At 45.1% G+C, this 142,016-nt stretch overlaps 1 protein-coding gene across 1 annotated transcript; it reads right to left on the bottom strand.

The window, feature by feature from the left end:
• Positions 1–20,340: 20,340 nt before the first annotated feature.
• On the bottom strand, positions 20,341–82,370 carry klf7b (Kruppel-like factor 7b). The gene is made up of 4 exons (XM_054786285.1): positions 81,973–82,370; positions 33,313–33,919; positions 25,617–25,740; positions 20,341–24,280 (listed from the first exon to the last, which is right to left on the bottom strand). The coding sequence occupies exons 1-4, from the start codon at positions 82,072–82,074 to the stop codon at positions 24,229–24,231; spliced, it is 885 nt and encodes a 294-aa protein (XP_054642260.1). The 5' UTR covers positions 82,075–82,370; the 3' UTR covers positions 20,341–24,228.
• Positions 82,371–142,016: the final 59,646 nt, after the last annotated feature.

The following is a 142,016-nucleotide window of genomic DNA, read 5'->3' as shown; positions in this document are numbered from 1 at the left end:
ATGTGTCCCTTATACTGTATGTGTCCCATATGCTGTATGTGTCCCATATACTGTATGTGTCCCATATGCTGTATGTGTCCCTTATACTGTATGTGTCCCATATGCTGTATGTGTCCCATATGCTGTATGTGTCCCATATACTGTATGTGTCCCATATGCTGTATGTGTCCCATATGCTGTATGTGTCCCATATACTGTATGTGTCCCATATACTGTATGTGTCCCTTATACTGTATGTGTCCCATATGCTGTATGTGTCCCATATGCTGTATGTGTCCCATATACTGTATGTGTCCCATATGCTGTATGTGTCCCATATACTGTATGTGTCCCATATACTGTATGTGTCCCATATACTGTATGTGTCCCATATGCTGTATGTGTCCCATATGCTGTATGTGTCCCATATGCTGTATGTGTCCCATATACTGTATGTGTCCCATATGCTGTATGTGTCCCATATGCTGTATGTGTCCCATATAGTGTATGTGTCCCATATGCTGTATGTGTCCCATATGCTGTATGTGTCCCATATACTGTATGTGTCCCATATGCTGTATGTGTCCCATATGCTGTATGTGTCCCATATAGTGTATGTGTCCCATATGCTGTATGTGTCCCATATACTGTATGTGTCCCATATGCTGTATGTGTCCCTTATACTGTATGTGTCCCATATGCTGTATGTGTCCCTTATACTGTATGTGTCCCATATGCTGTATGTGTCCCATATGCTGTATGTGTCCCTTATACTGTATGTGTCCCATATGCTGTATGTGTCCCATATGCTGTATGTGTCCCATATGCTGTATGTGTCCCATATGCTGTATGTGTCCCATATACTGTATGTGTCCCATATACTGTATGTGTCCCATATACTGTATGTGTCCCATATGCTGTATGTGTCCCATATGCTGTATGTGTCCCATATACTGTATGTGTCCCATATGCTGTATGTGTCCCTTATACTGTATGTGTCCCATATGCTGTATGTGTCCCATATGCTGTATGTGTCCCATATGCTGTATGTGTCCCATATACTGTATGTGTCCCATATGCTGTATGTGTCCCATATACTGTATGTGTCCCATATACTGTATGTGTCCCATATACTGTATGTGTCCCTTATACTGTATGTGTCCCATATGCTGTATGTGTCCCTTATACTGTATGTGTCCCATATGCTGTATGTGTCCCATATGCTGTATGTGTCCCATATGCTGTATGTGTCCCATATGCTGTATGTGTCCCATATACTGTATGTGTCCCATATGCTGTATGTGTCCCATATACTGTATGTGTCCCATATACTGTATGTGTCCCTTATACTGTATGTGTCCCATATGCTGTATGTGTCCCTTATACTGTATGTGTCCCATATGCTGTATGTGTCCCATATGCTGTATGTGTCCCATATGCTGTATGTGTCCCATATACTGTATGTGTCCCATATGCTGTATGTGTCCCTTATACTGTATGTGTCCCATATGCTGTATGTGTCCCATATGCTGTATGTGTCCCATATGCTGTATGTGTCCCATATACTGTATGTGTCCCATATGCTGTATGTGTCCCATATGCTGTATGTGTCCCATATACTGTATGTGTCCCATATACTGTATGTGTCCCTTATACTGTATGTGTCCCATATGCTGTATGTGTCCCATATGCTGTATGTGTCCCATATACTGTATGTGTCCCATATGCTGTATGTGTCCCTTATACTGTATGTGTCCCATATGCTGTATGTGTCCCATATGCTGTATGTGTCCCATATACTGTATGTGTCCCATATGCTGTATGTGTCCCATATACTGTATGTGTCCCATATGCTGTATGTGTCCCATATGCTGTATGTGTCCCATATACTGTATGTGTCCCTTATACTGTATGTGTCCCATATGCTGTATGTGTCCCATATGCTGTATGTGTCCCATATGCTGTATGTGTCCCATATACTGTATGTGTCCCATATGCTGTATGTGTCCCATATGCTGTATGTGTCCCATATACTGTATGTGTCCCTTATACTGTATGTGTCCCATATGCTGTATGTGTCCCATATACTGTATGTGTCCCATATGCTGTATGTGTCCCTTATACTGTATGTGTCCCATATGCTGTATGTGTCCCATATGCTGTATGTGTCCCATATACTGTATGTGTCCCATATACTGTATGTGTCCCATATGCTGTATGTGTCCCATATGCTGTATGTGTCCCATATACTGTATGTGTCCCATATGCTGTATGTGTCCCATATGCTGTATGTGTCCCATATACTGTATGTGTCCCATATACTGTATGTGTCCCTTATACTGTATGTGTCCCATATGCTGTATGTGTCCCATATGCTGTATGTGTCCCATATACTGTATGTGTCCCATATGCTGTATGTGTCCCATATACTGTATGTGTCCCATATGCTGTATGTGTCCCATATGCTGTATGTGTCCCATATGCTGTATGTGTCCCATATACTGTATGTGTCCCATATACTGTATGTGTCCCATATACTGTATGTGTCCCATATGCTGTATGTGTCCCATATACTGTATGTGTCCCATATGCTGTATGTGTCCCATATGCTGTATGTGTCCCATATGCTGTATGTGTCCCATATGCTGTATGTGTCCCATATAGTGTAGAGATGTTTGCCAAAAGCTTTGGACGGTGAGATTGAAGTTTGAAGATTGAATTATAAAATGTTCCAAAACAAGAGATCAGATATTTTGAAATTACTGTAGCAAACAAAATGCAGAGCAGTCGTATGAAAACATACTGCACAGATTTCGAACATCTTTGAAAAGTGTTCCAGTGTTTCTTCTCCCTATTGGGGTTCACCGTTTCGTTTTTTTTTAGTGCTTCTTCTTTTTTATTACAGCATGTGACCGCTGTTACAGGCTGAGCCCGGCCCTTTAAGAAGAATTGCATTGAGGGAAGTTGAGTGTCTCTTCTGCGTCCCGATTGGCTGCCGACCAATCAATCAATCTCCTTCGCGTCCCGATACGAAAACGCTACAGTACAGCGGAACGGTGCACAATCACAGGAGTGAAATACACGTGAGTCACTTCATCTTTTCTTGTGTCCGTGCTGTAGGTATTTATGACCACTGAAATATGTCAGGAATGTATTTCTTCATTTCTTCATTGTTTTGATGAAGGTTTAAAACATGAATTCAAATGATCCCTCTTTTGTGGTTGACTCTGGCCTGTTATTAGTCCAAAAATACGCACATTTAAGCAAACTTGAGGTATTTTTGGCCCAAATTAAGCATTTTCTAGCATAAAAATAGCTAAATGAACCAAAATCGAAATACAGTACAAGCCATGAAGACCACAACTTGTGAGTGTAGTGTTCTACATCGGTCACTAGGTGTCACTCATTGTTTGTTTTTTTTTTAAGTGATCTCCCAACAGGCACGATAATATTAACATAATCATATTATGATTGATAATAATAGAGGTCGCGGCCATAGCCCACAACAAGGGAACACCCCTGACGTCACTTCCTGTCCTCCATTGATTCTACTCCCCTACAAGCTAAACTGTCTTAAATGTCTTATTTTCTCAGATTACATCTACTGTATCGGGTAATACCAATGTACAGGTGTCTCGTTTATCGCGGTTAATTGTTTCCAGACGTGACCGCCATAAGTTCTAAATGAAATATAGAAAAGCTGTTTATGACTTTCTGAGTCATTCAAGCCCTGTAGACATGAAATAACACCCCTATAGTTACTTTCACACTCATCACATTGCACAGGCTACGGGATCAGGGCAGCGACGGCCACTGCTAGCATAGCAAGCTACGCTGCTATCTGGTTAACCTCCCCAATGGACTTATTCATAACTTAAGAAGGTGTTTCAGACCGAGTGGGGAAGAAGGACAAAGGAGAACTTACCACTTCCACACGGAATGAGAGGACAGCCTTTTTTTTTGCATTTGTTCTCAGCCATGGCCATGATGTAGCGAGGGACCACTGTATATGCGTGTAGATGGCTCTAATAATGTAAAAAATGTATTTAGAATATTGCAAACATGTTTTCTATGCCGTAGCTGCCAAAATATTCCATCGGTAAAGACAGAATGCTCTACCTCGCGGACATCATGTCGGGTCTGGAAACAAACAACCGCGATGAGGGATGGCTGTAGTTGGACCGCGATAAGTGCATGTCCCGCTGAGTAGGATTCATTCCTTTTTTAATAAATGGAATATTTTGGTACTTAGAGCGTAGCAAACCTGCTTATGACCTTCTAAACATGGTTAGAGCCCTCTAGACATGAAATAACACCCCTATAGTCACCTTCACACTCCAATATAGTTGGGTCAAAGCCATTTGAGACGTAAATAAGTCATAATATCGACTTGGGAGTCACGTTATCACCTGGACTTCCTGTGGTGGCTGTTGTCTCATCAATTTAACATGACTGACACCTAGTGGCCAGGGAATGTGTCTTATTTTTGTATTTTAGCTCCAGGAAGTGGAAAGCGATGCCACCGGTGGAGGGTCTGGTTGCAGTTATCCAGTCTGCTTGCCAGTCCTCACATGCAGCAACGGTGGCTTGCTGCCGTGTTATTCGGGCTTCAGCGGCCACCTGGAAAACCTCTGCAGACACAAGTTCAGCCGGAAACAGGAAGTAGTTAGGCCTGTTACGGAAGAAAGTTTTTGCGTGGCGGCAGACAAAAAGAGCGTTGCTGCTTAATCCAAAGAGACAAGTTGGTGTTGGCATGAGTTTATTTTTACTGGAAGTGCGCCAGGGGAGAGATGACTCATATGGAGATGGTCTAGTGAGACAATGAGCCAGGCTGCAGGGCGTCACTGTGTGTGTCCCTGTGTGTGTCCCTGTGTGTGTTAGTGTGAGTGTTCGTGTGTTAACGTGTGTGTGCTGATTGAGGAGATGTCACGGAGAAACGATGGGGTACGGGCCAAGTGCCACCAGAGTGCTGGCGGTCATTTTGGGAAGGCTGTCACGGCGACTTGCCTCACGTCCACGTCGCCTCCTTGGCTGCGGTGCTCTCAGGAGGCCGCCGCCATGCGCCTCATTAGTGTGTGTGTGTGTGTGTGTGTGTGCACGTCCACTGGCCAATATTTGACACCAGTCCATGCAGATGGTTGCTATGGCCCACTGGCCTCCATGCGGAGGGCAAACACTGACACGTTGGCAGGAACAAAACTTGTGATGTCACCTGCGGACACGCCAAGGACGTGACAGTGCACGCACACGCACGCACACGCACACGCACACACGCGTTTGACATGCATGCTCATGTTTGATTCCGGGAGATGAACGTGCGAGAGACTGGACGACTGCGTGCTGATTTGCTGGTGACTTTGGGCGTGATCTGAGATTCCCGTTGTTCTGCTTTTTTATTGGCCTGCGGCATATTGTAGAAATAGATCATACCCTCGCCGCTCTGTGGTTCCAATTCCATGGCTTCATCTGTCACAGGTTTTCAAAATGTAGGAATTCATAAATCATTGCTGTCTTGTAGGTGAATGAGACCTTTTGTTAGCCCCAAAATATGCACCCTTTTCATCTAAAAGAAGGAATTTTCAAGCACGAAAATGACTAAATGAACTGAAGTACAAGCATAAGGCATTCAAAAGCGTTGATGAGCTGTAGCACACTACACTGGCCACTAGGTGTCAGTGATGTTACTGTAATGAGACACAACAGGCTTTTATTGCAGCCTTGAATTAGTTCACAACAGGCACAATAATCCCTAATAAAAAGAAGGGCTACTGTTGCAGCGAAGCTAAAAGTCAACTCGACATCACTTCCTTTGCGCCTAAAGGAAACACATTTATAGGACACGAGCACAAGTCTTATTTATGTCTTAAATTCAAGATTCAAGATTCAAGATTCAAGATTCAAGAGAGTTTTATTGTCATGTGCATAGTACAACAGCAGTTATACCATGCAATGAAAATCTTATTCTGTTCATTCTCCCAAGAAAAGAAAGAAAACACAAGAAAAAGAATAAGAACATAAGAAACATAAATACCAATAAATTAAGCAACAACAAAAAGAAGAGACATTAATACAAATAAATAATACAAATAAATGAATAAATAAATAAATAAATAAATAAATAAATAAAGTGCTATGAGTGTGTGCGTGTGTTGCGTGCGGCGTGTGTGAGTGCTTCGTTGAGAAGCCTGATGGCCTGTGGGTAAAAGCTGTTTGCCAGCCTTGTGGTCCTGGACTTCAAACTCCTGTAGCGTCTGCCTGACGGTAGGAGTGTGAATAATGAGTGTTGTGGATGTGTGCTGTCCTTGATGAGGTTGTGTGTTCTGCGTAGGACTCTAGTTTTATAAATGTCTTGCAGTGAGGGGAGGGCTGCCCCAACAATGTTCTGTGAGGTCTTGATCACCCGCTGGAGTGCCTTCCTATCACGTGTTGTACAGTTACCGTACCAAACAGTGATGGAGGCGGTAAGGACACTTTCCATAGTGCATCTGTAGAAGCAACTCAGGATTGTGGTGGACATGCCAAATTTCCTCAGTCTTCTCAGGAAGTACAGTCTCCTTTGGGACTTCTTCAGAATTTGTTGGGTGTTGTGAGACCAGGTGAGGTCCTCGCTGATGTGTGTGCCAAGGAACTTGAAGGTTTTCACCCTCTCCACCTCAGTCTCATCAATAAACAGGGGTCTATGCGGCTCCTTTTCCCTTGTTCTTGGGTCGATGATCATCTCTTTAGTCTTATCTGTATTGAGAAGGAGATTGTTATCACGACACCAAGCTATGAGGTCCGCCACCTCTCTTCTGTATGATGTTTCAACACCACCAGTGATCAGGCCGATGACTGTAGTGTCATCCGCAAATTTAATGATGCTGGTGTTGTTCTGGGAGGCCACGCAATCGTAGGTGAAGAGCGTGTAGAGGAGTGGACTCAGCACACACCCCTGTGGGGTCCCAGTGCTCACAATTCTTGAGCTGGATGTGCGGTTGTGGACTCTGACTGACTGGGGCCTGCCTGTGAGAAAGTTAAACACCCAGTTACAGAGGGAGGGAGACAGGCCAAGTGTGAGGAGCTTATCTGTGAGTTTGTGGGGGCAGACTGTATTAAAAGCAGAGCTATAGTCTATAAATAGCATTCTGACATATGTGTCCTGGCCCTGTAGGTGAGAAAGGGCTGTGTGGATGGCAGTGTTGACTGCATCATCCGTGGACCGGTTCTGGCGATATGCAAACTGTAGAGGGTCCACAGTGGCCGGGATGCTCTTTTTGATGTGGGTCATGACTAATCTTTCAAAGCACTTCATAACAATAGGAGTGAGTGCTATAGGGCGATAGTCATTCAAGCAGGTCACGTTGCTCTTCTTGGGTACGGGCACTATGGTGGTGGACTTAAAGCAGGTCGGTACAGATGCTTGTGCAAGCGACAGGTTAAATATGTCAGCAAGCACATCAGCTAGCTCTGATGAACAAACCCGAAGTGCACGTCCTGAGATGTTGTCTGGGCCTGCTGCTTTTCGTGGGTTTGTTTTGTTTAGAACCCTGCGCACATCAGCTGATGTCACCATGAGAGGTGAGTCCTGTGTGCTCCCCAGGTTCAGCCACCCTCTCTGCTCATCAGGAGTTTGGGTGTCAAAGCGGGCATAGAACTCATTCAGCTCATCAGGAAGTGTGGTTTGGCTGGACGTGGCTACGCTACTCTGCTGTCGATAGTCTGTGATGTGCTGGAGCCCCGCCCACATGCGCCGAGGGTCTGAGGTGGAATAGTAGCCCTCCAGCTTCTGTCTGTACTGTCTTTTGGCCTCTCGTATGGACCTCCTCAGGTCATATCTGGCCTTTTTGTAGTCATCAGCGGTGCCCATGACAAATGCAGACGAACGAGCACGTAGCTTAGCCCTTACATCACAGTTCATCCACTGTTTTTGGTTAGGGTATTTTCTGTAATACTTGGTGGTGGTAACAGTCTCTATGCATGTGCTAATGTAGCCAGTAACAGCAGAAGCATATTCATCCAAATCAACAGTACAATCTTCCCTCCCCGCTGCAGTTTTAAACACATCCCAGTTTGTGCAGCCAAAGCAGTCCTGAAGTACTTGATCAGTTTCTTCATTCCATACTTTAACTGCTGTACTTACAGGGGGAGCTTGTTTAAGAAGTTGTCTGTATGTTGGATAAAGGAATATGGAGATGTGGTCAGCCTTTCCAAAGTGGGGTCTTGGAACAGCCTTCAAAGCACCTTTCATGTTGCTGTAGACTTGGTCCAGGATGTTATTTTCCCTTGTGGGAAAGCTCACATGCTGGTAATATTTGGGGAGGACAGTCCTGAGGTTACAGTGGTTGAAATCGCCAGATATAATGAATACAGCGTCTGGGTGTTTGGTGTCGTGTTTATCAATGATGTCATGCAGTAGGCCTAGTGCATTAGCAGTGTTAGCTCGTGGTGGGATGTAAACAGCAGTTAAATACACAGCGCTAAACTCACGAGGCAAATAAAAAGGTCTGCATTTCACCATCAGCAGCTCAATGTCCTGCGAGCAGTGCTTTTCCATCGTCTGTACGTCTGTGCACCACCGTTTGTTTACGTAAACACAGACGCCGCCACCTCTGTGTTTACCAGACGCTAAAGTCCGATCTCCCCGGTAAGCAGCAAATGTTTCCAACTGGATCGCCGAGTCCGGTATATCCTCCGTCAGCCAGGTTTCTGTGAAGGTGAGCACACAGCATTCCCTGATCTCACGTTGAGCTGTAATCCTTGCTCGTAGTTCGTCCATCTTGTTTTCAAGAGAGCGGACGTTGGCTAGCAGCAGGCTTGGTAGCGGTGGCCTCGTCGCTCTAGCTTTTAGCCTAGCATGCAGGCCGGCTCGCTTGCCTCGTTTACGCCTCGGATGCTTTGCTCGCCGGGTATTTAGCTCACCAGGCCCGCAGGCTGCTGCGTTCTCCCGGCGCAGAAGAAAGGCAAAGTCTGAGAGGCTAAATGAAAGTTCATGGTGAACCCTGCCGATGTTCAAAAGTGTCTCTCTGTTGTAATGTACTGCGTGAGTGTGTTGAATGTCCAAAATGAACAATAAAATAGCAAAAAATAGAAAAACACGGGAGAGTGTCACAGAGACGTCTGCCACGGAGGGCGCCATCTTTGATCTAAATGGCTCTAAATCTTAATGGCTCGTTTCCTCTTAATACGAGTGTAAAAGTGACCATAGGGGTGTTATGTCATGTCAAGAGGGCTCTAATAATGTTAAACATGGCATTTAGAAGGTAGTAAACAGGTTTTCTATGCTCAAACTACTCAAATATTCCATTCAGAAATGAAGAATTCAGCTGTCACGGCCAGGCCTGGAACCAATGAACCAATGAACCACGATCAACGAGGGCTTACTGCACACGTTAGTTTGACTTTCATGTCGCATCTTAAAGCGTATTTTTATTCCCTGGCTTTTTTAAAGCCAGCTTGACAATTACACCATCTCCGTCTGTCATTTTTGTCTTTATTTATGATTATTTATTCTTTTAATCTTCAGTTTTATACTTGACTGTGTCTAGTTTCATCTTGCCTTTGTGGATTTCATGTGTATTTCAATGTATTTGAATGATTTTCTTTGACTATGTGGCAAATAGATTGGTCAGTGTGTGGTGCATTTTGTGGTGTGTGTGTGTGTTGTCATTGTTTTTGAGCGCTTTGTTCCATCAAACAATGAGTCAGAGGAAATCCAGTGTGTGTGTGACCTCAGCCTTCCTCTTCCTCTTCCTCCAGGTGCAACACACACACACACACACACACACACACACACACACACACACGCACACGCACACACACACACACACACACACACTGTATTGTTTGTGTGCAGTATTGGGATGTTCCATTTGTGGGTGTTGAACACACAATGCTCATGAAATGTTGCGCTATTACTTTTGTTATTTTGGACATTTAGAGTATTGTTGGGATTGTTTACTCCTCTAAGCTAAAACAGCATTTTCATTGCACTCATGTGACAAATACTTCTATTTACTTATCTGTGCTTGGAAGAGATGTGTCTTTATTTAAGCGGCTTTGCACTTTTTATTATTAATTGGACTGAAGGTTTTTTCATTGCTATGTTTTATGCAGCTAGCTAGCTAGATAGGTAGTTTATTGTCATTGCACACGCTAACAAACAAAACTTAGTTTAATGGCTCCGCTTCCATTTCTAGCAACATTAAGACAACATTCAAATCCAAATTGAACAGGTAGAAAAATCTAGCTGTAAAATATAGAATGTAAAAGATTGATTCATTCAGCAAGCCTTGTAGTTCTGTGGCTAAACAACATCAACAATTGACTTTATTTCTGCCATAATGCCCTCCAGCATGCTTGGGATATGATGTGCTCTTTTATACATTTAGAAACACCGTAAGAACGCCACTTTCATATCATTGGCTTTATAAGGTAAGATTCATGTCTGCATCAACAAACATTAACCGTACAATTAAATTGACTCGAATCATATCGTTTGTTCACTGCATGGAATCGTTCAGTTTTTAAAAATATGGTTTTTGAATCATATCGTTACCTGCAGATCTAGATTTGAATCCAACCGCCTATCACAAAGAGATTTACATCTCCACACAGTTTCCTTCCAAATGTCCATCCATCCATCCATTTTCTTGCGCTTATCGGCAGCAGCCTAAAGCAGGGAAGCCCAGCTCCCCAGCTACTTGGTGCGGTGTGCTGCGATACTGCCCTCTCCTGTGCTCCTCGTTGCAGTACACCCTTCACACCATCATGGAGAGCAAATTGGCAACACCTGGAGACGATCACCAGCAGCAGCTACTTAAGACGCAAGCGTTCCTTCACCTGCTGCCAGATCGTTGTCATTGGCACCTCGACTCAGGCTCACCTAATCCAGCAGTTACCTACAGTCTGCTATTTGTAGTGAACTTTTACTGGCTATTCCTTGTTCCCTGCCTGGCTTACTCCGGCAGCGTGAGCAACCTATTGCTATTGTTCCTGCTTGGTTTTTCAGCAGTGTTTTGTGTTAGTCTTCTCTACCCTTTTGGCAGGTCTTTTTGTTCTTTGCTCTTTTTCCCGTGTGTCATCCGGGTCACCTTTTGTTGTAAGTACCCCTCAGTTGTATTTTGCACCTGTGTTGTACATTTATCTTTTTTTGGTTTGGAATAAAACATCTTTCCAACCACACGTCGACTACCGCATTTTGGGATCCAATCCGCGGCACTCGCCGTTCCCTAACAGAAAGATCTGGCCAAGAATGGATCCCGCGGAGTTCGACCGCTTCCGCTCTGCCTCTCGCACCAGGGACAGCTTGTGGGTGAACACTCACGATCCTTGAGGGAAATCATGGAGGCGCTCGCTTCCATGTCTACCAACCTCCAGTCACTGGACCAATGCATGGAACAGGCGCTCGCCTCCAGCTGCGTTGGGAACGCTAACCCCTCCCCCGAGTCAAACTCTGCCAGCGAGACCCAGCCTCCACGCTCCCCTCCCGCCTTACGCCGAGAACCCAACATACCACCACCACCGCGCTTTTCAGGTGAAGAGATGTCCTGTGAACAATTTATTCATCAGCAGCCCAAGACCTTTTATTCAGACCAAGCAAAAGTGGCTTTCATTATGCGCTTACTGGCCGACAAGGCAGCAGCATGGGGTATCGCATTAAGTAAGGCCAAGCCAGCGATACGGTCCTCCCTACACCTGTTTTTAATAGAACTGCGTAAGGTATTTGAGCACCCCATTAGGGGCCGAGAGACTGGTAGCCGCCTATTGGACCTCAGGCAGAGAAATCAATCCGTGGCAGCATTCTCTGTAGAATTCCGCGTCTTGGCGGCAGAGAGCGGATATGATGACGCCGCCCTCCGCGGCATATTCCGCAAAGCTCTACACATCCGTGTCAAAGACGAATTCGCTATCCGAGATGATACCTCCACCCTCGACCAGCTGATGGACCTCGCTATCCGCCTAGACGATCGCTTCAGGGAAAGGGACCATTAGCACCGAGAGTGGACTACCCACGGAGGACCCACTGCGACAGCCACACGCCGGACCAGGATTACTCGCTCGAAGGGGACGCTCGGAGCACCATGGACTCAGCTTGGGAATCTTCCTCCACTGACACACCCATGCAACTCGGTGGACGGCGCCTCTCCTCGGCAGAACGCACCCGCCGACAGCGCCTGCCTTTACTGCGCGGGGGCGGACCACCAGCTGTCGAGGTGTCCTGACAGGCCGAAACGCCGGCCCAACTTGCCTACAGGCTCGGAGAGCTCCAAGAGACCGGTATCACCACAGGATCGACCCTCCGGAGGGGCTCGATCTAAATCACCACTCTGTGAGTATGCGGGGGGGGGGAGTTGTCCAATAGGACGCCTCTCCCAGGTCAGCGACGGCTCCAATTGGCGGGCACCATAACGGGGCACGGGAAACGTATTCCCGTGGTCGCGCTTGTTGACTCGGGTGCCGACGACAATTTCTTCGATGCCGACTTTGTTAAAAGACATGGATTGGCTATCATCAGGCTGCCTAGCCCCAAAGAGGTTCACTCACTGGATGGCAAACTATTAGCCATTATCACTCACCAGACTGAATCGCTGTCATGACAACTTTCCGGTAACCACCACGAGATTATCAGATTCTGCGTCATTCCCTCTCAATCAGCCCCGGTTGTTCTAGATCTCCCCTGGTTACGCCTTCATAACCCCACGTTTAACTGGGAATCAAGTAGAGTAGTTAACTGGGGGGGTAATTGCTACGCCCGTTTCCTGTGCTCCGTGGTTCCCAAAAACTCTCCGCCTAAGAGGCGTGCAGAAAAAATTGACCTCTCAGACCTCTCACTCGGTACCCCGAGTTTATCATGACCTAGAAGCCGTGTTTAGTAAGGACTCAGCATTAAGCCTGCCTCCTAACCGTCCATATGACTGCGCCATTAAATTACTCCCGGATGCGCCACTCCCCAGCGCTAAACTTTATAACATATCCAAACCGGAGCAGGAAGCGTTGAGGGATTACATCTCCTCATCCCTCGCCGCGGGTCTGATTCGACCCTCGTCTTCTCCCCTGGGGGCCGGGTTTTTTTTTCGTTTCTAAGAAGAACGGTTCCCTTCGCCCGTGCATCGACTACCGGGGGCTTAATGAGATCACTATTAAAAATAAATACCCGCTTCCCTTAATAGATTCCGCATTCTCCCCTCTACACACAGCCAGCATATTTACTAAGCTGGACCTGCGCAGCGCATACCACTTGGTCCGCATTTGAGAGGGAGACGAGTGGAAGACGGCTTTTAATTCACCCATGGGGCACTATGAGTATCTAGTCATGCCGTTCAGACTTACGAAAGCCCCTGCCGTGTTCCAATCACTAATAAATGATGTGCTTCGCGATATGATAGGACAATTCTGTTTTGTTTATCTTGATGATATACTATTTTTTTCGAATTCTCCGCAGGAGCACGTGCAGCATGTAAGACAAGTCCTCCAGCGGCTCTTGGAGAACAAATTGTTTGTTAAATCAGAGAAGTGCGAGTTTCACTCCGCCTCCGTCACCTTTTTGGGTTATACTGTATAGTGAAGAAGGGCAAGCTTTGAGCCGATCCCGCCAAGGTACAGGCGGTGGTCGATTGGCCCTCTCCTAAATCAAGAAAGCACTTGCAGAGGTTCCTAGGCTTCGCCAACTTCTACCGTTGGTTCATTCGTGACTTCAGTGTCAAAGCGGAACCTCTGAAGAGGCTAACATCTGCTAAATTACCTTTTATTTGGACACCGGAGGCGGAGAAGGCTTTTGTAAAACTTTTGTAAAGCTTTTGTATCTCAGCGCCAGTACTTACGCACCCTGACCTTCGTCACAGTTCCTAGTGGAAGTTGACGCGTCGGATACAGGAGTGGGCGCCGTCCTCTCCCAGAGGTCCCCGATCGACCAGAGACTGCACCCATGCGCATTCTTTTCGCGTCGCCTCACACCACCGGAGAGGAATTAAGACGTGGGGAATCGGGCGCTGCTGGCCATTGTGCTTGCCTTGCGGGAGTGGAGGCATTGGCTGGAGGGCGCAACCCAGCCCTTTCTAGTCATCACGGACCACAAAAACCTCTCTCATATATGCTCCGCACAAAGGCTAAACTCACGCCAGGTGCGCTGGTCCCTGTTTCTCACCCGCTTTGAATTCTCTATTACCTACAGACCCAGCTCGTGAAGTACTAAGCCTGATGCCCTGTCCCGGATCCACAGCCCAGCTGAGGAGAACAGAAGCCCGGAACCCATCATACCTGTGGCCAAGGTTCTGGGAGCGGTCCTGTAGGAGGTGGAGAAGCACGTAACAGAAGCCTTAAAGGACACCAAGATTCCGGAGGGATGTCCTAAAGGTAGGCTGTTTGTTCCTACTAATCTCAGGTCAGAGGTCTTGCAGTGGGCTCACACGGCCAAGGTCTCGTGCCATCCGGGCGTTCGACGCACCCTATTCCTGGCCTCTCAGTGGTTCTGCTGGCCATCCATGGCCACAAACGGCAAAGAATTTGTGGCGGCCTCCTCTGTCTGCGCCAGGAGTAAATCATCTGACCGTCCTCCTGCAGGCCTGCTTCAGCCACTCCCGGTGCCACCCCGACCCTGGTCCCACATCGCCCTGGATTTCGGCACGGGACTACCCTCATCTCGTGGTAACACAGTAATATTAAACATTGTGGACCGTTTTTCAAAGATGACTCACTTCATTGCACTACAAAAGCTACCCTCAGCTCTAGACACCGCACGCCTGCTAATCAGACACGTGGGTCCCCAATTCATGTCCCGGGTGTGGAAAGCCTTCTGCCGGGCCTTGGGTGCCAAAGTCAGCCTCTTTTCTGGATATCATCCCCAATCTAACGGCCAGACAGATTGGGCCAACCAATATTTGGAAGCAGCCCTCCGTTGCGTATGCCACCGACAATCCTCCTCCTGGGCAGCACACCTCCCATGGGTCGAGTACGCCCATAACTCCCTCGTCAGCACGGCCACAGGTATGTCACCTTTCAAGGCAGCTTATGGATACCAGCCCCCTCTGTTCCCTTCACAGGAGGCTGAGATTGCCATCCCCACCGTCAACTCACACCTCAGACGAGCCCGTCGTGTCTGGCCGGACACCCGCGCCGCCCTTTGCCGCACGGCGGACCGCAACAAGCAACTGGCCAACCGTCACCACATCCCAGCACCCGCATTTCAACCAGGACAGGAGGTCTGGCTATCCTCCCGGGACCTTCCCATGGCCGGGACACGCAAGAAACTGGCACGAGGTTCGTAGGCCCCTACGAGGTGGAGTCCGTCATTAACAGGTCTGCAGTCAGACTCAGGCTGCCCCTCTCACTCAAGATACACCCTGTCTTCCATGTGTCCTGCCTTAAACCCGTCAACACCAGCCCGCTGTGCCCTCTGGCCGAGGCTCCTCCCCCGCCTCGCATTATCGATGGCCAGCCAGCCTACACCGTGAGAGCCATCTTGGACGCAAGAAAAAGGGGGAGGGGGCGTGCAGTACCTGGTGGAATGGGAGGATTAGGGTCCTGAGGAACGCTCTTGGGTGTCCCGCTCCTGTATTCTTGACCCGCAACTTCTCCGCGAATTCCACTCGTCTCATCCCACCAAGCCCGGTATGCCGCCAGGGGGCGTTTTATAAGAGGGGGGATACTGTGGTGTGCTGCGATACTGCCCTCTCCTGTGCTCCTCGTTGCAGTACACCCTTCACACCATCATGGAGAGCAAATTGGCAACACCTGGAGACGATCACCAGCAGCAGCTACTTAAGACGCAAGCGTTCCTTCACCTGCTGCCAGATCGTTGTCATTGGCACCTCGACTCAGGCTCACCTAATCCAGCAGTTACCTACAGTCTGCTATTTGTAGTGAACTTTTACTGGCTATTCCTTGTTCCCTGCCTGGCTTACTCCGGCAGCGTGAGCAACCTATTGCTATTGTTCCTGCTTGGTTTTTCAGCAGTGTTTTGTGTTAGTCTTCTCTACCCTTTTGGCAGGTCTTTTTGTTCTTTGCTCTTTTTCCCGTGTGTCATCCGGGTCACCTTTTGTTGTAAGTACCCCTCAGTTGTATTTTGCACCTGTGTTGTACTTTTATCTTTTTTTGGTTTGGAATAAAACATCTTTCCAACCACACGTCGACTACCGCATTTTGGGATCCAATCCACGGCACTCGCCGTCCCCTAACACCTGGTCCAGCTCTTCTCAAGGCGTTCCCAGGCCAGCTGAGAGACATGGTCTCTCCAACGTGTCATGGGACTTCCAGGAAAAGGTCCAGATGGGAAACTGTAAGTAGTTGATGGTGCTATATTTGTAAATCGGTTGTTATTTTGATGTAAATCAACCCCTTTTTTGTGTTGTTGATGTTGGTATAGTTGTTGTTGTCAAAGTGAAAGTTATGCTTGAAATATATCTTTTCACAAGAAGCTGCTTTTCTCCCTTTTTTAGATGGGAACTGATATTTTCCTGAATCGTACCTACAGGATGTTCTACTACTGATTACGAAAGAATGCAAAAAGGTAGAAAACCTTTTTTTCCTGCTGAAAGACAAGAGTCTAATGTTTGTTTTGGTAGGTTCCATGTTTATACAGCCATAGAACACAATGAAAGATCAGTCCAAATGGGGTCAAATGGCCGCAACTGTCGGGTTGTCTTTTGGAAAATGGCTGGGATTGAATGAGTTAAAGGTACCCAAATTTTTATTTAACTTTATGCTACTAAAATCACCTTATTTTTCCTAATAATATTTTAACATTATTAAAATGATGACTTTTTAAAAATGTTTTCTTGCAAAATGTTGACTTTATTCTTGTAAAAATATGACTGACTTTGCATTTTTTTTGCTGCTCTTGTTGATTTAGTTTTGCTTCCCTTGTTAAATAAATAAATAAATAAATAAATAAATAAATAAATAAATGTGCTGTGGGCCAACAAACAAAAATAGATATAGGAGATGGATGGATGGATGGATGGATGGATAGATGGATGGATAGATAGATAGATGGATGCATAGATGGATGGATGGATATATGGATAGATAGATGGATATATGGATGGATGGATGATAGATACATAGATGGATAGATACATAGATAGATGGATGGATGAAAGATACATAGATGGATAGATACATAGATATATGGATAGATGGATAGATGGATATATGGATGGATGGATAGATGGATTGATGGATAGATAGATGGATATATGGATGGATGGATGGATGGATGGATGGATAGATAGGTAGATAGATAGATAGGTGGATAGATACATAGATGGATGTATAGATAGATGGATAGATAGATAGATGATATATGGATAGATAGATGGATGGATGGATGGATGATAGATACATAGATGATAGATACATAGATATATGGATAGATGGATGGATGGATGGATAGATAGATAGGTAGATAGATAGGTGGATAGATACATAGATGGATGTATAGATAGATGGATGGATGATAGCTACATAGATGATAGATACATAGATATATGGATAGATGGATGGATGGATGGATAGATAGATAGGTAGATAGATAGATAGGTGGATAGATACATAGATGGATGTATAAATAGATGGATAGATAGATAGATGGATGGATGGATGGATGGATGGATGGATGATAGATAAATAGATGATAGATACATAGATATATGATAGATGGATGGATGGATGATAGATAGATGGATGGATGGATGGATGGATGGATGGATGATAGATAGATAGGTAGATAGATAGATAGATAGATAGATAGATGGATGGATGGATGATAGATACATAGATGATAGATATATAGATATATGGATAGATAGATAGGTGGATAGATAGATGGATAGATAGATGGATGGATGGATGATAGATACATAGATGGATAGATACATAGATATATGGATAGATGGATGGATGGATGGATAGATGGATGGATGGATGGATGGATGGATGATAGATACATAGATGATAGATATATAGATATATGGATAGATGGATGGATGGATGATAGATAGATGGATAGATAGATGGATAGATATAGTAGATAGATGGATGGATGGATAGATAGATGGATGGATGGATAGATAGATAGATAGATGGATAAATAGATAGATAGATGGATGGATGGATGGATAGATAGATACATAGATGGATAAATAGATAGATAGATGGATAGATAGATAGATGGATGGATAGATAGATAGATGATGGATAGATAGATAGATAGATAGATACATAGATAGATACGTACGTACGCTCCACTTGTACGTTCTTGCCTTCAGAGCCTCGACTTCCATCCTGACAACCTTTAACTCGCCACTGTTACATCAACTTGTCTTGAGTCATATGAACGACTCGTTGAAGTGAACAACGAGTACTGATTAAGAACGACTCCTTTTTACAGCCTCTATTTCGATACAGTAATCCCTCATTTATTGCGGTTAATTGGTTCCAGACCCAAAAGTGATAAGTGAATTTCCACCAAGTAGGATTTTTTATTTATAAGTGGAATAATTTTGTAGTTAGAGCATAGAAAAACCTGTTTATGACCTTCTGAATACGCTTTTTAACATGATTAGAGCCCTCTGGACATGAAATAACACCCCTATCGTCACCTTTACACCCATATAGTAGACATAATCATAGAAAACAGCACCCTCTACTGGGGTAGCAGTAGTAAATACAATAACAGACACGTACAACAGAGCACCGCTAGATGGCTCTAATACACCACAAGGACACACAACACAATGCGCATGCATACGCTGCTAAAAAAACATGCAAAATTGCACTTGCACAACGGAGCGAGTGCGTGAAAGGTGAAGTGCGATGTAGCGAGGGATCACCTTTGATGACTGTCATTTTCATTTAGTGATGTTTTACCAACAAACAAAAGTTTGAGGAATAGATTTTAGATGGGCTTTTGACGACAACCAGAAAAAAAGCAACTCCAGTCGCATGCAGCACACATTGTCTGTCAAAACCTATCAAGATGTCAGCAAAAAGATGATTTGATGTGATTATTTTTTGTAATATAATATAAATATATACAACATTTCAATAAATAAAGATGAATTTATTCAATGAATTTAAAAAAAAAGGTTTTTGTGATGTGCATTATTTCCAGGCTTTTACGGGCCATAGAAAACGGTATGGCTGACACAATGTGGCCCCCGGGCCTTGCGTTTGACACCTGCGTCCTCATTGTTTACTTAAAAGAGCCGTTCATAAGACATGACTCGTTTGCAAATGACACATCTGTTTGGTGTATGTTTGCATTGCGATAAAACTGCATGCGTGTCGCTATTACATGTTGAGGTATTTTTTTCGGAGCGTTTTGGAGGTTTTTGGTGGGGTTCCACCCTATTTAGTTTGTAAGATTCAAGCACACTGGCTCCTCTGTGGTCACATGACCAAACCTGATGAATCATGTGACTTGTAAGCCCAATTAAGATGACTGACAAGTTGTAAACGTCACTTTCTAGTCCAGATGACAAATTCATCAGACGTGAATCAGGTGATCCGCTGGTTTAGCCTCTGCCTTTGGGTTTGGGCCGCAGTCTCGTTAGCGCTGATTTAAGAGCGGCCATTCTCACGTGGGGGAGGGTGCTAAATATTCATGAGACGACTTAGCGGAACCAAGCGCGCTGAAGCTGTTAGTTGGTCTTCTAACAGACGGCGCCGCCCGTCATGTCCCTCAGGAGGCCGCTAACGAAGAAGAAACGTCATATCCAGCTTTTTACTGCTTCAAGTCCTCCGGGATGAAAGGAGTCATTGTTTTTTTAGCGCTTTAGCTGCACGTGTTGTGTTGTTGTGGCTGTTTGTGTTCGTCAGACGCCCTCAAGGCGAGTGAAAGTGACAAAAATGATGCAGGACCTCTAAAGTTGTAGCGACGTGCCAACATGCTCGTATGCTCCACCGCTCCACGGGTGCCCGTTTTGCCAGTTTCAGCCTCTGAAGCCAGGAATGCGCTCCCCCTACGACAGGGGTGTCCAAAGTGCGGCCCGGGGATCATTTGCGTCCTGCACGTTCTAGAAAAAAATGAAAACGGAACAGCAGCAAAATAAATGGAAAAATCTGAGAATAACGTCAAAATCTTACCAGAAAAAAGTTAGAATCTAATGAAAAAAAGTTGTAATTTTACGAGAAAAAGTCGTCAATTTACGAGAATAAAGTAAATAAATGAGAAAAAATTAGTAAATTCGTTAGAAAAAGTTGTCGATTTATGAGAAAAAAGTAGTCAGTTTACGAGAACAAAGTAAATTAATTTGAAAAAAAAGTCGTAAACGTATGAAAAAAAGCCGCAAATTTACGAGAAATAAAGTCGTCAATTTAGGAGAAAAAAGTAAATGCATGAGAAAAAAGCCAGAGTTTGACCCTGGAACAGATTATTTGACGCTTGGGGGAAATGAAGAGCACGAGAGAGCCCACGTTGCCATTCTACCATTTATTACACGTATTACATTCTTAAATAAAAATGCTCCACTGAACAGTTCTTGCATAGATATCATACAATACCAATTTAGAAAAAGAATTATGAAACAGACCTGTAACAAAAATAAAGATTTTTTTCTTCTTCCTTAATAAAGAACATTACCGTACTAACGTCATATCATACAAATCATATTTTCAACACTTAGTACAGCAAAACAAGTGGTTGAAGTACGACGTGACAAACACAGGAAGGTGACGGACGTGTGGACGCACGGGGGCGACACAGACGCTTCATCGGACGCATCCAAAAGCATCTTTTCTTTGTGTCGCGCTCCTTTTATTGTCATGATTTCATGTTTCGTTCATTCGTTCACCGAGCCGACAGTGGAACTGAATGAGAGAGCAACCAGCGGAAGCGTCCTCGTTATTCGTATTTCCTCAGAAGAAATGGAAGCTTCTTTACTTTCCGTCGAGATGTGCATGAAAAATGTCAAGCATGAGAACGACTGAACGGTTGTGCGATTTACAGCAGTTAGCCGCTGACGCTTGCAGTGCCGCTTTGCTCCTACGGGGGCGCTGTTGTGGCGTAGCAGGAATAACATCCAGCGTTTAGGACCGTTTGGCCTTGGCGAAGGTCTGTGAGCGCCACTCCGGTGCCTTATTAGGAACATTTTGTACATATTTGGCCCCAAAAAGAATCCTATAAAGAACGGCGCTAAAAGGAATTCTGAGTTAAGTGCAAATACCTCGGCTATGTCTTTGAGCATGTTGGTCCTCGGGGTGGTGGGGGCTGGGCGAGGGGAGGTACAAACATAAAATGTCCCAGTCCCTTTAAGAAAAAAAAGGCATTTGACCCGATGTCAGTGGACGTGAAACAAGTGGACAATGGTGCTCCCACAGACTAAGCTAGCTAGCTAGCGGTGCGCGCACACGGACAGTGCAATTACGCTAAGTATGATTACGTAGTGCAACGTTTGCCAGAACTAAAGCACAGCTCGCTAAGCGAGTCACGCTATTTACAAAAGCTGCCGCGTGAAGGGTGGACGTGGGGATGCTTCAGCCGGACCTGCCCAATGATTGGCTCGCTCGTCTGTAGCAGCCTGACGTGACCCGCCACACTGAAGCTACTCCAAGCTGCTAGCGCGGTGCTAAAAGCGATATTATCTTACAGCGGTGGACGCAGCGCCACCAGCAGGCCGTTGACGGGACTGCTGCCATTGGGGAATCTGCTGCCGCTACTGTGCGTTTATTTCATCGGCACGATCACGAGCTTCTGATTGAATCATTTGGATATTTAATCGCTTCGCTGTCTGCCGGTGTTTATGCTAATCTGCTCTTTTGTTACGCTAAATCCGTCAGACCTCGCCTCTAATTCCCTCTGTCGTTCTTTATTTTGTCTCGTCCCGGTTTGGCCTCTTTAGCTGCTAGGAAATGCTGATGCTAATCGGGAGCTGACCCAAACGTGAGCGAGGCGGGCGGGTTTTACAACAATGAACGTTACAATGAATGCATGACCGTACCAAAAAAGAAACACCCCAACTGCACATGAACAGATTGTGTGTGTGCTTCATGGACACGCACAGGCACACACACACACACACACACACGCAGTACGGTGCGTTCAGAGTCCTACTTGCCCCTCAGTGATTGTACGTCTCATCTACAAGCGCTAGCTAGCACGGTCGCAGCTTTCTAGGAGTACCCCCGTGTCCCACGTTAAAAACACGGTAGAGCTGCCACAGAGAAACGTTGAAACCGCGCCGGAGGTTTTTGGTATTGATTGTTCTGAGCTGCACCACTGAACCCCCACCCCTACACCCCCTGAAGCGCTTTTCCACGCGGAGGCCAAGATTTGGCATTACCGCACCAACATCGCGGGGAGGGGGCGATGATGTTGGCAGCCGTCAGACTGCAGAAGCTGGTTGAGCAGATGTTGCAACGTTTGCACTTCTCACGCATCATCGAGAGGCTCCGTCAGGCTGCACTGCTTGGCTTCAGCCAGCAGAGGCGCTACTTTGGAAAACATGATCATCAGAGATTTTCAGAATAAAGTCGTCAATTTATGAGAAAAAAAGGAAGAGAAAAAGTTAACAAATTAATGAGAAAAAGTTGTAAATTAACCAGAAAAAAAGTCATGAATTTCCGAGAAAAAAGTCGTCAATTTATGAAAAATACAGGAAATGAATGAGAAAAAAAGCTGTAAATGTACGATAAAAAGGGAATAAAGTAAACCAATGAGGAGCACCTGAGCCATGCTGCCCCACGTGCAACGTCATTCTCGTAAGATCACTTTAAATTTAGGACTTCTTTCTTGTAAATTTACGGCGTTATTCTCATGTATTTATGACTTTAACTTTGAAATCTCAGGTTGTTATTTTTTGTCCCTAATATCAGTCTTTCATTTTGCTGGTTGGAGCACAGAAAACCTTGTAAGTACGGTCGTGAACGTGACGTGAAAGACCACCCCTACGGTGCGCTGCTGTTGTGTCATCAGCGTAACACTTCTCACCCCCAGCGACACCCCCGTGTCCACCACGTATCACATGTGTGCGATGCTTTATACTCATAGCCTTGAAAACGCTTCATGTAGGCCAAAAATACCTCAAATGAAAAGAAAAGGATGTATTTTTGAACTAACAATAGGCCGTGGATTTATTTTGAAAAGCTGCGATAGACCGAAGTGGTGAAATTGACTCGGGAACATTCGTCTTCGTTTGTGGCGTCGCTCGTTGCTTTGGTTTGGCGTCGCCCCCGCTACTCATTTCTTGGACGGAATCATTGCTCCAAACACGGCGCCCGACTTCCTGTTGTCCGAGTGGTCGGCGCCATGGTAACGGTAACGCATCACTTGCGTTGCCAGCCGACTTCCCCCAGGTGTCGCTCCGCTCGTTTTTTCAACATTTTTTCTTTACTGTGACTGGATGCTGAATCAGCAGGTCGCCATAGAAACGGCTGGCGTCACGTGACGCTCTTTGAAAAGCTGTGAGAGCTGCAAACTGTTGCCATGGAAACGATGACAAGTCATTCTTTTCCCGTAGCTGCGGCGTGCGTGCGTGCGTGCGTGCGTGCGTGCGACTCTTTTGAGTGTTTTTGGATGATTTCCTGTGGAAAACAGCACACGTAGCTTTAAAAAACAAAGTCAGTGCAGTCACCAGTTAGCAAACGGCTAAGCTTGCTGCGGGTCATGTGACCTCTCTGCACACCTTGCAGCAGCAGAGGAAAAGTCAAACCAAAACCAAGAACCACTTCCTGCTGCTTGATTGGCTGCTCCTGCCACATTCTGCCGAGGTGGTATTCATCAAGTTTGAAACGTGATTTCCCCCAAAAGGGGCGTGTCCTTGCGCACGACCATGAAGAGCAACCATCGTCATCCTCCGAGTAGAAAAAGTGAAAGAAAGTGTCGCTGCGCGTTTCAGTCAGACGTCCTGCGGAGCGCCGCCGTGGGTGTGGAGGCGTCAGATTGTGTGGTTTCCTTCAGCGTTGTGACCGGGCGGACTGTAAAGAAGACCAGCGAGTGACTACATGAATATTTGAGTGAAGTGTCCTCGGCTAATACACACTGACTACTCTAAAACAAAGAAAAACTGCCCAGGAGATAAAGTGGTGGTGCGTTCAAAGACGGCAAGTGAAGCGTAAAAGTGGGTACTTGAAAGAAAAACAACAATCTAACAACTCCTCCTCTTCCTCGCGTCCCCTACTGATGGAGATTCCTCCTTGACGGCGCTGCCGGCGCCACCTGCTGATCACAAGTGGCAGCGGCGGTGGTAGGCGGGGCTAAAGTGGGGGACGAGGCGAGCAGTCGGTAGCTGGACTCTCCTCTTCCTCCCCCCTCTCTGCTGCTCCCTGACGCCGCCTTCAGACGTGCCGCTTCATGTGCAGCGCCAGGTGGTCCGACCTGGAGAAACACCTGCAGCCGGAGGGGGGGGGCACGTCACTTACAGTACGATCATCGTGAGGAAAACGCACACAACAAAACGTTTAGTCATCGACTGGCAACCACTATTTGATGTCAATTTAAGCTAGGTTTAATATTGGCTATCGCCACGCTGGTCTTTCCTTGCCAGGAGTCTGCATCACCGACACGGCTGACAATGTCAACCATGAAGACACAAACCACGACATCAAATCACCGTTTGTGTGCGATAACCGTGCACGTCGTCGTTGATTTCCATCCACGTTGTGTTCTCACACATCGGTTGTAAACTCTTTTAGACGTCAGTTGAAGGTACGTTCAATATTCGCTAACTGCATTGTAGCATTTCTTTACGAGAAATCTTCATGCCTGACAGCCATGACGGACTACAAACACGACTTAGCATGCACACGTCTACAAAACCACGGAAGACTCCGTCAAATTACAACTTCTATCCAATGATCGCGGGGCGTGTCACCAATGCACGTCGCAAACAAAACGTACACACCAAAACACGGAGCCGTGGATCCGCATTCATTTGGAGGTACTTTTAAGCCACAGAATATTTTGTGATAAATCGAGACTAATGTTTGAGTACATGATCGTAGTACATTTGTACTACGATCAAGTACACAACGTATGCAAAACTTAGTAGAGGTGCGGCGCAGAGACGAGGTCACGTCTGACATGCATACAATCATCCTTTATTTTGTATTTTTTGCCATTTGTTGTCTAAACCGATGACCTAACTTTCCCCAAAAATAATTTCTTTTGTTTGTTTGTCATAAAATTACGACTTCTATGCTACCAAAATTCTTACATTATTACGAGTTTATTCTCCTTGTTTCTCTGAATCTTTTCATTTTAGTCCCTAAAAATGGCCGCTGTTTTTTCATCTGCTCGTGACGATGACGTTTATTCCCAGAATATTTGGACTTTATTCACGTGACATCACAACTTTTTCCGCAAGCTGATTTTCCCACAATGACAACGTTTTTCGTTTTGCTTGTCATCATATTCCGACTTTAAAGAACAACGTCTTTCTCTAATATTGCAAAAATGAGACTTTTTTCATTACCAACATTACCAATTGATTCTCGTTAAATTATTTCCCAACTTTTCCATGTTTCAATATTTAGACTTTATAACCGTAAAACTATTCTAAAAATGAGAGTATTCCACTTTTTAAAAAGGTTTTCTTGTTCAATCATATGTTAGGAATGGCCCACGGGCCACACTTTGGACACGCTTGTTGTAACTTCTTGTGTTATTTACGCTAGCTCGGTTCTGTGTGTGTGCGTGTGTGTGTGTGTGTATTGTGTGTCTTTACCTGTCGCAGTGGCTGCACTTGAAAGGCTTGGCGCCGGTGTGTTTGCGGTAGTGTCGCGTCAACTCGTCGCTGCGGGCGAAACGCCACTCGCAGCCCTCCCATGAGCACTTGTACGGCTTCTCACCTGAGGCGGGAACACACACACACACACACACACACACACACACACACACACACAAACAGGATTTAGTCAGCATCACACACCTTTTTTCAGGAAAGAAACTTCGGTCGAGCCCCGTCTCTCCTCTAAAAGCCACACCCCCTCCTCTCACAGCCACACCCCCTCCTCTCACAGCCACACCCCCACCAGCCAAGCTAACCAGTTTGACACGGTGGCTGATTGAAAGGACGAGCAGTGAATGAAGGAGTGGTGCAGCGTGTTCATGCCCAATCCTAAATTCAGTGTGAGAGACGCACGCATGAACACGTGCACGCGCACGTGCACGCAGCCTGAGGTGGTGTGTTATCTGAAATGGAAAGAAGAGATGTTGTATTGTTCTTCTCTCCGCAGGAACCTTTTACTCAGTCCCACGTGTGTGCGTGTTTACCAGACGACGAGCGCTAAACACGAGCGTCATTTCGTTTCTTTCTTGGAAGAGTTTCCACGACAACTTCATTCCATGAACATAAAACATCCTCAGACGTAATCTACGTCAAACATTGTCACACACGCCAGCCGTAAACACATCAATGCTAGGACTAGCATGACACATTCTTGCACTGGATGATGTTAGCTAGTGGACCTAATGAAGCGTCTGAATGAAGAGCTGCAAGGAGAGGCGTCAGGTTAGCTCATTGCTGCACTACTACGCCCCCTGGTGGCCGGAGGATTACTCGTCCACGGTAACCCCTCCCTCGCCACTTGCTGCTTCCAGTCTCGCGGCTTCACTTTTTTGTAAAAACATAATTATAATAATTCATCATAATCATAATGCGGCCTGTGATTAGTCCAAAAACATGCTTACTTAAGCAAGTCGTATGTATGTTGTGGCTCCATGAAGAATTCCCAAGCAGGAAAATGGCTAAATAAAGTCAAATCCAAATATGAGGCATTCAGAAGATGCATTTAAAGATTTGTAGTCCAGTGTTCCCTCGTTTATCGCGGGAGTATGTTCCCAAAATAGCCCGCCATAAGTGAAATCCGAAGCTATATTTGTTTGCAGTGATTGTCTGTGTTTAAAGGCAGTAAAAGCCCCCACCTTGATCTCATTTCTCTCTCAAAGTTCACATTTCACCTCCCAGGTTGGACACGAGAAATGCTGAAGTGACTCACGCGTATTTCCCTCCCATGACAGTGCCTCGTCCCGGCGCCGTTCGGCCGTAGCGTCTTTGTGTCCTTGTTTAAGCGCACCGCTCCCGTCGTATTTTCCTCACACGGTGAGCTTCTTCTGGTTCCTCTGTTCTTAACAGTATTGGCGGTTAGCAAGACGCTCACACGGTTAGCTAGTTTGGTAGCCATGACCATGACTGATGACAATGCTCTACAGCCAATCAGGACGCAGAAGACAACGGGCGGTGCAGACAGAAGAGAGAGACGAGAGGGACACACTGCTGCCACAACTACAAAACTCAACTTCCCACAATGCAGTTCTTAAAGGGCCAGGCTCGAGGGAACGCTGTATGCGACACTGGCCACCAGGTGTCAGTAGTATTCCTGTATTCCTTTTCATGTTAGCAAAGGCATTCTAACTCGTGTGTACCCTTCACTCATAGAATCCATCCTCACAGATAATATCTCTTCCTGGTACAACTTTCCCACACTCACCATAAAACAAACCAGTCAAGAATCACAAACCAGGCCAGTAGAATCACTCAAACACCTCAGACTCCCCTCTGTGGGTCGTACAGGCGGTCCGTGCTGAGAAAGCCACTCTCACCACTGAGGATGCCACACCCCCCCGCACCACTCCTCCACTCTGCTGCCGTCAGAACCCGACTGGCCCGCAAAAACACCTCCAAGAAATCCTTCATTCCGGTTGCAGTAACGATGTTAAGCAGCGCCCGTAGCACCGTTGTTCTGGTGTCGTAGTGTTTTTGGTTTGTGACTAATGTTTGTGTTGTGTGTTTTATGTTGGACTTCCTTGTGAGGGAATTTTTATAAGCCGTGCTGGAAGACAAATTTCTGTTCTATAGAACAGACAATAAAGTTCTATTCTATTCTATTCTATTCTATTCTATTCTATTGTATTCCGTGCAATTGCAGGTTGGAAGGATCTCCCGGCAGGCCACATGCTCATTTACAAACACGTATATTGCACAACACAGCAGCGATGTTGTAATGGTGGCAAGGAGCCAGCTGCTCACTAGATGGGGTACCTAATGAAGTGTCCTAATGAAGACACCTAAATGACCCCCCCACTGTGCTACTGTGTGTGCACTGGAGAGTGGCAGCAATAATTGGAGTCTTAATGAGTCCTAATGGGCAGAAATACAATAGCTACAGTTAGCAGATGTCCCAGTGGCCCCTCATTGACCCCCCCTGACTGCACACACATAGAATGACCCTCCTTAAATATATGGTGCATGGAACCATCGAATAAAACAAGACCAATTAGTGGGTCGATCCATTCTGTCATCCTTCCAGCCACAGCAGCCCCTCCCTCATCGGCCAATCACATTAGTTTGTTTCCCAATGAGGATTACAACATAGAGATTACAAACAAGCGCCACCCTCTCGCTGCTATCTCTTTCGGCGTCTTTAAGCCGCCGTGTTGCCACATCTCATCATCTCAGTGACCATCGGCAGGCGTGGAGAGGAAGATTACACCCCAGCGGCGCCCGGGGGTCCTTGCGCTGTTATTGTGGCTAATCCCACTCCACGTGTGGCGGCGGCACCGTTAATCCCCCGTGATGGTGCAGTCAAGTGGCGCACAAAGACGCCCTGAAGGTGTGTGTGGCGGGGGGCGGCGTCCTCCCACCCTCCCAAAGTGTTCATTACAAGCGCATCGCTGCGGTTTAATTAGCTTAATCCTCTTTTTGGGTTCTTATGAGCATAAACCATTGAACGGAATAGCGGGGAGGAGCAGCTTCATGTTATGTCCAAAATAATTACACTCCACTTTTCAATTAGAAGCGCAAATTGATTCACTCCGTCGTGTAAACGCTGCCGAGCTCCTGGAGCTGGAGGACCGTGACGGGAAGTTGCGTGATGGAAGCGTACTCACGTTCAAAGCGGTGCCACGCTAGCTCACTCGCCAGCAAAGTTTGTACCCGAAGCCCCTCGTTGATCTCGGTTCGTCGCTTCCAGACCCGACCGTGATCAGTGAATTTTTGCAGAGGAGGATTCTTTTTTTATAAATGGAATATTTTCATAGTTAGAGCATAGAAATCCCGTTTAGGACCTTCTAAATGTGGTTTTTAACATTAGAGCTCTGCAGACATGAAATAACACCCCTATAGTCACCTTTATACCCAATATAGTAGACATAATAACAGGAAATAAGACATATTAGACATAAATAAGACAAAACATAGACTCACACGTTAGAGTTTTCTGCTTCAGTACTTCCTGCGGTTGCTATTATCTCATCAATGTAACATTACTGACACCTAGTGACCAGCGTGGAACACTACATATTCATGCCTTTGTGTCTTCTGAATGTCTTATATTTGTATTTATCTTCATTTAGCATTTTTATGCTTGAAAATGCCTTATTTAGGCCAAAAATAGATCAAATTAGCTTAAAGAGAGGGTGGCTGGACTTGGGGAGCACACAGGACTCACCTCTCATGGTGACATCAGCTGATGTGCGCAGGGTTCTGAACAAAACAAACCCACGAAAAGCAGCAGGCCCAGACAACATCTCAGGACGTGCACTTCGGGTTTGCTCATCAGAGCTAGCTGATGTGCTTGCTGACATATTTAACCTGTCGCTTGCACAAGCATCTGTACCGACCTGCTTTAAGTCCACCACCATAGTGCCGTACCCAAGAAGAGCAACGTGACCTGCTTGAATGACTATCGCCCTATAGCACTCACTCCTATTGTTATGAAGTGCTTTGAAAGAATAGTCATGACCCACATCAAAAAGAGCATCCTGGCAACTGTGGACCCTCTACAGTTTGCATATCGCCAGAACCGGTCCACGGATGATGCAGTCAACACTGCCATCCACACAGCCCTTTCTCACCTACAGGGCCAGGACACATATGTCAGAATGCTATTTATAGACTATAGCTCTGCTTTTAATACAGTCTGCCCCCACAAACTCACAAATAAGCTCCTCACACTTGGCCTGTTACCAATTTTTTATTTATTTGTATATTTATCTGTATTAATGTCTCTTCTGTTGTTGTTGCTTAATTTATTGGTATTTATGTTTCTTATGTTCTTATTCTTTCTTGTGTTTTCTTTCTTTTCTTGGGAGAATGAACAGAATAAGAATTTCATTGCATAGTAGAACTGCTGTTTTACTGTGCACATGATAATAAAACTCTTCAATTGAATCTTGAAATATGCATATTTTTTTAACGAATAATAGGCCGTAGTCACGCTAATTTATTAATATGTTTCGAAAAGCCGTGATGGAGTGAAGCCGCGAGGGACGGCAGTACTATTCACTTCTTCACTTCTTTTGACCCTCGTATGACACTTAAGAACACTTAAGAACACTTAAGAACACTTAAGAAGGCTAAAACGTGACTGAAGTGCTGCCTACACTTCCTAAAGCTTCTATGGTGGCTAGTTTGACCCTGGTACAGTTTATTTACATTTGCTGTACCAATCATTTGTATTTTTCTACGTTCTGATTGCTAATAAACCATACATCTTGTATTTCTACTCTATAAATGGACATGAAATGAAAAAAGGTAGAAATACTTGTGGTAGTTCCACCATTGTGGAGTTATTCCCACATGCCAAGATGTGAGAGATGTGAAGGTACCACACACGTGCAGTACGTAAAGGTGTACAGTTTAGTGCTGATCCAAACTGGCCTTGGCGGAGGTCTACCTCACTGATAAACTGACATTGCACCTGCTGGCAGCACGACTCCTTCAGAGTAAAGCTCATGAACTACTCTATTAATGCTAATTGTAGACATGGACGCTAGACAAGCCCAGCAGTAGTCACGCCTTGGCATCATCGAAATAAATACAAATGTAAATAAAAATGAAAGTGTACGCCCACTCAATCCAACCTCCAACCCTCCCCCTGCTGCTTCACTTTAGGTTGCCAGGCAACTGCATCACTCTCCTCCATAATTGGCTGGTGGCTGCTAGATTGTCCATGCCTGTTAATCTCTCCCTCTCTCACCCCCCTGCACCCCCCCCCTCCCCTTACACACACACACACACTCTCAGTTGCTAGGTGACTTTATCACGCATCCTTGCCTCGCCGTGCTATAATTGGCTGGCAGCATGGTTGCCACCGCGTCAGGCCTGGACCCGCCTTGCTCAGTGTGTGTACTCTGAAGGGGGCTTTGGGGTGGTGGTGGTGGTGGGGGGGTGTCCTATTGAGGGAAGATGGGGAGCTGCGGCCAATTACAGAAGGCGGGTGTCAAACGGCCGCCTGTCCGACACCTGCGGCCCCCCCGGCCCACACAGTTGTCAGTTGTACATTGAAGACGACGTTTGAAGTAAACGTGTCTTCTCACATGAGCGTCAACATTGTTTCTTTTTACAGTTTTTATTTTTAAGACCGGACGCATTGGTTTACAGCAGGGGGTCCAAACTTTTTCCAGCGAGGGCCACATATTGAAAAACAAAGGCCTGTCACCTGAAACGACACATCAACTAAGTGCATGATAAATCTAATCCATTGACACGCCTCTCTACCTCTGACACGCCTCTCTACCTCTGACACGCCTCTCTACCTCTGACACGCCTCTCTACCTCTGACACGCCTCTCTACCTCTGACACGCCTCTCTGGCTACCAAACAGGCTGGATGGCTGCCTGGCGTCTAGAGCGGGATGAACCCTCCCGTTAGGCATTCAGTCTCTTTGTCCCAGTGGGGAGAGGCGGGGTCATCCGCGAGAGCACACACAAGCAGAGTAAGCGTTGTGGTTTCTATGCCCCAGTGTGAGAATATTTCGGTGTGAAACGGAGCGAACAAGTGAACCCATGAACACAGACGAGCCGCGGTGTCGCATCCGTTGGGAAGCAGTGGCGACGAAGAAGGGGAATACGAGCACCTCAAACACAACCATCCTGTCCGCTGGAGGTGCAGAGACGTCTTCGTCCCAAAAGTAAACGCTTACTGAGGCGTTTAAGTCAAAATAAACAAAACAGCCCAAAATTGTGTGCGCTGGCAGACCGTGTGGTTTGCATGTTAAGCCTTCCTGTTAAGGAATAACACGCAAAGTTCACTTTTTATTCAACTGCAATTTTCTTTCCAGACACTTGAGATTTTATTTATTGCTTTTATTGTTGTGTGTTTTTTTCTTAACAGGGACAGGGTCTGTTTTTGGCTTGTTTTGGTTATGATTGTGATTGTTGCAATTTCATTTTCATTGTTTTTTTCTTTCTTTCATTTATTTGATTAAACGCTCTGGACGTCCCAACTACGTGCGTTAAATACGAGGGGTGTCACCACACACTCAGCGCACGGGACGAGGCGACACGCAAGATTGGGTCTATGAGACCAGACGAGATTTTAACATTACTTTGAAGAAAAGTGTCACACGCCAATATATTTACTACGTTACCTTGCATTGCTCCTCGTGAGGCTACACTCTTCTGCACTCTTGTGTGTGTATGCTATCCGCCCCGCCTCCATCCACAGAGGGGACTGTATGACCAACAAAAGGGCTCACTCCATTCATACCGTTGTTCTATGGAACATGAAACCAATGCACAGAGCGAACCTCTTCCTGCTTCCCGGGAGACGAGGAAAACAGACACGCATGCACATGGCAATATATCGAGGCGGGCAAAATGACTGAGTGCATTTTCCTTCCTCATGTGATGAATTCATCATCCCAGGCCTCGCGTCCACGAGACACGTTTTTTTCCTGAACGACAAATCCTGTCACGTTTTAATCTGGCGAGATCTTGTGACACCCCTGTGAAACACCGTTGATGCGATCGATGTACTTGCATTATCATGCCGTATATTATCATTACAGCAGTGAACAAATAATATCGTTCATCAGCAATCATTTGTTAGACAAGTATCGCTCCACAAAATGTGTTCTGGTGACAGGCCAGGATGCAAGGCCACATTGATCTTTGCTAAAAACACGTGTAAATGTTTTGGATCTCAACTGTGTGAGATGGGTCAAAAGGCCTATTAGTAGTATGAACCTCGGTCGGCCCCCTTCCCCACATTTTTGCTGTTTTTAAAACAATAATCAAATCAAATAATCTTCATAAATATTTTTGTGAAGAATATTTTTCCATTGTTGCTGTTTTTTGTCATATTTCTTGTTAAATGATATTTTTACATTATTTTATTATGTTATTGCGCTGCATAGTACCCACTTTTTTGCGTAGTTTACGCTCATCCCATGCGGTATTCCACAGGGTTGCCTTCTGAGTCCTCTGTACTTTTACTTTAATGTGCTTTCCTTAGCAAAAACTGTCAAATGTCAGCTTCCACCTTGTTGTCAAACAAGTCTCCTTTCCCCCGTCACAGCAAGAACCTCTTGGTGTTCTTACATGTCGTTAGTCACTCACGGCCCTCAACCGTGATCCAGCAATTAACGCTGGATTGTTGTGCTCGTCAAGAAAGCCTCACAACAACACGGACGACGTACCTGTGTGTGTTCTCTGGTGGGCCTTCAGGTGTGAGCTTTTGGTGTAAACCTTCCGACAGCCATTAAACTGACACCTGTGGACCCTCTTCTTGTTCTCCGCCAAGTCTCCGCCCAGCCCTGCGCCCAGCTCGCTGTCGCTGAGCGAACCCCCCGGGCCCGGCGGTGACGGCAGCGTCCGAGCCGCCACCAATTTGGCCGCCCCCAGGCCCACCTTCTTGGCCACCAGTTTGAGCGTGAGAGTGCCGTCCACTGTGGCCGTCAGCGTGGGCTTGACGAGGTGGCGCCCGAGCTCCGGCGACGACGGCGGCGTTAGCGACGTGACGGCGGCGCTGAGCTGCGCGGCGCTGACCCCCGCCAAGACTTGCTCCTTGCTGGCGAAGCTGTCAGTCACTGTCTGCGTCTTGGCCTGCACTTTGGGGAGGGCCACCAGTAGCGGGGGTGGGCTGGGCTGGTCTGGGAAGCTGGGAAGGAGAGGGTCCATCAGGTCCTCGTCGCTGTCGCTGCCCTGCATGACGGCAGGCGCTAAGAGACAATCCAGCTCCTCGTCGAACAGCTCGGAGAGTCGCTTGGGCTCCGTCTGAAGATAGCGCTCCAGCTCCAGACATGTCTGCCGGGAAAAGACGCAGCAGGTTAGCTTACTGCTGCACTATTACCCCCCCAGTGGATGGGGATGGGGATTATCCAAATACTGCAAATGCTGTAATTACGGCTGAGGCGTTTACTTGAGCGAAGCACAAAGAAGACGAGGCTTTGATTGGAAGCCTTCGAGAAAGGATGTTATTTCCTGTGTGTGCAAAGTCATGGTACACCACATAAGTCTTTTTGGGCTTTTACAATCATTTGGGATGCATGAGAAAGCGTGCTCTCTTTGACCACATGATGAGCAACAAGCGTATACGCATGACTTTCACATATTTTAAAGCGCATGCAAAGGTAGACAACGCTGCTGGATGCTGACCACTGACATCTTTGGAGTTCAATTAGATTATTTTCGCTACATCCCCACATATTTCTCTCCTTTCAACTGTAAATAATTTGTTTTTTTCAAATGTAGATTCAATAAACCCCCCCCGTCTCACAGGTAAATTCCCCCAACACGGAAGATGCTTGGACAACATGTGATGTTGTGGAACTATCGCATGTCCACAACGTTTCTTCATGTGCAAAACTGAATTGAAGATGCTTTTAAAGGCTGTGAGAGGCACACGGTAGGCTTTAGAGCAGTGAGTCCCAACCACTATGCTGTGCTGTGGGACGGCACCGTGGGATCATCATTTGACTTATTTGGTGACAAATAACTTTTCATGTGCTATAAAAGATGTGCTTATCCTCATCAATGCGTGCCAGCGACGTACAGTCACAGGGAGAACAATGACATGCTCTTCCACGTGATGGCAGGCGTTAAACAATTAGCCAATTAGCCACCTGCTGTCATTCATACATCCTTTTTGTTCAGGGGTGTGCCGTGAGATCTTCCTACTGTCATGTGTGCCTAGTAAAGGTTGGGAAACGTTGGTTCATCCATTCATCCAATCCAATCTTCTTCCGCTTGCCTCGGTTGGGTCGTGAGGGCTGCAATCTAACAGGGAAGCCCAGACTTCCATCTCCCAACTACTACCAACTATCTACCAACTTTGTCCAGCTCCGTCCCGAGGCATTCCCAGGCCAGCTGAGAGACATAGTCTCTCCAACGTGTCCTGGGTCTTCCCTGAGGCCTCCTACCGGTTGTCCAGGAAGCATCCTAACCAGATGCCCAAGCCTTCTCATCCGAGTTTCTCCTGGATGACTGTGCTTCTAAAATGATCTCTGACTGAAAGCCCAGCCACCTTACGGAGAAAACTCACTCATTTCGGCTGCTTGTACCCACGCTCTTGTCCTTTGGGTCACTAGCCAAAGCTCATGACCGTGGGTCGGGGTAGGAACGTAGATCGTCCGGTAAACTGAGAGCTTAGCCATTCGGTTCAGGTCCCTCCTCACCAAAACGGACCGTTGCAGAATCCGCGTGACTGCAGAGGCTGCATGAATCCGCCTGTCCATCTTGTGTTCCATCCTTCTGTCACTCGTGAACAAGACCACACAGGTGCTTCAACGCGCCAACCTTTTCCAGGCCAGAACCACAGACTCGGACTTGGAGGTGCACCGGTTTAGAGTATCAAAAATAGGACATTTTAGGGCTTTCATGGTTTTTATGTCATAAGGAATGTGTGACATTTTCTTACGTTTTTAAACCTTATTCAACAGCAGAACATGCCGTTTGTGATTTATACTCCAAAAACATGCATGTTAGCTTCATTGGAGACCCTAAATGGTCCATAGGTATGAATGGGAGTGTTTGTCTGTACGTGCCCTGCCATTGGCTGGACACCAGTCCAGGGTGTACCCCGCCTGTCGCCCCAAGTCAGCTGGGATAGGCTCCAGCATACCCTGTAGTGAGAATAAGCAGCATAAAAGAGGGATAAACGGAAACTAAATGGAAACTAAAACAATAAGAAACAACCCTAAAATCAGCAGTGATTTCACAAGAATAAAGTCAAAATATTAACAGAAAAAAGTTGCACTCTCGTCAGAAAAAGTCGTAATTTTAAGAGAAGAATGTAACATGAGGAAAGATATTGTCATTTTATTAGCATAAAGTTGAAACACTAAAGAAAGATGTCTTTTTTAAAGTGCTAACATCAGGAGAAACAAAAGAAGAAACCAAGTTGGGGAAGAACTTGAACGTGAACGTGAAACAAGTGACTTTTCCGAGAACAAGCTGCTGATGTGATGAGTGAAGCTAGCATAGAGTTGGACAGACCATTTCGTAAAAGTGGGTGCTTGGATTTCTTTCGAACATGCACACACGTGAGAATGGAATCCATGACATACAGTACCAGCATTCACTGTCCCACAAAGGAGCCCAAAAAGGAGAAGAAGAGCATTTTATTCATTTCATCCTACCCCCCAGCCCTTTCACATCAACTGCTAACGCACTTGTTCACTTCCTCTGTGCGACATACCGGTGGTGGTGGTGGGGGGGTGTTACCCTTGGCAACATTAGGAGAAACTAAAGTCAATAAAGTTGTCATGTTTGGAAATTGTTTTGGGGACAAGTCACAATGCTATGAGGAGAACATTTCCTGAAGATGATTTGAGGAGGAAGTTGAAATAACGTGGATAGCAGCGCTAGGCTTCCCATCACACAGCTGAGATCTTCCACCGGATGGAACTTCTTCACCCCTCCCCTGAATGAAAGCCTTCACGGTGAAACGACATCATGACATTTTATTTTGGTGTCCTTTGTCCGGATGCGGCCTCACGACGAAGCGCTCGTCTCTTTAAATATCTGCTCGTGGCCTCCGGTGGTTTTCTTCTGCAGCCGTCGAGCGTATCACCTGGCACACGTCGGTCTGTTGGGAGGGGGGGGATTTGCTCCGTGATTGATCGCTACTGCCTGCCTGGGCTCAGAGGCGCTGAACTGTGGACGGCCATGTTTGTTTCTCTCTGCCGGGTCAACGGTACCCATGTTTCTGCAAGCCGGGTTCTTGTCCCGCTCCGTGCTTTGGACCGACTCCTTCCAGCCTTGTCAAATAGTTCATCTTAGCTACAGCCGGTAGCCTGCGTCCCCCTCGTACGTGCACAGCGCCAACATCTGCTGACTGGCGATAAGACCAACTTTCCTTCCTCCTGACTGCTGCTCATTTGCATACGAATAGGAAGCAGTGTACTTCCGCTTTAGCTGGGGTGTCACAAGCGTTTATGCGGGGAGTACATTTTCACACACTTTGGCTTTGGCTCGCGTGGGGGCGAAAAGACAAACAGCCTTTTGTCCACACCGTGTCTGTGATTTGTGCAGCTACGACAGGCAGGAGTTTTAATACGTGACATTTCTCAGCAGCAAACAGGAGATGTTTATCTGCGGCAGGTGTTTTATTTCAACATGGCCGTTTGTTTCTGTAACCCCCACGAAGACGACGCTCAGCAGATAAAGCCGAGCGCTGTAAATACGGTGCATACGCTACGTGTGTCGGAGGAGCGGCTTGGATGTCAGGATCATCACGCTGCTTTTAGCCTCCTAGTTTGACGTCTCTGACTGCCATGTGGGGAAAGGTCACATCGGAGAACACACAGCACACACGCACACGCACACGCACAGCAGGGAGCTCATCCATGCAACAGAGCGATTCAAAGCTACCGACCAACCAGTCCGATCAACGTCATAGAAGAAGGAACGGCAGTCACACTTCATCAAGGATCGGCTAACGCATCTGCTAGCTTGACAATGTTGCTGGTAAACTCGGGGCAGCAGTGTCCAGTGGCGTAATGAGAAAACTTAAAAAACGACGGCAACAGCATAAAAAATGGCAAAATCAGCAGCAATTTTCCAAGAATAAAGTCGAAATATTACGAGGAAAAATCTAATGAGGAAAAGTTGTAATAATATCACGAGGAAGAATAACGTCATTTTAGTTGTACCAAGTTGAAATATTAAAGGAAAAAATATATATTGAAAAAAATGTCATAATATTAAGAGAATTTTTTAAAATTTTGTTTATTATTTAACCCCAAAATAGTCCAGGGTTGAAAATAAATGATTTAAATTCACAATTAACTCATTCAATGCCTAAGCTGTATTTGCATCTAAGGTTTTTCGCACAAGAGGCACAAAGATGTGACTGTTTTGCAGTTTTAAGCCATAAAAACAGCCACAAGGTGGCAGAAGTGCATTTCATGAGAGCTCGGCAGGGATCTTTTGCATGTAAAAACACACTCGACAGCAAGGAGGAAGTGGGAGAGCATGGGCGGGGGGTGTAGTGTGCAGGTTACGCATTGTAGGGAGATTTTAACGCACGCATACGATATGAAATACACTATATGAACATTTACCAGGCACATGATGTGAATTTGCAGAAAATATCAGATCGGGATCACTGATACCAGCCTGAAATTTACTCAGTATCGGTGGTATCGCACATCACTAGTGAGTGGCGGCTTCAGCTTTGTAAAGTGCATTACTGCCACCTGCAGCACTGGAGTGGAATTGGGTTGCTTTTGCTTAAAAAAGGGATTGTTGGTCCTTGGGGGAGGTTCTTTGGTAACCCAACACATTTCTGTGGTTTCCCTGTCAAACAAGCTAATATCATGCGTACGCATGCTTCAGCGCTCTGCAGCGACAATGAGGATAAACAAAGTCCATGTTGGTCCCCTGCTGTTGGACCGTGTGTGCGTGTGCGTGTGCGTGTGCGTTGGCCTCCATCAATAATGAATGCGGCAGTGAGAGCTTTCCACAGATGAGCCATCAGCGAGGAGGAAAGCAAAGCAAACACACTGAAGTGGATCCTCCAGGAAATGTTTGTGTGCTGACGCCATTACTGGCAGGATAACGATGAGATGAAGTCCAACTATCTGCTGCATAATGTGCCTTCACACTCCAGCGACAGCTAGCATGAGCGCCAGGCACCATCACATACAATCTCTTCCACGCACGGCAGCTCGGCCTGACCAGCGTTCATTGATGACCAGATCACGATCGGACTAAAGAATAAAACATCTGACATGTAACAGTGCTTGTGGACTTCCTCTTCTTCTCTGCAGCGCGGCGTCAGCCGAGCATCAGCAAAGCAACACGACAGCTCATCTCTCTACGCATTCACCGCTCCCATCAAGTCCTAACACGCGGCCCTCAAAGAATGAATGAGTGAACGTCCCAACACTTTTGTCCATACAGTCGCCCTTCGCCACTTTGCCGTTCAAATTTAGCTTTTTCTTATCACAGTTTTTCCAAAATATATCCATAAATCATGCCACTTCCTGGTTGAAGATGGGCTATGATTAGCAACAAATGGATATTTGTTTAGCCTAAATGAAGCTACATGAAGTATAAAACACAAACATAAGGCATTCGGAAAACGCATTCAAAGATGTGATGACATGTACGCTGGTCACTAGGTGTCAGTAATGTTACTGATATTTGGGCTGAGACACACAAGCACCAGACTTAGCCAAGCCAGTTTAGCGGGCTAGCGAGCTGTGTTGAGTGGAAAGGCAAACTTGCGTGTTCTGCGAAGGTAGCTCTCTTTTAAAGCAGCGGCATCGCCATGGTAACTTAGGCTAAACTCATAGTCGGTCGGGACCAGGGTATGTCCGGCTTTAAGATTAAAATACTATTTATTCACATCCTACGAGGTTCCCGAGGGGACGTGGAAAACAAAAATGGAAAAAAAGAGCATTCCCTGATGATATTATCCACATAAGCTATGCGCGAGATGGGGAATAAGCTAGGTATGCTCACACGAGCACCAGGAATAAAACGCTGAATGAAATATTAGCAGACGCAAACGTCACCGCAGTCCTTGCCTGAGCACTCACGTCAACACCGCCATCTAGTGGTCACGACATACAACAAGAAGGCGTACTTCAGAGATTGAAAAAAATGAGTTTTTGCTCCAATTCATTGATTTTGGAAAGTGTTGTGCAACGTTGAGCATTGGTAAATGAAAGACTAGTAGGGTACAGCTAGTCTAACAAATCAGTGTTGACTTGGCCGTGACTTGTCAGCGCTCCTTGCTTGCTCTGTTGGCGGGTGACTCGGTTGCTCTTAGCAGTCACAATCTTTTGGGAATCATTACATACCCATCTTTTGTAAAAATGCACTGGCTGGGATCGCTTCACTTTCCAGCGGAAGTGGAATAATAAGACGTCAAACGCCCCCTTTCACGTGAACGTGCACTGAGAACAAAGCCGAAAACTGGACTTGACAAAGTAAGGTACTGACCACCGTCACGGGACCACGTGAGTCTGATTGCAATGTTGGGTTTTGTCCAGTTGCATCTTGAGCACAAAGCCTGGGCTTGTGGAGCCACTTTGATCTTTTATTGATCTCACCACCGCTCCGTCGTCTTATTCTCTGGCAGCCATAGCACAACCTCGGTGGGAAAACCTCATTTAAGCTTCACGTTGTCCACTGGAGTTGGACGCAGCTGGATTACGTCCTTCATCCATCAATCCGATGCCCGCTGTTCGGATTCATCGACTAACCGGTTAGGCCCCGATCACAGTTCGTGGTTTAGTCCGCAATACATCAGAAGAGAGGCAAATGTAAATCAGCGGATATGTCACGACTGATGGTAGCTGTCGGAGACTTGACCCCCGGGATGCCGAGAGGAGGCGGCGAAGTGCAAAAATAAAAGTCATTTTATTGCACAGGTGCAGGGAATCACAAAAGGACAAAACCAAAAGCGACAGAGGAGAAGCTCTGTGGGAAAATATAAAAGTGATGTAAACACTTTAAATGTTTAGGTGGCAGCACCGGCAAGGCGACGAGGTCCAATAACAACAATGAACCTTTTAACTGCCGCTAATAAACATTGGCCGCAGCTGTGCGGCCACCAGGCGTGTAGCGGCTGTCCCATCCACCACGCCGGAAGCACCGCTCGCCAGAATAAGGGCGCAGGACAGGAAGTACTCGCTCCTGTCCTGCGTAACATGACAGGATACTTACATTTTTAAATGGAAAAATGATGAGTGGAATACCAAACAGTTGTCCATGAATTGGATAATCAATGAATCATCGATGCATCCATTCATTCATTCATCCATTCATTGTTGCAGCTCTAGATGTCAGCGTTGGAGCATGATGACGATCCATGTGGATCCTGCCAGTCATGCTGGTTTTCACCGAGAGCCACACCGCTTCTATGGTTACCCGCCGAGGCTTTAGAGTATACAGTGCCTTGGTTAACGTTCCAGAAGGTACTCTAACCAAAGCACATTTTCCCACGTAAACCATCCGTTTCAGACACCCAAAAATGTTGACACACAACACATTTGACAGACAATATTTATAGTTTTACATGCAGAAAATGACAAATGACAAATGAATGGACAGCTGAACATTTAACGTTGTTTTTACCCCCCCAACAAAATCAACAATTAACAAAATAAGACACACAAAAAAACATTACTGTGCTGCAACCACAATTTGCAAAAAGGTAAAAAATGTATCACACTAATTATCAACGTTCTAGAATCAATGAACATGTACCTTGCTGTTTAGTATGGAAAATGGAAACACTGCTGGCGGCAATGATGTCGTGGATGTCGTGGATGTGCGCCGGCGAGCATGCCTCATGCCTGGTGACGTGCGATGTGTTGGACTACGGATGCCACAAACACGCCACAGTAAGTTTCAATGCTTATGTTTTGCTTTCGGGACCACAAATGAGTGTTTTGGATGCAGAAACACCGAGTGTCACCCTCGATGCGCCGACTGTTAAGCGGGCACCGTAGCAGATGTGTAGATCTTGCACCCTTCTCTTTTGTGTAGTCCGTGTGTTCGTTATGTCGTGTATCTCTCCGCAACTCTGATATAAACCACCTAAAATGGCCCACAGTGCATTGCGCAATCACGTGCAAGCATTGCGAGATTTCGTCTGATGCAGCAACCCGGATGTTATTTTGGACGCTAAACAGGCGGGCGAACGAATGCAAGCCAAGGCAAACATTTTGGTTGTTCACCAAAAAACGCGCTAACCGGGGCGGATGTTAACCGAGGTACCGCTGTGCAACCATCACAGAATTCATTTGACAACAAAAAATAAACTCTTCATTGCACGCAGTACACATTTTGTGTGAAAATGAACAGAACAAATACATTTAGCAAGAAAGATGAAGTCTTTTACAGTTCTTATATACTTCATATATTTTGAACAATAATGAAAAACTGTCTTTTTTTCAAATGAAAAAACAGTAGAAGAATAAAAGGCTAGCGTCATGTTGACGTGCCGGGCCCAATCTGGCCTTCATTTTGACAGCCGTGGTCGACTGCAGGGTGTTTATTTTGCGTCAGCGTCGCTCCAGTCGGTCGCTCCTAATTAAAGCTCTCGTTGCCGTCCATAAAGCGCTCTCTGAAGCTCCGCCTCCTCGACGGATGCTGAGCTCTGACGGCTCATTAGCCGCTTGAAAAGGAAGCGCGCAGAGAGGCTATTTATCCCAGCTAATTGCCGACACGTGTGCGTGAGGAGCATAATGACTCCGACTGATGTTTGTGTACGATAGCAAAGCGGGCGCCGCTGGCAGCGGGCGGTTAGCTTGGCCTTTGAAGACGCCGCTGCGACTGAATGTACGTTTCACCCCGGCTCATATTGCGGGAGTGAAGAGAGGGCCCACATGGCCGGTCCCCTCTCGCATTGTCGGGTTCCCGCCAGAACCAGTAAAAACCAGCACGATCACCTCCACTCGTGGATGTTTCCCAGCACGCATCGGCCGAGACAAACACGCCGCCGTCTCATTTGAAAGACGACAAGAGATGGGAATGAGTTCAATCTGATTGGTTTCACAGCGTGCTGCAGTCTGTGGGCGGTTGTGTGTTTTTGTGTGGTAAATGTAGAACAGTTTGACAATGTGTGGCGCTGAAGCCACAGGGGGCGCATTGGAGCTTGACTGTGTTTAAAAGGAAAAGAGATCAACTGCTGTTTGCTGAAGCTGCTGCAGGCAAACTTATCTGCTCACGCGGGGGTGTCCAAATTGCGGTGCGGGAGCCATATGCGGCCCGCGGCTGTTTCTTTATTGGCCCTTGAACTACAAAACAAACAACAGCAAAAACGGAAACATCAGCGGTAAATTTACTAGACCAAAGTGGAAATATTAACCATTTTTATTCATTTGTCCATTCATTTTCCCAGAATGTTGTTGTAATATTGTGAGGAAAAGTAACTTCATTTGAGTTGAAATGTGAAAAGGTCACTGACATGATTGACACCTTCGAGCTCGTTTCTGGAAAGACAACGGTACGTTTGTAAAAATGACATTTTCAGTACCAAAGGTTCCCTGACCGCAGGGGGCGTTTCTGGAAGTGACGTCGGCGAAGGCGTAGCTAGCATGTCCGTGGGCGTGGCGTAAACACAGGCTTCTACACTTCGTTCCTTTTATTTTTAGTCAAGCCAAATGCTTTTCTTTTCCAAAAGACGAAGGTTTAAGACAACACCGGCGAAGAGCAGATGATGGACCCGCGCCTCGCCTTCTGTTCTTTGCAACGTTCATTTCACTGAAGACCGCATGAAGGAACACCTTGACGCAAAGCATTTGGCTTGAAAGTACGCATTTTTCACCTCCTTGATGAAACTATCGACACATGGCTCAAATCTTTGCGCTAATCACCGTAAACATCTTCTGTCTCGTCCATCCTCTCATGTTTCTTTACTCTGCTTCAGAGGAGATGAGAGCTGCGCCTTCGCCCACGTGGCTTCCGGAAACGCCCCCGCATTTGCCCCGCCACGCACCTTAAACGTCATTTTTACAAATGTCCCGTACGCTTTTACAAACAGTATAGAACATATTTCAGCAAATGTCAGTGACCCTTTTAAGAAATATGTTTTTTAAGTCATATTAAGATAAACAAAACAACGGAAAAAGCTATAATGTACCGAGAATAAAGTTAAAATATTATTGCAATAAAGTGAAAATTGCAAAAAGCAAGTTTACAAGAAGGAAGTTGAAATGGTTGAGAAGTAACAAAAAAAGATGGCAGATATGACAAAAACTGCTGCAATGTTCCAAGAATAAAGTCAGCAGCTCTCTCAGCGTACTCTAACGAGAGAAAAAGTTGCAATTTTACCAGAACAAACGTGTTTCGTGAGTGGAAGTATTAAAAGAAAAATATGTTTTCCCTTAAAAGTTGTAGTATGATGAGAAACAAGCAAAACTAAATCAAGTTTGGGGAAAATGTTATAATATTACGGGAATAAAGTCAGAATATCACCAGGGCTGAGGCGGTACGTCTCATGTCCGACCTTCATGACGCCATGAAAAGTCCAAAAACGTCTCAGAAAAAGGCACCGAGATGAGAGATCTTTGTCAGGGTTGGTGCTCCTGAACTCCTCTCCTGCTGCTGCTGCTGCCCCATCAGCAAAAAGTCACTTCGAAAGAGTCCTGTGCGTTTCTAAATGTCCACATTGCTTGATAGCTTGATGGTTAAGGCTTGGTAACGGGAGACGTAGCGCCTTCCACCGGTGAACGTGGCACAGAAAGCCTGTTTTTATCCATCCAGGCGTTGCCATGGCGCCGTGTGGCCTGATTTCCCAACAGTAAACGGCGGCGAGGACGCCAGTGAAAGGTTAGCTCGCTAATTTTTCAACATTTTTAACACCCTTTGGATCACTGTGAATATATACACACACGCACACGCACACACACACACACGCGCACACACACACACACACGCACACACACACACACACACACACACACAGAGGACGGGCATCAGTCTGTTTAAGCAGTATTAAATTATTCTTCAAATTAAAAGCCTGTACCTGCCTTGTACACCCCTGGAGTGCCGTGTGTGTGTGTGTGTGTGTGTGTGTGTGTGTGTGTGTGTGTGCGTGTGTGTGTGTGTGTGTGTCCCAGGCCATTTCAGTAATTGGCTGAGATGGAGGGATTGGAATCGGAGGTCGAATCATCTGCTCCTCCGTCAGCTGAGCTTTCTGTTAATTAAACTCTCACTCTGTGTGTGTGTGTGTGTGTGTGTGTATGTGTGCGTGCATGTGTGTGTGTGTGCATGTGTGTGTGTGCGTGTTAGTTACTTGTCATGAAGGCCAGGAAAATCCTAGACCCAGACGTCCCGTCCAGACACACACACACACTCACTCAGGCTAAATGCTCTTGGTACAGTGGAACCCGTTTATGTCAACGCCCCCGGACTGGCTGACTCATGTCGGCATAAGCCAGGGGTGTCCAAAGCGCAGCCTGGACGCCATTTGCCGCCCGCCGCTGTTTTTTGATTGGCTGGCAGCACAATCCAAAACAATAATTTAACAAGAAAAAAAACACACAAAAATCACAGCAAATAAGGAAAAATCTGCAGTAACTTGAGAAGAAGCCCAAACAGGAAGAGAAATAGGTTGTAATCTCAAGGCAACGTGTTGTCATATTAGGAATACTGCTTGTGGTTGGAGTATTAAAGCAAGATGCTTTTTTAGCTTGTAATAGTATGAAAAACAAAGAAAACAACAAAGTTGTCACTGTTGGAAAAAGTTACAATGTTACAAGAATAAAGTCCAAATATCAGATGGCAATAAAGTCGTCATTACGAGAAGAAAATTGAGAAGCAAGAAACAAACAGCCGTCGTGTTACGAGAAAAAGAGCTGCAACGTTACGAGGATGAACTTGCAATATTAGGAAGGAAAAATAAGGTCAGTTGAAATATTAAAGACAAACAGATTCTTTTGTTCTTTTGTAACGAGTTTGGACATCCGGACAACACGGACAATAAACACTTTCATCTGTCGGTGGCTTACAAAAACAACACCTCAAAAAGGTGCATTGTTAGTTGCTGTTGTAGAATAACAATAATAATGATCATTATTATTATATTATTAATATGTATTACTATTATTATTGTTAATAATAAGAATGACTATTATATTATTAATATTTATTACTATTATTATTGTTAATAATAAAATTATTATATTTTTAATGTTATTATTATGACTTAATAGTTAATACTACCTTGCCTTTACAATATTCTAAAGCTTACTTTGCACTGAACAAAAAGCCAGTGTCATGTTTGAATGCATATAAAACATATAACATAACATATAACATAAATATAACATATACCATAACATATAAGATAACATAACATATAACATAACATAACGCATAACACATAACATATAACATACAGTAACATATAACATAATACATAACATAACATATAACATAAATATAACATATAACATAACATATAACATAACATATAACATAACACATAACATAACATATAACATAAATATAACATATAACATAACATATAACATATAACATAACATAACATATAACATAACATAACACATAACATATAACATAACATATAACATAACACATAACATAACATATAACATAACATAACATATAACATAACATATAACACATAACATAACATATAACATAACATATAACATAAGATATAACATAACATAACATAAAATATAACATATAACATAACATATAACATAACATATAACATAACATATAACATAACATAACATATAACATAACATATAACATAACATATAACATAACATGACATATAACATAACATATAACATAACATATAACATAACATATAACAAAATATAACGTATAACATAACATATAACATATAACATAAAATATAACATAACATATAACATAAAATATAACATAACATATAACATAAGATATAACATAAGATATAACATAAAATATAACATAACATATAACAAAATATAACGTATAACATAACATATAACATATAACATAAAATATAACATAACATATAACATAAAATATAACATAACATATAACATAACATATAACATAAGATATAACATAAGATATAACATAAAATATAACATAACATATAACATAACATATAACATAAGATATAACATAAGATATAACATAATATATAACATAAAATATAACATAACATATAACATAACATATAACATATAACATAACATAACATATAACATATAACATACAGTAACATATAACATAATACATAACATAACATATAACATACTGTAACATATAACATAACATGACATATAACATAACATATAACATATAACATATAACTTATGTTATATTTTATGTTATATGTTATGTTATATGCAGTAAATTGAGAAGAAGCCCAAACATGTTATATGTTATATATGTTATATGTTATAAGTTATATGTTATAACATATAACATAAAATATAACATAACATATAACATAACATATAACATAAAATATAACATAACATATAACATATAACATAACATATGACATAACATATAACATAACATAACATATAACATAACATATAACATATAACATAAGATATAACATAAGATATAACATATAACATTAGATATAACATAAGATATAACATAACATATAACATAACATATAACATATAACATAACATATAACATAACATATAACATAACATATAACATAACACATAACATAACATATAACATATAACATAACATATAACATAAAATATAAGTTATAAGTTATATGTTATAACATATAACATAAAATATAACATAACATATAACATAACATATAACATAAAATATAACATAACATATAACATAACATATGACATAACATAACATATAACATAAAATATAACATAACATATAACATAAAATATAACATAACATATAACATAACATATAATATATAACATAACATATAACATAACATATAACATATAACATAAAATATAACAACATATAACATAACATATAACATATAACATAACATATAACATATAACATAAAATATAACATATAACATAACATATAACATAAAATATAACATAACATATAACATATAACATAACATATAACATATAACATAACATATAACATATAACATAAAATATAACATAACATATAACATATAACATAAAATATAACATATAACATAACATATAACATAAAATATAACATAACATATAACATATAACATAACATATAACATATAACATAACATATAACATATAACATAAAATATACCATAACATATAACATATAACATATAACTGTCTTCTTGTAAATGTTCTTCTCGTAATGCTGACTTTATTCCCGCAATATTTGGACTTTATTCTAGCAACATTACAACTTTTTCCGCAACCTAATTTTCCACAAATTGCACCTTCATTTGTTATTTTGTTCTCATAATATTGCAGCTTAAAAATAGTTGTTTTTCTTTAACATTTTCAACTTTATGCTACTATAACATTACTCGTATTATGACTTTGTTCTTGGGAAATCACTGCAGTTTTTTATATTTTTGCTGCTATTTTTTGTTGGAGTTTTCTTGTGAATTATATTTTCAGAATGTGCCACGAGCCAATAAAAAAAACAAAAAAAACAGCCATGGGCCACAAACGGCCCTCAGGCAGCACTTTGGACACCCGTGAATAAGAAGAACACAGGCGACCTGGACTTGATGGGTTTGTCCACACAGACGGGATGTCGAGAAAAGCGACTTTCTGTGAAAGCGAATAAAATCAGCTTTTTTTAAACTGCAAAAACCTCCAAAAACGGCCCGAAGGATCATTGTGAATCTATTTCAGTCCCGAGTCCTCATCTGGTGTCCTTTCCATCCCAAGACACGTTGTAGCGCGTCATGTAACGGAGCGTCTCTTATCTTCCTTCCTTTGTCTTTACGCCTTTTCATGCCATGACAACGTCTCGGCGGATGGCGGACGCCTCGTTTGAAAGAACGGCACTTTGTGATGGATTCAAGGCAGACGCACTATTTATTTTTATCAGCAGATTTGCGTGCCAGATGACACGTGGGAAGCGCACGTCGTCTTGTTAGCGTCCGTTCTAAGCACGCCGTCATCATCAGCAACGTCGTCAGTCAAACAGACTTCGTCATGGCGTTTCGAAGAATAGCTGTGACGAGGGCTGGATCCCGTTAGCCAAATGCTAAGCTAGCCCCATCAGCTGCTTATGATGGCGCTGACAACAGATGAATCCGTGGGAAAAGGAATATTCCTGAATCCAAAATCTCGCTATTTGCTCAGAAATGGTGTGAGGATGCTGAGAGACGCTGTTGCCGGGCGGAGTTAGCGAGGAAAGCACATGCTTTCAAACGCCATACTATATACGGGTTTTAACATCACTAGAGCCCTGCAGACAGGAAATAACACCCCTATAGTCACTTTAACACTCCTATCATTCTTTGTTACGTCATACTGCACAGGCTACGGGATCTCTGCAAGCATAGCAAACTAGCAAGCTAACTAGTTTCAACCCAACTTCACGTAATGTTTCCGGTCCGTACTGGACACCGAGAGAAGGTGGCTTCTCTGCGGTTCCTGAACGTTTTTCCCCATTACGATGGGACTACTTCAGTAATAGCGTTTTCTGAAAGACACGTTTAAAGGGGAATGTTGAATGTATGCGCTATTTTTGCTAAGATTTAACATGACTGCTAGTCACGAATACGCTTGTTTGACCCCCCCCATCTCTGTGAGGCGGGGCCGACAACCACTGGATGTGACATCACATGAGACCCAGCAATTAAGCTGCTGACTCGTTGTGCGGGACACACCCGTTTCCTTTAGCCCCACCTCCTCATTTAGAATCCATGAGATCATAGAAATACAGTGTTCCCTCGTGTATCACGGGGGATAGGTTCCCAAAATAGCCTGCAGGAAGTGAAATCCACCAAGTCGCCAACTTCAAGATTCAAGATTCAAGATTGAAGAGTTTTATTGTCATGTGCACAGTAAAACAGCAGTTCTACTATGCAATGAAATTCTTATTCTGTTCATTCTCCAAAGAAAAGAAAGAAAACACAAGAAAGAATAAGAACATAAGAAACATAAATACCAATAAATTAAGCAACAACAACAGAAGAGACATTAATACAAATAAATAATACAAATAAATAAATAAATAAAGTGCTATGAGTGTGTGTTGCGTGCGGCGTGTGCGAGTGCTTCGTTAAGGGAGCCTGATGGCCTGTGGGTAAAAGCTGTTTGCCAGCCTTGTGGTCCTGGACTTCAAACTCCTGTAGCGTCTGCCTGATGGTAGGAGTGTGAATAATGAGTGTTGTGGATGTGTGCTGTCCTTGATGAGGTTGTGTGTTCTTCGTAGGACTCTAGTTTTATAAATGTCTTGCAGTGAGGGGAGGGCTGCCCCAACAATGTTCTGTGAGGTCTTGATCACCCGCTGGAGTGCCTTCCTATCACGTGTTGTACAGTTACCGTACCAAACAGTGATGGAGGCGGTAAGGACACTTTCCATAGTGCATCTGTAGAAGCAACTCAGGATTGTGGTGGACATGCCAAATTTCCTCAGTCTTCTCAGGAAGTACAGTCTCCTTTGGGACTTCTTCAGAATTTGTTGGGTGTTGTGAGACCAGGTGAGGTCCTCGCTGATGTGTGTGCCAAGGAACTTGAAGGTTTGAAGGAACTTGATTTGTTTCTGGTGATTCCATAAGTTTTAAAGCTGTCAAAGCCTACGTTTGAAATGGAATGATCAACCTACTAGGTCGGAAACCAGGTTGGAAATGATCAAGTGACCCACGCGACCGTGCCTCTTCGTCCTGGCGCCGTTTCGCTGCAGCGTTTTTGTATCCGCGTTCAAACATTTCCTCCTCCTCCTCGAAGCGAAGATTCACTCACACATTCTGCTTCTTCTTCTATTGTTTATTGGCAGTTAGCAAGCAGCTCACACGGCTAGCTAGTTTGCTACTGATGACCAAACAGGAAACGGCACAAAAGAGACTGATTGACAATTAACTACAGCCAATCAGGACGCAGCAGACAATGTGCTGTGCAGACAGAAGAGAGAGCGAGAGAGAGAGAGAGACAGCAACCTTGTGCTAAAGAACAGAACTAAAACACTCAACTTCCCACAATGCAATTGTTCTTAAAGGGCCAGGCTTGGCCTGTAACGCATTCATACGCTGTAAACCCCCCAAAAAAGATCAAATTGGGAAAAGCTGAACCGCGATGGAGCCCTGTGTGCTCTATTTATTAGCGATACGCTAATTGGAGCGTAGGCAGAGCGCCACCGGGGCTGAAACACGGTTCCATCAACACACTGAGAAACAACTGCAAATACTGAAGAAGCAGACACCAGTTCTGCTGGTTCTGTCACCATCTCAAGCGCTGTCACAAACACTCGTACTCGTACGGCTCCTAAATGCTTTATGATGGCCACAGTTTGACACTGGAACAGATGATTTCTTTTCTATGGCGTTGAAATGTGGAATGGATCGTTTGGACCGTAGAGCTTTTCCACTGTGTGTGGTCCAAATGACAAGAACCAAGACTTACTGTGGGGTGGACGTCTGCCTCAACTGGGTGGTTTAAAAGAGGAAGAGGAGCGGGGGGAGGGAGAAGAAAAGGACGCCATGGCAATGCTTCATCCCGTCAACTCAGTGTGAACCTGCTCGTCTTTGTCTGGGAAGAGAACTTCTATTCCAGACTTAATCACGTCTGGGAGGTTCTGATCTTTTTGGGACCGTTGTGGAGGGGAGGAGGGGTGGGGGTGGCCCCTCAAGGTCAGCGTCATCTCATTTGTGGTGAATAAAGGACGCGGCGAGCGAGACGGCAATAAAGGAAGTGATGTGATTGTTCCACGGGGGTGGGGAGGCGGCACCTTCATAAAAATAACCTCAAAGTTTATTACGCCTCCGGAAACATGATTGAGATTGTCAGGTGACTCGTGGACGTCACGCTCGTGTTGGCACTACCGTCGGCCATCTTGGTTGGGAAATGAAGCTCTCACCAGGACAATATTGACAAACACCAGCGTGACCTCGCCTTGGGCTAATGGCCGCACTCACACGCACTCACACGCACTCACACACACGCACACACGCACTCACACGCACACACGCTCCTCTGTCTCTCCTCCTAATTGAGCGTGAAAGCAGCACATAAACGGAGCGAGTACATCGGAGCTGTCTGCTCATATAAACGTGCTTTCATGCTTTTGCTAGCAGCTCTGCAGGGAACATTAGCGACAAGACCCCCACCCTCATTAGCGCATTAGCCCATTCACGTGCTGGCACACTTTGTCCCTCCTGTGCCGGGCCGGGCCGGGCCGGGCCTGGACACGCCAGGACCCTGGGTCTGCCATTATTGGTTCTACCAGCTGTTGGTACCGTTTCCTCTAACCCAGGGGCGTCCTGGGACCCATCGTGAAAAGAGAAAGGATGCAAAGGCCGCAGAAAGATTTTTTTCCCTTATTTTTGCTTTTTTTTTTTCCAAATATTTCAACTTTCTTCTTAAATAATCTTCGTAAATTTTCTTCTGGTAATAATATTCTGACTTTATTCCCATAATGTTTCTACTTTCCTGCAGAACATTCACACTTTTTCCCCAAATGTTCCAAAAACGACAACAACTTTCTTTTGTTTTGTTTGATTCTCATAATATTACCACTTAAAAAAACAACACATTTTAACCTTCTGTTAGTACAATGACATTATTTTTCCTCATAATATTACACATTTATTCTCATAAAATTGGGACTTTTTTCCCATTAGAAGACGACTTCTCGCTCTTCATATTCTGCCTTTGTTCTTGTAAAATGACAGCAGTTTTTTTCATTTATGTTTTATGATTTTTCCCCAACTGTTTCACCTTCCTTCCCAATAGTCAAACCTGTCTATAGCGGCCACTGAAGGGAAACGGCAAAAGTGGCCGCTATAGGCAGGTGGCCGCTATAGACAGGTTGGCGGCCATTTTGAATTTGTGCTCACACATATTAACATGTATTCATAAAAAGACTGGAGCAAAACCAAGAGACGTAGGGGAAAAGGCCCTGTTGACACATAAACAGGTAAGTAAATCTAGGTTAACAGCTCCGGTGAGGAAACTAGTAATATCAATAACAACAATGAACCAGCGCCGCACATTCGACGGCACTGGCCTTTTATCCGCCACAAATGTTAATTGACCACAGCTGCGCGGCCACCAGGCATGAAGCGGCTGCCTCTTCTTCCCCGGAGAAAGCACAGCATTCATACATTGAAAAGTAAGAAGACGGCTTTTTTATGTCGAACTAGGACTCAGTAATTAAAGTCTACACACGACGGCTTCATTGCTTAAAAAAACAAACTTTCGTGCATGAAGCTTCTGCTTGAGTCGGCATTATGGCCGCTATATGCGGTCAGATATTGACCAAGGGAGACAAAATGGGTGGCCGCTGGCCACATTGGACAGGTGACTGCTATACACAGGGTCTATAACATGTACATTTGCTGCTGCAGGGGATTTTTCAGTGGCTGCTATAGGCAGGTGGCCGTTCTATACAGGTGGCCACTAAGACAGGTTTGACTGTATGTGTGCGCACAAATTCAAAATGGCAGCCAACCTGTCTATAACGGCCACCTGTCTATAGCGGCCACTTTTGCCGTTTCCCTTTAGTGGCCGCTATAGACAGGTTTGACTGTATTTACACTTTATTCTCCCAACATTGTAACTTGTAGCCAGCAACACTGTTTTTACACTGTTTTAGTTATATTTGCCAACCAAACGCAACAAGCGTTGACTGCCGGGATGAAGGCTCCATTGTCCGAGGCACCTCCATCTGTAGTTTTTTTCCGCCGGTTGAGAAAACTGTCGGTGTTCACGCGCTCACCGTGTTCGTTTTGTTTAAAACCCAAATATTCCCACACTGGGGCGTTCGCCTCAGAATCCATGGCTTCTGTGCCTTCATTCATGTTAGCGTGTGCTGCCTCACGAGGCTAACTGCTAGCACTCTGTATGCACTAACTAGTAGCCCCGCCTCCACAAAGAGGCTGAATGAGAGGAGGGCTCACTCTCGCCGTTCATTCCAGTATAGAACCAACGCACACAGACACATGCAACACATAATTATCCACCTGTTAGGCTTATTTTATCATTCGATTCATCGATTTATGGATTATCGTGACAGGGCTACTCTCATATTACGACTTACAAAAAAATAACATCTTTTTTTCTTTAACATTTCAACCTTACGCTACTAAATGTGTTATTTTCCCTCCTAATATTACAACAATATTCTCGTAAAATTCAGACTTTTTCCTCATTAGATTACAGCATTTTTTCTTTTGACTTTATTCTTGGAAAATTACTGCTGATGTTTAAATTTCTGCTGTTTTTTTTTTGTTTTCTTGTTAAATTGCATTTTTTTCGAGTCTGCCACGGGCCAATAAAAAAACAGCCGCCGCCCGCTTTCCACTGTACAACTCGACAAGATGTGAAGCCCACCTTTAAATACAGTGAAGGTCAAATGTTTCTCACAACCCGAGAATCCGGGATGCCGAGGAGGAAAAAGGTGATGATAACCATAGAACAAGACATTGGAAATGGTCTGGATGCTCCGTACAATTGATCATCTTGTTACACACTGTCAGGCGTCAAGGATGAGCGTAGAAATCCCTCTCCACTTCCCCTTCAATTATCACCTTCCCTCTCTATCACGCGTTTTCCAAAATATATGAATTCATAAATCATGTTGATTTTTCGTACTCGTTGGAAAATATGCATATTTAAGCACATTTTTTTGAATTCAACATTTTTTGTCAAGCATAAAAATGGCTAAATGAAGTACAATAGAAATATAAGGCATTCAGAAGACGCATTGAAATACATGTTGATATGTAGTATTGTCCACTGGTCACTAGGTGTCAGTAGTGTTACACTGATGAGACACAGGAAGTACTTGGTGATAATGTGACTCCCTATGCTTACATGTGGTCTGTAATATGTCTGATTTTCTATTACTGTGTCTGCTATGTAGGTCAATATGAGTGTAAAGGGGACTATAGGGGTGTTATTTCACATCTAGAGGGCTCTAATAATGTTAAGCAGCGTGTTTCGAAGGTCGTACTTTGCGAAAATCCACTGATGATGGCCGGTTCTGGAGCCGATCGAGCGCGTTAAACAAGGGATTGTTGTCGTATTGTTTTATTTTAGTTTCATTATCCAGTGCTTCGCTTCTTTTTACGCTTGTGTGACAGTTAAGAATGTTGAAATGTGACTTCCAACATGGCCTGCACACTTCATACATATTTTACCATTTGACCTTGGAGCAAATCGTTGCTATGTCTCTCTTGTTTTGTAGTTATGCTTTCCTGATGGACGGTGATGCACTTCTTTTTACGCTTGCGTGACAGTTAAGAATGTTAAAATGCACCTTCAGACACTGTCGTTTATTTTGACCCCGAGTTGCTGTGGTAGAAATACTTGGTGGTAGTACTGTGTGTACATTTATGCAGAGCTTTACAAGGTGCAGTTGCACTTGAGTACATCAGCGGGATGATGCTCATATTTCCAGGAGCCCCCTGGGGGGGGAGGAAAGAAAAGGCCACAGTTGACACAGCTTGATTGACCTTAACCCCATCACACACACACACACACACACACACACACACACTATAAATGTCAGGGAGTGAGCGTGTCACTCTTCGCCACCCGCAAACTGCTGATGAAGCACAAACATCAACGCTGTCATGTAAAACATGGTCGCGTGGCGCGTGAGCGGCCTCCAGCCTACGACTGCTTCCCCTTGTGACAGACGCTAGCGCCGGTCCCGATGTTCCCAGTGACTCTCCGCTTTTAGAGCCACAAGAAGCGCTTATGAGACAGCGGCCGAGATGATGCTGAGCGGGGGCGGGGGTTGCCACGGCGATGACTTGATGTGTCAGCGCTCTTCCAATCATTCGCCTTTTCACACCATTCTTCATTTGACTTACAGCACACGTGCCAGCTCAACAGGTCAGTGCTCCATGATAAACGGTGGATTTGTGGAGTCAAAGGTCAAACTGACCATTGAGGGTAAATTAGAAGATGTTGGACCAGAGGCACCCTTTTTTTTTTTGTTGGTGCCATCCTATCTGCATGGTGACCATCATGGCCATCATGAAGGCGACGGGTGCACAGATGCTTTACAAGTCCATCAAGTAGCCTCATGAAATACAGCGGAACCTTGGTTAGCATCATTCGTTTGTTCCACAAGGAATCCAGACCAAATCACGCAAAACCCGATGACATTGTTCCGGAAAGCCAAAATGTCAACACAAAACACAATCGTACAGTTTTACAATCATACTTTTATCTGCATAAACATTCGGACAAATTGAAACCACACTTTTTCAATTAATCATTTGTGATTAATCACCATTAGCAACTATGTCTGAAGTGTGCCCTTTTTTACTGCATTTCCTGAACAGCAAGGCAAATGACAGGATATATGATATGATATACATATATGATATACAGTACATATAGTGTGTACTGCATTAGTAGTTATTAACAGCTCCGAATGAACTAAAAGTTGAGTCTGTTTGTCCAACACTGGTCTCTTTAATAGCAGCACAACATTTGAACCGCACTTTAAATGTGTTATTGTGAGCAATGAGGGGTTGCGTTCAAAGACATCACGTCATTGAAGGTCAATGTATTTGTTGTCAGTGTATTTTCCAGCATACGTACGAATATTGAACGTAGCAAATTGTACATGTGAATTAAGAGTTACAAAGTTAGCGATAAGAATATCCACTTCATGTTTATTTACACACACACACGCACGCATTGTAAAGCACTTTTAGTGATGTTTGGACCCCCCCATGAATGCATCTCACGCTCTTCGTAAAGAGAACGTTCCCAGCATGAACGGACTAGAGACGTGTGTGAGTTGGAGATGCACTCAGGACAGGTACAGGTCTGAGGTGTTGGAACTGTACTGCTGTTGATGTGTTCAGGTCAGAATCAAGTTACATGTGGTAATTACATTCAAAAATGTAAGCTAACCAATGAAATAAGTTAGTGACTGCCGTTATTTTTGACAGCCCTAATAGAAATACATAGAAAGGAGGAAGGAAAAGGATGCACGATTACTTGATTATGGACAAAGACGGACATGTGGCAGCAAGATCAACACGGACACCACCTTTGTGTTTTATTTCTTGAATTCAATAGTGTCTCTCACCTCAATAACCCAAAACGGAGTTGCAAGTGGCAACAAGAAGTTGAGAAACCCCAATGAATTCAAGAAATAACTCATGACACAACAAGAAGGGGGTGTCCATGTTCATCTTCAATGAAGGTCAAAGTAACCGTGAATGTTCATTTATATGCATCTAGAATTGTTTTATCTACGTGAAACTATAAAAAGTGTTTTGTGTTAACATTCAACCTCTGATGACATCATAGACGGGCGACTGGAAGCTGACTCCCGCTTCCGGTTTGCATGTGGTGGCAAGCTAACAGGATGCTAACGAGGACATTTTGTGATTTAAAAAAAAAACAAAAAACCTTTAAGAACACAGTTGGACTCACGCAGTATTTTAACAGCGCGACAAGATATTGTATGCTAACCGGAGAAGGCACACAGACCGAGGCAAAATGGTGGTGTAACTTTTCAACATTAACCAAAAAACCACGCTAACTGGTGCGGATGCTAACCGAGGTGCCACTGTTAATGCAAAATCCTAAAATCGTGACTAAAACTCATGTTAGCAACGCATATCACGGATGTCAACAATTCCAGCAAGTAGTAGTTTGCAAGGCAAGGATCCACATTTGGTCATTCTGATATAATAATATCATAAAAATAAAGACAATCATTCCATTAAAAAAAAGCTAATTAATTCAAAAAATGGTCCCATCATTGTAGTTATAACCAGGGCGTTTATTTAGCTAAAGCACAAAAACGACTCACCGTTCACTGGAAGCAGCCGATAATTGGAGAAGCTCTTATTCCCTTCATGTGAAAAGTCATCATTTGTTGTCATTTCATCTTTTTCCACTTTCATAATGATTTGGAGTGCATGAGAAAGCGGGAAGGAAAACATAGCTCTCTTTGACCACATGCTCATTCAACAGAACCAATGTTGTAATGGGGGTAAAGACAATACTATCTGCCCTAATGGCTCGACAGGACAAAAAAAGAAAAGAAAATGAAAAAATAGCAGTAAAGAGTAACACATGACATTCACAAGACACAACATTTTAAAGCGCATAAGGAGGCGCACAGAGCTACTGGATGCCGACCATTCATGATACTTCACAACCAGCTACTGCCGTCTTGTGGAGTTAATACAAAAAACCCCCAAAATTGGCAGGTTGCCTACATTAGCAGCATTACAACCAATGTTGTAATAGTGGCCAGGCCAACTACTCAGTCAGCATTGATGGTGCTGATGAGTTTACTGTAACAGCAGTACAACTAAGTGTAATACGCATGATTTCCATACCGACACAACAACATTTTAAAGTGCATGCAGAGCCAGATGAAGCATACTGGTTGCTGACCACTCATGAATTAATGAAAAAAATACATCATTACTTTGCCACCCTATATGGATGTACTACAACAATATTAAAAAATACAAAGACGAAATACCATCAACCACCCAAGTAGTAGTACACACAGTATGAAGTATGAACTCTTTAAGTTTTCCCATAATGCATTGCGTCTGAGCAACGCATTCATTGGGGCGCTGCAATGACGTCAGCCTCCCTCTGGGTTCTGGGGTTCGGGTCCTCTGGCTCTCTCTGGTGGACAGAGGCAGCATTGCAGCGCCATCCACCATTTTCTATGCTGCTTGTCCTGCAACGAAAACTTTAAAATGTTGTTTTTTTATTTTTAAACTCGCATTGGTACACATTTGTATATTTCTGAGGTATACCTTTTGAGTGTTAAGTTGCTGTGTGATGAGTTTAATGTTGTTTGTAAGAAGAGTCAGACTGATATGCTAATGACCTCCTGCAAGTTCCAATGGGTTGACAAGCTTGTTGTGTCATAACTCAAGATTGCCTCTTGCCAAATAAAGAGCTGCCTGGTCCTCACGGACTCGTGCATGCTACAATATGCCGCCCTATGACGTGGGCATGTGCGGCTTATACACCAGAATTTACGGTATGTGTTTTTTAAAAAGTGTTACTTAAGGTAAAAAAAAGTATACTTTGTAATTTATTGTCTGGGATTCAAATGTCCAACTCGTAAGTATTCACAATTATTAATACAACAGGTCACGGGCGTCCAAAGTGTGGCACATTCTAAAAATATAACTTAAAAAAACAGCAAAAACTTTACATTTTACAAGAATAAAGTCAAAATATTAAGAGACAAAAGCTGAAATCTAACAAGAGAAAGTCAGAATTTTAGGAGAATAAAGTATTACGAGAAAAAATAATGTCATTAAAATGTTTTTTTAAATTCATAATATTATGAGAAACCACCAAAACAAAAGTTTGGAAAATTAGCTTGTAGAAAAACGTCAAATGTTACGAGAATAATGTCCAAATATTTTGGCCATGAAGTGATGACTACGAGACGTAGTTGCAATGGGACAGCTCAAAAGGATGTTAGGAGAGTCAAGTCAACATACTACTATGGGACAAAAGGTTGTTTTCGAACGGGAAAACATTTTACGAGAATAAACTCGCACTATTATGAAGAAAAAAGATGTCATTTTAGAAGCATAGAGTTGAAATATTCCCAAAAGACATGCTTTCTTAAAAGTCGTAATATTATGAGAGGCAAACAAAACAAAATCAAGCTGTGACTTGGAAAATTAGGTTAAAAAAGAAAAAAGAGTAGTAATATTATGGGAATGAAGTCGTTGTCAGTATGTGGCCCTCGCTGGGAAAGGTTTGGACCCCCCTGCTGTAAGAGTTAAACGTCCCAAGTTGCAGGTGGTGCTGTTCTCCTCCAGTCCTGTAGGTGGCAGTAAAGTGCAGGACAACATGACTAGGATGACTTTCAAGTCCAGGACTGTGTGGACTTCACCAGCGTCCTAGCAACAAGCGCTCGCTAACTGAAGATGAGTTCATGGCCAGCGAGGTGGTCCCTGGAGTCCCGCGTCTGTCGTTTGCCCCAGTAAAACAACATGAACGTGGCGCTGGGCTTCCTAGTTTATTCATCAGAAAGCGCATTCTGATGTCAACGTGGGGAAGCCATGCAGGCGCTGCCGGTGCTACCCGTTTGAGGGGCCCGGGCGTGTTCTGGTCCAGTGGTTCTGTCTCACGTCGTTAATAATTCAACGCCACATCATTCAACTGCGCTTCGTGTTTGCTGGTTTGTTTGTTGCCACTACATACATCGCATGGCATTGTATCAGTTACGTTATTGTGACGGCTATGATTATCACCGAGGTTACGTGATTGCATTCTGGTCAATGAAGTCCAGGAGGCATCAGCTGTTCTTAGCTCTTAATGGATTAACCCTTTGTCTTTGCTGTGTGTGTGTGTGTGTGTGTGTGTGTGAGCGATGAGGTCATTGCGGAGTGTGAGCATGCGTGACTCCATGTGTGTGTGAAACAAAGGCTTCTGGGAGTGTGTGTGTGTGTGTGTGTGTGTGTGTGTGTTTCAGCGATGACTTCATGGCTTGTGAACGTATTTATGATGATTGCACGTGTCTGTGGTTCTTATTTCAGTAGAACAGCCTACTTGACACTCATGAGGTCATTGTTGAGCAGCGTCTACGCTGTAACCATCGAGCAAAGACGACACAGTGTGACCAATGTTGGAATAGCGTTGAGGGGCAAACTGCTCAGCCGGCATTAACAGAACCGATGAGTTGGTTCTAAACAGCAGTGCGGCAAGCGTAACGTGCAGGACTTTCACACCGACAGCTGAGCAGCAAATGCAGATACTGCCATCCACATCAGGGGGTTGCCTACAGCCACAGCTGTTAATTCTGATGGTTTCAGATTAGTGATAACGAGACACCCTGGTGGTTCGCTTGTGCAGACCCAATGAAAGAAATGCACTGGCTTGCACAAACTGACAACTTGATTTGGTTTTGTTTGCTTCTCATCATTTTCAAACATGATCAGTTCTTTCTAATAATAATAATAATAATAATAATAATAATAATAATAACAATACGTTTTCTTTAACACTATGCTGCTAAAATTACTTTTACTCATAACATTACGAGTTTATTCGACTTGTTTTATCATTAGAATGCAACTTTTTTCCTGTTAATATTTTGAATTGATTCTCATAAAATGACATTCATTTTTCATTTCTGTTTTTTTCTCTTTTTTCCAACTATTTCAACTTTCTTCTTGTGAATGTCCTTCTCATGATTTCATTCCCATCATAATTTGGCTTTATTCTCATAATATTATGACTTCTTCTGCAATCTCATTTTCCAAAAATTGCAATTTTATTCATTGTTTTCTTTTCTTTTCCTCATATTACAACTTTGGTTTGGTTGACTTTGATTTGACATGCATGCATGCAGGTTCCAGTGGATCATTTCACAGTTCCACGCGTCCAAGAGCAGAGCTTATTTCATCCTGCCCCCCATCCGTTCCACAACTTTCACAAAATATAAGGTCTTTGTTTAATATTTGAAGTTTATGCTACTAAAATAACATTATTTCCTCATAATGTTACGTTATTCTTGTAAAATTAGGACTTTTTATCGTACAACTTTTCTCTCTTCATATGTTTTTTTTTTACTTTATTCTTGTAAAATTACTGCTGATTTTTGCATTTTTGTTGATTTTTTTTCAGTTTTCTTGTTAAATTATATTTGACGAATGTGCCGTGGCTCAGTAAAAAAAAACAGTCTTGGCCGCAAATGGCCCTCGGCGTCAAAATGGGGTGCACTACCAGGCTGCAACCAGCAGAGGCGCTGTTGATTCCAAAGAAGCTCCAGCTGTACTTCTCCTGCTCCAAATCTCTACACCTCATCCAAACCTCCAGCATTTTGTAGACAAACAAAGCATCTTAAGATGTTGCCCATCCTGCATATACCAGACGTGGTTGCTATGGCAACCCCACGCGGGACAAAAAAGCTCCCAGTCCACCTGTCTCGACTGCTGCTGACTGACTCCAGGGACCTCTCTCGCCACAGTCTGACCTCCAGAGGGTTTTTTGGGGATAATTTGGAGAGATTGGCTGATCTCACCGGCTTTGCTGGAAAGCAGCCGAGCGGGTGCACACATGACACATAGCAGCCCCCCTCCACCGCCCCCGGGTGCACATGTGTGTGTGCATTAGAAAGTCATCCCGGGGTGAAAAGAGAAACACCCTCCACATTTCCATTTTGCTTTGTCCTGCACTTCAACCCTAAATAATTCACATGGAGCACACGCACGCACACACACACACACGCACGCACACACACGCACGTGCACGCACACACACATCAAATGGCGGTCTACGATTGACTTTGGAGTGATGTTCCCCCTTGGTCCAGCTGAGTTAAAAAAAAGAGGTCATGTTGACGCAGAGATGTTACTCGTGAACTTTTACCTCCGCCAAGGTGCTCATCTCTGATGCTCAACCACCACCTCGCTAGTCTGCTTTCCAACTATTTTCATGGAGGTCTTCCCTTGCACGCGCCATTAAAAGCGTGCCGACAAACAACCAATAAAAACACCTTTTTATAAAGTACCTCCTTTCAAACACGGACGGTACTTCCTCTTTAGACCACACCCCCTACATTCACAGCACGGACAGGAGCTGATTGTTACTTTGTTTGACTACACCATGCCTACCGTGACATAATATGCCACCCTTTCGTTGTTTGGAGGCTGATTTGTAGAGGTTTTGATTGGATTTGATTCTTTATTTTTCTTGTTATTTTGAATCCTTGTTATTACTGAAGTAATGAATTTGAACAGTTTTGTCATGAACGACAATGGCTGTCATCAGACAGTGCTGGCGTGTCACATGCGGTATCGGGGCTGCGGTGTTTACTACTGAACGTGCAAATGCCTTTCATTTGACATCCTGGAGCTACAAGAAGACATGTGCTGTTTGCATCCTGGCAGTCACACGCACACACACAGAAATAGAGTGCAGTAAATGTCGACTCCCTCAGGTATTCCTGGTGGACAAAAATAGCAGACAACCCACATAACAGTGGGGCTTCATGCTGGGTCGCCACGACAACGCCATCCTTTGTCTGCACGCTGGAGCAGCTGCATGCTGGCCTACTTGGACCACGTAGACGTACATCATGTAGACATAGATGTACAGGTCGTCACATCGAGTGAGCGCACTTACAGGCAAATGGGCGGGGGTTATTTTCAGCCCGCAACTCATTTTTTGTATTGTAAAAATCAAAGAATTCATTTTGGGTGAGATGATATTGTTAGCTTTGATTTGTCAGCTAAAACACGGAGCTCAGGTGTTCAGATAGCTTATCATTTATTGACCACATTGGATGGCTTTTAGCATCTTTAATGCACACCATTTGTCACATTTTTCTGAATGAAACAAGTTTGAACCCCCCAGTCCCAATAGCTTCCCACAGAATCAGAAGACCTAGCATTAGCCATACCCATTTAGAGGTAAAAACAGATTTGCACAAATATAAGACTCATCAAAAAATGGCATATTGTGGAGTGCACGGGTCCTTTATGTGACAGGAGCCAATCATGACCTATGAAAAAACTCACATCCACCTTGTCAACTTGTTGGAAATTGCAGGAGGTCATGACTCAATACAACTGTCTAACTCATGGTGTCATCTTACTAAGAACACTAAACTCACACAGCGACTTAACACTCAAAAGGTAAAATATACAAATGCACCAATATGAGTTTAAAATGAAAATAAAAACCCAATTGGAAGAAAGCGGCATATAAAATCGATGGCTGGATGGTTGGCACTGCAGTGCTGCCAGAGGGAGCCAGAGGAGCCCAGAGGGAGGCTGATGTCATTGCAGTACCTTGCAAGCAATGAATGTGTTGCTCAGGCACAATGTATTATCGGAAAACTTCAAAAGAGTTGGGTTTTTTTTCATTCTAAACTTGTATTGGTACATGTTTATATATTTATGTGTTAATGTTGCTGTACAGCTATATAATATATAATGACCTGCTGCCATGTCCAGTGGGTTGACGAGCTCGTTGTGGGTGCACTGATAGCTCGTGATTGGCTCCTGCCAATGAGCTACTGTTGTTCCCTCACTGACTATTTAAACAATTAGTAGTTGTTCTGAAGTCAAGGAGATGTCCCCAGCTTAGAATTTAGCCATAAATTAGCCACACTGCTGTATAAACCGCAGGGTTCAAAGTTGAAGAAAAAAGTAGCGGCTTATACACGGGAAATTGTGGTATCTGCCTTTGCCTTTCACACACGACATTTAAACAGGACTTTGCTGCAAGTGTGTGTGCTTTCACGCAGTAGCGTGTCGTTCCACGTTCGTACAAATTAGCAAGGCAGAAAAATGCCAGCTTTAACAGGCTGTGTAAAAGGAGCCGGTGAGTGTTCGCTGTACCGGAGACTGGGCAGAGCCCGGGGGCCAGACTGGGCCCCCACACATAGTTTTCTGTGGCCCGTGAAAGCCTGGCGATAATGCATGTAAAAACTGTGTCAATTTCAACCTTCATGTGGGACCCAGCCTCACTCCACCGCACCTTCACTACAGTCCTTGGGGGGCACCTCAACCTGAGGGAGTAAATGCACCATCCCCTCAGGTTAGAGCTGTCCTATCTAGTACTTCAGCATGAACTTGGAGGCCAAACGTCTTCGAACAGTTTAGTTGTGCAGACATTTCAGGCAAACACAACTGTGGTGTGTGCTGGGTCAAAGGTGAAGGGTCATGTCCAACTCACTCACCCGAGACAAAAGAGCCAGAAGTCCAGCAGGAAGTGCTACTACAGGAAGTCCTCCTGTTTGTTTTTGTCCTAGACAAACGTCTGCAGACTTATTCCCAAGGTCATCCTCCTCCTCGGCATCGACCCATTTACTCTCACACGCACACACACACACACGCATGCACACACACACACACGCACACACACACACAACAATCATTCATGCATGAACTTGCACCACACTATGTTCCTCTCTCTCTCTCACTCTCACACACACACACACACACACACACACACACACACACACACACACTGCATGATGCTGAAATGGCCCCAAACAAAGCGACATTCCAAAATGAGAGTCCCGAGGCAGCCTGGCCAAGCTGGGAGCGACGAGGGCGCAGTGTTATTTCATTTCTATTGATTTTGACATCAAGTGTGTGTTAGTGCTTGGACACACACCTCCAACGGTCATCAAACACCTATCCATGCCGCTCAAACGCTGACTTTCACTTCCAACAATCACGTGCACGTGGGTTGTCACACTTTTCTAGAGGCGCGCGCACACACACACACACGCGGTATCGCCAACATGTATCACCCAGTGCTGCGAGGCAACCTGGATTGTTACCATGGAGACGCAGCTCAGAGGGTTTAAAGTTGTTTTCCATTTCTGTGTGAAAAATAAAAATCTCTGTTACCTTTAGACGTGTGTGCGTGTGTGTGCTGCTAGCTTCAGGCTTTGGCAGGCTGACTCTACAACACACATCACTTCCTGTGAGACGCTCAACGTACCCCACACACGTGGAATGACTTCGCAGTCTTTACTGTCTCCTGTTGCTCATACGGTGGGAATCCATGTCAATGGAAATCATCTGTTCCAGGGTCAAACTGTGGCCACCATAAAAGCTGCTTTAACATTCTCAACTGTCGCACAAGTGTAAAAAGAAGTTCACCACCACAGTAATCCCTCGCTTATCGCAGCTGCGCAGGTCCAGACCCGGCCGACATAAGTGAATTTCCACCAAGTAGGATCCCTTCTTTATAAATGGAACATTTTCATCATTAGAGCATAGAAAACCTGCTTCCGATCTTCTAAATACGTTTTTTTTTTAACAAGATTAGAGCCCTCTAGACATGGAATAACACCCCTATAGTCACCTTTACACTCTTATCACCCAATCTAGTAGACATAATAAGAGAAAATAAGACATATTAAACATAAATAAGACATATTAACATGATTAGAGCCATGTAGACATGAAATAACACCCCTATAGTCACCTTTACACTCCTATTACCCAATATAGTAGACATATAGCAGGCGTAATAAAAGAAAATAAGACATATCAAACATAAATAAGGCATATTAACATGATTAGAGCCATCTAGACATGAACTAACACCCCTATAGTCACCTTGACACTTGTATTATGAGTCAATATACAGTAGTACCCAATAATCATAGAAAATAATAGAACAGTTAACTTGTCGGGGAGCAGCATCAAAGTGACATCAGGGTTGCAGAGTTGAGTGTTGTTATTATTATTATTTATTTTATTATTGTGTCTGTTATGAGATCACCTATACATGCAATGAATGCCTGTTGTTCTCACCCAACAATTACTGACACCTAGTGACCAAAGTAGAGTACTACACCCTCAAGTTAAATGGTGGTCCTAATGGCTTACTGTATATTGTATTTTAGGTAATTTAGCCTATTTTATGCTATTAAAAACAGGACAGAGTGAGTGAGCGATGTAGTAACTGTGATGTAGCACGGGACGCCTGGATATAATACAAGTAAAAGAAAGTACAACTACACAGACACTCAATGTGGAGGACTGTCACCTGGTGGCGTTATTATGTACTACACTACACTGTTGAAGTCACATTGCCAAGTTTGTCATTAGCCCTCCATCATGCCATTAGCCATCGTGCTATTTGCCCGTTTGCTTATTTAATGAAGTCTATTGCTCATATTGTACTGAGCAGCCAGACCTTTTACGAGGTTCCAGTTCCTGGTCTATGGTTATCATCACAGTTTTCCTCTTTTCCATTACATGCATTCCAAAAAAGGCCAAAGAAAAAGATGACACACATCATTAAAACACATGCATGCACAGACGTGTTTTTATCGTCTACAGGAGGGGTCCCAGAGTAGGAAATCACCACCATTCCTACCTCCCCTTTACTATGCCTGCTGGGCGATCTCTCCACAATTGATGTAGAAACAAATAAAACACAGCTTCTCATCACTGCATTAAGCATCGCCAAGAAAACCATTCTCATCAATTGGAAATCAAGGAAGAAAGTGAACATAGCTCTTTACAAAAATCTTTTGTTAGATCATATAGCTATGGAGAGAATGTCTGCTGAATCTAAAGAACAAATGTCAGAATTTCAGCTTATATGGGCACCAATAATTAACTCCCTGACCTGACTCTCAGGGGGCTGAGGGCGTCTGGCTCTGCCCCTGAGGGTCTCGCTCATCTGGCTTGGGGTGTGGTCCTGGTCGCTGGGTGGCCCTGGTACCTCGGGGGTGGGCGGGGGCAGGCTTGGTGTCCCGAGTCTTCTTTGCTGGGCCGCCTGCCTGGGGGGGCTGGTGGGTGGGGGTGGGCTCCGGGTCGGGGGATGTGGCGGGGCTGGGGTCGGGGTGGCCGTTCATGGGGCGGCATTGGTCGACATCCGGGGTGGTGGGTGGGCGGGGTGCTGCAACCTGCGGGTGCTGGGCGCCTACTGCTGCTGGGGGGGCCCGTGTGCGGCTGGTGGCGTTGGCTCTCCCTCGGCCTCCTTTGCCTCTGGGGGTGGGGCGGGATCTGCCTTGGGCCCTCCTGCTCGGCTGCTGTGTGGGGTCATCCGGTGTGGGGTGTGGGGGCCGGCCTGTGGCTGTCCCCCGGGTGTGGTGTTCTTCTGCGTGGCGCTGGCCGGGATCGGCGGGGGGATGCTTGCTCCGGGGTGGGGCGGTCGGGGTGGCTTTGGTAGGGTGCTTGGGGGTGGGGCTGGCGGGCAGTGCCTGCTACTTGCTGGTGTCTGGCTAGTCTCTGCTCCCTGGCTGGCGGTTGTCTCCCTCCCTCCAGGGTTTCTCCCTTGGCGTGTTGGTGGATGGGCAGGGGGTGGGGTGGTGGCCGGTCTGCGGCGTGGCGGGGAAGGCGGGGGCGTTTGCTTGGGCACCGAGTGGGAAGTCGCTCCTCTCGTCTTACGTTGCTTGCTTCTCTGTCCCTCCTTGGCGCCTCTGGCTCGCGTGCTTCGTGGGTGTGGCTGTGCTCCGGCTCTATGTGGGGTCCGGTTCTCTTGTGGTCGCCGTACTGTTGCTCCCTTGCCAGCCGTGGTGGTATGCGCGGGCCGCGTGGGCGCGGTTCCCGCTGTTCTGGTGGCGGTTGGGTCTGCCTTGGGGTGTGTGGCTGGTCCGTGGTGTTTGGCGGTTTGGGGGTGGCGCTGTGGACGCTACCTCCGGTGAGGCTCCGGTGTAGGGGGGCGCTGGGGGTATCGCCTCTGGGGGGTTGGGTGGGCCGGACTGGGCGTCCTGGTGGGCCAGGTACGGCCTGTGATGTGTCCTGTGGCCTGTGGCTCGCCCGAGCTGTGGTGGGTGGCCAGCCGGTCATGTGTCCTTGGTCCTCCCCTGCTCGGTTTGGGCGGCGTTGGGGCATGGGCATGTGGGGCCCCCGTCCTTCCTGTTCCACTCCACCACCTCACATACATATAGGACTTTGGGGGGTGGCCTACGGTCGGGCGTGGTTGGGGGGGGGAGTTGCCTTGCAGGGGCTCCTTTGCCCCTGCCATGCCACTGACCTGTTGCCCCCCAATTTTAATCGCACAGTAGACACTTAGGGTTTGGGGGGGCTGGTCAGGTGAGGGGCCCACCGAGCGGCAGCTGTTCCCCGATTTTAATTGCATCATTAGCTATCATCCACATACACCCCTATCATATACATGCACACAGATACACCCCTCAGGGACACAGAGACCAGCTCTTCATAGCTGTCCTCTTTTATTTTATTTTATTTATAATTTTTGTAATTGCATAATAGACACAATCACACCTTATCACACACACGGGTGTGGCGGGCTGGATTGGGGTGCCTCGTGCCTGTTCCGCGGCGCCTGCCCGCCAGGGTCGGGGGTGGCTGTGGACCTGTCCGCTGGCCATCGCGCCATAGTGGCCTTGCTTGTGGGATGCCTTTGTCTGGTTCGCCTGCCTTCCCCTGGGGTGGCCCGTTGGGGCCTGTTTCTGCCGGGGCTTGCGCCGGGGGGGCGGCTTGCGGTGCTTCCCCTGGACTAACATGTACCGCGGGCGCCTCTGCGCCCTTGGGGCGGATTCGTCAGTCTCCGGGGGGCGGTGCCGCGGGTGGCCTGTGTGCCGCCGCGGGGGCTCGTGGTTGCTGCGCTGCGGTGGCTGCTGGGGCGCCGGGCCGTCTGGTGGGTTGTGGCTTGGTCATGCTTGTGGGTACTGTGGGCCTGGGGTGGCGGGGGGGGATGGGTGTGCGGGTGCTGGGCGCCTACTGCTGCTGTGGGCCTGTGGGCCTGGGGTGGCGGGGGGGGGGGTGTGTGCGGGTGCTGGGCGCCTAATGCTGCTGGGGGGTTCGTGCTCTGCCGGGCGCTTGGGCGTTTGTCGCCGCTGCTATTTGTGCTCTGCTGGGCCATTGTCTGTGTCTTCGCCTCCCCCAGTATGTCTGCGGGCTTGTCGGGCCTGGCGCTTCCGGTGTGGGCGGGCATCTTTCCGGTTGTGGGGGCGTCTCTGGGCCTGCTGGTGTGTGGCCCCCGGTATTGGTCTGCCTTTGTGGGGTGTGATCTCTCGCTGGTCTCAGGGGTTGGCTGTCCTCCGGCCCGCCGGCTGGGATTACCTCTCTGCGGCCCCTTGCCGGTCTTCCCGGGGGGGTGGGCTCTCTGGGCTGGCTCTTGGGGCGCTGATCTTTGTGCTGCCTGCCCCTGTGGGCCTGGTGGCCTTCTGGCGGCGGGGGCTCGATCTGGCTATTTGGGAGGTGGAGGGAGGCCCCTTTCCTTTCATGCATTCTCAGTGACAATTACACACCCACACATTCTTGCACCTTTATATATATGAAGTCTTCCCCACATACAGAGATACCTGTACATATGCACACTCACAGTACATACGTACTTCCCCACATTACTCACTGAGTTAACCAGGGTGTTATTATGTTGTTGGTTTTATTACAGCGACGGTGATATCAGCAGTATGACTATAGTTTTTTTTACAATGATGTGCATTACGGTAATTATCATTCTGTTCACTATCATAGATAATCATTTCATTACTACTATTATGTGTGACTGTTTCAATGCAGTATTGTCATTGTGATCACTATGATAGTTCATCATTTCATTACTACTATTATGTGTGACTGTTTCAATGCAGTATTATCATTGTGATCACTATCATAGTTCATCATTTCATTACTACTATTATGTGTGATTGTCATTGACAGCTTTGTCATTGTGGTTGTTGATATTGTTTTGTCCTTATGTCCTTATGTCCTTGTTTGTCTTTATAGTTGTCACAGACATTTATTTGCTGATGTCGTTCTGTATGTTTCTGTTGTTGAAATCATCTGTTCCAGGGTCAAACTAGTCATAAAAGCATCATTAAGGGTGAAGGATTTAACATTCCTAATTGTAGAAAGATTGATTATGAAGATTGATATTTAATGAATCGTATCGCTGATATAGACTCGTATCAGCTGTCAGACTTTTTTTTTTACTATGCCACTGTTAGTTGCACTTCCTGTGCTATGGTTATCATCACAACTGCCCTTCTTGTCATCCCTGGTGGCCGAAAAGAAGCCAAAGATTGAGATGCTCGTGGAGCTGAAGTATAACAAGACTTGCAGACATCTCACGTGACCTTGGGATGAACTGCAAGTTTTGTTTGACTTTTGACGCAGTTTTTTCCCCAGAACATTTTGGTTGAAGTTGCACCACTTTTCGTAAACAACAACAATTACTGACGTACATGTAGCTGGCCTAGTCTAGACAATGTTTCAGTGCTACATTCGGGGCCACACACACACACACACACACGCACACACACGCACACACACACACACACGCACACACAGGCAGTCACGCTGAAAGATCAGGACGACTTTCACAGCCTAACTTCATCATTGTGCCTCATTTGTTCCACTTTCAACCAGCCGCAGTCTGACTAGTTTGCCTCGCTTATTTAATCGAAAGCACCGAAAGCCAGTGAACGCCTCATTCACCTCCTGAATGATGGCCTCTCAGGTGTGTGTGTGTGTGTGTGTGTGTGTGTGTGTGTGTGTGTGAGGAGATGGGTAGATGCGGCCTCACAGGCTGGCAACAGGATTATAAATCAGATGCAGATTGTTCATAAAAGATGAATGAAACATGTCTTTTCAAAACTCAAACTGCTCCCGAGTGAACAATCAACAGATTGATTAGTTATGCCTGCGCTTCCTCGGAGGAAATAAAAAGTAGTTTCAGTTCACCAAACGTCACGTGTTGAGTTTACACCAGGGGTGTCCTCAGTGCAAGAACAAGAATAAAGTCAAAATATGAAGAGATAAAAGTGACAATCTTATGAGAATAAAGTTGTAGTATTAGGAGGGAAAATAACATCATTTTAGTAGCACACAGAGGGACAAATTTGAGAAAAAATCTGTTTTTTTTTAATAAGATGAGAAACAAACAAACTTTTCAAAAATGAGTTATAATTGGACAGCAATAAAGTCTAAATAGAATTGGAATCAAGTCATCATTAGGAGAAGAACATTTACAAGAAGAAAATGTAAATATTTGTAAAAAAAAAAACAACAACGGCAGAAATGGAAAAAACAGCTGCAATTTTATGAGAATGAAGTCAAAATAGGAAGTGAAAAAAGTCGGATTCCAACGAAATTTTTTAGTAAAGAACATTTACAAAGATGATTTAATTTGAAAATATTTGGAAAATAAAAAAGGCTGAAGAGATGCAGTTTTTAACTTCTTATACCTCATATCTGATTTACAAAACATCCAAATGGTCCTTGCATCCTCTCATTTTTAAGTTTGTGGCCCTCGCTGGAAAAAGTTTGGACACCCCTGCTTTACTCTGAGGAAACTAAAATGTAAAAAAAAAAAAAAAAGGATGAAGCTGGCGAGTCATTCAGGTTCTTTTTGTCGCTCGCTTCCTTTTTTTCTTTTTGTTTATTCTTTGTTTTGTTTCCTCTTTTTGTCTGCTGTGACCGCCAGGAAGCAGCTGCTGGCTTACAAACTTGCAATGTGTGCGTCAATAAAGGGAGACAAAGAAAAAGAAACCAAAGGATGGCCGTGATTCATCGATTTGCAATAATTGACTTATTTTCACTCGGTTGAAACAGCTGGCGAAACGGGCTGCCATGTAAGTCCAAACAGGAAGGCGGCAAGACGTAACACAGTTGAATGTCATTAGGAATCTTAATCATGTGTGTAGTGTTTGCGTCTATTTAGACCAAGCTGTCATTCTGGTTCTGGCCCGCTTGGGTTGCCTCCAGCTTCAATGAAAAAGCATGGCGGTGTTAGCCTGGATTGTACCACAGCAACTAGCACAATGCACCCGCTTCATTTTCTGGACAGTTAGCAAACCGGAAGAAAAATCTGTGCATGTCCAAAAGCATGGTCCACGTGGTCAAAGCTACTTCCGCTGATGCCGAAAAGCGCTTAGCTTATGCGGACCTCAGTAAGGCAATCTGAGGGTTGCCGATGTACACGACCTCCACTGGAGTAAAACATCATGTATAAGACAGAGTATGGGTGACCACTGGGCAGTGTAGCAGGCGTTGTACAAGTACAGACTACAGCTGTCCTATCGAGTCTTGAGCATGACCTGATGAAACCCGTCCAGACACGACAGCCAGAAGTGCTGTTGCAGCGCGAGCCTCACCACCAGGCTGAAGGCAAGACCGTGACTCTGATTCCTTCGTAGTGAGTATTTACACGTTCTCATTCATCATGTGTTTATTCATGATAATACGTGTGTGAGGCATATGTAGGGCTTGAAATGCTCATGACACCAAGAAACGTTTGCATAAAACAATAATAAAATGAAAGTACTCACGTCACTCATTCAATCCCAGCCCTTTTTCAAAAGACAACCCCTTCAGTGGCGGCCATTTTAGATGACACAAAACAGTTTGTTTCTAACTGTGTCCGTTCTTTATTAATCAGCAGTTGAACATAGGTAAGTTTCAGGAAAATATCAGTTCCCGACTAAAAATGGGAAAAAAACAGCTTTTTGTGAAAAAAAACAAAACATTTCAAGCATGACTTTCACTTTGACACAAATAGTTGTCAAATCTAAACAACTATACCAACATCAACACCACAAAAAAGGCTTGTTTTACATCAACATAACAATGTATTTACAAATATAACTATTTACAATTTTCACATTTGAAACAAAACTGTGTGCGTGGATATGTTAAAATGTCCCTCCGATGCGTAACCTTCTGCATGCTACACTCCCCCACGCTCTTCCACTTCCTCCTTGCTGTGGAGTGTTTTATTACAAGTACATGCCAAGCTCTTATCAAATGCACTTCTGCCACCCTGTGGCCGTCTTTATGGCTTGAAACTGCTGCTGTAACTACTAGTCTGCACTTGCGTCACCACCTCTTTTTGACTCTCACGCAAAAAAAAGCGTAAAAACATCTTTGAGATGGGGCGTTCGGGTTCATAAAAACATATAAATACGTCTTTGGTATGGAATGAGTTAATAACACATGTTTGCCTTACTGCTGTCACAGGTAAATAACTAAGCAATGAGGAATAGGAGTGAAATGAAGTGAGTTTGTGAACCTTGGCTGTGAGTCATAGAAGCACAGCAGAGCGACGAAAGAGAGCTGCTTTCTCACTTTTTGCACTGTCCTTTGGTCATTGAAGACTTTTTGGAAGTAGAAGAAAAAGAAGGAGCGTTTGAGGGAGCCTTGGGCGCCAGACTAGGGGTGCTCTGATCGATGGGCCACACTCCGTCCCATCGTTTTTCACGACGAAGCCTTTACAAAAGTCAACATTCAAGCTAACATACTTCCAACATCATTTTTCACGTTGAAAATAATTACATGAATGTGTTTTAAGCTTGGATTGTGCTTCTTTGCATTTAGCTCTTTAGCTTCCTTCGTCGTGAGCGAGCCGGCGTAGTGCATGGCGGCGCCTCCGTGTGTTAAAAACGAGCATCTTAATTACTCGCAGTTTTTTTCACTATTCCCGGGTGCTCTTGGAACACGTCCCCCGCAAAAAGCTGATAGTCACCTCAACGCAAGGGTGCCAAAAAGTGGTACGGACTAATTGTTTTTAACCAATTAGCTGCTACGACGCTACGAGCGCCATCGGCTTCTAATCGCCGTCCAGACAACGATGGTTCCCATCAGGAATGCAGCACGCCACGGCGTAATGGAGGTGGCGTGTATCGCTATCACGGAGCGTCTGGGAGCTAGCGTGGATCCATCGTGACGTTGCGGCGGGTAAATCAATCAGGCTGAGAGACACGCTGCATGGAAACTAACTAGCAGACCAGGAAGAGGAGGAGCGCAACAGGCGGGAAGGGAAAGAATCCAAAAATAGCCAGGTGGACTCATCACCAGACCAGCTTGGACATAAATGTATTACACGAGACACGCACACACACACACACACACACACGCACACACACACAGAAACAGACAAATCCCAAAAGGCCATCACATCATTCCCAATCCACAGAGACGCAGCAATTATACAGCAAGGATGAGCTTCCACTGTCAGACGCAACAAGGCTAACAGACAGGCAGGAGAGTGTGTGTGTGTGTGTGTGTGTGTGTGTGTGTGTGTGTGTGCGTGCGTCATGTGGTAAAGCAGTTGATGAAAGAGGACAAAGAAGAAGAGGAGGAAGAAGACGCTGGGAGCCAACATGCAGGACACGTTCCTTCCTGACACATCCACCATTGGAGCTCGTCAGCGTCGCTCACACACCAAAAGACAAATCATTTGACATTTTTTACGCCTTCTGCTGACGTCCGGCCCATGAATAAACTTCTACAGGACTCTTTAGAACGGAATATTCGCCCCACGACGGCTAAATGTCACATCCAAGTTGAAAAAAATACCATGAATTGATTATTACTGAGATATATGAATAGATATTACACTGATTTGCTTGATAGCCTCGCATATGTTGACTTACGCTGATTGCTTTTAGCATCTTCAATGTACACAAAAATGATCAAAGTGGCCCCCGCATCCTTCAATTGTTCTGCTTTCCTGCTTTTTAAAGTACCATGAATACGATATGTACATGAATACACACACAACATATATGAATACAATGGAACTTTGGTTAGCGTCTGCTCCTGGTTAACATGTTTTTTGGTTAACATCAAAAATTAAATGCCAAAATTTTGCCTCGGTTTGCGTACAGTTTTCCAGTTATGCCGCACGTCTTGTGGCGTTATTAATACACTGTGTGAGTCCAAATGTGTTCTTCATTTATTTATGTGTTTATCACAAGCGCACTGGTTAGCATAGCTTGCTAACAAAATGGCAATTGGAACAGAAAGTGGCCGGTCAGTGGTGTCATCAGCGGTTGTTTTGTGTTCATATTTTTGGATGTTTTATTGGATTTACATAGGCTGCACGGTGGTCGAGTGGTTAGCACGTAACAGCTGGTTACTGTGTTGGCCAACAGGTTTGATTCTCTCTTGGGCATTTCTGTGTGGAGTTTGCATGTTCTCCCCGTGTGTGTGTTGGGGGGGTTTTCTGGGTACTCCGGTTTCCTCCCACATTCCAAAAACATGCATGTTAGCTTCATTGGGACCCTAAATGGTCCATAGGTATGAATGTGAGTATTTGTCTATATGTGCCCTGCCATTGGCTGGACACCAGTCCAGGGTGTACCCCGCCTGTCGCCCGAAGTCAGCTGGGATAGGCTCCAGCATGCCCCCGCGACCCTAATGAGGAGAAGCGGCATAGAAGATGGATGGATGGATGGATGGATTTACATGATTTCTTATGGGAAAAAGTGATTCAGTTATCTTCGTTTGGGTTAGAGTCGGCCCTTCTGGAAGGAATTAATGATGCTAACCAAGGTTCCGCTGTATTGCACAAGCAATGAGTAACGTGTGAGTGATTGCCAATCAATCATCTGTGACTCTCAACTGGTTCATTTTTCATTTTTTCAAATGAAATTCCATTTGATGCGCATCTGGTGTTGGGATTTTTGTTTTATTTGAAAGTAAAGCCCCAAAAGTTTGAAGTTGGCAAGTTTGTGCTGCCGTATGGAGGCAAGATGGCAAAGCGTAAATAAGACCTGCAGTGTTTGAAATGTGCATTTTAGAACATCCATCCATCTTCTATGCCGCTTCTCCTCATTAGGGTCGCGGGGGCATGGAGCCTATCCCAGCTGACTTTGGGCGACAGGCGGGGTACACCCTGGACTGGTGGCCAGCCAATGGCAGGGCACATATAGACAAACAACCATTCACACTCCAATTAACCTCACCTGCATGTTTTTGGGAATGTGGGAGGAAGCCGGAGTGCCCGGAGAAAACCCACACACGGGTCGATGCAAACTCCACACAGAAATGCCCAACGGAGAATCGAACCCAGGTCTTCCCATCTCCAGGCTGTTCCTGTATTGGCCAACGTGCTAACCACTAGACCACCGTGCAGCCCATTTTAAAGGTCGATAATAAATAAATTGATCACACAATAAATCACTGCTCACCAACCGTTTTGAGACCAAGATCTCTGGTCCCGGCCGTGAGCCTGCACAAGATCTTTGGAGGCGCACGTCTATGGAGTTATATTTGTGCCTAAACTTTGAGGTAGCAAAGGCAGACTTTGTGCAATAATTGCTGTTGTGTGTGTGCAGGCACATCGCTGCAGCACTCTGTCACTCTCTGCGTCTCTCTCTGTCGACCTTTCTGCTAGCGTGGGTGGGGCTTAGTCAGTGTATGAGGAGAGCCGGTGTACTAGTGTACCTCCGGCCGGGTTTTGGGGACTGGGCTCCTCGCTGGGCCTGGATAGCGGCGAGGCATACGGGCGTGTTCAGTGGACAAAATGCCTGCCTGTTGGTCGCTCTCCGGTTGGTGAGGGCACTGATGTAATCATACATTTTTTTTCAAAATGTTCTCGCGATCGACCAGCAAAGTTAAGTAGCTCCCCATCGATGGGATGGCGACCCCTGCAATAAGTGAAAATCAACTGGATGATTTTGCTGGCCTCACTACGTTGCCATGTGCACGTGTGTCCGTTTTCCTCGTCTCCCACCTCCAAACAGGAAGAGAGTTCACTCTGTGCATTGGTTTCAGCACCTTGGTGTGTTTTTTCCACAGAACAACGGCATGAGTGGAGTGAGCCCTTTTGTGGGTGGAGGCAGGGCTGCTTGCTTACACACAGAGTGTAACGTAGTGTAAACGACATTCGTAGATATTGTCATATATTTGTTACATTTTGTCATTGTACTTTTCTTCAAAGTAAAGTTAAAATCTCGTCTTGTTTTCGTAGAGCCAATCGTCTTGTCTCGCAGCCCTATTTTTTATACATGGAATTGTCATGTTTCTCGTCAGTTTGCGCTTTAAATGTAGACATGTACCTTCTGTGGAAGTGCAAAATTTGCATACAACTGCTTATTCATTTGAGTGATTTAGTTCCTTAATAATGTGCTGTGAAGTGCATTTGTATGGTGCAGACACGTGACAGCCGCTGACGACGTTCCAAATGGCTGCGAGGTTTCTGACACGTTTTGAGAACTCTATCCCGATCGAAAATAATGAATGAATATAATCCCTGACTTGTCCCTGGGAGGAGGATGTCGGTTTAGGAGAGATGTCGGAGCATGTTTTTGCTTCAGTGCCTTGCTGGAGGGCACTTTAGCAGTGCTAGCAGTGCTGAGCGGAGCGAGCCGGGCTCTGGAGGCCCCTCTGGTCCAAAGCCAAATCCTCACTTTACAACCTCAGCTGGCTGCAGGGCGCCTGCTGGCTCAGTTAGCTAATGGGAGCTAACTGAACATGCTAGCTGTGTCTCAATTCGTGCTCTTCCATACTTACACTCAGCATTTTGAGTGCAGAAGTGCGTTCATGATGAGAAGTACTGCAAAATGCAGTATGCTGTCAATGCCTGGGTGTCGCCCATGAACACACCTGTCAAACCTCCCATTTTACTACCGCATTTTGCCCGTTTGAATAGATTCACGTATTTTTCCTGTATTTCAAATTGTTGGGTGATGGTGGGAATTCTTTCACTTATTTGCCCTTGTTTTCCCAGAGCACTCTCCTTCTTTCATAACAGCGGAAGGGGAGGGACTAACAAGCAAAAGGCACTGGTGTATAGAGCTGCAACAATTAATCCATGGTTAATCGACAACTATTTTGGTAACTGATTAATTGAAAATATAAATTTTTTTAATCCGTTTCGTCAATCAATCAAATCAACCAATTAAATCGGTTATTAAAATAATGGTGAGTTGCAACTCTATGGTGTAAGTGGTTCCAATTCATCCTTAAAAAGGAGAGAAGAAGAAAAAGGGGTAGATATTGTGATTGGTATTCATGGTGAGTGCGCAAAGACACTCATGAACTTGGGACAGCACTACACTGTCACTCAGGAACGACACATGGCGTACACACTAGGAAGTGTACTTCATGAAGTGCACTGACGAATGTAATCCATTTAACACAGCCACAGGTTTCGTAGTAGCTAAATGCTAATAGGTTGCTGGAAACAACTCGTTTGATTCCTTGATTCCACTGGCTTCTGATTGGCTAAAATGTTACGGCGCCACCTGCTGCTTCAACGAGCACTTGACAGCCCATCAAGTGTGTTTTCATGAGATCTTTTCCCACGCAGACTTGAGAAAAAAAATGACTTGTGGCCTCCGCATGAGGCATTCCTAAACAACGATGCCTATCATGTGACCCGACTCTTCCCCGACCGCTGACAACCCCCCTCGACATTCCCATGCAGTTTTCCCCGCTTCTATGGAAAAATCTACAATGAACTCCAGACACACAAAAATGGGTTAGGAGGATGCCAACATCACACAGTTATAATAAAATAGGAAGAAGACGAGGTCGCTTCAGGTTGCTGTTAGTACAACATTTTTCATGAAAATGTTGTATTTATTTGCTACAACACTGGTGTGTCGCATGCAGTCACATGACTTACCCAGCCACATGCAGTATAACAGTATATGCCGATGAAGGCTACTGTAAAAACAGCTGATCTCCACTGGAATACTTTCACCAGTACACTGTGCACTCGCTGTACTTCCTGAGTGCGCACACTTTCCGGAAATCGGCAATCACTATATGTACCTGCTTCTTCTTCTTCTCGCCTTTTTAATGATGATTGCACCCACTCAACGCAGCATTACCGCCAACTTTTGGATCACCCCATTCAATATCTGCCAGCTTTTTTTCCTGAATTTGACACTTGTATTACGCAACATAGTAGACATAATAACACAAAACAAGACATGTCACACATAAATACAGTAACATTGAGCGTACTACTTGGCCGCACGGTGGTCTAGTGGTTAGCATGTTGGCCAACACAGTAACAGCCTGGAGATCGGGAAGACCTGGGTTGGATTCTCCCCTGGGCATTTCTGTGTGGAGTTTGCATGTTCTGTATATATATAGACAGTCAAACCTGTCTTAGCGGCCACCTTTGTAGAACGCCCACCTGCCTATAGCAGCCACTGAAAAATCCCCCCCAGCAAATGTACATGTTATAGACCCTGTGTATAGCAGTCACCTGTCCAACGCGGCCAGCGACCACCCATTTTGTCTCCCTTGGTCAATATCTGACCGCATATAGCGGCCAAATTACCAACTCAAGTAGAAGCTTCATGCACGAAAAAGTTTTGTTTTTCAATCAATGAAGCCGTCGTGTGTAGACTTTAATTACTGAGTCCTAGCTCAGTCACAATCATTCACAAGATCCACACAAGCTGTCAGTTGTTCCACATAAAAAAGCCGTCTTCTTTTGAGCTTGCTATTTCCTGGTCAAACATGTAACTTTAAGAGCATTTGCACCAAAACATTACCGCAAAGTAGGCTGGGAACAGGACGTGCTCCCAGCGACGCTACAATAAAAAAAAAACATACGCTAGCATGCATGCGGCAGCGGGAGCAAAACTGAGTTTGGTTGTACTTAATTGAAGTATTTTAGAATGTACTCACGTTATTTTTCATCAATCCTCATCCACAAATCCATCAAAGTCCTCATCTTCTGTATTCGACACAAACAAAGCCGTCTTCTTTTCCGTTCGCTACTAGTCTGTTAACTTGTCAGTGTTATTCAGCTCCGAAGCAAAGAAGGAAACTTCTCCTGTTGCTTCTGCCAACTTTATTTATTGAACGCGGCCACCAGACAGCAGCTCAGAACACACACACATCTCTCAGCATCGTCTCTCCTTCCTGCTTGCCCACAAGGCAAAGGTTAAACAAGCCCCACTACATAGCTGTCCAGCCAATGCCTGTAAGAAATGACACCGTTTATTTCCTGGTGTGCACTGGTCAATACTGTAATGCCGCTTGTTGTGGGGAAGGAGAGACTCACGTCGCCGATGCACTTTAATGGCTTTATTAACAGCGGAGAACACTGTAGGACTTTACATCCACGCCAACATAAACACACTTCCCAACTCTCTCCAAACTCACAGCTAGCACTGAGCCTAGCTCTCCTGCTCGGGACGCCCACCGTCACTTCCCGTCACTTCCTGATGAACTAAAGCTGTAATGACACTCTGCCGGATAAAAAGTAAAATATTAAAAACAAGCGTAAGACATTACTAGCACAGCTTTGTTCTGTGGGTGGTGGATATATTCTATCAGTTATTATTAAGCCTCTAGCTTCCTTTTAGTAAGTAAAAACCTTGGCTATGATTGCACTACATTGTCATGTAGACCTACAAAGTACACTTGGAAGAACAAGAGGTGAATAAATGTATTGCAACTGATGTGAAACTGATGAGGGTTGGGATTAAATAAGCTTTGCTTCTTCCTACTCCTTTTTGGACATGCAAAATTGTGAATTGTACTATGTGATGTGCTACTGTTTGACTCATATGCATGTTCAGGATTAAAACCATGAACCATGAACCATGATAATAACAAGCCTAGTAGTGCTGTACAACTTTTATCCGCAGTCCGCAGTGCCCTCTACTGGTCAACATTATTATTTTTTTTTTTTCCCTTTATTTTCCTCTACTGGTCAACATTCAAACTGGACGTCAACCTGTCTATAGAGGCCACCTGTCTATAGCGGCCACTTTTGCAGACTCCCTCTAGTGGCCGCTATAGACAAGTTTGACTGTATACACACACACACACATATATACATATATATATACATACATATACATACATATATATATATATACTGTATATACTGTATATATATGTGTGTGTGTATATATATATATGCGGACACATGGACCAAATCTATTTGTGATGTTCCAAATGTATTCATGGCGGGCCGTCACAAATAAATGAACGTATGGGAAACACTGAATTTTAATTTGACGTATAAAAGTTTGGCAACGTCGACCCCTAAATATTTTTGTAACAGCGCGGTGACAGAGGCAGGACAGCGCCTGCGTGTAAGCGTATTTTGCTTCCGCAATGTATGAGTTCGACACCAGACTTTCACTTCTCCCACCCTGTTGAGCCAAATGCAATCGTTTATGCTGCCGATATCGTATTACTGTCTGATTGCGGGATTTTAAGTGCCTTTGTTCGGTTTCTGCATTAAAAGGAATTCATCCTTGGCTTTGTGCTTTCACTCATTTTTTTGCATTTTTTACTGTGTTATTGTCATGTTAACATCCATTAAACCGGCGGCGGGGAGGCCTCATTAAGCACTGTAGGGGGTTATAGACATGTGGTCCTCACACACGCATACACGCACACACGCAGTGTCCACGGCTGTGTCCATCCTAGTGTAACCTTCACTGCACACACGTGCTCATCAAATAGTGATTGTTAATGTCAACAAAATAACATTTTAACAATCTCAACATTTTTCCTTCATTGAGTTTAGAATGGCACGCGCACACACGCACGGTGATGATGACATAATACATAATTCAATCTGCAAATTGACTGTGGCAGGTGTGCATGTATTATTTAGGAAAAGAGCCAGCGGCCATTAGGCGGCGGCATAGGATGCACGTGCACGGGAAAAGAGTCAAAAGAAAATGAAAGTGGTCAAAACATGATGCGATGTTTCTTATTCTATATTAACATTGGTATTTTTTCCAAAAGTGGAGTGTTTTTTATTGCATGGCTGCCCGGGGGGGATACGTGGCCACGACCTGCAGCTTTCACACCCACGCTTTAAGAGCGCTGGTGGAGCGCTTCGTGAAAATTCCAGCTTATGGAAAAAAAATGAATAAAATCAGGAAAAAGTGCTGTGACCACCGCGAGGAGCGCGTGCGTGACCTGCAGAACGTGTTTTGTTTTTTTTTTACGTGCGTGTGCCTGTCAGCGGACCTCGCCGCGCTCCACCATGTGAGAAATATAATGAAATAAATGCAACGCAAGAGAAAGTAAGCGCCAGACTGGTTCAAAAGAACAGCTTGAAATGCTAACAAATAATATCAAGAGATGTTTTTAAAGACGCACGAACCTGCTGCCAGTTCTCCTCCAGGGAAGGCATCGCGGAGAAATAACCAGTGTCGTGGACGAGTTGGAGTTCCTGGAAAATGCTGTAATTAGCCAGCACGTCCATGCTTGGAGCCGCCAATAAGCCAAAGAGTCCAAATCAGACGCGAAAACTCTCAAATCCAATTATTTCCTCTTCTTGCGTTTCGGGGAAAAAAAACAACCCCCCCTACAACTGCTCGAGGGGCTGGCACGCAGACGAGCGCGCACCTGAGGACTTTATTGAAAATAAAGTGTTACAAAGCAGCTATTTCAAAGCTAGTTTGTTTGTTTTCGCCCGGCTAGTCCCGCCTCTCCTCGCTTCGGGTGCCAGGTGTGGTTCCGCATAGCCAGCGCGCCATGCAGGCTGCTGGGTTGCCAGGTTTGATCCTCCATCAGCGCTGAGGCACGGCGAGGGGAGGGGCCTGGAGTATAGGGGCGGGGTTGAGACGGGGCGGAGCCACGTCATTCGGTCTCAGACCTTATAAGGCAAATTGCTGCCATGATGTCAGCGCTGGCCAATTAAGGCGGGAGCGGATTTTGCATGGGAAGGCCGGGCTCGGAAGAAGGCATGTACTCCATTGGCTGGACTCCGCTGTCAGCTCCGCCCCTCAGTGGCGGGGGGGGGGTGAGTTATTTTTAGAGGCCTTTAAAAGGGGAGCTCAGTAGCTTCTTCGCTCATTCCAGCGTGAGCTTGCACGTGATGTTTGGATCCATGTGCTCTTCACGTGCACCGTACCAGGCCACTTTTCCCACTACTTCCTACTTCCTGTCATGTGGCTTTGTGGCTCAATGTTGTGCTAATTAAAAAGCTACATTCTCAGTTGTCACAGCAGAGGAAAAAAGGGCCCAAACAGCTGCCTGGTTGGTCGTGGAGCCAAACACAAGTGTGTTTCCATGGTAACAGTTTGTATGTAAGGGTAAATATAACTGTTATATCATATTTACGAACTGAAACATGCACTGCTAGCATAGTATTACGAGTTAGCTGGTTTTGTCAGCAGAATGTATGTAATGAATGTAACACACTGATATCACTACATATTGCATTGTTTGCTACGGTATTGATTGGACCCACAGTCTTCATGCAGTCATTGGTCAGTCTACATGTCAATCATGCACATATCACTGGTGATTAGCTACAGCAGTTCGCAGTTACACCTAGCGCCTTGTAAGTACATATTTCCCTTGGAGCTTACTACAAACACTTTGTCTACTATTAGCCTAGCAGCTATTATCATTGGTACTATTAACAACATTACCAAAAACACTGGGAATACTATTACTGCTACTATTAGCATGATAACTGCTAGCACTTTAGCACCTAGTCGCACTATAACGTACAACAACACTATTACCACTAGGACAGCTATTGCTATTGCTACAATATCACAGCTGCTATTAGCACAACTACGACTAGCAGCGGGATGACGTCACTTCAGCTACCACTAGCACTGTAGCATTAGCATTGGAGCTACTAACACTATCATGACAAGTACTAGCACTTTAGCAACTAGAAGCACTATAGCTTACAAGCAACACTATTACTAGTAGCACCATAGCTGCTAAAAAGCATGATTACTTCAAGCATAACTGCTATTTGCACAACGACAACTACCAGATGTGTTGACAATATCGTAACGTCAAGTGGGGAGTTAACCGTGACAAAGAAAAGGTTTCCCCAGGTGTGCACCGTGTCACGTGCATGTCAACGTCTCCAGGGACAGAGGTGGACGTCTCAAAGGAGGCGGAGGAGGTTGGGATGGGGGTGTTGGGAGTGGTGGGTTACCAGATGGCTTCATGACGGGCCCTCTTTAGATATTTTCATCATTGATTTTTGACAGCGGGTGAGGTGATCAATAATGACGGACAGATTGGCAGCCGCAGCTGCTGAGATTCAAAGTACACAAGCGTCATCTTAAAGGGTCACCAAAGCTACTGCTAGCATGTTCTCTGTCCACTTGAGGCTTATAGCACAACCACGGCAGTGCTATACTACTACTACGAGTACTACTATTCCTAGCTCTACAGGTACAACTGCAACTATGAATACAACTTTGACTTTATTACTAATATGAGCATTAGCACTTTTAGCACTTTAGCTATGATTAACACCAGCGCAGCGCCATGAGTCGCCCAGTCATTGGTCAGTCTACATGCCAATAATGATATGGCTCACCCCCAGCAGCAGCAGTTGATAGGAGCACCTAATGTCTGGTAAGTACTTGATTTTTTTTTTACTTTTTAAGGGCTAGTTGTCTGCTACAAGCACTATGGCTACTACTGCAACTACTACAACATGTACCACGACTACTAGCTGCCAGGACTTTGCGTACTACTTGCGCCACAGCTAGCTAGCATAATTACTGCCACTAGTCACACAACAAATACTAGCCACCCTAAGTGTCGCGCTGGACGTGGAGTTGAAAGTCTGGGCTTTTAGCTCGATGGCTAGCGCTCCCTACTCTCATTCTGCAGACCCTGGTTGGAGCCAACGAGGGGCTGGATGGACCGGGTGGGTTACACTACTACAACTACTACTACTAGCAGTACTACTGCTTCCTGTCAGCACTTTGGCAAATGTACCATCAGTTGTTAGCATTTGTACTGTTATTACACATGCTGAGATTGCACAAAGTATGACTAATAGCACGAGTAGTGTTTCAACACCGAGCACTACTACTTACAGGATAAGTCCTGAGTAGTTCAATATGGAAACTACAGGTATGTTTTTCTGTTGATTTGATTTCATCAGAGAACTAGCTCATAATTTGTTTTGGTCCAAAAATGCCACGCCCACAAGGCCCTGGAACGTGCATTAACAATGACATGCCACGTGGGCGGGGCTTTCAGAGAGCACTTGAAGAGATCAGTGATTTTGCTTGTTGTGTCGACACCGAGTGACAAACAAGTGAGCGTCTAATTGGACCTCAACTCTCCCTCACATGATGTTTGCATACTGTTGCCACGACAACCTTTCTACTGGGACACCACTGTTTTTGTTGATGAACCCTGGATGAGCGTGTGTGTGTGTGTGTGCACACGCGCGCCATCATTGAAAGATGCACGTGTGTGTCACATCTGGCAGGGCAAAGTGGGCCAGTTCAGGACCACCTGTGACTCTTGGTTGCTGTGTCACATGATCAGAACCATGCAGCTGGTTCTAATAGACTGAGACATTCTCTGTCGGTCACGAGTGAAACAAATGAAAGAAATAGAAATGGTGGCCATCATAAGAGCTTTAGGCAATGTTTTAAGTCTCATTTTAACATTTTTAACTGTCAGTGAAGCTCTGTAGAATAGTCAAACATAAACGCAAAAAGAGAGGGAAATCGAAATGATCTGTTCCAGGGTCAAACTGTGGTCATCATAAAAGCTTTATTATGCGTAGAGGCAATGTTTTATGTCCCATTTTAACGTTCTCAAGTGTCACACAAGTGTAAAAAGAAATGAAGCATTATATAATAGTAAATTACAAATAATCAGTTCCGGTGTCAAGTTGCGGCCATCGGAGTAGCAGAGCAGGATAAATATTGCAACAGCACATCATCAGTAGCATAAAAGTACTGACGAAGTGTTTGAAGTAGGGATCCATGAGTGCAATTAATGATGTGCCAGGGGTCAGGTATAAGGCGGGAAAGCCGGGAGACTTCCAAGGTCCCCTGACTGGGGGCCCAAAAAATAGGTAATTACAAATAAAATGGGGGAGGAGGGGCAACACGATTTTTTTTTTCATGGGGCCACGAATTCCTGACTATCCCCTGTTGTTGGCTATATGATATGAAAAAAGAAGCATCAAACACCTCCTTCATTTAAGCACAAACATATGGGACTTACTTTTTCAAGAGAACATTGATGTATCACTCGTGGCCACAGTCAGCTGGGATAGGCTCCAGCATACCCCGCCCCCCCCAGTGATGTGGAGATGGATCTATGGATGGATATATCACTGGTCAAACTTGCAGAGGGTGAGACAACTTCTTTAGGAGGCTTTGGATGTCAGGTAGCACGTAGGTGGGTGATGTCAGGTAGCACATAAGGTGGGTGATGTCAGGTAGCACATAAGGTGGGTGATGTCAGATAGCACACAAGGTGGGTGATGTCGGGTAGCACATAAGGTGGGTGATGTCAGGTAGCACATAAGGTGGGTGATGTCAGGTAGCACATAAGGTGGGTGATGTCAGGTAGCACATAAGGTGGGTAATGTCAGATAGCACACAAGGTGGGTGATGTCGGGTAGCACGTAGGTGGGTGATGTCAGGTAGCACATAAGGTGGATGATGTCAGGTAGCACGTAGGTGGGTGTTGTCAGGTAGCACATAAGGTGGGTGATGTCAGGTAGCACGTAGGTGGGTGATGTCAGATAGCACACAAGGTGGGTGATGTCGGGTAGCACGTAGGTGGGTGATGTCAGGTAGCACATAAGGTGGGTCATGACAGGTAGCTCACAAGGTGGGTGATGTCAGGTAGCACATAATGTGGGTGATGTCAGGTATCACATAAGGTGGGTGATGTCATGTAGCACACAAGGTGGGTGATGTCAGGTAGCACACAAGGTGGGTGATGTCAGGTAGCACATATGGTGGGTGATGTCAGGTAGCACGTAGGTGGGTGATGTCAGGTAACACACAAGGTGGGTGATGTCAGGTAGCACATAAGGTGGGTGATGTCAGGTAGCACATAAGGTGGGTGATGTCAGGTAGCACATAAGGTGGGTGATGTCAGATAGCACACAAGGTGGGTGATGTCGGGTAGCACGTAGGTGGGTGATGTCAGGTAGCACATAAGGTGGGTGATGTCAGGTAGCACGTAGGTGGGTGTTGTCAGGTAGCACATAAGGTGGGTGATGTCAGGTAGCACATAAGGTGGGTGATGTCAGATAGCACACAAGGTGGGTGATGTCGGGTAGCACGTAGGTGGGTGATGTCAGGTAGCACATAAGGTGGGTGATGTCAGGTAGCACGTAGGTGGGTGATGTCAGGTAGCACATAATGTGGGTGATGTCAGGTATCACATAAGGTGGGTGATGTCATGTAGCACACAAGGTGGGTGATGTCAGGTAGCACACAAGGTGGGTGATGTCAGGTAGCACACAAGGTGGGTGATGTCAGGTAGCACATATGGTGGGTGATGTCAGGTAGCACGTAGGTGGGTGATGTCAGGTAACACACAAGGTGGGTGATGTCAGGTAGCACATATGGTGGGTGATGTCAGGTAGCACGTAGGTGGGTGATGTCAGGTAGCACATAAGGTGGGTGTTGTCAGGTAGCACATATGGTGGGTGATGTCAGGTAGCACGTAGGTGGGTGATGTAGGGTAGCACACATGGTGGGTGATGTCAGGTAGCACGTAGGTGGGTGATGTCAGGTACCACGTAGGTGGCTGATGTCAGGTAGCACATAAGGTTGGTGATGTCAGGTAGCACATAGGTGGGTCATGTCAGGTAGCACGTAGGTGGGTGATGTCAGGTAGCACATAAGGTGGGTGATGTCAGGTAGCACGTAGGTGGGTGATGTCAAGTAGCACATAAGGTGGGTGATGTCAGGTAGCACGTAGGTGGGTGATGTCAGGTAGCACATAAAATGGGTGATGTCAGGTAGAACAAAGTGGGTGATGTCAGGTAGCACGTAGGTGGGTGATGTCAGGTAGCACGTAGGTGGGTGATGTCAGGTAGCACATAAAATGGGTGATGTCAGGTAGAACAAAGTGGGTGATGTCAGGTAGCACGTAGGTGGGTGATGTCAGGTAGAACATAAGGTGGGTGATGTCAGGTAGCACGTAGGTGGGTGAAGTCAGGTAGCACGTAGGTAGGTGATGTCAGGTAGCACGTAGGTGGGTGATATCAGGTAGCACACAAGGTGGTTGATGTCAGGTAGCACATAAGGTGGGTGATGTCAGGTAGCACGTAGGTGGGTGATGTCAGGGAGCACACAATGTGGGTGATGTCAGGTAGCACGTAGGTGGGTGATGTCAGGTAGCACACAAGGTGGGTGATGTCAGGTAGCACGTAGGTGGGTGATATCAGGTAGCACACAAGGTGGTTGATGTCAGGTAGCACGTAGGTGGGTGATGTCAGGTAGCACATAAGGTGGGTCATGACAGGTAGCTCACAAGGTGGGTGATGTCAGGTAGCACATAAGGTGGGTCATGACAGGTAGAACACAAGGTGGGTGATGTCAGGTAGCACACAAGGTGGGTGATGTCAGGTAGCACACAAGGTGGGTGATGTCAGGTAGCACATAAGGTGGGTGATGTCAGGTAACACACAAGGTAGGTGATGTCAGGTAACACACAAGGTAGGTGATGTCAGGTAGCACGTAGGTGGGTGATGTCAGGTAGCATAGAAGGTGAGTCATGTCAGGTAGCACGTACTGTAGGTGGGTGATGTCAGGTAGCGCATAAGGTGGGTCATGTCAGGTAGAACATAAGGTGGGTGATGTCAGGTAGCACACAAGGTGGGTGATGTCAAGTAGCACATTAGGTCTGGTGATGTCAGGTAGCATGTAGGTGGATGATCTCAGGTAGCACATAGGTTGGTGATGTCAGGTAGCACATAAGGTGGGTCATGTCAGGTAGCACACAAGGTGGGTGATGTCAAGTAGCACATAAGGTCTGGTGATGTCAGGTTGCATGTAGGTGGGTGATCTCAGGTAGCACAAAGGTTGATGACGTCAGGTAGCACATAATGTAAGTGATGTCAGGTAGCACATAAGGTGGGTGATGTCTAGTAGCATGTAGGTGGGTGATGTCCGGTAGCACATCAGGTGGGTGATGTCAGGTAGGACGTAGGTGGGTGATGTCAGGTAGCACATAAGGTGGGTGTTGTCAGGTAGCACATACGGTGGGTGATGTCAGGTAGCACGTAGGTGAGTGATGTCAGGTAGCACATAAGATGGGTGATGTCAGTAGCACATAAGGTGGGTGATGTCAGGTAGCACACAATGTGGGTGATGTCAGGTAGCACGTAGGTGGGTGATGTCAGGTAGCACGTAGGTGGGTGATGTCAGGTAGCACATAACGTGGTTGATGTCAGGTAGCACGTAGGTGGCTGATGTCAGGTAGCACGTAGGTGGGTGATGTCAGGTAGAACATAAGGTGGGTGATGTCAGGTAGCACGTAGGTGGTTGATGTCAGGTAGCACATAAAATGAGTGATGTCAGGTAGCACATAAAATGGGTGATGTCAGGTAGCACGTAGGTGGGTGATGTCAGGTAATACGTAGGTGGGTGATGTCAAGTAGCACATAAGGTGGGTCATGTCAGGTAGCACGTAGGTGGCTGATGTCAGGTAGCACGTAGGTGGGTGATGTCAGGTAGAACATAAGGTGCGTGATGTCAGGTAGCACGTAGGTGGTTGATGTCAGGTAGCACATAAAATGAGTGATGTCAGGTACCACGTAGGTGGGTGATGTCAGGTAGCACATAAAATGGGTGATGTCAGGTAGCACGTAGGTGGGTGATGTCAAGTAGCACATAAGGTGGGTCATGTCAGGTAGAACATAAGGTGGGTGATGTCAGGTAGCACACAAGGTGGGTGATGTCAGGTAGCACATAAGGTGGGTGATGTCAGGTAGCACACAAGGTGGGTGATATCAGGTAGCACGTAGGTGGGTGATGTCAGGTAGCACGTAGGTGGGTGATGTCAGGTAGCACATAAGGTGGATGATGTCAGGTAGCACACAAGGTGGTTGATATCAGGTAGCACGTAGGTGGGTGATGTCAGGTAGCACGTAGGTGGGTGTTGTCAGGTAGCACATGAGGTGGGTGATGTCAGGTAGCACATAAGGTGGGTGATGTCAGAAAGCACACAAGGTGGGTGATGTCGGGTAGCACGAAGGTGGGTGATGTCAGGTAGCACGTACGTGGGTGATGTCAGGTAGCACATAAGGTGGGTGATGTCAGGTAGCACGTAGGTGGGTGATGTCAGGTAGCACATAATGTGGGTGATGTCAGGTATCACATTAGGTGGGTGATGTCATGTAGCACACAAGGTGGGTAATGTCAGGTAGCACACAAGGTGGGTGATGTCAGGTAGCACATATGGTGGGTGATGTCAGGTAGCACGTAGGTGGGTGATGTCAGGTAACACACAAGGTGGGTGATGTCAGGTGGCACATATGGTGGGTGATGTCAGGTAGCACGTAGGTGGGTGATGTCAGGTAGCACATAAGGTGGGTGTTGTCAGGTAGCACACAAGGTGGGTGTTGTCAGGTAGCACATATGGTGGGTGATGTCAGGTAGCATGTAGGTGGGTGATGTAGGGTAGCACACATGGTGGGTGATGTCAGGTAGCACGTAGGTGGGTGATGTCAGGTACCACGTAGGTGGCTGATGTCAGGTAGCACATAAGGTTGGTGATGTCAGGTAGCACGTAGGTGGGTCATGTCAGGTAGCACGTAGGTGGGTGATATCAGGTAGCACATAAGGTGGGTGATGTCAGGTAGCACGTAGGTGGGTGATGTCAGGTAGCACATAAGGTGGGTGATGTCAGGTAGCACGTAGGTGGGTGATGTCAGGTAGCACATAAAATGGGTGATGTCAGGTAGAACAAGGTGAAGTCAGGTAGCACATAGGTGGGTGATGTCAGGTAGCACGTAGGTGGGTGATATCAGGTAGCACACAAGGTGGTTAATGTCAGGTAGCACATAAGGTGGGTGATGTCAGGTAGCACGTAGGTGGGTGATGTCAGGTAGCACACAATGTGGGTGATGTCAGGTAGCACGTAGGTGGGTGATGTCAGGTAGAACATAAGGTGGGTGATGTCAGGTAGCACGTAGGTGGGTGATGTCAGGTAGCACACAATGTGGGTGATGTCAGGTAGCACGTAGGTGGGTGATGTCAGGTAGCACGTAGGTGGGTGATGTCAGATAGCACACAAGGTGGGTGATGTCAGGTAGCACGTAGGTGGGTGATATCAGGTAGCACACAAGGTGGTTGATGTCAGGTAGCACGTAGGTGGGTGATGTCAGGTAGCACATAAGGTGGGTCATGACAGGTAGAACACAAGGTGGGTGATGTCAGGTAGCACATAAGGTGGGTCATGACAGGTAGAACACAAGGTGGGTGATGTCAGGTAGCACACAAGGTGGGTGATGTCAGGTAGCACACAAGGTGGGTGATGTCAGGTAACACACAAGGTAGGTGATGTCAGGTAGCACATATGATGGGTGATGTCAGGTAGCACGTAGGTGGGTGATGTCAGGTAGCACATAAGGTGGGTCATGTCAGGTAGAACATAAGGTGGGTGATGTCAGGTAGCACATAAGGTGGGTCATGTCAGGTAGCACACAAGGTGGGTGATGTCAAGTAGCACATAAGGTCTGGTGATGTCAGGTAGCATGTAGGTGGATGATCTCAGGTAGCACATAGGTTGGTGATGTCAGGTAGCACATAAGGTGGGTCATGTCAGGTAGCACACAAGGTGGGTGATGTCAAGTAGCACATAAGGTCTGGTGATGTCAGGTAGCATGTAGGTGGATGATCTCAGGTAGCACATAGGTTGGTGATGTCAGGTAGCACATAAGGTGGGTCATGTCCGGTAGCACACAAGGTGGGTGATGTCAAGTAGCACATAAGGTCTGGTGATGTCAGGTTGCATGTACTGTAGGTGGGTGCTCTCAGGTAGCACAAAGGTTGATGATGTCAGGTAGCACATAATGTAAGTGATGTCAGGTAGCACATAAGGTGGGTGATGTCTAGTAGCATGTAGGTGGGTGATGTCCGGTAGCACATCAGGTGGGTGATGTCAGGTAGGACGTAGGTGGGTGATGTCAGGTAGCACGTAGGTGGGTGATGTCAGGTAGCACACAAGGTGGGTGATGTCAGGTAGCACGTAGGTGGTTGATGTCAGGTAGCACGTAGGTGGGTGATGTCAGGTAGCACGTAGGTGGGTGATGTCAGGTAGCACGTAGGTGGGTAATGAGCAGTCAGCAAACGCTGTTGGTGTCCTCCACTTCTGACGAAGGATGAATTTTTGGGTTATTTGCACATTATTGGTCAAGTGTTTGTTCTTCAATTAATGCTTTTTAACGCACTACCCCCGCGAGATGTCTTGTTATAGCACGTGTTGGCAGACATGTTTGTTGTGGTTTGGGCACGCCTGCACAGTGTGAAGGAACGTGGCAGGAGCATACCACTCAACATACTACACTACAGGCTGCAGTAGCAGGAGCCACACGTGATCGATGGGCGTCTGTCGGCATATGCCGATCACCGGAAATCCACCTGTGCTAATCGATCGGAGCGTCCCTAGTTTGAAGTCACATTGTGATATTATCGCCCAAGTGTAAGAAGAAGTGAAGCAGTTTTAGTCGGATTAAGTATTGCTGAGCTTGATCCTTCTTTGGGAACAAGTGTGATGAAAACATCCAAAGAAAAAGCAGACTGAATTTTAAAGGCACAAAATAAAAATTCCAAACATTAGGACCTTTCAACTGTAGACATTTCGTCGTATTTACTTGTTAGTGCTAATAAGATTGTTGTTTTGTGCTATTTTGTTTTACACTGCTTCCGCTATTGTTATCTGCTTTCTTGGCGCTTATTTAATTAATCATAAATTGTGTTAAACATGGCGCTAATTAACCCACGAAAATGGAATTAGTTGTAATCAGAGGACTTTGGCAAAGGAGCTTTTTCTCATTAAAGCGGGGTCAGGAGGCCCGTGTGGGAGATGAATCTGCTGACTGAAAAGACCGGTCGTATATCACAGCTGATCCCACTTTTAATTGCATGCAACCGCTTTGTCTGGAAGGGTGCAAGCAATGTTTGTTTGTTAGCATGTTCATTTGGACCCTTAAGGCATGCTGTTGCTTGTCTTTGGGTGCTGTTTTACATCAAGCAACTGCTAGCCATGCATTGTTCAAACCTGATGTACACATTGATGTACAATGATCACATTCATTCTGATGAAGACTCACTAAACCGGCTGACATGGCTCTTTATTCTCTACAGCCTGGGCCTGGCAGGCGGGGACACTAGCTCACACGTGCATGTGGCGGGCTTGTCTCAGGACCACAGAATCACATGTTTGTGACCAAAATGTACAGAAATTGAGACTGGAAAGATGACAGTTTGATTCCCAAAGGCGGACAAGGTGCCCTTAAGCAAGGTACTGACCCACACCACACACAACCACTACCAATACAAGGAGAAAAACATACACTCATGCAAAAAATGATTAGTCCACCCTTGTTTCTTCACTTTCTTGCTCATTTTAATGCATGATACAACTAAGGGTACCTTTGTTTGGACAAATATAACAATGACAACAAAAATAGCTGATATGTTATGTTATGTTATGTTAGGTTAGGTTAGGTTAGGTTAGGTGAGTTAGGTTAGGTTAGGTTAGGTGAGTTAGGTTAGGTTAGGTTAGGTTAGGTTAGGTTAGTTTAGGTGAGTTAGGTTAGGTTAGGTTAGGTGAGTTAGGTTAGGTTAGGTTAGGTTAGGTTAGTTTAGGTTAGGTGAGTTAGGCTAGGATAGATTAGGTTAGTTGAGTTAGGTTAGGTTAGGTTAGGTTAGGTTAGGTTAGGTTAGTTTAGGTGAGTTAGGTTAGGTGAGTTAGGTTAGGTTATGTTAGGTTAGGTTAGGTTAGGTTAGGTGAGTTAGGTTAGGTTAGGTTAGTTTAGGTTAGGTGAGCTAGGCTAGGATAGGTTAGGTTAGTTGAGTTAGGTTAGGTTAGGTTAGGTTAGGTGAGTTAGGTTAGGTTAGGTTATGTTTTCACCTGCGTTTATCTGTTTGTTTGTTTGTGTTCAAAATGACTTGAAAAGTTCTTCATGGATTTGGATGACATTTTCAGGAATTGATGGAAATGGGATATGGAAGAACTGATTACATTATGGGGGTGATCCGGATCACCGTATGCATCCAGGAATTTCTTTAACATTGTGAAATAGGACCATTTGGGGCATTTGTGCACATGACTCCACAAAAAGTGGTCAGATCGCTGGTAAAAAATACAGGACAAGTTTCCATCAGGTTCTACAAAATGTTTGTTCTTGTTTTACTGTTTGTCCTGTTGAGGGCCACAAGGGAGCTAGATTCAAGATTCAAGAGTTTTATTGTCATGTGCATAGTAAAACAGCAGTTCTACTATGCAATGAAATTCTTATTCTGTTCATTCTCCCAAGAAAAGAAAGAAAACACAAGAAAGAATAAGAACATAAACATATATACCAATAAATTAAGCAACAACAACAGAAGAGACATTAATACAGATAAATAATACAAATAAATAAATAAATAAATAAAGTGCTATGAGTGTGTGCGTGTGTTGCGTGCGGCGTGTGTGAGTGCTTGGTTGAGAAGCCTGATGGCCTGTGGGTAAAAGCTGTTTGCCAGCCTTGTGGTCCTGGACTTCAAACTCCTGTAGCGTCTGCCTGACAGTAGGAGTGTGAATAATGAGTGTTGTGGATGTGTGCTGTCCTTGATGAGGTTGTGTGTTCTGCGTAGGACTCTGTCTTGCAGTGAGGGGAGGGCTGCCCCAACAATGTTCTGTGAGGTCTTGATCACCCGCTGGAGTGCCTTCCTATCACGTGTTGTACAGTTACCGTACCAAACAGTGATGGAGGCGGTAAGGACACTTTCCATAGTGCATCTGTAGAAGCAACTCAGGATTGTGGTGGACATGCCAAATTTCCTCAGTCTTCTCAGGAAGTACAGTCTCCTTTGGGACTTCTTCAGAATTTGTTGGGTGTTGTGAGACCAGGTGAGGTCCTCGCTGATGTGTGTGCCAAGGAACTTGAAGGTTTTCACCCTCTCCACCTCAGTCTCATCAATAAACAGGGGTCTATGCGGCTCCTTTTCCCTTGTTCTTGGGTCGATGATCATCTCTTTAGTCTTATCTGTATTGAGAAGGCCTTTCCAAAGTGGGGTCTTGGAACAGCCTTCAAAGCACCTTTCATGTTGCTGTAGACTTGGTCCAGGATGTTATTTTCCCTTGTGGGAAAGCTCACATGCTAGTAATATTTGGGGAGGACAGTCCTGAGGTTACAGTGGTTGAAATCGCCAGATATAATAAATACAGCGTCTGGGTGTTTGGTCTCGTGTTTATCAATGATGTCATGCAGGAGGCCTAGTGCGTTAGCAGTGTTAGCTCGTGGTGGGATGTAAACAGCAGTTAAATACACAGCGCTAAACTCACGAGGTAAATAAAAAGGTCTGCATTTCACCATCAGCAGCTCAATGTCCTGCGAGCAGTGCTTTTCCATCGTCTGTACGTCTGTGCACCACCGTTTGTTTACGTAAACACAGACGCCGCCACCTCTGTGTTTACCAGACGCTAAAGTCCGATCTCCCCGGTAAGCAGCAAATGTTTCCAACTGGATCTCCGAGTCCGGTATATCCTCCATCAGCCAGGTTTCTGTGAAGGTGAGGACACAGCATTCCCTGATCTCACGTTGAGCTGTAATCCTTGCTCTTAGTTCGTCCATCTTGTTTTCAAGAGAGTGGACGTTGGCTAGCAGCAGGCTTGGTAGCGGTGGCCTAGTCGCTCTAGCTTTTAGCCTAGCATGCAGGCCGGCCCGCTTGCCTCGTTTACGCCTCGGCTGCTTTGCTCGCCGGGTATTCAGCTCACCAGGCCCGCAGGCTGCTGCGTTCTCCCGGCGCAGAAGAAAGGCAAAGTCTGAGAGGCTAAATGAAAGTTCATGGTGAACCCTGCCGATGTTCAAAAGTGTTGTAATGTACTGGGTGAGTGTGTTGAATGTTTAATGTGAACAATAAAATAGCAAAAAATAGAAAAACACGGGAGAGTGAGACAGAGACGTCTGCCATGGAGGGCGCCATCTTGCATATATAGCTACAGCCTATTTTCGATTTTATTATTCTTTTCTATTTTATAAGCTTTTGTTGAATTTGATTTATTTGATCAGGCCTGCCAAAGCAGCAAACTACCAGCACGCGAGGGTTCCTAATTTTAAAAAAAAGAAGAAGAACTGATATGACGCCAGCTACTTTGCCCATCTTGAGTCAAGTTCGATTAAAAATCAATCAGCATGTTGTTCCAATGTGGAACAATCCTGTCTGAGAGCGTGTGTGTGCTTAAATCATTGTTGTGTGCCCGTCATGTGATGACATCATGCCCTGTCTTGTTCTTCTCCAACATGTTTTATTCAGAGATGAGATCATGGTCTTCCTGGAACACTGTAACCCCCACCTCCCCCTCGTGCTGGCATTGTGTCTTTGTGCTAACATGTCCTCAAAGATAGGACGCCAGCAAGAGTGTTTTCTCCACACATGATTTACCTGGGCTTTTAAGCATCCACAAAAAAACTAAAAAGCATCCAAGCCTTTTCTTTTTTGTGCCAGAGGAGTTTTTTTCTCTCCAAAATTGAACTATCAACCTGAGTCCTCCCACACGCTCCCACACGACGTCAACGCATGCACACTCTACGCCTCCTCAACTCCTGGCGGCGACGCCTACTACTTCCTGTCTTAGCAGTGACTTCCATCTTTGCATGCATGTCTACTGTAGCCAACTCCATCTGCCTTACTGCACACTTGCATGCTTATTCATAGTCTTAGCACCGGGGTGACCAAACCTCTCCCTGCGAAGGCCACATCATGACAACTGAAAGGATGCAAGACCCACTTTGATATTTTGGAAAGCAACGCTAAGAAGTAATATAGAGTATATCATATATTAATATATTAATATTTGTTTAAGAACAAACTGCATCTCAGCTTTGTGATACAGCTGAAAGAGCTTATTATTAGTAGCAACGTTGGGCTTTTTTCCCCATTTTTGCTGTTTGCTGTTGGGTTTTTTTTCCAAATATTTAATTTTTCTTCCTAAATAATATTCGTAAATTGTCTTCTCGGAATATTATGACTTCATTGCCATCATATTATACGTTTTTTTCCCAGCCTCATTAAAAGAAAAATTACAACTTTATTTTATTTTGTTTGTTTCTCATAATATTATGACGTTTATAAAAAGAACATATTTTACTTGAATATTTCATCTCTATGCTACTAAAATGACGTTTTTTTTCTCATAAGATGACGAGTGTATTCTTGTAAAATTGTGACTTCTCATTAGAATGTGACTTTTTTTCTTACGCTTTTCACTTTATTCTTGTAAAATGACTGCTGCTTTTTCCATTTCTGCTGGGGTTTTTTCAAATATTTCAACTTTCTTCTTGTACATTTTTTTTCTCATAATTGTGACTTAATTTCCATAATATTTATTCTCCTGCAATTTTTTAAATTTAATTTACAACATTATTCGTTGTTTTGCTTGTTTCTCATAGTGTTACGGATTTTAAAAAATAACATCTTTTTTCTTTATTACAGTGTTCCCTCGTTTATCGTGGAAAAGTAACGCGCAGTAAGTGAAGTAATCCACGAAGTAGCCAACTTTATTATTATTTTTACAGTTATCATATATGTTTTAAGGCTGTAAAAGCCCTCACCGTACTCTTTATAGACTTTTCTCAGACAGGCATTAACATTTCATCACACTTCTCTCTTTTGTAAACACTCTCAAATTCAAATTTAGTTTGAATTTGAATGATCAACTTACGAGGTTGGACACAAGAAATGATTAAGTGACTCACGTGTGTTTCGCTCCTCTGACCGTGCATGTTGGTCCTGGCGCCGTTACGTACATATATAACATATCACTCCTGTCGTTGTATTTTCTTCACACAGTTAGCTTCTTCTGTTTCTTTGATTGTTTACAGTATTGGTGGTTAGCAAGCACCTCACACAGCTAGCTAGTTTGGTAGCCATGACCGTGGCCATGAGACGGCACGAAGGAGATTGATTGATTGACAATGGCTTCAGCCAATCAGGACGCGGAAGACAATGAGCATAGTGACACCGCCTCGTGCTAAAGCACACAACTACAAGACTCAACTTCCCACAAGGCAGTTCTTCTTAAAGGGCCAGGCTGGGCTAGTAACGAGTCTGCGAAAGGTGAACCGCGATGGAGCGAGGGAACACCGCATTTCAACTTTATGCGACTAAAATGACATTACCTTTCCTCATAATATTATTGAAGTTATACTTGTAAAATTACGACTTTTTTCTCTTCGTATTTTGACTTTATTCTTGTAAAATGACTGCTGAGTTGCCAATTTTTGCTGATGGAAGTATTTGAGTCGAGACACAAGCTTAGTGTTTGAAGTGCTTAAGTGGGTTCATGCTGAGAAGCAGGGCACAACGCAGCGCACTGTCCATACTTGGATGTTGCACTCAAAATAGTGAGTGTGCACTGATGGACAGGACACTTGGCACACTCACTGTGATTGTCCTTCCTGGGAAGTGTGCGATCACTCTACTTCACGCACACGCAAGTACTTAGTGTGCACTGTATATTTATTCAAGTGTACTAGTACTCAACCCTTCAATCCTCCATAGTCCATAGGAACACTGTTCTACTGTATTGTGGAAGAATCATTCCGAAAAAGACTGAAGAAGGTGGAACGCTGTGACTGCTGGGGAGTGTCCCGGTTAGACCTTTGACATCAGCTTCCTGATACGTCCGGGATGGAATTGTACACAAAATCAATGGGGAGTCAGTCCCTCCCTGCAGGATTACCGAGACAGGTGGAGAGGTGGAAAGTACAATGTTTTATCTTCACCTTTGACCTCAGCTGGCTGAGACATCTCGGGTCCGACACTATTCAAAATCTGTGGGAGCAGAAGAACCCTTGGACGTAGAGATCTTACAAGGGGCCAGGGGGTCTTGGTTTGACCTTTGACTTCTCAGGTCAAGCAGTATTGAAAATCAAAAGGAAGAAGACAGTTTCAAAGATAACCCTCCTAATTTGGTGATGATCACCTTTGACCTCAGCTAGCAGAAACATGTTGGATGGAACACTGCGCACAGTCAAGAGGATTCTTGCCATACAACAGGAGATCTTCTTTAACAGTGTCAACACGGTCGCCTGTTTACTTCTCAGTCGCCTACTATTCAAAACCAATAGGTTTCTTGTTTTGATAAGAATAGATCTGTTTTACCTTTCACCTCAGCTGCCCAGCGCAACACAACACAGAACACTACACAAAATCTGTTGGAGTCTTGCTACACCAAGTGAGATCATGCTTAATGAATTCTTTCGATACCGAAGACATAGTTATTCGTTTTTATAAACCCAAACGCCCGATCCCAACAACGTATTTACACGTCTTTTACGTTTATTTGTGCGAGAAGCTAAAAGAGGTGACGATGCAGCTCCTCACCAATGGATTACGCTTGAGAGCAATTTTAATGCCATAAAAACAGCCACTAGGTGGCGGGAGTGCATCATGAGAGGAAGGACAAACACACACGACAGGAAGAGGAAGAGGAAGCTCTGGCATTAAGGTAGCTGTTACGTTGCATACCACATGAAAACAAATGACACGTTGTAGGGACATTTTATCGCATGCACGAGCACACATAGTTCAGTTCCAACACACACAGTTCCAAATTGTAAATAGTTGGTGGTGTTATTTGGATGTTAATGTTGTTAATGTTGTGGTATAGTAGTTTAGATATTTGAACAAAGCGAAAATGATTTGTATGAAAGTGAAAGTTGTGCTTGACATGTATCTTTTCACAAAAAGCTACCGTAGTCGCCAACTGATATTTTCCCGAAACGTACCTACAGCATGTTCTACTGCTGATTACTAAAGAACGGAAACAGGTAGAAAGGAGCTAAGAAAGAGTCTGATCTTTCTTCAAATGTCTGGGATTGATGAGTTAAAAATGTCAACATTCACTACGTTTACATGCTGTCAGTATTCGGCTTATGTATTCTGCTTTCTTCGATATTCAGGTTTCTGGAACATTCGGAATAACCCGTGTACATGCATGACGTGGGCAAACAAACAAAAATGGACAGACAACGTCTCGACGCACGTCATGACTTAATGCGTGTCATTTCTGCTCCTTCTTCCTGTATCCAAAAACAACAACAACAGCATGGCGGATATGGAGAGCCTGGGCCCGCTAGCAGTGGCCTCTGTTTGCTTTGGTGCCGATACTGACCCACCACCAGTACTTCACACTATTCTGTCCCACTTTCTTCATAAGTGGAAGGCGAGAAGGTGAAGGAATAGGGAATGAAGCCAGAGCTGTGCCATCCACATCCACGCTAGCCGTTTCCACCAGAGGCCCTCGGACACTTTGGATGAGGGTGCAGTCGTACAAACCCTGCTTCACGTAACTTCTTCCGATAGATTTGGCTATGGCGGTACCTTCTATTTCTATTAAAGACATGATGTTCCTGTCTTCACCACGCTAACCTGTGGCTTGTTTCCTCCTCGCTACAAAAGTGTGGGGTTGTGCGTGTCGCCATGTTTACCAGTAGTTCCTGCCAAAGACACAAGAGTCCTTTTGAACAGAACATGCACAAAAAACAAATTAATGTTCCTTTTCTTTCGGCATATCCCGATAGGCATATACATGACCCAAGGAGTAAGCCAGAGGTAACATTCGGGTTTTTAAAAAGCATGTTCTGGTTTTTGGTGTTTACATGGCCGTGCCAAACCGGGTTGTTGCTAATACTGCAGTTATGCTAGGGTTATCTGACCGCATGTTAACGTGCCGATTGACGGCTGATGACTGAGGCGGGCGGTTTGTTTTGACCTACGACTGAGGCTAGCTGGAACATCTCAGGTTGGATGCTATTCAGAATTAAAAGGATTTTTGCTTTTTACCAAAAAAGAAAAGAAGTAAAAACTGTAAAGTCCAAAGAGTTTCGTCAGGTAATCGCATGCTCAGAGTAATTCTACCCTTGACCGCAGCTACCAGAGACAACACAGATGGACCACCACATAAAATCAATCGGATTTGTGCTTCATAAAGTGAGATCGGAGAGAGTTTACCTTTGACCCCAGCTATATCATTCAAACTTTATTGGCGGCACGTCCTGTAAGAACCGGGTTCAAGTCCTGTGAAGAGCCCACTCATCCACCGCGCTTGTCGCCACCCTCCCGTCAGCCGCTCGCCACCATCTGTCCGTTACAGGTAGGCCACGCCTACACTTGAACGTCTGCCATGTGCTGCAAGATGCCATCTGCTGTGGACAACTTTCTATGTGTATTTTTCTCAAGGATGGTCATGTGACGTCACTTTAGTTAGCATAACAGGATGGAGGGTTACACACGTGTGTGTGTGTGTTTCAGGATTTGAATAATTCAACACTTGTAGCCAAATTCTGTGGTGAATCGAGGCAGAAAGAGAACCATGCAGTGTGCGTATGCGTGTGTGTGTGTGAGAGGTCACCTTACAAGGTCACCTACTGGAGGTTGTAGAGGAGGGGTGTGTGTGTGAGGAGGGGTGTTGAGGGGATTTAGATGGGATTTTGTCTCCTTCCTGCAGCTTTAAAGAAAGTGCAGCAGTGAAAGTGGGTCAAGAGCACACGTGAAGGTTTTATAACTTCATTTTTAAACAAAATAAGGATGTCTTTTTGACATTATTTTTAAATGCAGTTTTTATTAAGTATTGTTTGTCCTATTAAGGCAAACATTCAAAACATTTGATTGACAACACGCCATTGACACAAATTGAAAGACACAATGTTGCACCACCTTGGTGTTTTGCTATGAGTTATTTCTGGACTTCGATAGTGTTTCTCATCTTCTTCATCAAAATACTGCCACTTGCAACTTTGTTTGGCTCCATTTTGGGTTATTTTGTAGCTGTGATGTAAAAGAGAAGCAGTGACTTGAGGTGCAAAACACTATTAAATTGAAGAAATAACTCATGACAAAACAGGAAGGTGGTGCCCATGTTGATTGTTGTCTCAATCAACAATCCAGTCTTCAATGGAGGCAAAATTAACCTTAAAGGAAAACTGCACTTTTGTTGGAATTTTGCCCATCTTCCTTATGTGAACCATGAACACATATTTCCTTCTCTTTTCTGTGCATTCTGAAGAGAGAAAACAAGTTAGCATGAGGGAGCTAACAATACACATCATGGGACACACCTATTTCCACTATAGTGTCCTAAAAACCCCCTGAAGCAAACGTTGTCATGTCAGTGTTCCATTGACATAAGAGACCTGTATATGAACCCAGATACAGTGATATTGTTATTGTAGCAGGTCACCCAAAGAACTATATTTTTCTGGTGGAGTAACACAAACATCAATCAAACATTAAACATAAAATTCTGACCTGTTTAAAAACATGCTGTTTTTTAACTTGCTTAGATATCAGCTTGCAAACTGATATCTATTTTTTTGAAACACCCTGTATTGGTATCCATGACACATTTAGCATTAGCGCTAAAAGGGGAAAAGGGGCATCTTACCTGATAAACTGTAGCTCATCCTTCATATATTTAGGCTCAAAAGATAAGGTTCTGGTTCCTCATTTGCCCGCATTAAGTCTGCCATGATTAGTAATAGCAACAGACATGTTTCTACTATTTCTACACTGCCGCTTTATTGTCATGTTTCACAGGACAGGAGCGAGCGTCTCCTGTCGTGTGCTCTGATTTTGGCGGGCTCTACTTCGTGCTGGGAGGAAGCGGCAGCCACTTTACTCCTGGTTGCCGCGCAGCTGCGGACAATTATTAGTAGCTGTGAAAAGGCCAGCGCCGTCGTACGTGCGGCGATATATTATTCCTCGACTCCTCACTGTTGCTGTCACCTCAAGTGTCCACTTACCTGTTGGTGCCTCCGCTCATGTTAGTTTTTCACGCAGCTTTTTCCCTCTGTCGCCTTTTGTTTGTGCCTGTTCTTACATCATTAAAGATCTTTTGCGCACCTCGTCTCTGCACACTGGGGGTCAAGCTTCTGTCAGCTCCAGCAAACCGTAACATTTATAGTGGAAATAGGTGTGTCCCATGACGTGCATTGTTAGCACCCTCATGCTAACTCGTTTTCTCTCTTCAGAACGCACAGAAAAGGGAAAGAAATACGTGTTCATGTTTCACATAAGGATTGTGGATGATGGGCAAAATTCTCCCCCAAAAGTGCAGTTTTCCTTTAAATGTTCATTTATCTCTTTCAGTCATCATTTGTTAACATATATGTATTTACACGTGTATGCATTTTCAATTATGTTCTGCTTGTAAATCTAGAATTGTAAAACTACAAAAATGTGTTTTGTGTTCACATTTTTGGCTTTCTGGAGCAGATTTTTAATGGGAAAAATGCATTCGTTTACAGTATGTTTCAGCTTAAACGGCTAGTTAACCTCATGCTGCTACCTGACTAAGACATGAGACAAATAAGGTGAAGTACACTAACTCCCCAACTTACGAACACAATTGATTCCAGACGACTGTTCTTAAGTCGAATTGTTCTTAAGTCGAAGAAAAGGTAATATTACCAATTACTGTATATAGGTACTACGTGTACGTGTATACATATACAGTATATGCGTAAGTATATAAATATGAGTTTGGATGCAGTAGTAATATTAAACAAGATTCAAGAGTTTTATTGTCATATGCACAGTAAAACAGGTACTTCCACCATGCAATGAAATTTTTGTTCTGTTCATTCTCCCAGAAAAAAAAAGAAAAACACAAGAAAATGAATAAGAACATAAGAAACATATATACCATTAAATTAAGCAACAAGAACAGAAGAGACATGAATACCAATAAATAAATAAAGTGCTATGAGTGTGTGCGTGTGTTGCGTGCGGCGTGTGTGAGTGCTTCGTTGAGAAGCCTGATGGCCTGTGGGTAAAAGATGTTGCCAGCCTTGTGGTCCTGGACTTCAAACTCCTGTAGCGTCTGCCTGACGGTAGGAGTGTAAATAATGAGTGTTGTGGATGTGTGCTGTCCTTGATGAGGTTGTGTGTTCTTCGTAGGACTCTAGTTTTATAAATGTCTTGCAGTGAGGGGAGGGCTGCCCCAACAATGTTCTGTGAGGTCTTGATCACCCGCTGGAGTGCCTTCCTATCACGTGTTGTACAGTTACCGTACCAAACAGTGATGGAGGCGGTAAGGACACTTTCCATAGTGCATCTGTAGAAGCAACTCAGGATTGTGGTGGACATGCCAAATTTCCTCAGTCTTCTCGGGAAGTACAGTCTCCTTTGGGACTTCTTGATAATTTGTTGGGTGTTGTGAGACCAGGTGAGGTCCTCGCTGATGTGTGTGCCAAGGAACTTGAAGGTTTTCACCCTCTCCACCTCAGTCTCATCAATAAACAGGGGTCTATGCGGCTCCTTTTCCCTTGTTCTTGGGTCGATGATCATCTCTTTAGTCTTATCTGTATTGAGAAGGAGATTGTTATCACGACACCAAGCTACGAGGTCCGCCACCTCTCTTCTGTATGATGTTTCAACACCACCAGTGATCAGGCCGATGACTGTAGTGTCATCCGCAAATTTAATGATGCTGGTGTTGTTCTGGGAGGCCACGCAATCGTAGGTGAAGAGCGTGTAGAGGAGCGGACTCAGCACACACCCCTGTGGGGTCCCAGTGCTCACAATTCTTGAGCTGGATGTGCGATTGTGGAATCTGACTGACTGGGGCCTGCCTGTGAGAAAGTTAAACACCCAGTTACAGAGGGAGGGTGACAGGCCAAGTGAGAGGAGCTTGTCTGTGAGTTTGTGGGGGCTGACTGTATTAAAAGCAGAGCTATAGTCTATAAATAGCATTCTGACATATGTGTCCTGGCCCTGTAGGTGAGAAAGGGCTGTGTGGATGGCAGTGTTGATTGCATCATCAGTGGACCGATTCTGGCGGTATACAAACTGTAGAGGGTCCACTGTGGCCGGGATGCTCTTTTTGATGTGGGTCATGACTATCCTTTGAAAGCACTTCATTACAATAGTAGTGAGTGCTATAGGGTGATAGTCATTCAAGCAGGTCACGTTGCTCTTTTTGGGTACGGGCACTATGGTGGTGGACTTAAAGCAGGTCGGTACAGATGCTTGTGCAAGCGACAGGTTAAATATGTCAGCAAGCACATCAGCTAGCTCTGATGAGCATGTTACAGTACGGCGTGTGTTTGTCTGGGCCCCAGATGCAGAGGCGAGAGGAGGTGCAGGTTTGCAAGAGTCTTTAATGGACAAAAACTTGAACAAAAGGCGATGGCGAAAAAAAGCGTACAATGAGAAAACACAAGATACCCTGGCAGAGGCAGGTAGCTGCTGGAGGCATAAAGCAAACAGATGAAACAAAGCTCTGGCGTTTGTGTAGCAGGCTCAATAATCTGACATCTCACAGCTGGCAGTACTGGGCCTAAATAGGTCAGTGTTAATAGGAGTCAGGTGCGTCCAGCAGCTCCGCCTCCCGCTGGGATCGTGGGATCTGAGGAAACAGAAAACAAGGAGAAGGCAGGAACCAGAACGAGGGCATAGAATGTAACAGTATCCCCCCCTATCAATGGGCGCCGCATGGCGGCCTACCTGGCTTCTCCGGGAAACGACCGTAAAAGTCTGCCAAGAGAGTGGGGTCTAAGATAAGGGCGCGAGTGATCCAGGAGCGGTCCTCGGGACCATACCCCTCCCAGTCCACCAGGTACTGGAAACCCCTGCCGCTTCTTCTCACGTATAAAATGGCCTTGACCGTAAATGCTGGGAGACCGTCGACAAGCCTGGGAGGAGGGGGAGGCACCTCGGAAAGCTCAGGTCTCTGGAGGTGACCGGCTTGAGGAGGGAGACGTGGAACGCCGGTTGGATCCTGAGGGAGTCCGGGAGGCGAAGCACAATAGAGGAGGGATTAATGATACGTTCGATGATGTATGGGCCAATGTACCTGGGCTGTAACTTCTTGGAATCCATGTGGAGAGGAAGGTCTCGGGAGGACAGCCAGACCCTTTGTCCAGGTTTATAATCCGGAGCAACCGTGCGATGCCGGTTGGCCAGGCGTTGATCCCGCTCCGACGTTCGTGCCAACGCTGCTCTGGTGTTGCGCCATGCCTGGCGAGCACGGCATAGGTGGGATGACACAGAGGGAACTGCTGATTCCGACTCCAACGAGGGGAAAGCCGGAAGCTGATACTCATATGCCCCATGGAACGGGGAGAGGCCGGTGGCAGAACAAACCAGGGTGTTACGGGCGTACTCTATCCAGGGTAGGTGGAGGGCCCAGGAGACGGGTTGTTGATGGCACACACATCGGATGGCGGGCTCCAAGTCCTGATTGGCCCGGTCCGTCTGGCCATTAGTCTGAGGGTGGTAACCGGACGACAAGATGGGCGACGCCCCTAGCGCCTTGCAGAAAGCCTTCCACACCGCAGACGAGAACTGTGGCCCCAAGTCTGAGACCACATCAAGGGGGGTGCCATGGAGCTGGAACACGAGGCGCACCAGCAGGTTTGCCGTCTCGAGGGCAGAGGGGAGCTTGGGAAGGGCGACGAAGTGGGCCAGTTTGGAGAAGCGGTCCACCATTGTGTTGCCACAGGACGGTGGGAGGCCTGTCAAGAAGTCCAGAGCCACGTGAGACCATGGATGGGAGGGAATGGGCAGCGGGCGAAGGAGTCCAGCCGGAGCCTGATGAGACGGCTTGGTTCCAGGCGCAGATGGGGCAGGCCGCCATGAACTCTTTAGTGTCCGCGCGAAGCGAAGGCCACCAAAACCACTGAGAGAGGAAGAACATAGTGCGGGACACTCCTGGGTGGCACGCCAACTTAGACTCATGTGCCCAGCGCAGTACCCCGGAGCGCAGTCCCGGGGCCACAAACAGGCGCCCGGCCGGGCAGTTCTCTGGGCGGGGGCCATCCTTGTTGGCCTCTGCAACCCGCCTCTCAACATTCCATCGCAGGGCCCCGAAGATGCGGGACTGGGGCAAAATGGGTTCCTGGTGAGCCTCTTCAGAGGGCCGGGAGTGCAGTCTGGAGAGGGCGTCTGTTTTGCAGTTCTAGGAGCCCGGGCGGAACGTCAGGGTGAAGTTAAACCTATTGAGGAAAAGGGCCCAGCGTGCCTGTCTGGGGTTCAGTCTTTGAGCGGATCGAAGGTAGGCAAGGTTTTTATGGTCCGTATGCACGATGAAGGGGACTTCTGAACCCTCCAGCCAGTGCCTCCACTCCTGCAGCGCCAACCAATAGTTCCCTGCTGCCAATATCATAGTTCCGTTCAGCGGGATCAGGCGGCGTGAGAAGAAAGCGCAGGGGTGCAGCTTGTGGTCGGACGTGGCGTGCTGGGAGAGCACTTGAACAAACGGCGATGGCGAAAAAAGCGTACCATGAGAAAACACAAGATACCCTCGCAGTGGCAGGTAGCTGCTGGAGGCATAAAGCAAAGAGACGAAACAAAGCTCTGACGTTTGTGTAGCAGGCCCAATAATCTAACGTCTCACAGCTGGCAGTACTGGGTCTAAATAGGTCGGTGTTAATAGGAGTCAGGTGCATCCAGCAGCTCCGCCTCCCGCTGGGAGTGTGGGATCTGAGGAAAGGGAAAACAAGGAGAAGGCAGGAATCAGAACGAGGACATAGAATGTAACAGAGCAAACCCGAAGTGCACGGCCTGAGATTTTGTCTGGGCCTGCTGCTTTTCGTGGGTTTGTTTTGTTCAGAACCCTGCGCACATCAGCTGATGTCACCATGAGAGGTGAGTCCTGTGTGCTCCCCAAGTCCAGCCACCCTCTCTTCTCATCAGGAGTTTGGGTGTCAAAGCGGGCATAGAACTCATTCATCTCGTCTGGAAGTGTGGTTTGGCTAGATGTGGCTACGCTACTCTTTTGTCGATACTCTGTGATGTGCTGGAGCCCTGCCCACATGCGCCGAGGACCTGAGGTGGAATAGTAGCCCTCCAGCTTCTGTCTGTACTGTCTTTTGGCCTCTCGTATGGACCTCTTCAGGTCGTATCTGCCCTTTTTATAGTCCTCAACGGTGCCCATGACAAATGCAGTCCAACGAGCACGTAGCTTAGCCCTTACATCACAGTTCATCCACTGTTTTTGATTAGGGTATTTTCTGTAATACTTGATGGTGGTAACAGTCTCTATACATGTGCTAATGTAGCCAGTAACAGCAGACGCGTATTCATCCAAATCAACAGTACAATCGTCCCTCCCCGCTGCAGTTTTAAACACATCCCAGTTTGTGCAGCCAAAGCAGTCCTGAAGTACTTGATCAGTTTCTTCATTCCACACTTTAACTGCTGTACTTACAGGGGGAGCTTGTTTGAGAAGTTGTCTGTATGTTGGATAAAGGAATATAGAGATGTGGTCGGCCTTTCCAAAGTGGGAACAGCAAGTCTTGGAACAGCCTTCAAAGCACCTTTCATGTTGCTGTAGACTTGGTCCAGGATGTTATTTTCCCTTGTGGGAAAGCTCACATGCTGGTAATATTTGGGGAGGACAGTCCTGAGGTTACAGTGGTTGAAATCGCCAGATATAATGAATACAGCGTCTGGGTGTTTGGTCTCGTGTTTATCAATGATGTCATGCAGGAGGCCTAGTGCGTTAGCGGTGTTAGCTCGTGGTGGGATGTAAACAGCAGTTAAATACACAGCGCTAAACTCACGAGGCAAATAAAAAGGTCTGCATTTCACCATCAGCAGCTCAATGTCCTGCGAGCAGTGCTTTTCCATCGTCTGTACGTCTGTGCACCACCGTTTGTTTACGTAAACACAGACGCCGCCACCTCTGTGTTTACCAGACGCTAAAGTCCGATCTCCCCGGTAAGCAGCAAATGTTTCCAACTGGATCGCCGAGTCCGGTATATCCTCCGTCAGCCAGGTTTCTGTGAAGGTGAGGACACAGCATTCCCTGATCTCACGTTGAGCTGTAATCCTTGCTCTTAGTTCGTCCATCTTGTTTTCAAGAGAGCGGACGCTGGCTTGCAGCAGGCTTGGTAGCGGTGGCCTAGTCGCTCTAGCTTTTAGCCTAGCATGCAGGCCGCCCCTCTTGCCTCGTTTCCGCCTCGGCTGCTTTGCTCGCCGGGTACTCAGCGCACCTGAGCCGCAGGCTGTTGCGTCTTCCTGACGTAGAAGAAAGCCAAAGTCGGAGAGGCTGAATGAAAGTTCATGGTGAACTCTGCCGATGTTTAAAAATGTCTCTCTGCTGTAATGTACTGCATGAGTGCGTTGAATGTTCAATGTGAACAGTAAAATAGCAATAAATAGGATAAAACGGGTGAGTGAAACAGACGTCTGCCACGGAGGGCGCCATCTTGCATCTGATGCAAACGATGCAAACGAGGATCATTGATGGAAAAAAACAATAATAAAAGTGATATAATAATACGTAATGATAAATGTTATTTACCTTTGAAGAGGAGTGGTCGAGCATACGTCGTTGAGGTGGAGGAGGAGATATTGAAAAAAGGACAAATGGTGGTGGTGGTTAGACTCTTCTAAAAGAGGTAGTGTTCTGTGGGTGGTGTAGAATTAAGCAGGCCTATTAACTCTTCATAAACTTTAATCACACGCTCTGTCCGGGTTGTATCATACAGCTGCAATTTAGCTTTCCATTTAGCTTTCTCTCTCCAGCGTCTGTTGGTCCCATTAGCAGTGTCACAGTGCCCTCTACTGGTCAAGCATGTACAGTAGCAGTATAAATACGGATGGTGCGACTAGAAGGCAAAATAAAATAAAATATAGACCAGTCGGCTTGTGTTCGTATCCGCGAATGTGTAGTGTACCTTTATCTAAATTGTATGGAAGATGGCAACAATTGAACAGACTGAACCTTTACCCAGATTTGCACCAACATTTAAAGGGCCATGGTGTTATTTTACTAGTTAGCGAACATAAGCCTGCTTACAAACTAAACTAAACATTCAGAATCATCTCCTAAATTGAATCTATTGTTGGTATGTATGTATGTAAGTATGGAAACATCCACATCATCAGACTTACTGGATCATCATCTCACACGTGTGTGTGTGTGTGTGTGTGTGTGTGTGTGTGCGTGCACGACTCTGAGCTCCCCTACAAGAGGCTCATTAAATGTTGATGCTCTCTGCTGCTCTTATCCGAGCTAATGGAAGCTAATTAGTGCTCACACGTGCACAGCTTCGTTAATGACCGTTGACGGATTTTTCGTTATTGATTCAGGCGACTGACGGGGGCCGTCCCGAAAGGGTGAGACAGTGTGCGGCGTGAACTTTGTCCGCCGTCACGCACGTCCACGGAACGTCGAGAGCGCTCCCTCTGAGGAATTCAGCTAAATGCCAAAAAAGTTTCATGGCAGCTTGTAGGTGTGCGTTTACGTAAATGTATCCATCCCGCCCGTCTGCAATGCTTGAAGGGAACTGGTGAAGTTGCTGCATTAGCTAGTCCATATCAACAAAGAAACCAGAGAGCAGACCTCCACCAAGGCCCCGTGATCCTTGCAGGAGGTACACATGGTATACATGTGGATGTCGGGGCTTTGTCTTCATGGATTCTAATCCAAGCTAGTTGATGGTCTTTTAGCTAAAAAAAAAAGCACTAATGTACGACATGATGGAAAGAAGCTGCAGGGCGTTTGTTCGATCCCATGACAACGTTTTGATGCGTGTTTTAGCGTGAATGGCGGCAGGCTGACGTTGTACTGCCGTGTGATGAAAGTGTTCCGACAGCGTCTTTCATGTGCTGCAAACGTGCTTGTCATGAGACGAGCGCTCGCGACCGCTCGTGTTTGACGTCCTCGCTGACATGTTGGGTTTTTCTTTTTATGCCTTTCATCCTTTCATTTCGCTTTTAAGGTTTTTGTTTTTGTCTCTGCTGGCCGTCATTACATGAATGAGTGTCATTTTGTGTCCCAACACAGCCACTGAATGAGACCTCCGCCATCAGTTGTCTCCATTTTCATCCTCCACAAAGACATCATCTTCATCTGCCATGGCTTGCAAACTCATGCTCAGTTCTTCTTCTTCTTCTTCTCTTTCTCAGCCTTCCCTCATTCTTCTTTTTCTTCTTCCTCTCATTCTTCTCATTTTCATTCTTCTTCATGTCCTTTTTCTTCTTCTCATTATTTTTCTTCCGCTCTTTCTTCTTCTTCTTCTTCTTCTTCTCCTTATTTTCTTCTTCTCATTCTTCTTTTCATTCTTATCTTTCTGCTTCTCGTTTGTCTCTTTCTTTGTCTCAGTCTTATTCTCCTTCTTCTTCTTCGTCTCATTATCTTCTCTTTCTTCTCATTTTTCTACCACTCATTCTTCATCTTCTCATTTTCTTCTCATTCTTCTCTTGTTCTTCCTCTCATTCTTTGTCGGATTTTTTTTCTTCTCATTCTTGTTTCCATGCTTTTTCATTTCTTCTCTTTCTTCTACTTCTCCTTTTTCTACCACTCATTCTTCTTTTTCATGTTCTTTTTCTTCTCATTCTCCTTCTTCTTTGTCTTGTTTCTTCTTTTCATTCTTCTCTTTCTTCTCATTCTTATTTTCCTGATGAATGCTTCTCCTCTTTCTTCTTCTCTGACCTGACGTAACCCTTCAGAGACAAACAAATAACCAGATGTGGCTTCTAGAAGTAATATGTGTCATTTTCATTCTTCTTCTCCTTGTTCTTCATGTCCTTTTTATTCTTCTCCTTATTCTTTTTCTGCTCTTTCTTCTTCTTCTTCCTCTTCTTCTTCTTCTTCTTCTTCTCATTCTTCTTCTTTTCATTTTTTTCTGCTTCTCATTTTTCTTTGTCTCGTCATTCTTCTTCTCTTCATCTTTTTCTGCTTCTTCTCTTTCTTCTTCTCATTTTTCTTCCACTCATTTTTCTTCTCTGTCTTCTTTTTCTAATGAATGCTTCTTGTCTTTCTTCCTCTTGGACCTGACGTAACCCTTGAAGGGCAAACAAATGAACACGTGTGGCTTCTAGAAGTAATATGTGTCTCTAGAGCAGGGCTGTCCACACTTTTCTCACCGAGGGCTGCATACGGTCAAAGCAAAGAATACACGGGCCACTTTGGTATTTTACATTTTGTAAACCAACCCATGTACATATGTTTTGGTTAACATTTTAACTTTAATAACAATTTTGTTTTGTTCTCATGGTATTACGACTTTATGCTTGTAAAACAATTTTTATTATTTTAATATTCTCACGTTCGTCAGTGGCCTTCTCTCTTTCTGTCTTGCTCTACCATTATTAACTGGAGCCCCCTCTCTCCTTTCCCAGAAGAATCCCACCAGGAATTTACTATCCCACAGTCCCATATTCTCGGTGCCCTTCAGTGGGATATTGAGAGGCAGGTGGTCGACTCTATCAAGGAAGTCACTGTCCCTGAAGGATGTCCTGCAAACTGGCTGTTTGTTGTCCGGGACTTCACCCCGATGTCCTTCGGTGGGCACACAAGTCGAAGATGGCGTGCCACCCTGGAGTTTCCCGCACTACTTTTCTTCTGTCGCAGCGGTTCTGGTGGCCCTCTCATCAACAAGTCCTCTCATCTGACCCCGGCGGGTCTCCTGCGGCCGCTCCACATCCCCTCCCGCCCTTGGTCTCACGTAGCATTGGATTTTGTGACAGGACTTCCTCCATCCAATGGCAATACAGTCATCCTCACATAAGTGGACCGTTTCTCCAAGATGGCTCACTTTGTCGCCCTCCCTAAGTTTCCCTCTGCGCTTGAAACTTCGGATCTACTCATCTCCCACGCCTTGCGCATCGCCCAGCTTGTCCTCAGGCTATCACCCCCAGACCAATGGCCAAACAGAACGACCCAACCAGGACTTGGAGGCCGCCATCCGCTGCGTCTGCCATCAACAACCTGCCTCTTGGTCCTTCAATTTGCCCTGGATTTAATACGCTCACAACACCCTCATCAGCTCTGCCACGGGCCTCTCCCCATTTCACGTGGCTTATGGGTACCAACCCCCAGCTTTCCCTTCTCTAGAGTCGGAAGAGGCAGTCCCCTCTGTTGTTGCACAACTCCGCTGTGCCCGCCGGGCCTGGCGCAACACACGGGCGGCCCTCGCACGGACTTCTGAACGCAATCAGCGTTTAGCCAACCGCCAGCGCTCAACCGCCCCAGAGTACAAGCCGGGACAAAGGGTGTGGCTATCGTCCCACAACTTACCTCTCCACAACGACTCAAAGAAGCTTCAACCCAGATACATTGGCCCTTACCCCGTTGAACGTGTCCTGAACCCCGCCTCTGTTCAGCTCCGCCTCCCAGAATCCCTCAGGATACACCCGGCCTTCTACGTCTCCCTCCTGAAGCCCGTCGCCTCCAGCACCCTCAGCCCTCTGGAGGTGCCTCCTCCTCCTCCCAGGCTGGTTGACGGCCACCTAGCATTTACAGTCAAGGCCATTTTGGATGTGAGAAGAAGGGGAAGGAGTTTCCAGTATTTGGTGGACTGGGGGGGGGTCTGTGAACCCCAGGTCTGTGTTTTCTTTTGCAGTTACCCCTTGAGCGGGCTGGAGGTGGGGACACTGGGCACACCTGTAGCTGATTACTCGTCCTACATTTAGGCTGACTGCTTGCAGCTGGACACTGCTGGTTCTTTGTTCTGACTACCGCCGTCTGCCCACACGTGGACTCCTACTCTGCTGCCAGACAGCAACCCCTAGTCTCTTGTTTTAGCCAGGCTAGCCCAGCTGCCTCCCAGCTACGCAGCCAGCTTCTTCTGTTGTTTTTCATGGTGTTTCCTATTTTTGCCTTTTATACACCATCGCCTTCTGTTGTCTTTGGATCATTTGCCTGCACACTTTTGTTTGTATTAGCTGTTTGTATTAAAAGTGTTGAACTGCTCCAAAAGCTCCCTGCCTCTGCTTCTGGGGTCCAAACCCGCTCGACATCGGCACAAATATTTGGTAAAATGACTGCACTTTCTTCCACTTCTGTTATTGTTTTTGTTAGTTTGCTTCTTTAATTGTATTTTTAAAATGTGTCTCGGGCCAAGAAAAACACAGCCACGGTCCGCAAATGGCCCCCGGGCCGCACTTTGGACACCCCTGGTCTATAACCCATGTATGAGCATGAAATGTGAGAACAATCTATCATCCCCCCACTTCTTTGCTCCACTTTTGAGAGAGGAGGGGTTCAAACGCTTGTTTTTGAAATTCTGCTTTCGCATGGCAGGCTTTGCTACACAGCTTAAAACAAAACATTTTTCTTCCTGGACACGATACAGCCTCTGAATAGATAAGCCCGCCCTGTGTATACGCCCGGCACTTTGTTAAACTGAAGCCTGCAGCTCTGCTAACTATGTCAACAAGTATTCCAAATGTCTGAAAGACGCCAGGAGAATGCCATGAAAAACAGGGGGTGTCCTGGGAAAATGATCCGGGTTGGCAAGTATGATTATCTAATTTTGATCCCTTAGGATGACTAAACTGCATGATTGCATCGTTACTTTGGAATATATGATTTAAATGTCCAAAAAGAGATAACAAAACCTGCTTGAAAGTCCTCCTGCCAATCCCACCATCAACCACCATGTCATTGGTCTTTTTCTTCAACTGTCTTTTGACTTGTGCCACTCCAGCTTGTCTTTCAAGAAAAGTGGCACCCCTCCCACCCCCAAATCTGCCCTTTGAGGCTCTGAGGATGTAGCGTGTCCATGAGGCACTGACCGTAAGCCTAATGGATTTACCATGTTTGGACATGCTCACTTTCTTACACCACTTGTTGACTTTTCTAGTAGCTTTTGTCAAATCCCTCAGCGGGGGCTTCTTCTCTGGGACCACCAACCCACTTTCACTCGCTTCTTCTTTCCTCTATGCCAGGGCTGCCTAAAATTGGTATGGAGACCACTTTCGGCCTACGTCTCATTTTCTATTGACCCTAGGCATGTTGTCAAAAATAAAATGAATGAGAGATCTTATTAGATATTACACTCATTTGCTTGGTCACATCAAATATGTCATTCTGCATTTGCAGGGATAATAGAAAAGATAATGAAGCAGCATTTTTAGGTATTAATGTCGGCAACAGATGAATGTGCCGCTACCTCTTCGCCCTCACATTATAACGGGACTGCCAGAGAATAAGAAGATGTAGCAGGACGCATCAGAATTGCTAACTTAGCGAGTAGTCGGACCACTCAAGAGTATACTAGATACGTACTAGATACTAGGGATGTCAAGTTCCAATCTTCAGGATCCAGATCTGCTGCCGATCCGCTGTACTTTAGAGATCGAATAACACCGGCTTCCTTCACGAGATTCTTAACTCTGGGCCACACTCCAATGTGGTAGGCGTGGTATTGTGCCTCAAAGCTGGTTGCCACCCGCAAGCAGAAGAACACTCCATTGTGGCCGAGTCTCATCACAAACACTACTAAACATGTCCAAACGACGGCGAAAAACCTTGGAAACTCCTCTGTTACAAAGAGTGAATGGAAGCTAGCGGGGTTAGCAGAGCGTAGTGCAGGTGCATGTGTGTGGCTGGATGGTAAATGGATGGTAAATGGATGGTAAATGGTCTTTGACTTGCATAGCGCTTTGACACTGTTAGTACATTTACCTACTGATAACACAGCATCAGGAGCAAGGATACTTTCACGGGAGGACGGAGGATCGAACCCGCGATATTTTCTGGTGTGTTTTCCTGCTTTAAAGTAGGGAACATTCTATAATGCCCGCTGACCACGTGCAGGCTCTCAGTGGAAAAAAGACGAGAGGCGCGTTTATTCTGGCACCCAGCTCGTATCAACCGTCAATTGACATTCTCAACACACACAACACACATCTGGCCTTCAAAATAAGAGTGCTCTTAGTAAAAAGGGTGGGATGTCTCCTGGGATTGAACTGGTTTGGATGGGAAAAGGTATAAATGTGTGTGTTCAACACCGCAGTTTGTCTTTTGTGGATTTATTCAGCTGTGGCAGCATTGGAGATCGTTATGTACTGTAATCCCTCTGCACTTCACGTTCTGAATTTCACGGCATTCAGAAGATGCTTTTAAAGACGCTGTGAGGATATGCAGTATTCCACACTGCTCACATGTTACTGTAATATTCAGTGAGACACACAAGCACCAGAGGTGTCACCAGAACAACAGGCTTTTATTGCAGGTTTGAATTATCTCACAACAGACACAATCATTCGTAAGATGAACTACCGTAAACCACGGCAAGCTAAAACAACTACAAACCCCGATGTCACTTCCTTTCAGGCCCCACCTCCACCCGCACACCCCCACAACTCTACTACCCTAGCACCGGAACACATTTATAGCAACACACACTTACTTATGTCTACTGTATTGGGTAATAAGAGTGTAAAAGTGACTATAGGGGTGTTATTTCATGTCTAGAGGGCTCTAATGTTAAAAAGCACATTTAGGAGGTCATAAACAGGTTTTCTATGCTCTAACTAAAAATATTCCATTTATAAGTAAGAGATCTTACTTCACGGTAATTCACCTGTCATGGTCGGGTCTGGAACCAATGAACCGTGATAAACGAGGCATTACTGTACAGATTTCACATAGCGCATTACTGTGACATGACAAAGTGCAAAATGCTAGACGGAGAATATTATCCATGAAACAATGACGTAAACATGTAAAAATTGTGGGCTTTTCTAACAAACACATGAAAGCACGTGTCGCTCTTCTCAACGAGCAGCGGGTGCTGCTGTGGGCCCCCCCCCCATCTGAAAGCCCTCATGGGCAGCTCCATCTTGATGTCTTTTACATGAAAAAGTGACAAAAAGATGCAACAGAAGAAAGTAGTATCATTCGAAATGTATTTGTTGTGCTTTTCATGTCATTTACTTTACCTTTTGTCTCTCCCACAATTCTAGGAGTCCCTCGCCACTTTGCTGTTTGAATGTTGTGGCTTCACTCTGTCACTCCTGCTCAGTCATGCAGTTTCATGATTGAATACAGCCTGTTAGTAGTCCAAAACATGCATAATGAAGCACATTTGACTTTTTTTCCCTAAATTAAACATTTTCAATCATAAAAATGGCTAAATGATGTAAAATACAAATATAAGGCATTCAGAAGATGCATTTAAAGACGCTGTGAATGACGTTTAGTATTCTGCACTGGCCACTAGGTGTCAGTAATGTTACTGTAAGAAACGCCAGACTTGATTGGCGGAACGGCAGACTTTTATTGCTGCTTTGAATGATCAGGCACAATAATCCACAATATGGATTCCTAATAGAAACATGGGCTACGGTTGCTGCAGCAACCCGTGCCTAGCGTATAGCGTATGTCTTAAATGGCTTATTGTCTCTTACTTATGTGTACTGTATTGGGCAATAGGAGTGTAAAGGTGACTATAGAGCTGTTATTTCATGTCTCGAGGGCTCTAATGAGCGTATTTAGAAGGTCCTAAACAGGTTTTCTATGCTCTAATTATGAAAATATTCCATTTATAAATAAGCAATCCTACTTTGCGGGAATTCACTTATCACAGGCGGGTCTGTAGCCGATTAACCACGATACATGGCAGATTACTGTCCATGCTAATGCATCATTGCCAAGTATGCAAATTAGACAGTGTCATCACATTATTACATCAACTCCCACCAAAGCCACCTCCGCCACAAATAGATTGCAATCCTGTGAGAAACACTGCAGTATGCCTCATGAAGTGGCTCTTGTGTGTATTGGAATTAAAACTACGACAGCGTCTTTCACCTCCTGTCCATGACTCTTGTTTGTCTTCATCATCGTCTCGCTCCTCCTCGTCCTCCCGCCTCTCCTGCTCGTCTGTCTCCCCTCGTCTCCTCCCTCAGCGGTCCACAGTGCTATTCAAGGTGACAAGTTCACGTCGTTTTCTAGGGAGGCCTCCTCGCTGACCTACTTTGAGTGGTGGACACACACACACACACACACACACACACACACACACACACACACACACACACACACACACACACACACACACACACAGTCCTGTATTTTGTTTGTCTCGTGTCTAAACACCATTTGTCCTTTTTGTCAGTAGCATCCATACTTTTGTATTGTATTCATAATTCATTAGCGGTGTTGCTAATGTTTCACACAACAGCTCCCCCCACAACGTAACGCTGTAAACAACAACAATCACAGTCCATCATGAACTTTGCACCATCACTACGCATCGAAGCATTTCAGAAGCTTTAAAGAGGTGGAACTAACATAGTCTCATGAGAGCATCAAAATATTAGGCCCACTTTTCAGTATAACGATCCAGTTAGCACAAGAAAGCACAATAACAGGCTGACGTGAACGCGCCATCGTAGAAAGCGATAAGTGTAAACCCAACATGTGTGGCGTTTCCGCTTGGGGTGGGAGGCCCGAGGGACGGGATGGGGAAGTGGGTGGAGCCGTTGTGCAGGCGTCATGACGAGTGAAAGCGCTGACCTGGAATGTTGGATGTTAGACTAACACTGCTGAATGATTCATGGGCTACAATGTCGATTAGAGCGACACCTTCATCTTTATTTGATGGGAGAGAGCAAAGCATGCTGGGACGTCTTTATTACTAAAAAGTCAGCTAAATAGACAGAATGAATAAGTCACGATGGAGGGAGAACACTTGATCCAGACTGACTGTGGTTTAAAGCCACGTCAGTAACATCTTCCTGGACCCTCACGGCGGGAAAATGGCACCATTTGATACAAGGAGCAATACTTGTTGTGCTGCCTCTTGTCTTGTGACACATTCAACACACGCTGACGCCATAGAAGGCTGCCAGTGACGAGTACGAGTGAAATGTTTGGTGGTAATTTGAAAACACGTGATTGCGAAGGAAAGCAATGCAAGTGTCTGTTGTCGTACGCCTGTGATTCTCATCCAGAAGTACCTCCTGTGGAATGTTGTTTTTCAGCCACGTTAGCTGGAGAAAAGCTTTTGGCTGAAAAGTCATCCGTCGCTACTGTCACACTCGCTACTGTGCTTCTCTTCTGCCTGCTAGTCAGCGTCTTCCTTTTCCTTTTTATGCCTTAGTTCCACTTTCCATGCCTTTATTTTGCTATTCTTCCGGTTTGGGTCTGTGTTGTTTCTGTTGCATTTACTTTCTTTATTTACACACTAATTTGCTCTCTGATTATTTAGTTCAGCCTCTGCCGTCTGTCCTTTGTTGGTTCCTTGTGCTTGTTAGCCTGTTTTGATGCCGGATCCCTCCTTCTGCTCTTCCTACTCTGCATTTTTCTGTTATTAAATGGCTTTTACCTGCACTGGGGTCCCATCTCTGCATCCTGAGGTTGCAGCCAGCGAAACGCTGCTAACACACGCTGTGACAGCTACATCGTGGTTCAAACGAAGCACTCGCCCACGCCGCACGCAACACACGCACACACTCATAGCACTTCATTTATTTATCTATTTATTTATTTATTTATTTGTATTATTTATTTGTATTCGTGTCTCTTCTGTTGTTGTTGCTTAATTTATTGGTATTTATGTTTCTTATGTTCTTATTCTTTCTTGTGTTTTCTTTCTTTTCTTGGGAGAATGAACAGAATAAGAATTTCATTGCATAGTAGAACTGCTGTTTTACTGTGCACATGACAATAAAACTCTTCAATCTTGATCTTGAACCTTGAAACATCGCGTCCTCGCTATATCGCAGAGTTAATTCCTCAAATATGGATGCTCTGTGGTTGACTATTATTTGTTTAAAAAATATGCCTATTTCAGCCAATTGTACATCTTCTTGGCCAAAATTAAGCATTTCAAGCATAAAAATGGCAAAAGGAACGAAAATGCAAATATAATGCATTCAGAGTAATACGGTATCTGTGACTTGTCATGTCACTTGTCTTTAAGAAGTGGACCCTGGGAAGTGGTGTGTGTGACGTCAGCTAGCTGCAGTTGACTGTTTACTGAGTGCTAGCAGCAGGTTAGCAGTGTAGAGAGTGGCCGACAGCAGCTCCTGTGTGAAAATCCACTGCTTGTGTTTTCTGCTTGTTAATAAAGTGATCGTGAGTCACAAACAGTGGCAGTATTCTAGTAGTATTCTACATTGGTCTTCACATCAAAACGGCAAAGTATTTTATCGTTTCAGCCTCAAATCCACGCGGAAACTGAGTTCTGGGTGCCCTGAAATAGTATTTTTGGAAAACGGCTTCCAGAGTGGGAAAATCTGAAAACATCAGCTTGTAGTTTTTGTATAGACGGCCGAACCGCTGTTTTTTACAAACGATGATGTCACGATCCGTCGCCACCTGGAGACCAGGAGAGAGCTTTGACAAAAAGCATAATATCCGAATATTTTGCCGGACATGACTCACCCCAGTCGACATTCTTCTGATCTTTTGTTGTCTTTTTCCTGAAAGTGACTTTGTCGTAAGTCTAGATGGGCCTTGGAAACCGTAAGACGATGGAGCCAGGCACATGCCTTCTTTCTTCTTCTATAGTTTAGTGTGTCACGTGGTCTGCTGACAGCACCACATGTGCGTGCACCTTGTGCATTACATTGTTTTCACCCAGTGAGCCATTCCAGTGTGGATGCAACGATTGACTAACAATAGCCACCGCAGGAAGTACGCTAACGTGTGAGTCTATCTTATCTCATTTATGTCTAAAATGCCTCATTTTCTATTACGTCTACTATATTGGGTTCCGCATTGAGACTAGCCAAATGAGGTTGCTCGGGCATCTGGTCAGGATGTCTCCTGGTTGCCTCCCTGGGGAGGTGTTCCGGGCACGTCCGACCGGTAGCAGGCCTCGGGGAAGCCCCAGGACACTTTGGAGAGACTACGTCTCTCAGCTGGCCTGGGAATGCCTCGGCTTCCGCCGAGAGGAGCTGGACAAAGTAGCCAAGGAGAGGGAAGTCTGGGCTTCCCTTCTTGGGCTGCTGCCCCCATGACCCGACCTTGGATAAGCGGAACAAGATGGATGGATGGATTTTCACCGACATCACAAAACTGAGATGCAATTTTTTTCTTGAACTATCTAAAGGTTGTTATGCATATCTCCACGTGTTGCTTTACAAGAAACGTCCTAGTGGCCCTTGCATCCTTCCATGTGGCCCTGGACCCCCCTGGCATAAACTGATAAGTTTTCATAGAAAGAAGCCCTCTGGCTGTCACGATGGCGACATAAGCGGGTTCTCCCCCGTCTAGCTGTCTCTCTTTTCATCTACTGTAAGTGGTGTCTCGCACTGACAGTGATAGAGCGTGAGACGCACTCGCACACTCACTCACAAAGAGTGCGAAGAAGAAGTTCACACCTCCAATCATCACCTCCTAAATTTTGATGAAAGTGACACCTTCTCTTCCTCTTCCTCTTCCTCTTCCTCCTCGCCTTCTACTTCATGGCGTTTAGAAAACATCCTCCTTTACTCAGACCAGGTCAAATGTCTCATTCAGACCTTTCTTAGCCCCGCCCCCATGGACACACGCTTCTTATTTGGCTCCTCAGCCCTCTTTGTCACGTCTTGTTATTACGTGATGGGAGCTGCGGTCAATCCAGCCTGTATTTTACAATAGACAAAAGGGCACGGTGGCAAAGTATCAATGGTAGTGGTGGGCGGTCAGGGCCAGCAAGGCCTTCTCTGCTGGCCTAAATGCTATCAGAAGCAAATTCTACTTTAATTTTTTTATTTTTTATTTTATTCTACGTTTATTTTATTCCCAACAGTCTATCATCTTCATTTCGTAGCATGTAGCCTCTTGGCTGCACTGCTTCTCAGACCCACAGTAAAGGTGCAAAACAGGAACTAGAAATACAAAATAAGAGTCACACAGGAACAGGACACACAGGACAACACAACTCAATGTCCCACCCGTCACACACGGCGTTCCATTCTTCTCTCAACACTGCTACACAAAGTTACATAATGCATGAATCTACCCCCTCCTCCTCCTGCTCCTCCTCCTGCTCCTCCTCCTGCTCCTCACATCAAAAGCTGTCAGACAAGCACAGTGAACACATTCACTCCCGCTTTACACCGAAGCTTCTCCTCCCACAGTGTTTCAATGTGGACCTAATCAGCTGCAACACATCTGGACCAATGGAAGGTGTGTGTGTGTGTGTGTGTGTGTGTGTGTGTGTGTGTGTGTGTGTGTTTGGCTTTGTCCCACATGGAATACTTTCTTCAGTACACTTCAATAAGTATAGTCGGGTCCTGGGTGCTGCCAGAAATGACGATTGATTCACTTTTTCACTTTAGCCCCTCCCTTTTCACAAGGTAGCCAAGGTGGCGACTATCGAGGGTCCATCACTGCGTCATCTCTTGCTGTGTCTCCGTTGGCGCACCTCCGTACTTACACTTAGTCTTTTGAGCACATAAATGCACTCAGAATGAGGATTAGGGCAAAATGCAGTGCACTCAAAAGTTTGTTGCACTGAAATTGGCCAAAATGGTGGCTGTGTTTCCAGTGGAACACCTCCGCCAGTGCACTGCGATACGTGTACCGTGTACGCTGCGTACGTACTTCTTGAATGTGCAAATTTTGACAGTGTAGGGCAGGGCAGGGCAAACTGCGGCCTGCGGGCCACATCAGGCACACAGCAGGTCTTAATCTGAAAAAGTCTTAACATTGAAGCTGCCTTGCAGTGCTACTGTAGTCGAAGCAGGTGATTTCTGTCCTAGGTCCCCAAAGTGGGGTACGGCAATTGTTACTGGGGGTATGTGAATAAAAGCAAAACCCATTAGCGCCTAACCCTCACAATTACGAGCGCACCTGAAGGCCTCATAGGAGAGAGCGCACCGTCATGGCAGAAAGGAGGAAGGAGACACGCTTATATGAATAAGTACGTACGCTTGATGATGACGTCGTGCGTTTGAGGTTGAAGGATGAACTTCTGTTCGTGTTCCAGTCCCCAAACTGTGAAAACCTGTCAAAGTGCGAGTGCGGGTGAGAGTGAAAATGATATCATGTCATCGCACCGTGAGTATTGACGGACGGCCCCTCGGCCAAATGTTCTAACCCGGTGTGGCCCGCGAGTCAAGAAGTTTGCCCCCCCTCGGCGTAGAGCTATTCCTCATCCATGACTATTCTTGAGGACATTTAGCCACTTCTTCATCTTCTCTCCTATTTTGCAGCCACTTGATGTAGTCCCTCCCCTTCCGCCACGTACCCAGGATGGGTGGTGAGTGTCTGCCATTTTGCCTGTTTTCAGTGCAACATCTGGGTGCTGGCATGCACTGCCTTTTGCCATACTTCTGGGGGGTAGCGCACTTATGCACTCAAAATGCTCACTGAGACATGATCCCAGAAACTAATCACACACACACACACACCTCTCCTAGGTTCTTGTGTGTGTGTGTGTGTGTGTGTGTGTGTGTGTGCGTGTGTGTGTGTGTGTGTGTGTGTGCGTGTGTGTGTGTGTGTGTGTGTGTGCGTGTGTGTGTGTGTGTGTGTGTGCGTGTGTGCGTCCAATTAAAGACCAGAAGCCAACTGACATTCTGCTGCAGCATCCAGCAGGTGGCTGATGGGAAGGGAGTGAGCGAGCGAGCGAGCCAGATAAAGTTCTCCCCTCTAATTAAAATTCAAACGTTCCAAAGGTCCACCAGTGTTCCTGCGGGTCATGTGATCCCACAAAGTCACGCTGAACCCCTGCCTGCAGGGACGTACAGAATACTGGAATTCTCGACCGCTGATTCCCGAAGGTGTGGACGGGTGTGACGCTCATGTGGATTGTGCGTCTGTCACATTCTGTCTGGTCTAGGTCTATGTCAGTCGTGTGCCCGCTTGTTGCGTCGCTGATGGGGGTTACCATGGCGACAGTTGCTAAGCGAGTGGTTGCTGCTCCTGTGGCGTAAACATCATGTGATGCTGAACACGACTTTCCTTTCCTTAAACGCCATTTTCCTGTTGACAGGATGGAGGCTGACTGGACCGTGTTTGGTTGCGCTGATGATGATGGTGGACACGAGCCACGTGAGTCCACATGTGAATACTGGATGTGCCAAGAAGCATCACAGCTCCACTGAAAGGAAAATACAGCAAAAGTAGTTGGAAAATGCCAGCTTATTCTCATCATATTAGAACTTTTTCTGGTACTTTTATGACTTTAGTCTCCTCAACATCTTTATTCTTGTAAAATTACAATAATTCTAACGTTTTCTTGGACTATTGCATCATTATTCTTGGAAGACAGTCTTCCCTCATTTATCGCGGGGCATAGGTTCCCAAAAGAGCCCACCATAAGCAAAATCCGCCAAGTAGCCAACTATATTGTTGTCAATGATTGTATATGTTTTAAGGCTGTAAAAGCCACTTTTCTCAAACAGGCAATAACATTTGATCACGTTTATGCACTGTCCAAGTTCAAATCTCCTTTGAATTTTAATGATCAACTTACTGATTGGACACAAGAAATGAAGTGACTCATGCGTATTTCACTCCTCTGATCGTGGCTTGTCCTGGCGCTGTTAGGCTGTAGCGTTTTTGTATCCTTGTTCAAACATATTCCTCCTCCTCGTCCTCCATCAACCAAAGATTCATTTACAGTATTCCAGGCGCCCTACAGCCGCATAACTTCTGCCTTCATTCAGCGTGTATGATCGCTAGCAGCTAGCGATCATACAACAGGAAACAGGCAGTCCTGCACCAAGGAGATTGATTGACAATAGTCTACAGCCAATCAGAATGCAGAACACAATGGGCGGGTTCTCCTTTAGCCAATCAGGACTATTGTGGCTCCCTACATACTAAGATGAAGTGGACACGTCTGGACACGTCTTCAAGTCTCACATGAGCATACAACACCCTCTACTGGCAGCGGTAGTAAATACAATAACAGACACGTACACCAGAGCAGCGATAGATCACTCCAATACACCACAAGGACACGATGCACATTCATATGCTGTTAAAAACAAAAACATGCAAAATTGCACTTTGAGAAATTTGCGAAAGGTGCACGGCGATGTAGCGAGGGAACATGCTTACATTACGGCTTTAATATTACGACACTAACGTTCCAACTATAATTACATAAATATTACAGTAATTCCATTGTCATATCACAGTATTTTTCTTGGAATATTAAAACTTTATTCTTGTAATTAATTTGTTAATTATCAAATGTATTTACCACATGATTCTCATAAAATAACTTTTTTTGGTGGTGTTTAATGTTTTTGTGTAATATTACCACTTTATTTTCATAATGTTCCAACTTTAGTAAAATGACAACTTTTTTATTGTAATTTTAACACTTCGTTCCCGTCAAACTACGAGGTTTTTTTTCCTCTCTACGTTTCAACTACAATCCCATAAGAATCACAATATATTCATCATAATATTCAAACTCAGTGCTTTATTCTCATGATATTCTAACTCTTTCTGGTAACATTACGACTTTACTTCCTGATGTTACGACTAAAATCACGTAAAAGTTTGATTGTAATATTACAGCATTTTTCTTGTAATATTAAAACTTTATTTTTGTAAAATGACAATAACTCTATCGTAATATCACAGCAATTTTCTTCTTATATTACATCTTTATTCTTGGAAAATGACAGCTTTTTTCCTGTAATATTAAACTCCAGTCAAATAACTCACATACTCTACATTACAGTAATTGTATTGTAATATTATGTCATTTTTCTTGGAATATTACAACTTTATTCTTGGCAAAATAAAATGACAGCTTCATTCTCTAAATTACGGCTTTATTCTCTTAATATTTCAACTTTTTTTCTCATCATACTTCAACTACGATCCCATAAAAATCACAGTATCTTCATCATAATATTACAACTCCATTTTGGTAAAATTACAAAGTTTTTCTCATAAAATTTGCCTTTTTTTGTGGTGTTTTGACGTTTTTCAGGTATGGTTTCCTCCTGGTCATTTAATACAGGATGCAGCAAAGCATGACGAGAGTTTTAGTCCACCGTGAAGCCAGGAAGCGTTAATACAAGCCACGTAGCCGCTGAAACTCGATCCCATTTACATGCGGTAACCACAATGCTAAGCTATCTAAGTTGCTAACAAGCTTACAAACAGTGTGCTGCTTGCTCCCCAAATGTGCACTAACCAAACTCTTTGTTTACGCCTCCTCAAAGTCTGTGTCTTTGTCTGCTCGGAGGCTAATTGGACGTCTCTCTCTCTCTCGTTAGCGGCCTCAAAAGCGTCAGCCGCTAATGAGCTGGAACTTTTTGACTTGGCTAACAGGGGAAGTTTGTTTGCAGCGCCGGTGTCAAATTAGGGAGGTTTGGATGATGGGGGGGAGGCGATCTCCTCCCTCATTTGTTGTGTTGGCTGTCTGTTGTTGCCATGGAAATGTCCCCAGAGGAGATGCATGATGCTGGTTGCCCTTTAGCAGACATGCTGCAGCCCTGCACAACCGTCTCAAAGTTCACTTGTGTTTTGTTTTGTTTTTCCAAGCAAAAAGTGACTTGGTGGTTGCGTTCGGCTCGGCTTCATCACGGCTGTGTTCCGTCTTCAGCCTCATTTGCGTAACGCTTGTCGGCTTTGAGGCTCTGGCCGACAATGAGCGGTCCAAACATCGAGACAGACGCTTGAAAAATGAACATCAGCTTCATGTTTTTCGTCAAACGGACTGCATGTCATTGTTCAAGTGCAATCGGAGTCTCCTTCAGGTGCATGGAGTGTAATAACGTGGGAGGCGGGGGTGGGGTGGGGTGGTCTTTAGCCTAGCTGCGCTCTCGGGTGTCATCCAGGCTGCTTGTGAGGATTACTGATGGCCTCTGATGGCCGCTTTAAGCCAAGCCACATAAACATTTATATTGCTTAAGGCTGTGAATGATGAACGCCAGCAGCTTTTCATCGTAACGCTGTTGAGTCATCGCGCACGTTAATGGCTGTTTCAGTGCTGTCATTGTGTGTGTGTGTGTGTGTGTGTGTGTGTGTGTGTGTGTGTGTGTGTGTCATTCTAATGGCTCTTTGGACATATTGACCGCTACTAAACACACACTCTTTGTTCAAGTCATCATTAAGGCAGCCGTCAATAACGCTCACTGCCACCAGCTCATTACTGTGTGTTTGTGTGTGTGTGTGTGTGTGTGTGTGTGTGTGTGTGTGTGTGTGTGTGTGTGCTCTCATGTAAATCGCATCAAAATGCACTAGCTGGCAAAAGTGTGCATCAGCAATATGACATTCTAGCATAGTGGTTCTAGCGTGTTAATAGGGTCAATAGGGTTCTTTGTTTCTGTAAAAAAAAAAAGTGCCTACGATTTTTTTTGTTCCCTCACGACACCGTGCTTCACCTTTCGCAGATTTTTTGAAGTGCAATTTTGTATATATTTTAACAGCGTATGAACGGGCATTGTGTTGTGGTGTATTTTGCGATCTATCTGTGCTCTGTTGTATGTGTCCGTTATTGTATTTGCTACCGCTACCAGTAGAGGCTGGGTGCCTGTATGTAGCCCTGTATAAAATTATCCAGCAAACAGTGCATAGTTGCCATAGTCTGAGTCGCTGCTCTGCTGCCATCTAATGGTCTTTCATTGCAGCGCACCTGCCTACCTAGGGGAGGAGTTCCTGCCACACCTGTGCTCAATCAACGTTGGACTATTCAGGCCTTGCCTTTTGCTTCGTCACTTGCCAGATTGTCTTCTCATGTTCAGACACACTATGCTCTTGTTCTGATGTTCTTGCTACCTTCGTCCTGGCCATGTTTAGTTCTTGTGAGTATCTTAGTTCTCAGGCTTTCGCCATGCTAGCGGCTGGATGAGTGTTTTTTTACCGCTCTGATGCACGGACCCTTTCTGGTTCTGAGTGGAAAAAAGTCGAGGCACGTTTATTCTTGTCTTAACCGTCAACAGACATTCTCAACACACACAACACACTTCCGGCCTTCAAAATAAGAGTGCTGTTTGCCGCATCTTGTGGAATTGCGTAAAGAGAAAAAGGGTGTCATAAAAATATCTTACATGAATAATGCAGTTGGAATTATTCGGTACCTACATTTTCCTTGATCACAGTTTGTTGCAGATTTGGTAGCAATGTGTGCTGAGGCTGGCGTCCCCAAACCAAAGTCAGCCAAGCTGCATCCCTTTAAAAATTGGCCAATGATGTATTGAATCAATCAATGTAAAGATCATCAACATTTTATTCACCGGCCCAAAAAGTGCATACTCCATGTTGGTAAAATATGTGCAAAAGGTGAAAATGTACAAAATTCAAACAGAAAAAACGGAATTTGGGAAAAAGTAAAAGGGATTTCATAGCGGGGTTCGTAAGGTAAGTCTACATCAGAATAAGAACCACGAGCTTCACTGACTGGAAAAAATGCCTGCTTTCATTAAAAAGGGTGCCTGTTTTTAATGAAACGTATTCTTAAAAACACGACACGTCTTCCAATGAGGAAGCGCTGCCTGGGGGCTCCACGGTGGGCTCTCCTATCTCTGGGCTGAGGTTGCCAAGGTGGTCAAAAAGCTCCTCGGTGGCAGGGCCCCGGGGTGGATGAGAGTCGCCCAGAGTTCCTTCAGGTCCTGGATGCTGTGGAGCTGTCTTGGTTGACACGTCTCTGCAGCATCAAGGGTGGTGCCTCTGGACTGGCAGCCTCCCTGGTAGGTCTATTCAAGGGTTCTGAGAGGGGAGTCTACCGAACAGGTGAATCTCGGATTCAGGAGGAGCAGTGCAGTTTTCTTACTTGTCGTGGAACTGTGGACAAACGCTTCTTGAGGGTGCAGGGGAGTTTGCCTAACCAGTCTACATGTGTGTTGTGGACTCGAGGAAGGCATGAGACCGTGTTCCTTGAGGAATCCACTGGGGTACCAGAGTATGGGGTACCGGACCGCCTAATTCGGTCTGGGCTTCCCCGCTTAGCTGACTGCCCTCGCCAGATGACCTTGCATAAGCACCAGAAGATGGATCTTTCAAAAGCCAGTCAAAGAAAATTGACATGAGATTTCTGAAGAGTTTTCATCTGAGTGTGTTCACAAATATGCACCCTGTTTCTGTGTGTGTCCTTAAGAAAGTTTGGAAGATAAGGCTCCATCAGAATAGCCACTATGAACTTTACTGACACAAAAATGGCTACCTTCTCCAAAAATATATTCCATTTTTTGTAATTGTCGTCTTAAAAAAGTCAGTAGAGGCAAGTAGAGCTGCAACAATTCATCAATGATTGATCGATGATACAATTAATTGACTATTTTGGCATTCCATAAATCATTTTTTGATAAAGTGTAAATATCCTCTGATTTCAAATGTGAATATTTGTACATTTTCTCAGTCATCCATGCAAGCAGACATGCGCTGCTGCAAGGGACGATGGTGTACACTGGATAGGAAAGCTTGAAGGAAACAAAACCCCAGCAAATGAAAATGACTTTGCCCTTTGCCCTTTGTCATTCACCAAAGAAAAACTGGGTTTTTTCCCTCCAAAACTAAAACTCTAAGGAAAGAAGGGTATACTAACATTAGGAGATGCGCACTTTTTTTACAGCAAAAATGTTATGTTTCCTTTATTTTGGTGAGCTGTACTTCCCGCGTGGTGGCGGAGACAGCCGCTTCACGCCTGGTGGCCAGACAGCTGCGGCGGTTAAAGGGCCAGCGCCGTCGTACGTGCGGCGCTGGTTCATTGCCATTGTCTTTGTTACCCTCGTCTCCTAGTCAGTGCTGGCACTTGAACGATTTACTGACCTGGACTAACTGCACTTTTGGTCACAGAGCCTTTTGTTTGCTCCTGTTTTACACTCTAAGAACCTTTCTTTTTGTACTCCATCGCCTCGTCTCTGCACACGGGGGGTCAAGCACTCAACAGCCTCTACTCATGCCTACCTATCGTGACAAAACATCAGATGTTTATTGTTGTTATGCTGTCATAGTGCAACAATAAGATGGTGAAGATACTGGAAACAGCAATAAGAATGATGCTTGTTAAGTGTAGTCTGCATGTGAGGTCATGTCAGTCAGTCATGAGTCTTCCATTACTTGTGGACCGCTGGTTGCCACAACAGGCAGTTACATCATCTAAAAGCCTCCCAAAGTCCTCTGCAACCTCCTCCTCCTCTTCCTCGCCTGGCCACTTTTCTGCTCCATGAATTCCAGCAGCCTGGAAGCTTCCTCCATCACTCCTCCATCTCCTGCATGGCCCACTTCTTCCTCCGTGGCCAGGCTCCGCCTCTCTGCGTCGCCCCGGGTCCTATTCAGCCCCGGCCTGACAGTCTGATTTAGTTTCGATAGCTACATGACCCCCCCGCCCCACCACCACCAACACACATACACACACTCCACTCTCCTGCCGCTTCTTCTCATAAATCTCTGCTGGAGACACCTTCTCTGCTGACCCACTTCCTCCTCCTCGAATGTGTCACTAGGTCCTCCATCCAGTCTTCTTCTTCTTAAAACTCGGAGTTGAAACCATCTTCGCGCATGTTGGCAGTAACTCGCAGATCTCTACAGGATGAACTCCACAAGTGTCTTTTGCCTTTTTCTTGGCTTTTTTGTCAACCAGTCAGGAAGGAAGTGTGATGATAACCATAGCAGCAATGGCGTGCTACGAGAGCTCATGCCTATGCAGCCCAACAGTCCGACCACGTTCAAAGAGACTGTTAGCACCACCAAGTATTACAGAAAATACCCTAACCAAAAACAGTGGATGAACTGTGATGTAAGGGCTAAGCTACGTGCTCGTTCGACTGCATTTGTCATGGGCACCGCTGAGGACTACAAAAAGGCCAGATATGACCTGAGGAGGTCCATACGAGAGGCCAAAAGACAGTACAGACAGAAGCTGGAGGGCTACTATTCCACCTCAGACCCTTGGCGCATGTGGGCGGGGCTCCAGCACATCACAGACTATCGACAGCGGAGTAGCATACCCACGTCCAGCCAAACCACACTTCCCGATGAGCTGAATGAGTTCTATGCCCGCTGTGACACCCAAACTCCTGATGAGCAGAGAGGGTGGCTGAACCTGGGGAGCACACAGGACTCACCTCTCATGGTGACATCAGCTGATGTGCGCAGGGTTCTGAACAAAACAAACCCACGAAAAGCAGCAGGCCCAGACAACATCTCAGGACGTGCACTTCGGGTTTGCTCATCAGAGCTAGCTGATGTGCTTGCTGACATATTTAACCTGTCGCTTGCACAAGCATCTGTACCGACCTGCTTTAAGTCCACCACCATAGTGCCCGTACCCAAGAAGAGCAACGTGACCTGCTTGAATGACTATCGCCCTATAGCACTCACTCCTATTGTTATGAAGTGCTTTGAAAGAATAGTCATGACCCACATCAAAAAGAGCATCCCGGCGGCAACTGTGGACCCTCTACAGTTTGCATATCGCCAGAACCGGTCCACGGATGATGCAGTCAACACTGCCATCCACACAGCCCTTTCTCACCTACAGGGCCAGGACACATACGTCAGAATGCTATTTATAGACTATAGCTCTGCTTTTAACACAGTCAGCCCCCACAAACTCACAAATAAGCTCCTCACACTTGGCCTGTCACCCTCCCTCTGTAACTGGGTGTTTAACTTTCTAACAGGCAGGCCCCAGTCAGTCAGAGTCCACAATCGCACATCCAGCTCAAGAATTGTGAGCACTGGGACCCCACAGGGGTGTGTGCTGAGTCCGCTCCTCTACACGCTCTTCAACTACGATTGCGTGGCCTCCCAGAACAACACCAGCATCATTAAATTTGCGGATGACACTACAGTCATCGGACTGATCACTGGTGGTGTTGAAACATCATACAGAAGAGAGGTGGCGGACCTCATAGCTTGGTGTCGTGATAACAATCTCCTTCTCAATACAGATAAGACTAAAGAGATGATCATCGACCCAAGAACAAGGGAAAAGGAGCCGCATAGACCCCTGTTTATTGATGAGACTGAGGTGGAGAGGGTGAAAACCTTCAAGTTCCTTGGCACACACATCAGCGAGGACCTCACCTGGTCTCACAACACCCAACAAATTCTGAAGAAGTCCCAAAGGAGACTGTACTTCCTGAGAAGACTGAGGAAATTTGGCATGTCCACCACAATCCTGAGTTGCTTCTACAGATGCACTATGGAAAGTGTCCTTACCGCCTCCATCACTGTTTGGTACGGTAACTGTACAACACGTGATAGGAAGGCACTCCAGCGGGTGATCAAGACCTCACAGAACATTGTTGGGGCAGCCCTCCCCTCACTGCAAGACATTTATAAAACTAGAGTCCTACGAAGAACACACAACCTCATCAAGGACAGCACACATCCACAACACTCATTATTCACACTCCTACCGTCAGGCAGACGCTACAGGAGTTTGAAGTCCAGGACCACAAGGCTGGCAAACAGCTTTTACCCACAGGCCATCAGGCTTCTCAACCAAGCACTCACACACGCCGCACGCAACACATGCACACACTCATAGCACTTTATTTATTTATTTATTTATTTGTATTATTTATTTGTATTAATGTCTCTTCTGTTGTTGTTGCTTAATTTATTGGTATTTATGTTTCTTATGTTCTTATTCTTTCTTGTGTTTTCTTTCTTTTCTTGGGAGAATGAACAGAATAAGAATTTCATTGCATAGTAGAACTGCTGTTTTACTGTGCATATGACAATAAAACTCTTGAATCTTGAATCTAAAGCGATGTTGGTTATCATCAAGAAAAGCATGGAAGTTGCTAGATATCAGCTATGTTCTACGTTCCCACCCTCACCTGCGGTCATGAGCTTTGGGTCATGACCCAAAGGACAGGATTGTGGGTACAAGCAGCCAAGTGAGTTTTCTCCGTAGGGTGGCTGGGCTCTCCCTTAGAGATAGGGTTAGAAGTACTGTCATCCGGGAGAGACTCAGAGTAGAACCGCTACTCCTCTGCATTGAGAGGAGCCCAATGAGGTGGCTCGGGCATCTAGTCAGGATGCCTCCCGGACGCGTCCCTGGGGAGGTGTTCAGGGCACATTAGGAGGCCTCGGGGAAGACCGAGGACACGTTGGAGAGACTATGTCTTCCAGATGGTCTGGGAACGCCTTGGGATCCACCAGGTGGAGCTGGACGAAGTGGCCGGGGAGAGGGAAGTCTGGGCCTCCCTCCTTAGGCTGCTGCCCTCGCAACCTGACCTTGGATAAGCGGTAGAAGATGGATGGATGGATGAATGTTAAAATGTGACTTCAAACACTGCCTGTAGACTTCATAAATCTTTTATGATGGCCTTAGTTTGACACTGGAACTGATTATTTGTATTTCACTCTTGTTTGATGTTTTTCTTTTACATTTTAGTATTATACAGTACTTCACTTCTTTTTACACTTGTCGGACAGCTATGAATGCTAAAATGTGACTTAAAACATTGCGTGTACACTCAATCACGCTTTTATCATGGCCACAGTTTGACCCTGGAACAGATGATTTCTTTCCCATGATTCCCTATGGCAGAAAGGTTCCATCCTGTGCCAAGTGAAAGGATTGTTTTGGACCTGAGCTGTTCTGCGGTATGATAACGGTTCTGGTGAGGCTGGTGCTGATACACTAACATTTCAACTGTTAATTGTCCTTCACCTTTCAACTTCTGCAGTCTCAGGTCACAAAGCAGCACGTTGGCTTTATGTCCATGTTTGGACTCTCTGGCAGCTAATTAGCACTAAATGATAGGACATTAATGAGCATGGCTGGGAGGGGAGTATGGAGGGGGAGTATGGAATGGGCTAGTAAGAGAAGCTAGAGAGGGGGAGACAGGGGGGGGGGGGGGGGGGGGGAGGCCAGGAGCAGGAAATGGACACCACTGGCGTCCTGGAATAGAAAAAGAAAATCAATTTATTCCGAGAGGCCTGCAGGGTCTGGAGGCAGCGGTCCTCTGCTAGGAGACACTAATGGTCCATCAGCGTGTGGCTGTTAGGACCCCCAGTCACAATAACACCCCCACCCCAAGAAAAAAAAACAACTGCAACTTTAGTGACGACTTTTCACGACCTTTTCATCAACCTGAGAGAAAATGCTAAAAGGATTTAGCTGCTGTAGGTCAACGAGTGCATATGGATAACACACACACACACACACACACACACACACACACACACACACACACACACACACGGTCACCTGCCCCAGGGCTCGTCAAGCAGTTTGCAGAGGTTTCTGTTTCTTGTCTGCTGCAGAGACCATCAACAACCCTGGTGGGAGGGGGAGGAGGACGAGGGGACGGGGGTGGGGGTGGGGGTGAAGGAAGGCAGAAAAAAAAGGGAGCGAGGGGAAGGAAAAAGGATGTCAAGAGAAGACAAAGACTAAAGTGTTAAACTTCAAAGTTACAACATCAAACTCTTAAAAGACCTTCAGTGTGTTTTATGTCCGCACCAGGCTGAACTTTTAACTTCCTCCTGCAGGAAATAACCTTCAAAGATGGCTGTGGGACACTCGTAAAGTACGCTTGCATCTACCGTACATTGACTCAGAGACAATACAAAGTTAGTTTTCTATTGGCCTCGTGGCTAGATTGTAAAAATAATGATCAATAACATTTACACATTAATGAATAATAGTCTGGGCTGCACGGTGGCCGAGTGGATAGCATGTTGGCCACACAGTCAGGAGATGGAGAAGATCTGGGTTTGATTGGAGTGTGCATGTGCGTGGGTTTTCACACAAAAACATGCATGTTAGCTTCATTGGAGACTCTAAATGGTCCATAGGTATGAATGGGAGTGTTTGTCTATATGTGCCCTGCCATTGGCTGGCCACCAGTCCAGGGTGTACCCCGCCTGTCGCCCCAAGTCAGCTGGGATAGGCTCCAGCATACCCCCGTGACCCGAGTGCGGCATGTCAAATGTCAATGTGGAGTCAATAGAGTAAGCAATTGATTTCAGAAAAACATTCACATGAAATAGGCTGCTCATCAGCTGATCGAAAGTTGAAGGAGAAATCGAGGGAAACGTTGACGTCATTTTCTGTCATGATCTCTTGATGGCAAAGGCAAAACAGCTTTCTCTCTTTCAAGATTGAAGAGTTTTATTGTCATGTGCACAGTAAAACAGCAGTTCTACTATGCAATGAAATTCTTATTCTGTTCATTCTCCCAAGAAAAGAAAGAAAACACAAGAAAGAATAAGAACATAAGAAACATAAATACCAATAAATTAAGCAACAACAACAGAAGAGACACGAATACAAATAAATAATACAAATAAATAAATAAATAAATAAATAAATAAATAAAGTGCTATGAGTGTGTGCGTGTGTTGCGTGCGGCGTGTGCGAGTGCTTCGTTGAGAAGCCTGATGGCCTGTGGGTAAAAGCTGTTTGCCAGCCTTGTGGTCCTGGACTTCAAACTCCTGTAGCGTCTGCCTGACGGTAGGAGTGTGAATAATGAGTGTTGTGGATGTGTGCTGTCCTTGATGAGGTTGTGTGTTCTGCGTAGGACTCTAGATGTATAAATGTCTTGCAGTGAGGGGAGGGCTGCCCCAACAATGTTCTGTGAGGTCTTGATCACCCGCTGGAGTGCCTTCCTATCACGTGTTGTACAGTTACCGTACCAAACAGTGATGGAGGCGGTAAGGACACTTTCCATAGTGCATCTGTAGAAGCAACTCAGGATTGTGGTGGACATGCCAAATTTCCTCAGTCTTCTCAGGAAGTACAGTCTCCTTTGGGACTTCTTCATCATTTGTTGGGTGTTGTGAGACCAGGTGAGGTCCTCGCTGATGTGTGTGCCAAGGAACTTGAAGGTTTTCACCCTCTCCACCTCAGTCTCATCAATAAACAGGGGTCTATGCGGCTCCTTTTCCCTTGTTCTTGGGTCGATGATCATCTCTTTAGTCTTATCTGTATTGAGAAGGAGATTGTTATCACGACACCAAGCTATGAGGTCCGCCACCTCTCTTCTGTATGACGTTTCAACACCACCAGTGATCAGTCCGATGACTGTAGTGTCATCCGCAAATTTAATGATGCTGGTGTTGTTCTGGGAGGCCACGCAATCATAGGTGAAGAGCGTGTAGAGGAGCGGACTCAGCACACACCCCTGTGGGGTCCCAATGCTCACAATTCTTGAGCTGGATGTGCGATTGTGGACTGACTGACTGGGGCCTGCCTGTTAGAAAGTTAAACACCCAGTTACAGAGGGAGGGTGACAGGCCAAGTGTGAGGAGCTTATTTGTGAGTTTGTGGGGGCAGACTGTATTAAAAGCATAGCTATAGTCTATAAATAGCATTCTGACGTATGTGTCCTGGCCCTGTAGGTGAGAAAGGGCTGTGTGGATGGCAGTGTTGACTGCATCATTCGTGGACCGGTTCTGGCGATATGCAAACTGTAGAGGGTCCACAGTTGCCGGGATGCTCTTTTTGATGTGGGTCATGACTATTCTTTCAAAGCACTTCATAACAATAGGAGTGAGTGCTATAGGGCGATAGTCATTCAAGCAGGTCACGTTGCTCTTCTTGGGTACGGGCACTATGGTGGTGGACTTAAAGCAGGTCGGTACAGATGCTTGTGCAAGCGACAGGTTAAATATGTCAGCAAGCACATCAGCTAGCTCTGATGAGCAAACCCGAAGTGCACGTCCTGAGATGTTGTCTGGGCCTGCTGCTTTTCGTGGGTTTGTTTTGTTCAGAACCCTGCGCACATCAGCTGATGTCACCATGAGAGGTGAGTCCTGTGTGCTCCCCAAGTCCAGCCACCCTCTCTGCTCATCAGGAGTTTGGGTGTCAAAGCGGGCATAGAACTCGTTCAGCTCATCTGGAAGTGTGGTATGGCTGGACGTGGCTACGCTACTCCGCTGTCGATAGTCTGTGATGTGCTGGAGCCCCGCCCACATGCGCCGAGGGTCTGAGGTGGAATAGTAGCCCTCCAGCTTCTGTCTGTACTGTCTTTTGGCCTCTCGTATGGACCTCCTCAGGTCATATCTGGCCTTTTTGTAGTCATCAGCGGTGCCCATGACAAATGCAGTCGAACGAGCACGTAGCTTAGCCCTTACATCACAGTTCATCCAAGGCTTTTGATTAGGGTATTTTTTTGTAACTTAAGTTCTTACATGAATAGCTAAAGCATTGTACTGCCAAACAATGGAACTCTTATCAGCTATTTTTGTTCTATTGTTATATTTGTCCAAACACAGGTTCCTGTAGTTGTATCAGGCATTCACATGAACAAGACACTGAAGAAACAAGGGCCCTCTAACATGTTTTTGTCCATGACTGTAGTATCTGCAGTGATTCCATGATTGGATCAGTCTTTGATATTTTGTAGAACCTGTTGGAAACTTGGCCTGTATTTTTTTCTAAGTGCGCTGACTATTTTTTGTGTAGTTGAATGCACAAATGGTGCAAATGGTCCTATCTCGGAATGTTAAAGAATCCTTGAAAACATTCCTGCATCCATACGGTGATCCGGATCACCCCCAAAACGTAAACAGTTCTTCCGCATCCAATTTCCGACAATTCCTGAAAAATTTCATCCAAGTCCGTCATGAACTTTTCAAGTTACTTTGAAGACACACCAAGAAACAAACAGATCAACATGACCTCCGCGCCGCGCTTGCACTTTGGTGGAGTAACAAGTGAGAGGGACGAAGTGACGTGAACACATCATGTGTTGCCACTTTTGTGTTGTTGTTGTTGCTGTGTAGTGTGCCAGCATGAAAAGCTCCCAAGCGTTGTGTGGCTCTCATAGTCCAGCGTGGGCGTTTAGGATGGTCCTCCAGGCTGGAAGGAAAGCTTCACACAGCAAACTGGAGACTCTTGACATTGTCCATCTGAGAGGGGTCGCCAAGGAGATAAGTGTGTTACTTGACATCACACAATCCTGAAATGCCTGAAAACACTCACAAAGCACTTTGTGTGATGAAGCCACAGAAGTTACTTTTTTTACTTCCATGAAAACAAATAAACATGATTGTCGTCATGTTGTGCTCTTCCTCGACCTCAGGGGCTTCAACACACTTCACGTAACCTAACATTGCTGACATGGACCCCCACTTCCTGGAAACATCACACCGCAGGTGTTATGTTGTTGCTGTGGTTGATTATTTATTTGATTTTGTTTTATTTCTAAATTATTTTTTTTACAATAAAATATTTCATGATTCAATTTACACTAAACTATTATTATTCAATAATTACATTTTGGAAGAATCATTTTTGTGAATGCACTAATTCATTATTGTTAATAACAAATACATTGTAATTATTATTCACATTTTAAAAATAGACATTAAAAATGCAGTATTTATATTTAAATCAAATATATGCATTTTAAAAATACATAATTCATTATTGGTAATTAATCCAATTATTATTCCCATATATAAATTATTCCCAACATTTTAGTTTTAAAAATATACATTTTTAAATACATTAAATTTATTCCTTATTGAAAATTACAGGTAAAAAAATGTTTATCATTTGAATGATTTACATTTTTTTATTGAAAATGTGTATGTATTTTCAAATGCATTCATGTATTATTAATGAATGAAAAATCAATTGGAATATGTTTGTTTTTTTTAGTAAAAGTATCATTTAAAAAATATATACATGAATTCATTGTTGATCATTTCAAAAAGACAGTTGTAAAAATCGGAATATTCGATTTTGAGGGCCTTCATGGCCATGCCGGTAACGTATTGTGTTGTGTGCGGCTGCCTCGTATGGCCCTTCACTGGAACTCTACAAGACAGAAATGCCTGCTAAGGATGCTGTTTGCACTTGGCTGATTTAACTGGGAATGAATGACAACACAAAAGATGTTGGGCGTGTGTTTCCAGTGTGTCTCGTTGCTCAGTAAAAGGCTATTAAGGAGCGCTCATACAGTACGGAGCGTTTCATGTCAACTACTGTATTGATTATTGGGGCTGTGACAGCCGGGTCACCACATATCCTGGTTTGTACGCGCAAGGAAGTAAGCCATTAGCACACAACATACGTGTCCTAACATGAGTGTGCATGTGAGTGAGCGATTAGCATGCTCATCATGATGACACGCGCCGACTCTTGTTACCAGGCAGAATACTGAAGATTCCATTATCATTGATCGTGTGTGTGTGTGTGTGAGGCTGTAAAAGGATTAAACACAGCGGCGCCAAGAAGTGTGTGTGTGTGTGTGTGTGTGTGTGTGCATTAGTCCAAGTGCACGTTAGCTTGTCTATGACTCCCAATGGAGGTCAATGGTAAGATGATTGTGTGTTTGAGGTAGAAACACTCTCACTTATTTTGAAATTAAAATGCTGGCAGTCAAGGTGTATCGATTCTCCCAAATGATAATAAAATGTGAAAATAACACATAAGCATGCCTCGACAGGAGAAATGGCGAGCACGTGCAGAACCGGTCTGTTGCTTTCATGCAGGGGTCCTCCAATGGTCTCAACCTGGACCCGCATTTTCCAACGCTCATTAAGTCACGACCAACTTTTATTTAAGTCATCTTACATTTCTATTCCTATTTATTTTTATTTATTTATTTGAACTCACTTTTACTTTTATTATTTATTTATACTTTCACGTTATTTAAGTGCCCTGCGATTGGCTGGCGACCAGTCCAGGGTGTACCCTGCCTGTCGCCTGAAGTCAGCTGGGATAGGCTCCAGCATGCCCCCGCGACCCTAATGAGGAGAAGCGGTATAGAAAATGGATGGATGGATGGACGTTATTTAAGTAATTTTTATCTTTATTTTGTTATTACTTACACTTTTATTTAAGTCATTGTAATTTATTTTATTTTTTATGACTATTTAAGTCATTTTATTTGTGTTATTTTTTACAAATTGATTTTCTTATTTTTATACTTTTGTCATTTTAATTTCTTTTATTTTTATGTTTATTTAAGTCATTTTGTTCGTATTATTTTTGACATTTTGATTTAAGTCATTTTTACTTTATTATTTTTTACACTTTCATTGAAGTAATTTTAATTTGTTTTATTTGTTCACTTATTTAAGTCATTTTCTTTGTACATTTTTATTTGTCATTTTAATTTGATTTTTTTATTATTTGCACTTTCTTTTAAGCCATTTTCATTGATTTTTTACTTTTAAGTCACTTTGTTCATATTATTGTTTCCATTTTGTATTTATTTTATTATTATTTACACTTTCATTTCAGCCATTTCCATGTATTTATTTATTTGAATTTAAGTCATTTTTATTTTCTTTCTTTCTTTTTAACACGTGGTAAGTTGTTTATGTTTATATTTAGTTATTCATTCCTTTGTTTCTTTATGTAAAGAACTTCCGTCTTTTCCACTTTTATTTCAGTCAAAGCAAGCAAACGTGAAGACACATACTTCCATGTCCAAAAGGCGTTGAGACTGTGAAATGAGGAGGACCGTGATACCCGCAAGCATCCCGACCCACCCGTGGACAACTTGAATGCAGAGCATCCGCCAGCTGATTGGCTGATTGCAGGCTGAGTGTAAACTATGAAATACATGTCACCTTCAGGGACCTTTGTCGCGTGTGCATTTTTGACTTTTTTGATATCATTTTGATTCGATTTGGAGGCGCAAAGGAAGCGAAAGCTAAAACGGAAGACTTGTTGAAACACTTCCAGCTAGAGCCACAGTGCCCCCTGTCGGTCACGAGCAGAACACTCTTGCTGGACATTTCATTAGGTACACCCTTACAGGGCAAAGTGACTCCAGCAGATCGCTGTACTTGTTTGCTGAGACCAAATGTATGATATATTTAGTGCTTTATCATATTTCTCTATTCCAGGCGTCCAACAGAGCTGCATTTTGTTGCACTGCACAGTTGAAAGTATTCATGTGCATTGTGTTTTATTCATTCAACATGGATCACATGGCCAGCTTTAGTCCGTCGGGTTGTCATTGCCTGCATGCACATTTGATTATATGTGTACATGACTGTGCCTTTATTGTTGGCACTCGCTCTTGTTTCCCTGCGGACCTTTCGTGTAGCCATAAAAACACATAAATCAATAAAAGCCCCCCACACGTGTTTGGAGTTCATCCTGGAACTCCCGTTGGACGCTGGGAAGCGGACTCAAAGTCTTCGTGTACCTTGGGATCCGCACTCTTTTGACTTGTGTGACTCGTAACCATGCAGCACCCCTCACATTGCTGCAAATGTTTGATCATTTTCATGGGACGACGCTGATTAAATGACACGTTCATGCAATGTAAAGTAGTCAGTGTACAGCTCGTGTAAGACTGCACATTTACTGGCCCTTCAAAATAACTCAACAAAGAAAAGAAAACGTCAACATACATCCCTGAATGTCTAAACTGTGAAAATGCCCAAATAGGTGTGACTTGTTAATGGCGCAAGGCCTCAGGTGTGAATGGGGAGCAGGTACGTTGACTTTGGTGTTCCCGCTCTCACTCTCTCATGCTGGTCACTGGAAGTTCAAAGACGCATGTGGTTCAACATGAATACTCCAACAGTCCACCTGGGATGTCCTGCAATCTGCTTTACGTGCGAGTGTCCCTTTTCAGGAGCACCTCGAACATCAGACCACATCAAACACCAAAAATGATGTGACTTTTTTTTCTGAATTAGACACCCGGAATGTGAACGATGAACGATAAAACATGGACTATCAAAGAGGAGGTGAGGTCCCTGCTCTTTGACGGCGTAGTGGGCTGTCCCTTGTTGACTCGTGTTTGTGTGGCACCACGGGTGAGGCGGCTGTCCGGACGGCTGCATTAAACAATCAGACTGACTGACTGACTGCTTGCGAGTCATTTTGCCAGCTGCTATTTTAACAGTTTCAAGCAACTGGTGGGCCGGATGTGGCCCCCGGGCCGTAGTTTGCCCACCAGTGCGCTAACATAAAAATGGGCCAGGCCAGGGTCATTCGACTAAATTGTTACGGGGGCCACATAAGGACCGGGGGGGTTGGACTTGGACATTCACTACAGTGTTCCCTCGTTTATTGGGGAAGGTTCCCAGAATAGCCCACAATAAGTGAAATCCGCAAAGTAGCCAATTTGATTTGTTTCCAGTTCTGCATGTTTGAAGGCTGTAAAACTGCTCACCACACACTTGATACACTTTTCTCACACAGGCGGGAACATTTTCTCATATTTTAAAAGCTCTCAAAGTTGAAATTTAGTTGAATGTTCATGATCAACCTACTAGGTCGGACACAAGAAATGATAAAGTGTCTCACGCGTGTTTCACTCATCTGACCGTGCCTGGCCCGTCCCGGCTCCGTTCCACTGCAGCGCTTTTGTATCCTTGTTACAACATATCGCTCCTGCTGTCGCCCTGTCTCCATTTAGCCGGTCAGCTGCTTCTTCTTCTTCTTCTTCTTCTATTGTTTATTGGCAGTTAGCAAACAGCTCACACAGCTAGCTAGTTTGGCGGGTTCTCCCTTAGCCGATAAGGACTGTTGTGGCTCCAGTGGCGGCGCTACGGGGCGGCCATGGGTGGCCGTGGCCACTCTTGGTCACTTTCCAGCCACTGGTGTGGCCTCCCCCACGGCTGGGGGACAAATTTAACAAATGCAGCTCTGTGGTGCAGAACATTCATTCAGCCTAACTGCAAGAAAAAAAAACACGATTTTTAAAA

The sequence above is a fragment of the Dunckerocampus dactyliophorus genome, chromosome 9, assembly GCF_027744805.1.
Source record: "Dunckerocampus dactyliophorus isolate RoL2022-P2 chromosome 9, RoL_Ddac_1.1, whole genome shotgun sequence".
NCBI classification, from domain to species: Eukaryota; Metazoa; Chordata; class Actinopteri; order Syngnathiformes; family Syngnathidae; genus Dunckerocampus; species Dunckerocampus dactyliophorus.
The sequence above is the reverse complement of the archived record's forward strand: the minus strand, read 5'-3'. Positions and strand labels throughout refer to the sequence as shown.

What these genes read in the sequence shown, in the direction of transcription:
- klf7b (XM_054786285.1), bottom strand. Translation starts at nt 82,074, where the DNA reads ATGGACGTGCTGGCTAATTACAGCATTTTCCAGGAACTCCAACTCGTC. An exon ending in CCACCAGAGAACACACACAG is followed by an intron (nt 25,741 to 33,312) that starts GTACGTCGTCCG and finishes TTCCCGCCTCAG; the next exon opens with GTGAGAAGCCGTACAAGTGC. An exon ending in AAGTGCAGCCACTGCGACAG is followed by an intron (nt 24,281 to 25,616) that starts GTAAAGACACAC and finishes CTCCGGCTGCAG; the next exon opens with GTGTTTCTCCAGGTCGGACC.